Source organism: Pholcus phalangioides, unplaced genomic scaffold (assembly GCF_987345545.1).
Source record: "Pholcus phalangioides strain wild (caught in Gottingen) unplaced genomic scaffold, Ppha-v1.0 ptg000024l_1, whole genome shotgun sequence".
Lineage (NCBI taxonomy): Eukaryota > Metazoa > Arthropoda > Arachnida > Araneae > Pholcidae > Pholcus > Pholcus phalangioides.
Window position 1 is genome coordinate 5,891,127 of NW_028301616.1, and position 121,986 is coordinate 6,013,112.

The 121,986-nt window shown below is 38.7% G+C and overlaps 6 protein-coding genes across 8 annotated transcripts; 1 reads left to right on the plus strand and 5 right to left on the minus strand.

Moving 5' to 3' along the window:
- Positions 1-2,302: 2,302 nt before the first annotated feature.
- Positions 2,303-5,748, minus strand: LOC149068635 (uncharacterized). Its single transcript, XM_089251025.1, has 4 exons — positions 5,638-5,748; positions 3,452-3,562; positions 3,084-3,340; positions 2,303-2,499 (listed from the first exon to the last, which is right to left on the minus strand). The coding sequence occupies exons 1-4, from the start codon at positions 5,690-5,692 to the stop codon at positions 2,425-2,427; spliced, it is 498 nt and encodes a 165-aa protein (XP_089107151.1). The 5' UTR covers positions 5,693-5,748; the 3' UTR covers positions 2,303-2,424.
- Positions 5,749-22,606: 16,858 nt separating this feature from the next.
- LOC149068636 (uncharacterized) lies at positions 22,607-27,270 on the minus strand. The gene is made up of 4 exons (XM_089251026.1): positions 27,168-27,270; positions 23,996-24,115; positions 23,081-23,337; positions 22,607-22,799 (listed from the first exon to the last, which is right to left on the minus strand). Exons 1-4 carry the CDS (start codon positions 27,220-27,222, stop codon positions 22,725-22,727), a joined length of 507 nt encoding a protein of 168 aa, XP_089107152.1. The 5' UTR covers positions 27,223-27,270; the 3' UTR covers positions 22,607-22,724.
- A 6,805-nt stretch (positions 27,271-34,075) lies between these two features.
- LOC149068637 (uncharacterized) lies at positions 34,076-38,060 on the minus strand. Its single transcript, XM_089250864.1, has 4 exons — positions 37,931-38,060; positions 36,808-36,933; positions 35,340-35,596; positions 34,076-34,216 (listed from the first exon to the last, which is right to left on the minus strand). Exons 1-4 carry the CDS (start codon positions 37,983-37,985, stop codon positions 34,142-34,144), a joined length of 513 nt encoding a protein of 170 aa, XP_089106990.1. The 5' UTR covers positions 37,986-38,060; the 3' UTR covers positions 34,076-34,141.
- A 15,041-nt stretch (positions 38,061-53,101) lies between these two features.
- On the minus strand, positions 53,102-60,134 carry LOC149068638 (uncharacterized). Its single transcript, XM_089251408.1, has 5 exons — positions 60,091-60,134; positions 57,302-57,371; positions 56,144-56,263; positions 53,926-54,188; positions 53,102-53,255 (listed from the first exon to the last, which is right to left on the minus strand). Exons 2-5 carry the CDS (start codon positions 57,348-57,350, stop codon positions 53,166-53,168), a joined length of 522 nt encoding a protein of 173 aa, XP_089107534.1. The 5' UTR covers positions 57,351-57,371; positions 60,091-60,134; the 3' UTR covers positions 53,102-53,165.
- Positions 60,135-82,598: 22,464 nt separating this feature from the next.
- Positions 82,599-90,887, minus strand: eIF3a (eukaryotic translation initiation factor 3 subunit a). Its single transcript, XM_089251146.1, has one exon. The coding sequence runs from the start codon at positions 90,579-90,581 to the stop codon at positions 87,084-87,086; it is 3,498 nt and encodes a 1,165-aa protein (XP_089107272.1). The 5' UTR covers positions 90,582-90,887; the 3' UTR covers positions 82,599-87,083.
- Positions 90,888-98,348: 7,461 nt separating this feature from the next.
- On the plus strand, positions 98,349-119,983 carry LOC149068640 (sequestosome-1-like). 3 transcript variants are annotated; one of them, XM_089250370.1, is made up of 9 exons: positions 98,349-98,611; positions 101,149-101,326; positions 108,844-109,166; positions 109,819-110,044; positions 111,084-111,454; positions 113,622-113,711; positions 114,552-114,626; positions 117,350-117,602; positions 119,510-119,983. In XM_089250370.1, the coding sequence occupies exons 2-9, from the start codon at positions 101,176-101,178 to the stop codon at positions 119,638-119,640; spliced, it is 1,620 nt and encodes a 539-aa protein (XP_089106496.1). In that variant the 5' UTR covers positions 98,349-98,611; positions 101,149-101,175; the 3' UTR covers positions 119,641-119,983. The 3 variants fall into 3 exon arrangements, with proteins under 3 accessions (XP_089106496.1, XP_089106497.1, XP_089106498.1); XM_089250371.1 differs by lacking the exon at positions 114,552-114,626 and having other exon boundaries at positions 98,377-98,611; XM_089250372.1 differs by lacking the exons at positions 113,622-113,711; positions 114,552-114,626 and having other exon boundaries at positions 98,377-98,611.
- The last annotated feature ends 2,003 nt before the right edge of the window (positions 119,984-121,986 follow it).

Below are 121,986 nucleotides of genomic sequence, written 5' to 3' on the forward strand. Positions count from 1 at the left end.
TGAAATCATAGGCCTTAAAAACTGTTTTGGTCTTAAAAACTGTTTTGGCCTTAAAAACTGTTTTGGCCTTAAAAACTGTTTGGTTGCCCGAATTCGTTACGACGGTCCTTTTAACGCATCAAATACTCACGGTTTACGGAAAATTCACTGCTGAAAAAATTCACTGAGCAACATATCATCGATGGAAAAATTCGCCAGCAACAGTTCAACACGAGTCAGTGAGCCCAAGTGAGCGAGGAATGACCTAGTGAGTGAATCAGTAAATGATACCACGGAGCAACAGAGTGAGCAACCTAGGGAGTTGATGATAGAATGTGTGACCCAGTGACTTAATGATGACAGCGCCTGCACTTCCTCACTAATGGATTAATTTAATGGTAAATTGCAATATAGCGATATGACCAGAGTTGTTGTTTGGAGAAGAAGTGACTTAAGTGAGTAAGTGACCTAGAGAGTAAATGAGCCACCTTGAGATCAAGTGAGTGACCGCCCTATTGAGAGAGTGATCGAATGACATAGTGAGCGACATTGTGAGTGAGTGACCTGGTGAGCAAGTGATATACAGTAAAACCCCTCCCACCGGTCACCCTTGTGTTACGGTCAAATAAAAATATTCCGGCGAAAAGCCAATTTAAATAATGTATTTCGAACGCCTGTTTAACGGTCACCGCTCAGATACGGTCACGGACACCATTTCCCATCATTCGTTCTATTGTACTAAAACTCCTGTATGGACACCGATCGTTGCAATTTCGGTTCAAATTATGATCACTAGATGGCAGCACAAATTATAATATTTCATCTACTTTTCGGCTACTTTTCAATGAAAATTTTGCTTGAAGATTTTGTCAATGTTTAATGTTTGGCAACTCTGATGTCGGTTTGCTTTTTATTAGTAAATCCTCGCTCTCTATCACTAAAGGCAAAAGATTCCGAAGATAAAAAAAATGAGGTAATCGAATACAGTGAGAGAAAAACGCAAATGGAAGTTCATGTTCATGCAAATGAAAACACAATGTCGGAAGGACGCAGGTATGATCCATTTTGAAGCAAAAGAAATATTGGCAGAAGAATGGCTGAGAAACGGGAAGCAAGCTAGTAGGATAAATAAATTTCTGAAGACATAAGAACTTGTCATAGACGCGGTGAAGTACGATTGGTTTGTTTCAACAAAAGGCAATAATTCACCTGTTTCCGAGATGATTCTACAAGAACAAGCTCGAGAATCTGCAGGAGAGCAACTTCAAAGCTTCGAATGATTGATTGAATCGCGTTTATGTGTGCGTTACGAAATTGTATTTAGAAATTATGAGGTGAACCTGCTAATGTCTATTATCAAATCTGCCAAAAATTATCAAGGGATATTCAGCCCATGGTATATACCAGGGGCGGCCAACAGCTGGGCCGCGGGCTGCATGCAGCACATGCTGGAAGAGGGTTGGAATATTCACCAAACACAAGCAAACATCGATTTCTCATTTTTTTCCAAAAGATGTAAAAATTAAGTGTATAAACTTTGCGTAATATTTGTTTTGCAAGTTTAATTTTCTATTGTGTAATAATTATGTGCTTTCATGATTAAACGCCTCTTATATTGTCACAGAATTTTATTCATTTGCAAACAAAGAACCATTTCAAATGTTGTTAATACTCTATTTTACAATTTCAACAGGAAACCCCCTCTGTGCGGTGACCCCTCTATTACGGACGAATTTTTTTTGTAACGCGAGTGTCGTATGACTATTTAGATTTTTTTTTTATTTTATTTCGTGACACTGTTTACACTCTCAAAACTAGTACAGTTGAACCTCTCGGTAACGGAGGGGGAACAAAAAATTTAGTCCGCTGACGGAGAGTGTCCACTAAAGGGGAGGTACCATATACCCTGGAGCCTCGTTTAAACGATTTTCACATTTATACGACGTTGAGCTTCAGTCGTAATGGGCTCCTATACATTTTAATGTTGAAAGGTGTATGATATTGTATGTAAAAGTGATACACACACACACAGGCAATTTTGCATAATCACCAATCGTCTCGATAAAGAAACTTTTATATTTCACTACATTTATCCCCTTAATAAAGTGGGAAAGTCAGATAATTATATAGAAAAATTTATAACCTCTTCATTAGACCAATTAATTATTTTCACCCATACATGATACTGCACATATGTTGCAATAAAAAATTGAATTTCTCCACATTTACGGCTCATATGATATGAGCGATATTGATATCATATGCATTCGTGCATTTTCTTGTGCTATGTTATTTTTTTCTAATTAATTATGATGGCAAAAGCCAAATTTCATTAAAACATTTATTTCGCAAACTCTTCAGAGAATCTCAAGAACATTATAATTTTTATCAGAGAAACATTTTTGGTCATTTGATTCTTTTTGCCGAGAGGTAGAAAATGTTCTTCTAGCAATTTCCGAATCTGATCCTGAAGTTTGTAACGGCAATTTTTCCATACTTAACATTGCCTTCGACGGCGAGCTGTAAAAGAGGAGATACATCAAAATCAGTATCAATGAAATTGAAAGATTAGGACGTCAAATTTCATCAAATTTTAAATTCAAATCCCCATATATTATTTTATCTAAAATAACATTTTCCCATTAAATATTGAAATTGAATTCATATCATATTTTTGTCGTCGTAGTCAGAAAGGCTTTGCCAGCGTGAAAAAAAGAATATGTATGAATTATGTATAATTCATTATGTATAATATGTATATATACAGTCAAACCTCATTAGTGCGTCACCCGGTTAACACGTCACTCCGCTTAACGGGTCACTTTTTAAAAGTCCCAATTGTCCTCAGGCAGGAATTTACACAGTTATGGCTTACTCCGTTTAAGAAGTCACTCCGCTTACTAAGTCATATTTTTGCTTTCCCAAGAGTGACTCATTAACGAGGTTTGACTGTAATTATGTATATATGTTTATGTATATATATGTATTATGTATATATATGTATTATGTATATATAATTATGTATAATAATAATGCATATAATAAATATGTATGAAATAATATATCTTCTAACATGATATTTTCTGCAGAAAAAAAAAATTCACCTTGATAGCTCTGTCAACGTTCAAGTTCATGCTACGCCTCGTCCAAGTAGTCTCTGATTGAACTACATAGTTGTCGAGCCATACGTTCTTGTTTGAAGCATCCGAGGCTATAACCTTGACTTCGGCAAAGCCTCCCTTCAAATAGAAGTCATAAGAAATACACATGACGTATCCGCTCCTGCCAGTCTGGAGGAAGGGCGACTCCATGATGGATGTCAAGGATTGCATACTATTTGATTCCAAGAGCATCACGTAGCCTGTTATAGGAAATGCAATTTCGTATTAATTAAATCAAGATCATGGGTCTAGAAATCTGTAGAAGCTGAAATTTGTCCGATTTGCTTGAAATGATTGCAAATTTCACAAACCTTGTCGTCCACCGGCGTTAACGTAACTCCTTCCCCATCTGCCGGTAGAATGAGGCAAGTTGATAAATCCACAGTCATCTCTGCTAAAGTTGCATTCGTACCAGTTATTGGCTGGAAAAGCAAGTGAATGAATCATGAAAAATTATACAAGAAATACGCAATTAGTCATCAAGTATTTGCACACGACTTCTTGTGGGTCTATAGAGAGCTTTAGCTGGTATCTGTGGAAGAATTAAATTCTCAGGCACACACACAACAAGCAAGTATAAGTATCGGATACATTCCAGCGAGGTCGTAATTAATGGTTTTTTCTTTCAAGTTTTGTGAAAGATCTTTTATCAAAGTTTTCATCTTGTAATTCTGGCCTAAAGTAGTGTTCTTCAAACTTTTAACAGCTGCGAATCGGTGGAAGTAGTTGAAAAATTTCGTGGGGATTGACAAGAAATGAGTAAATTGGAGAAATAATGAATAAAGAAGTGAAGTAATTTACGAACCGACAAAAAATAAATAATTGAAGAGAAATAATTTGCGTTCGAGCGGAAAAAAATAAGGTGGAATGAATTTCCTAATCTTCTGACTTATTATATTTACCAGTATTATTACGGTAAATGTCATAAAATTATGCACCATAACCTATTTATAACATTTACCATTTTATATACACATCATATTATATATATTCCAAGCAGTACTTCATGTATTATACACGACATAAAAGCTTCGTGATAGGGCACGTCTCGCTACCTATCAGAGGAAAATAAAACTACTTTACCCAACCGAATTCTTAAAACAAATTTGGTTGTTGGTTCTAAATCGGTGTAACGTATGAAAATGAATATACGGTATGATATCTCTCATTTTCTTGGCCATTCAAAACAAAAGTAACAGCTATGGGGTCATCCAAGTATTACGTCATATCAACCTTAGGGGAAAAAAGGTTGAAATCGCCCGAAAATTATGGCATGGTTGATTTTTTTCGCGAGTGACGAATGAAGGCGAAGGTTCAAACCTGAAGGTATGGCTTGAGCTTCCAGAGATGAGAAAGAAGCTGTGGTGAAGCTGCCCAGATGAAATCAAATGTGCGACAATAGAGACAAAATGTCTTCAGTGCGTCTGAATCCTCCTCAAAAGAGATTTTTGTAGAGGTAACAAATGAAAACTAAATTTTCTAGTGATAAAATGATGAAAGTGACCATAAATCCGAAATTGAAATCATGTTCAATTAAACATGATTTCAATTCGCAAGCCGCGCCGAATGTTGAATTCTGTCAAAAGGATCCTCACGACATCCGAAATACTGGATTTTAACGTTATGAGGCTATTAGAAAGGTTGGTTTAATTAAGCCAGCAAAGAAGTACCTTTTTGTAATGATATAGATATTTGTTAGTAATAACAGATTTTTTTTCTTCAAATAGTATGAACGTATGTTCAATAAATGTCTATTCTTTTTAATTTTTTTATTAATTCATAAAATCGGAAAAATTGTTGTCTTTTTTTTAAATTTTAATAAGTAGAATCTATGTCTTGATTGGCTCTGCTTCAATCTTCCATTCCTATGCGTCAATTGGATTTTCACAGATTTGCCTCCGCAAATTCTGATGTGAAGAAATGAAGTTTTCAAAGTGAAATATGGTAGTAAAAATGTGATTATTTATGAAAACCACCGAAACTGCTCATAGAATTAGACCTATCTTAACGCATGGACTGAGAGCTTCATGTCCATAGGTGGAGTGCATGATGGAGATCTGGTATCAAGATTTTTAAAAGTTAGAAAGATAAAAATTTAAACAGTTACTTCCAAACAAGTACAGGCCACCCAGTATATAATTTTGTCCGGGAAAGCATGAAGTTTGAGACAGCCTTGCATAAAACCACGACAAGAGAGAAGCATCTTGAATTCTTGCGAAGGGGTCTGGAAACCTACCTTATTTAAAAATTATTTTTGTTTACTATAAATTTATTGAAAAGTGAAAAAATATAGTCCAAAGTAGATAGACCATGGGCGAGGAATGTTACGAAATGCTGCGCTGGACCACTTCGCTACAAAAACACTGACATTCTTCTTCCTTGGAGTATATAAGTATGCCACTGAAGAGCCTCCTGACTCAGCTATTAGCTCATGATACCATCATCTTCACTCTAATGCAAAATCATTTAAGGACAAAACTTTCGTGCTTGTACTCACCCGAACTCAGACAGAACAGCAAGGCGAAGGTGATGAACGCGGCAACGGACTTCATTTCGATCACGAAACGTCAAGGCAGCGTGGGAGTATCCGCATAGTGTGACACTCGACTATATATAGAGGTGATAAAAGACAAAAGAGAGAGTTCTAACGAAACAAATGCCACGTTTATAGATAAACGATGTGTCACTTTTCCCACGTTTATAGATAAACGTGGGAAAAGTGACACTTGTGTGTTCTTCAAGGTTCAAAAATATATGAATTAATGTCATAGTAAAAGTCCATATCTTTTCATCTACGCGGAAAAAATAAGATATTGTGAGAGAAATTTCACTTTGTTACAACAACATGGGAACTAATTGCAAGTCAATCATGTCCGAGCATATTTTTTTTAAATTAATGGTTTCTAATGATAGATGGGCAAGAATTAATGAAATCTATAACTAATGATCGGCCATGAAACGAAATAAGCGGGGAAGGATCGTTGTCGTCCTTATCTTAGTTGTCGAATGTTCGAATCGAATTAAACGCAAGTAGATTACGGCAGTGTTTTCCAACACATGTTGAAAGACAATGGAGATAAGTTTTCTTTTCTTTTCCAATGATTGTACCAATTTTTCAACTGTAATTTCATCTGGTTCCAGACTCTGCTACGAAGCTGGGATGGAAGAGATGTCGGCGACGGGATGAGTCTGGTGGCAAAGTCCATGTGTTCATTGTCGTCCTTCTTGGGGATGATATAAAAAGCAGCTCAGCATATCTTTGACTACCAATCAGGGTCACCAGATGTCTCAATTTTTTTGCTATTTTTCGCCGTTTTTTCGGGACACATGTTTCTCCCAGTTTATGCTTGAGCAATGAAATAGGATTAGTTTGAATATTTTTTTCCTTTTTAACTTTTATTTTGTTATTTTACGATCATATTTTTACCATGTTAATACTGTAATATATTGCCGATAGCTTTTGTTCATATGTCAGTATACTTATTGATTATATTGATCATATTGATTGGAAGCAAGTGACTTACAGAACTATGAATTCAGTTTTGAAGAGAGGAATTGTGGCCGATTGCTTTGCAGGCAGAAATTTCCAGAACTTTGACACCGATATTATAGATGATACAGTGAAATCCCTATTAATGGATACCCCTTCTTTTACGGACGAATTTTTTTGTCCCACCGGTGTCCGCAAAAGAGAGATTTTACTGTAAAGAAATCAGAAATGGCCCCTCGCTTTTGCTCCGATAAGGGATATAAGCCCGTTATCTCGTAAGGTTGGTATTGTCTCTTCTAGGGAAAAGCTTTCCAGTGTTAATCTACTGATTTCAATCTGTTTTACGTTATGCATTTGAGCGTAAACTACTGCTGTGAATGTTAGCACCAAAAATATTCGGAGTCCTTGTAATGAGAATGAATCAATTTTAAATTGATTCCTATGGGGAGGGAGAAACTATTTCGGTTTACGAAATGGACTTCTGGAACGAATTATATGTAGTAATGAAGCAAAAAAGGCTTTCGTGGCCATCGTGTAAATTGGAATTAAATTTAAGAGTTTTCGGATATTTTGGTCGACGTGAAATACAGTTTTTGTCTTCCGACGTTTCGTTCGCACGAGTGGCGAAAATTCTTGAAAATGTTATGTTTCTGTCCATCGTCCTGGAATCAGGTACAGGAGCTGCTTGTATAAGAACCGTGGGAACGGAAATCGTGGATAAATGGCTGCTAAACTAAAAGAAAACAATTGCTTAGATGCTCGCTATATTATTCTGAATTTTTTCCTTTCAGTGCTTCTGCAATTTATTACATAACGTATAATATATATAATATATTCTGTAATTCTATAACCATTTTTCTCATTATTCATAAATGTTCATCAATTATGAAATTATTTTTTTCAATAATTCTAAAATTATTTCTTTCATTAAGGCTTTTTTTTTAGTATTTTTGTAAATTCTGTAAATATATGTTTTAGTTATCTTGTGCCTTTTTCTTTTTTTTGATGTGTCGAATTCTGCCTCTCGACATATGCAAGCTGTATGAAAGCATAAGCTTCAAAAACTGTTTTGGCTCCCCGAATTCGTTACGACGATCCTTTTAATGTATCAGATTCACACAATTTACGTAAAATTCACCGCTAAGAAAATTCACTGACCAACCAATTCATCGACGGAAAACTCACCGACAACAGTTCGACAAGAGTCAGTGAGCCAGTAACTGAGCGACCCGAGTATCGTGTGGTGGTAGTATAGTATAGTATAGTACAGAACCGAGCACGCCCAGGCTCTGTTGTTTATGCGATATAAGCTCATTGATCGTGCGATCGTGGGCGTGCCGGAAAAAAACTCAAACCGGCAAGCCGGCCGGGAAAGCATACCCGGTTCGGACCAACATCCCGCCAACCCCCCAAGCAGCACAACCACACCCCCACACCAAAACTTCCAATCCAAGGGCACATCACCGCTCGACAAAGTCAGGACAGCTACGCGGGCGCGATCCCCCCCTCAGCCCGGACACCCGTGACAAAGCCCCGCCGGCGCGGTCCACAGCGCCCCAACACGCTACGCGAAGGGAGACACCGACCACCCCCCCCCCAGGAACCTCCACCGCGGACACGAGAGAGAACCCGCCACAGGACGGGGACATCACCCCCATCAAGAAAAATACGGAACGCCTCGCGACAAGGGTCCCAACCGACGCGCCACCCCCGACCACGCCCGAAGCCACCCGACCCGCCGACACCCATTCCCGCCCTCCCTGCCACCCCGCACCCCCGAACGGTCCGCCCCCCCCCCCCCCCATCGTGGTGGTAAGATCCTCGTCTACTACCCTAAAGGTTGCCGGGAAAGCATACCCGGTTCGGACCAACATCCCGGCAATCCCCCAAGAAGCACAACCCCACGGTTGTGGCCCTGGGTTCGAACCTAAAGGGAGGATATAGATAAGATATTTTCTCTAGAGGTGACCACCAATAGACAGCGCCTTCATTTCCCATAAATCTCATTAATGGCAGTAAATTGTGATATGGCCAGGTTTGGTGAAGTTATAGTAAGTAAGCGAGGAATGACCTGGCAAGCTGGGCCGTAACTAGGCTGGGGCGACCTCCCCGGGACGCTTATAAACAATCCCTACATTTCTAGCTACGCTGTAGAAATTTAGTGCATCGTGTGATTGGCCGAAATGAATGATGAACCATTACGTCACCTGGTGAAATTTTTGCTGGCGACGTTTAACGATAAATACATTAACCCAACGTCCGCCGTTGGAGTAATGGTTATGGTACCAGTTATCATTTACTGATTCAATTAAAAATGCTTTCATTTTTCGTCAATGAACTTTCAATTTCAGTTTAAAACTCCGCCTCTTGTGTCGCCTCACTAACTTTTTTGCTCGCAGTAACCAATCACCGGCTTGTCAATGCTTCCCGTGTTACTAAGAGAGTAAGGATTGTAATTACGTTCCCGGGGCCCCCGAGCCGAATGAGGGCATCACAAAAATTTACATTTATTGTGTATAATTGTTTCCTTTTTAGGGGCCACCATAGAAAATGTCTACCCCGGGACCCCGAGGAGGTACGCTACGGCCCTGCTGGTGAGTGAGTCAGAAAATGATACAGTAGTTAGTGAGTGAGAGTGACAGAGTTAGTGACCTGGTGAGTTAGTGATGGGATGAGAAACCTAGTCAGAGAGCAACAGAATGAGCAACCTAGTCAGAGAGCAACAGAATGAGCAACCTAGTCAGAGAGCAACAGAATGAGCAACCTAGTCAGAGAGCAACAGAATGAGCAACCTAGTCAGAGAGCAACAGAATGAGAAACCTAGTCAGAGAGCAACAGAATGAGAAACCTAGTCAGAGAGCAACAGAATGAGCAACCTAGTGAGTTGATGATAGAATGCGTGACCCAGTGACTGAATGACAAAGTGAGTGACCTTGGAAGTGAGTGAGGGACCGTGGAAGTGAGTGAGGGACCTTGGAAGTGAGGGAGTGACTTTGGAAGTGAGTGAGTGACCTAGAGAGTAAATGAGCTACCTAGCGATCAAGTGAATGAGTAACCTAGAGAGTAAATGAGCTACCTAGAGATCAAGTGAATAAGTGACCTAGAGATCAAGTGAATGAGTGACCTAGAGATCAAGTGAATGAGTGACCTAGAGATCAAGTGAAGGAGTGACCTAGAGAGTAAATGAGCTACCTAGAGATCAAGTGAGGACCGCCCTACTGAAAGAGTGATCGAGTGACATAGCGAGCGACATTGCGAGCGAGAGACCTGGTGAGCAAATGATATTCAGCAAAACCCCTCTTAACTGTCAACCCTGTTTTACGGACAAATAAAAATACCCCAGTAAAAAGCCTGCTTGAATAATGTATTTCTAAACCCTCGTTTAACGGTACACTCGTTCTTGTAGTTTCTGTTTATTTACGTTTACTTGTCGTAGAAGGAATAAGGCGGTTCACGACAAACACTGGCCAAGCATAAAACAAGACGTCACCAACTTTGCCCGTGCTTGTATCGCCTGTCAACGAACCAAAGTACACAAACACACCCAAACCGCCTCTTCGAGTTTTTCCTGAGCCGTCGGAGAAATTCGCTCATCCGAACATCGACATTGTGGGGGGCAGACTCCCGAATTCCCAATCCGAGCAATTCCAAGCAATCCCAATCCGAGATACGTCCGCAGAGACTTGTACCCGAGCATTATACTCCAACTGGTTTTCACGATATGGAATTCCCAAGACCATCACGACGGACCAAGGTCCGCAATTCGAATCGCACCTATTCCACAAATTCAACAGTTTGTTCGGAATGAATCACATCCATACGACTGCTTACAACCCTAAAGCAAACGGGCTCATCGAACGCCAACATCGTCAGCTCAAACAAGCACTGAAGGCTAGCATGACAAATGAATGGGTCGACAGCCTTCCTTCGGCTCTCCTCGGCCTCCGAACATGCTTTCGACCAGACCTCAACGTCACCACTGCCGAAATGGTCTTCGGTCAAACGCTGAGATTGCCTGGAGAAATTTTCGTTGAACAACATGTTCCGGAGCCAGCAATCACCTATCTCGACAAATTGAAACGCACCATGGACACACTCAAGCCGATCCCGACTTCGAGACGGCATCACACGTAATGTCTACGTTCCACAAGCCTTGACGACCTGTACACACGTTTTCGTTCGCACCGATGCCCTCTGCAACCGACCTACGAAGGTCCCTTCGAAGTGCTGTCGCGATCCGAAAAAAATTTTCCGTGTACGCGTCAAGAACAGGGAATCCGTCATCTCGATCGACCGAATCGAACCGGCCTATCTCCTCAACGACCAGTACCTGGACGGGCCAGACATCGAAGCTCCATCAACACCAGAACAGCACATGACGACGACTATTCCAACCACCCGACCAGTGTCGTTTGCGCCCACTACTACTCCTACTCAATGTACCCGTTCTGGCAGAATAGTCCGATAGACTAAACTCAACGATGTGACACCGTCACTTAGGGGAGGGGTACTGTGGCGACAGCGTCCACCACTAGATGGTGCTGTCAACGTAATAGGAAAAAGAGCGCGCCTGCGTGATATTGGAACTTGACTTGGGTTTTGCCGCTCAAACGAGACAGTCACACTTTACACTCGTTCTTGTAGTTTCTGTTTATTTACGTTTAATTGTTTAATAAATGTTTAGTTATATCTTTGAATCGTAGAAGGAAGTGTTTGTCGTCAACCGCCATATTCCTTCTACGACAAGTAAACGTAAATAAACAGAAACTACAAGAACGAGTGTATCAAGTGACTGTCTCGTCTGAGCGGCAAAACCCAAGTCAAGTTCCAATATCGCGCAGGCGCGCTCTTTTTCCTATTCCGTGGACAGCGTTATCCAGTGGTGGACGCTGTCGCCACAGTGGTAAGGTACGCATTTCAATATGATGAGCAAGTTGCCTACGCAGCTGGAAAAGTCACAAACACGTTTTCAATAGGTAAAGTAAGAGCGATACGCATTTCACAGAATGGCGGGCGGGGAGAGAAAGTCGCATGTGCATCTACAGTGGGAAGCAACTCATATTTGCATTTCCAGTACATGTAACGGTAACACACACACATTTCTATGAGTCAAACAAATCGCATCCTTATTTCTAGGAGGTAAGCAAGTCACATATCGCATTTCTAGGTAGTAAGGGGCCGTTCAAATATTACGTAAGCAAATTTTTAGCCATTTTTGACCCCCTCCCCCCTTCTCAACAAAAGTCAGCAAAACACTGACCCCCCTCTCCCTTGTCAGCAAAATTTCGTCATCAGCTCTGCCCCTATGAATCCTAACTCATACTTGCATAAAGGGTGGTTGATGACGTAAGCATTATCCAAACCCCCCCCCCCGTCATCAAAAGTCAGCAAATCGGAAACAACCTCCCCCACCCCAATCCCATCGATGATGAACGGCCTCTAATAAGCTTGATACGTATTTCCAGAGGTTAAGCAAATCACATGCACATTCCGGGGGAAGGGGGTTTGGCAAATCGCATATTAATTCAGGGGATATAGCAAGTCACATACGCATTTTCGGGGAGCAAACAACTCGCATAGACATTTCACGGGGTGGGGGGTGAACATCCATCTACGCATTTCCAAGGGATACTTTAAGAAAAAAACGTCGGGAATCATTGTTCTAGAAAATAAATGGGCAGATCTTTCGGCTTACAGGCTTGAAGTTTCATTTGCGCAACGGTTTGTCAAAAGAAAAAAATTCAATTAATTTTCATACAGATTTTTGTATGAAATTGGCATTTTTGTAAATTGAAAGGTCTGAGAAGTTCCATAATAGGCCTATATACTTTTTAAACTGGTTACGAAAAAATTTAATTTTTTTATCATTTCAGAAATGTTTTTTCTTAATTTTTCTTGCCACATGATACATGAGGTCACCGAAAATGATCATTGCTAGCTATTTTAATTAAATAAGCTTCGAGGGTCGAATTTGAATGAAAAACCACTCTTGAAAATAACTCGAACATGCATGTTTTAAAACAAAACAGTTTTTTGTTCGCAAATCCTCGTTCTTGTGAATTTTCACGCATCGTCAAATCTACGTCGGAGAACCCGATAGACATTCGCGCGGAGGTGCAGTAGCATGCATTGCATGCTTTTTCATGTTCATTGTTGCACGAATCGGAAATTCCTCCTTTGTTGTTTGTGATAGGAATTTTAATCATTGTTGTCCTTCCACTGGAGGAAACAAACAATGGAAAAATAATTCTTCAAACCCTATATAAAGAGTTCCGATGACGGTTATGGTCGCCCCGGTTGTTCAAGGCTTGTATGACTGTCGTTATAATAGTTGTTTTTATTCTAAGCTCTCAAGTATTTAGGTCCTTAGCTGGTTTACTTCACACAGTGGGGGAATTCGCGAGTTCAAGGAGTGACATAATGGCATTTAGTCGATGAAGTGGAGGATTGGACACATTTTTTCGGCGATTCGTTCTCCATGATCATGCTCACTCTTAACTTCCCTAAGCATGCATGAGCGGGGGCTTTTGCTTGAATTAGGTGTTCACTCCGAAGCGGAGGCTTCCGACGTAAGTTGGGATTTGCGATATTTTGCTTCTATCCACGAAAGTGAAGCCGTACTTGCGACACTCTTAGTTGTTTGGGCGCCGAACGTAAAATAATGAAGATAGCTATGACTGTCCAAGTCGCAATCGGTGGCCGAACGTGAGATTACGAGTCGACTCTACCGGGGGAGTTGGGAACTAGTGGCACGTTCGAACTGGTAACAAACACAAGTACAAACCCAAAGGCCACAAGAGGCAAATTGCTCAGCGAGATGGTTGGAGGAGATGCCCAAAAAGTATATGGATGTCAAATACAACTATAACCAAATACATCAACCCAATGCCTATAAAAAGCATTAAGGCTGACTTGTCTATGTATAGTTAGCTTCTCGATTTATTCCACTATGTTTGTCGCGCATCTCTTTAGATCTGTCAATCTCAAAAAATCTTTCTGATGCGTTATCTAGTTTTTGTTTTTGCATTATTCCTGATGTGCCTAAACTTAAGAAAAACGAAAATCTTGGGTAAACGGGTTTGGCCATCTCCTCAGATGAATTATCCTCAAATCGTTTACATACATGTGATTTGATATCGGTCATAGTGCAAACAAATTAATAGAAAAGTTATTGAACAAAAAAAATTAAAAAAAGGTCATTTGATTCTTTCAGCACTTTCCGAATCCGATCCTGAAGTTAGTAACGGCAATTCTTCCGCTCTGAACATTGCCTTTGACGGCAAGCTGTAAAACAGGAGATATATATCAAAATCAGTATAAATGGAACTTGTATAAATAAATGAAACTGAAAGATTAGGACGCAAATTTCATCAAATTTTAAATTCATATCCGCATGCATAATTTCATGTAAAATAATATTCTTCCCATTAAATGTTGAAATTGAATTCATATCATATTTTTGTCGTAGTCAGAGACACTTTGCCAGCATATTGAAAAATATGATGGCATATTTTTTTTTAAATATGATGTTCTGGAATGATGTTCTTCACATTAAATATATGTTCTGGAGAAAAGAAAATGCACCTTAATAGCTCTGTCAACGTGCAAGTTCATGCTACGCTTCGTCCACATAGTCTCTGAATGAGTTACATAGTTGTCGAGCCATACGTTCTTGTTTGAAGCATCCGAGGCTATAACCTTGACTTCGGCAAAGCCTCCCTTCAAATAGAAGTCATAAGAAATACACATGACGTATCCGCTCCTGCCAGTCTGGAGGAAGGGCGACTCCATGATGGATGTCAAGGATTGCATACTATTTGATTGCAATAGCATCACGTAGCCTGTAATAGGAAACGCAATTCCGTATTAATTAAATCAAAACTATAGAGGTCTAGAAATCTGTAGGAGCTCAATCTGTGCGACTTGCTTTAAATGATTGCAAATTTCACAAACCTTGTCGTCCACCGATGTTAACGTAACTCCTTTCCCATCTGCTGAAATGCAAGTTGACGAATCCACAGTTATCGCTGTTAAAGTTGCATTCGTACCAGTTATCGGCTGGAAAAGAAAGCGAATGAATCATGAAGAATTACACAAGAAATACGCAATTAATCATCAAGCAATTTGCACACCGCTTCTTGTGGGTCTATAGATAGCTTTAGCTGGTATCTGTAGCCAAATTACGTTTTCACACACAGGCACAGCAATCGTACAATCCATCGAACTGTTAGTTAATTTTTTCTATCAAAGTCCATCCAAAATCCGGCAATACGCTATAAAAGTTTTAGACACGTAATTTTATCTGTTACATTTCAGTGAATCATTTACCAATGGATCGTAATTATTGGTTATTTCTTTCGAATGTTTTGTGTTAAAGATCTTTTTTCAAACTTCTGCAGGCCTAAAGCAGTGTTCATCAAACTTTTCACAGCTTGCGGATCGGTTCAAGTAGTTGAAAATTTTCGTGGACTGGCAGAAAATAAATAAATTAGAGGAAGAGTGAAGAGAAGAAATAATTTACGAGTCGTCAAAAAATAAATGAATGAGAGAAACAGTGAACACAGACGAAAAAAAGTGATAAGGTTAAAACGTTTTCTAACCTTTTGACTTTTTTAGTATTATTGCAATAAATGTGATAAATTATGCATAATAATAATTAACGATTTATAATATTTACCGTAATATATATATATATATATATATACAGGGTGATTATAAAAAAACTATCCCGACATATGGGCCGCTAACTATCATACCATTCACAGAAACTGAATGAAATTTTGGCATAAGGTATTTTGATGTATGCGCTCAAGAATGATATGGCAACACCAAGTTTTTTGTATTGGAATGTGATCTCCATTGTGAAAAACCCTAAATAGCGTTCGAACGGCAACTGTAGCATGAAAATCACCGGCGGTAGATAGGCTAAAAGTGAGGACAACCAATAAGGACAGAGAAGCAGCATAAAATAAAGCATTTTATTGTTTTCCACATGACCTTGTGGAGGACTAATCAGGCTGGGATCTCAGCCGAAGAAACGGTGTGACGAATGAAACGAACATTAATGCTCTGGTGCACGGCAAAGTCCTTTTTCCTTGCCTAGCTCCGGGGATTTTCGTGCTACAGGTGCCATTCCAACGCTATTTAGTGTTTTTCAGTACGGAGATCGCATTCCAATACAAAAAACTTGGTGTTGCCATTTGATATTTTCGAAATTTTCTCACTGTAACCGTAACTGTTAGAGTGACACTGTTGTTTTCCATATCATTCTTGAGCGCGTACCTCAAAATACCTTATGCCAAAATTTCATTCAGTTTCTGTGAATGGTATGATAGTCAGGGGCGCATATGTCGGGATAGTTTTTTTATAATCACCCCGTATATTCCATGGTATACTCAATTATTATACACGAAATAAAAGTTTCGTGCTGGAACTCGTAGCGACACCTATCAAATGAAAATAAAACTGCCTTACCCGACCAAATACTTGAAACAAATTTGGTTGTTGGTTCTAAATCGTGTGCAGTATGAAAATGATCATACGGTATGATATAATTTTTTGTTCATTTTTTTTATAGTTTATAACCTAGATTTTTCTAAAGCATTTGACAGGGTGCCCCATAATAGAACTTCTAAAAAAACTTTTAAACCTTGGTCTAAATGTTCAACTGCTTAAATGGGTGGAGGCCTTCCTCATTGACCGCAGCCAGTTTGGCTCATTCAAGGACTATACTCTTCTATACTCTTCGTGTATTTTTCCATTACACTGTCCCCAACGTGTCAGATTAACTGCCAATAGGCGGAGTTAGCTTTTATTCAAAGTTTGATAACAGAAAGAAATAGAGAGACGGCGTTCCCCCCCCCCCCTTCTTTTCCGGAGTTTTGGGAGGAATATGTTGGAAGTATAAATAAAAATAAGAAACTAGAGTAGTTTCCTTCCTAAGCTTTTATTCTTGGAGTTGGGGGGGGGGGGGGAACTGTCACCTACATAGAAAATTATGCGGCATTATACAGAGCGTTTAGTGATTTCCAGTGTGACGTGTCATTTACAATGCGGGTCAGTGAAATTTTAAAAACCACTCACAGAGGATCAAACACAGACTTTGTAATAACGCACAATTAATGATTCCAAGTTTTGCGGGGCAGCCCACTCGACGCAGACGTCCGCACGTGCATTTTTGAAACACCGTGTACGTACACAAGTAAGGCTGCTGCGAATCGTAAAAAAAAGAAGTCTGTTTTTCAGGCAAAGAAACCGCCTTCCTTGTTCCGAAAACGGCGGCTTTGTAAAGAAAACGGCTTCCAAACACCTGGAAATACCACGTGTCAAATGTGGCCCGAACATGCAATATTTTTTAACTGTCATTTCATTCCCGTCAAACGTTTTCGTCCTAAAATAATCATTGTAATGTTCCGCATCGAATATGTTGTTTTTTTTCAGCTCATGACGGAAGCGGAGAATCATGTACATCGTGTGCGGAAAATTCATCAACAACAATTCACCGCCACGCAATTGACCGGAAGGAAAATTCACCGCTTCACAATTAACTAGCATGGCAATTCACCCCGCTACGGAAATTCACCGACGAACAATTCATCGATACAGTGGCATAGTGAGCAAACGGATGAGCAGATGAATAAGCCAGTGAGTAAGTGAATGATTGTTCAAGTGAGTCAAGGAGTTAGCGAATGAGTAAATGAGTGAGTAAGTGAGTCACCCATTTGGTAACTCAACCACTGACTCAACCAATCATACTATCACTCACACACTCACTCGGTCACTCATACGGTTATTCACTCACTCCGTCACTCACCCACTCACTCAGTCACTCATATGGTCACGGACTCAATCTTCACTCAAATGCTCACTTACCCACTCGGTCATTCGTATGGTCGCTTACTCCGTTGGTTACACTCATCTACTCGTTCGATCACTATTACACTATTACGGTTGGGTCGAGCACCCAAATACTTGATCATTTATACGGTCCGTTGCTCACTCTGCCATTCATACGGTAACTCACTCGGTCACTTATGCGGTTACTCACTTATCCAGTCACTCGGTCACTCATAAAAATTTACTTACCAACTTCGCTAGCTCATTCATTCTATCACTCACATTCGCTCACAAATTCATTTGCTTGCTCAATCACTCGGTCAGCTACTCACTCACTGATGACGAACTATTGTCGGTGAATTTTCCCAGCGTTGATTTTTTTTTTCCTATAGGAAAAATGCGTGGTTGTGAATTTTCCGTAAATCCATGCGCGTAATAATCTGCATTGATCCGAAAACAATTTTTCATCGATATTCCACTGGATTCAACTTATAACGTTCCCGCTTACTACCAAAAAACTTCGTAGCAAGCGAGTATTTCTATGTCTCAACTCTTATTAATATTCATTGAGATTTCCCGTATAAAGCGCTGCCCCATTTACAACGGTTTTTTTTTCTTGGAAAATGTTATGAGCGGGACTCACTGCATAAGGAGAATCCTTTTTTGAGCAAGTAACAGAAGAGCCCAACTCTCTTCGACAGGCTGTCATGGCCGTCTTAAGAGCATCATGGGCCCCCTGGCCAAGTGGTTTTTCTGAGACCCTACCAGGTAAATTCTAGAAAATTTCAACCAGATTTCATTTTTGTGAGGCCTCCTCTTCTCTTTAGGCCCCCGGGCAGCGCCCGGGTGGGCCCATGCGTTAAGCGGCACTGCAGGTTGTCTCAGATTGTTTGACCACAATCGATATTTCTTTAACCGTGAACGTTAAAAGTGCACTTTTTCTTACAATGAGGTTTTCAAACAACATGCGGTTTAAGGAAACATTTTCTGGATTTTATGCCGAGGTGAACTCGGAAAGGAAAGTCATTTGGTTTCCTCCGGAACTCGTACCCAGGCACCCTCTTTCAATCTTTGACCACCAGGTGGAAAAATGTCGCTTTTTTGGACCATGGGAAAAAAGAAAATGCAATGGAAAGCTTCTTCACCTGGTGGTCAAAGATTGAACTATTTTATATATTGCATAAATCTCTCTCCCATGATCTCATTAAAATATCCTGAAGTTTTGCTGCGTTCGGATGAGTAGTTTTAGAGAAAAACTATTCACACATGCACACACAGAGTGCGAGAACTTAATTATAATCACTTTGTTTATTGTGATTATGCTTGAATTTCAGAAATGTATATATTTTACAAAACAAAATTCAAATTCGCGTTATTCGGGGCGTATCAGTGCACCATATTATTTTAAAACAAAATGGGCGATATTTCACTCGCATAAAAAAAAATTGAAACAAGTTTGAAAAATAAAAGATTTTCCCTCAGAAAATTATCAATTTTTTTCCGATTCAACGAAAACTTTAAAATGTCGTCTGAGGCATTCGATAGTTCATTTCATTCAACGTATGTATATGTCCTAGTTTTACATTAGATTTTCCTGCAATCAACGACCGTAGAGCAGAGATGCCGTATTCAAACCCGGTATTAATGGGAGAAATAACTTGTGAACCCGTGAAAAAAAATAATAGGAAGAAATTTTTCTGACTTATATACAGTACTTCATATTTATATTCAATCACTATATATTCGGGAAACAAATTTGAGCTATGACATGTGCTGCCACCTAGCAAATGATAACGAAACCGTCTCTTATAATTCCGAAAATAAAATCGGTCGTGGGTTTAAAAAACTGGTATGCAGAATAATAATGAACAATGTTTCGTTTGATGTCAAAAACTGTTCATTTTCGTGCTGCAGAGGCCGGTGTGAATTTTATACGCCTTAATATGGGTCGATATGTTTTTATGTTTGCTACAGAACTTCAGGTGTTATTTTATTGTTACATTTCACATTATTAAATAAAAAAATTACTTTTTGTTGTGCGAATACTTACATGGCTAAAACTATTCGGGATAATAATAGGATATTTTGCGATGCATATTCTTTCAATTTTTCGTAGATGGCAACAGTGGTTCCAGTGTAACAATAATTGAGACAGAGCGGCTGGTCATGTTCTGGTTAGGAGAAGGAGGAGTGCAACAATATCATGCTCTACTATTTTCCATCAGAGGAAAAATCATTGCACTCCTGCTCTGCTACCTATCAAATAAAAACAAAACTATTTGTTCTAACACTTCCACTACAATTGACCGTGAGTTCTGAAACGTTGTGTAGCATGAAAATGGTTTTAAAAAATTTAGTGTGTGTGTGTGTGTGCAGATGGCAATACAACACTACACAGAAACAAACTTCACGGGAGGTTCACTATACATACACACACATTCCAACATGTACCAATTCGTTAGAAATTCCGCAGAGGAATATGGACGACGTGCATGTCTGGTTTAGTAGTAGCATGAAAATGGTATGTATGGTTATGATATCAAAAATGGTTATTTTTACACCAGGTGCAAATTTTATGCGCCATACACTGAGCTATACAGAAACTGAAGTGAGAAGACTCCCTATACAATAACAAGGATGTGTGCGAGCCGACGCGGAGGAATACAAATGTGGGCGTGACGGACTGAAGTAGTCAAAGCATTGCAGATTTCAGCATGTAAACTATGGGGAAACTTCCATCTTCAGTATTTTTTTTCCCGTTGTTTTAATATTATTTCATTAGTATAGCTGCCCATCTGTACATACACAAATGGCGACATCGTGTTCTGCCTATAATTGCGCCAACCGATGGGAAAAATTAAAGGAAGATGGAAATAATCTTCGGTTTTTTACAGGTTAAGTGCACGGGGTTTTATATTAAAAGATGCATTGATTTTTATACTTCAATTGTTAAATTAGACGCATGTAGTTTTCATTCCACATTCAATTTTTAGTTAATGTGAGCATAATTCTAAATTAATTAATTTTACATGAATTTTAAACTTCATAAATTTTTTTTTTGAAATTGTGTAGAAATTGCTTATTACTATTTGGGTTAGAATTTTTATGACCGACAAACTGTCAAAATATGCTCCATAAAAATGCAGTTTTGTCCTAAAAAACTGAAAATGCCTTAAATAACTATAATTATGCCTAAACATTTCTATTTCTGATAAAATTAATTTTGGAAAAATAATGCGAGAATGTGAACGGGACCGACCGTCATTTCAACTTTCGGACCGATACCGGTTGAAGAACACTGCCATAAACAATGTCAATAAGGCATTTCCTTGTCGGCAACTAATGGAATGAAGTATTCTGAATACATGCAGTTCTTCTATACGTTTCCACTTGAAGCAAAACCCCGAACTTACGCATGTTCGCTCTGCATGGCACCAATGCCCGCCATCGTAGTCAATCTCCTTATTGTATCTCAATCTCAATGATTGTATTATCTTGAGTTATGCTCTTTTGGACAGAAACGCGTCCAAAAATTTATCTATAAAAGTCAGTGGTTTTCAGACGGTGATCCGCGGGACGTGTTTCAGAAAAATCAACTTTTAAATCATTATGGATATCTATTTTTACGGCGGCTCATATGGTATGAGCGATATTGATATTATGCATTTTCGTGTAGTATTATGTTGTAGTCGGTTTTTTTTTTCAATTAATTGGCTATCATGGCGCAAAACCAAATTTTATTAAAACATTTGTTTGACAAAATCTTCAGAGTTTTAAGAAGATATGTTCATATACCTGCCACATTTTTAGTAATTAGTTCTTTTACGCAGGTGTCGGAAGAACGTGATTGAAGTTTTTAAAATCAAAAAGGGGATGGATAGGATGGACCATGAGTTATTAGTATACCGTCGATCGACTACTTTTACAATGGGACACCAGTATCGATTGATAATTCCAGGTTGTGGTTTAGCAGGGAATTTTTCTCTAATAAGGTTGTGAATAAATGGAATAGCTTACCCCCGGAGGTAGTAAATTCTAACACAATTGACACGTTTAAGAAGAAATACGATAAACATATTGGGGTGAATCAAGAAGCTGGCCATACTTAGATAAGACAACCATAAATATATTTTTTATGGTTAGTGTATTTGTATTTTATCATGCATACATAGATTTTAGATTTCACAATTGCGCTTCTAATTGGGTTGCTGTATATTAGAAATACAGGGTGATTGTTCCCGTGCTTTGAGTAGTTTTTCTCAAAAATTGCTTACCCGAATGCAGCCAAATTTTTAGGATGTCTTAATGAGACAATGGAAGAGAGATTTATGAAATCAAAATATAAATAGTTCAATTTTCAACCACCAGGTGAAAAAAGCAGTGATTTTTTATTGAATTTTTTTTTTCCCATGGACTATATAGCTTATCTACCAAGTTTCAATGAGATACGTCCTCCTGAACGGGCGCTACATTGGTCTGAGCAGTGTCAGTATACTGAAACTACGCCAGTTCTGCAGAACGTACTCCATTGAAAGTACAGTATACGCTATATGAACCATGGGAAAATGTAAACTGCAGTAAGAAAACGCTAACTTTTCACCTGGTGGTTGAAAATAGAAGGTTTTTTTTCATAAATCTTCTCCCATGGTCTGATTAAAACATCCTAAAAATCTAGCTGTGTTCGGGTCTACTCAGAGTACGGGAACTTCAATCATTATCACCCTATATATGACATCCATATTCGTTATGGATATTTTTTTCTGCCACTTGGTTGGGAATTTTGCCTGTTGTGGCCTTGTATTTGTATTTAGCTTCTGAATCCAAGAATAGGACCAAGGAAACTTCCATATGAGAACTTCCTTGGCGAATCCACTAGTGTCATCTGTCAAATCAAAAAGTCCCCGTTCACCATAACCAGCTGTGACCTATATTCGCAACCACTAGATTCAATCCAATTCAACAAGTTGCTCCAAAATCAATCTCACGTAAACGCATCAACTGTTTATCATGTTGGACTCGATGCAATACCTTTTGGAAATCAAGATAGACAACCTCGACTTATATATATGATATAAGCTATATTTATATTGTGCACATTCGTGTATTATATTGCTGTTTTTTTTTAATTAATTGACTATGATGAAGCGAAACAAAATTTTATTAAAACATTTATTTAGCAGAGTTTCAAGAAGATATAATGTTTTTATCTGCAACATTTTGCGTGACAGTCCCTTTTTGCAGCTTAAAAGGGTTTTCTCTTAACAGCTTCCGTATCTGATCCTGAAGTTTGCAACGCCAATTCTTCCATATTTAAGATGGCCTTGGACGGTGAGCTGTAAAAGAGAGCAATATCAAAGTCAGTATTAGAGTATTCGGTATCAATGAGAATATTGATAGCCTATCGGAATCCGTTATCAACGACAATTGCGATCAATGAAACTGGAAAATTATAAATCGTCGAATTTCACATGCGCATACAATATATGCATGTTATTTTTTTGTCGTTAAATATTGAAAATGACTTAACATTATGTGTGTGTGTGACACTTTTTCTTTCACCCCATCATATTTTTTAAATTAGATTTATTTATTTTTTCAAAGAAAAAAAATTCACCTTTACACCCCTGTCTACGTTCAAATTCATCATACGCCTGGTCCAAGGTGTCTCCGCTTGAACTACATAGTTGTTGGCCCATACGCTCTTGTTTGAAGCATCAGTGGCCACAACCTTGACATCGGCCTTGGTTGCCATCAGATAGAAGTCATAAGAAATGCACATGATATACCCGCTCTTGCCAGTCTGGAGGAAGGGAGACTGCATGGTGGCCGTCAAGGGCTGCTGAGATTTTGATTCCAAGACCATTGCGTAGCCTGTTATATAAGAAATAAAATTTCGCATTATAACCTCTCTGCGTGGATCCTCAGTACCGGGTACGTCAGAACTGGTGAAATTTTTCACCGCCTGATTACTGATTATTTTTTTAAACGACCACAGACATTTTTTTACTGCATAGAATAGACATTTTACTGTAACATAATGGTTTTTTTTAGAATTAAAATTCAAAAAAGGCATAAATTATTTCCAGCAGAGCTCCACATCGTTCGATTTTTTTTTAATTTTTAATACCATTAATACCATAATAATTTAATACCAATTTTTTATTAATACCATAAATTTGGCAATTAAATTTTTGAAATGGCTTGAGAGGAGGGTTAATCAAATTAAAATTACGGTCTAGAAGTCTGCCGTAGTGGTAAGATGCTCGTCTTCCACTATGAAGGTTATTTTTAGTTTGGTCAGCATTTCCAGGCATAGAACGTCAGAAGCAAGTTGACTGCTAAGTTGATCTATCAGTAGGTAAGATCCTGGGGCAACCACCGATGGATGGTGCCTTTATTTCCCACCTAGCTCCACTGGTTGGAAATTGCCGTATGGCGATATATGACCGGAGTTGGCGTGCGGTAAACTACAAATCTGTCGGAGCTCAGTATATTAAACTTCCTTTTAATGATTTTAAATTTCACGAACCTTGTGCTCCACCGACGTTAACGTAATCTCTGGCCCATCTGATGGCAGAATGAGGCAAGTTGACGAATCCGCACTCATTTTTGTCAAATCTGCATTCGTACCAGTTTTGGTTGTAATTCGCTGGAAGAGAAAAAAATAAAGCCATCATGAAAAAAAGAATCAGGAGTCATAACCTGAAATATGCATTAGTCGACGAGCGAAGCACTAGTTCTTGTGAGTTTTTTAGTTTAGGGGGAGTTTTAGTTTTAATTATGACTCGAATAAATTTCGGGTACAACTATCAAATTAGTCCATATAGAAAACTAGTGAAATTTTTATCAAACGTTCATCTTTCTCCATACGTTACTGAAAATTCAGGCATGGAAAGAAAAACTTCGTAATCCTGACATAATTTGGGCCTGTCCGAATGGATCCGGTCCAAGTCATGATTGGTTTGTTGGCTCCGACGGTGACGTGCAAAACGACTAAGGGCCGCATTCAGCGACACGGTTTAAACTGCAGTCACAATTTTTTAGATAAGAGATCAACGTAGATTGGTTAAAAACCTGAATTTACCCAATCCGTGTCGATCTCTTATCAAAAAATTGGGACTAGTTTAAACCATGTCGGTGAATACCGCCCTTAATCTTTTATCGTAGACGATCATATTCAAATGACGATTTTTGTTCAAAAATTGTCGAAAATGTTTCTATAAATATATTTGGAGAAGATTGTTTCACACAGAATCCAAAACTATTTTATTCTTGTACATGCAATAAGTAAGAAATTTATGGCTGATTTAAATCATCTGCAACACAATGGTTTCAAAAGAAGCAAACAATTTTCAAACGCGTTTTTTGAAAATTCATTTTTTTCGTTACTTTATTCCATTCGAAACCCAATTTCTCAAAAACTACGCCAGATATTCTCATGAAATTTTTCAACAGGTTTCCAGAAAACGTTAGCTGTGAAATGAACTATGATCTTGGTCATATGTTCAGAATTCAATATTTTACAGCTATTTCAATAAAAAATTTGCATATAGAAATGTCCTCTCCACTTGCCAATACAAGATTCATTGAAAGAGTGGTTATTTGTGGAGAATCTGGTTATACTTGTTCCCGTTATCTTGTATTGACACGTGGAGAGGACATTTCTATATGCATGTGGCCATCTGGTTGGCCTATGTCATTCACGAGCTATTAGTTGATTGTTGACGCCGTCCATGTACGGTGAATTTCAACATATATATATAAGCTCCAAGGTTGAAATATTCTATCTGATTCCATAGCTTAGATGGCAGAGCACTCGTCCGGCAAGCGAGAGACCGGGGTTCGTGGGGGCAGTGATGAATTTTTTTTTTCTTGTAATCTTCATCTCCACAAATAACCAGTCTTTAAATGAATCCTGTATTCATGTATTGTTTCATGAAAAAACTGTCATATCTCAGAGAATATTTTCTGTGACTTGAAAATTTTAGTTCATTGCATAGAGATAACAGCCATAGCAGTCATACAGTATCAAAACTATTTAAATAAATTGCTTTCAGTGTACAATGTCTGGCGTAAGTACTGAAAATGAGCCAATTTTGAGGACATTATTTATAATATCTCAAAAAGTTTTAGCGATATTTCCGAAATTTCATTGGATTTCCTTATTTCGTACAGTATTATGATTCAAACCCCACTTGTGTTTTGTGAGAAAAAAAAAAGTGCCCCGCACGTAGTCAGTTGTCTTAAATACGTTGTTGGGCGATGGAATTTTGAAGCATAAATGCTTTATACACGTGCTTTCAAATGCCTGGTGAGCGAGCTGGACTACTACGCTGCAATGGCAGACCTTCTTTCCTTTGCAATGAACGGGACCGTACATGGAGAGTCAGACCCCTATTTCAGCCAATAGCTCGCAATTACCTACACTGCCACCAGATGTGGTGGCACTTATCTGGTCACCACCTATCTGAGGATGAGAATCTGTGTCTGCCATCGATTTCTCAGTGATTGCGAGCTGTTGACTGAGTTAGGTCTGACTGTTCGTGTACGGTCCCGTTCAGAAGGCTCTAAGGAAAGAGATTCTGCTATTGTAGCGCAGTGCTCTAGCTCGCTAACCTGGCATGTGAAAGTACTTGGGGGGCAACTGAAATTTCCTGAATTCATCTTCTCATCAGCCAGATGTTGAAAACCTTTGTATAAATGCTGTATAACTACTTTACAATTTACAGATGACAGTACGAGCGTGAGACAGCTAGTTTCTTTAAACACGACGAAAATTTGTGAGTAACAATTTATTTTCATGGTCACCATTGTAGGCAGTTATTGTCATTACTACTCAGAGGCGTAATACTACTTAAATAGATAAGTGAATTGTGTGCTAATTTTTATTCCTCACTCATTATTGATATTATATAGTGTGTGTGTGTTTTCCCTAGAACTACACCTTGGAAGTAGTTCACGCGTACTTTACTGGCATGAAGTCGCTAGTATAGACCAGCAGTTCCCAAATACTTTTGGTCGGGGATCCTCCTACACGAGCTTACCATGGACTCTCACTTTCAGTCGTGGACCTCTGTAAATCTTGGTATCTGCCATGGATCCCCCACCCATCGCCATTTATAGTAGCAGAAAGTGAAGTCATATAACAGTGAGGAATGTTCTCGAACAATGGAGGACATTTCATCCGGTACACATTCACACGAGTATAATTTTCTGCCAAAAATCATAACAACATTACAACTTCAGCCTGCCAACGTTGCAGCGGCGCTTTTACGCGTTATTTTAATGAAAACTTTTATTTTAAGTAATTTATTTATATCATTTATATTTTTCAACTTACCGTTAATGTTTATTACCCTTTTACAGTTGGGCGTGGAACTCCAGAAAAAAGGAAGTGGAACCCCGTGGGTCCAAACCCCCCCCCCCCCCCACAATTGGGAGCTACTAGTTTTTACTACTTCTTCACCATAAATGCACCTTGTTCGTGCACATTCCTCTGCGGAATTTCAGAACAATCAGTTCTTGCATGAAGGCGTTGCGTGTGTGTTATACGTTGCCCCAACGCATTTATTTTGTCGGTGTTATTCTTTTTCTACTGCCGTTGTTATCTGTCTTCCATATTTTGAAATAAAAATCACAAAAATGCTTGAATTTTTAAATATTTTTCTCTTATGAAAGAACCCCGATGTTTTCGTACTCACCCGAACTCAGACAGAGCATCAAGGCGAAGGTGAAGAACGCGACAACGGACTTCATTTTGATCACTAAACGTCAAGGCAGCGTGAAACGTGAAAGGATCTAAATAGTGTGACGCTCGACTATATATAGAGGTGATAAAAGAGAGAAGTTCTAACGGAACGAATGCCACGTTCATAGATAAACGTGAGAAAAGTGACACTTGTGTGTTCTTCAAGGTTCAAAAATGTATGAATTAATGTCATAGCAAAAATCCGTCGTTTTTTCATCGACAGGGAAAAAAAGAGATTTCATTTTGTTGTAACTACGTGAAAACTAATCATTGTGAGTCGATCAGATCCGGGCAAATTTTTTTGAAAATTGTTGATTCTTAATGAATGATGGGCAAGAATTAACTGAAGCGATAAATATAAGATCAGCCATGAAACAAAATGCTCGGGAAAGGATCGTCGTCTTTATCTTAACTGTCGAATGTTAGAATCGATCTCAAATGCAAACAGTATTCACGTCAGATTGTCCCAACACGTGCCAAAGGTCAAAGCGATAAACCTTTTGTTTTTCTCAATGATTGTACTTTCCGAAAAGAACCAAAAAATACTTTTTCCCATTGTCCTCCTGTTTGAGAATGATCCGAAGCAGTTCAGCGTAGCATCGTGAGGATTCAGATTTGAACCCCCGTTAGCAGAACAGTGGTGATAGGCTGAAGTTGGTTTTCAGCGGTTTTCCAACTTCGAGGAGCGAATGCGAGCTAGTCTCTCATTTGAGAACGTCTCTCCGCACAGAGTTGGCAGACCTATAACATGGTGCTTACATTCGAGGGAAAATTCAAGCATTTTTGGCATCTTTACGAAGGTTTTTAACAGCTGGATGTGCGAAGATATATTTAGGAAAAAGAGAAAATTCAATGGCCCCTGCGGGGAATCGAACCCACGCCCTAGACCACTAGACTACAAAGGCAACGAACACCTCAATCTTTCCTTGGAGCTCGTGTAACTGAACGGAACCGTACATGGGCGGTCAGACCTAACCAACACTACCTATAGAACAAGGCCCCCGCACGAAGCTTGTGACGTCAATGAAGGCCATTTCTCCTATTGCCATTGAATATACTGCAAAAAAAGGTAAAGATATCGCATGCGTCGATCTGCTATATCCAATGGCAATAGGTGAAATGGCCTTCTTCAATGACGTCACAAGCTTCGTGCGGAGGCCTTGTTCTATAGGTGGTGTTGACCTAACTCAGGACAAAGCTCACAATTGCTGATAATGCTACCAGATGGCGACTTATCCGAGGATGATATCACTCTACGCCAGTGGTTCTCAACCTTTGAAAGCCCCGGCCTAGTTTCATTTATTTTTGTGAGCGGAAACCCCGGTCATACACATGACTTAGGGAAAATAAATGGGAAAAAATGAAAGGTAAATCACTCACGGTCCGGCTTGACTCGTGTCGGGGCCCGTTATCGGGCCGCGGCCCAGTGGTTGGGAAACACTACTGTACGCTATCGATCCGAAGGTTTTTAACAGCTGGCTGATATATTTAGGAAAGAGAAAATTCAACTGCCGGCCGTTGCGGAAAGTGAAATGCGTTCGATTCCCCAAAAAATGTTAAAAACCTTCGTATGGATAGCGGAGAGTGATATCCTCCTCGGATTTGGCATTTGCACTTCAAAATATGTAACACAGGTAGCAGCACCACCAAAAAACGCGAAACAAGCCAATTAAATAAGTTAGGGGTCACACACACACACACAGTGTTATTCGAGAAAAAAACAATTTCGAAGACTAATTTCACTTCTTTCCAAAATTTTCAGGGGTAATTTTGTAAATGGGGGGGTATTTTTTTATGAAAAACTGGGAAATGACTCTGTATTAGGTAATTATGAAAAAAATCACCTGAAATTTGAAGAAGCATTTTCACTCCTGACTGAAATTTTCGTTGACTTTTCAATTTCGTCAATGAACAACTCGTTTCTGAAGTCTATAAAAATTGATTTTATTTATCTGAGAAGAGAACGTCGAAATTGGATATTTCTGTCTCAACTTTTTCCCCTGGAAACGATGTGATATTGTAGATACAGTACATACAGTTTTTCTCCGCCAGGGATGCGGGGAGGCATTTTTGCGGGACGAAAAATTTAAAAAGTGTAGCAATATGACTGAGTACACATGAGTACACCCCTGACCTAGCCTGTTGGCTATACAGGTAATTGTAGAACAGACGTCGCTATCCCGCTCAGCACGCAATAAGACCGACTGTCTTAAGACCAGATGGAAAATAATTCCACTAATCGAGAGCTGGCGAGAGTCTGGTTCGAGAGGTGGTGCCAACCCTCTTAATGTCCGTCGCGCGGTTTTTGACTATGGTTACCGAGCCAAAGTTCCTTGACCCCAGGGCTTAGTACGACGTGCACCAATTCCCCACCCCCACCCGTATCTATCCGGAGAACCTCGGCCTGTCAACAGTAGGGTAAAACTAACCTAACTAATCTCACGACGGTCACATTTATTACTGAATATCAAGAAGATATAAATGATAGTAAAAATCGAATTTTTAAATTGTTCAAAAAGATCATAGGGGTCATTCAAGTATTACGTCAGCATCGGGGGGGGGGGGGGGGTTGAAGGTTGCTTACGTCATCAACCACCCCTTTTTGAAGATATGAAATATTCTAAGCTGCTGACCGGGGGGGGGGGCGAGGGGAGGGGGGCCAGTGTTTTGCTGACTTTTGCTGACGAGGGAGGGGAGGAGGTAAAAAATGGCTGAAAATCTGCTTACGTAATACTTGAAAGGTCCCATACCAACATTTCCGCAGCTTATTTTTCGGCTTAATGTGTCACGGGAAATTTGAATGTTCCCAGTTTCAAGAGATTCAGAGGACCAGTGATTATCTCTTATATGCTATTTCCAGATGTTTTTGGAAAAGTTTCTTTTCTGTTAGTGATACTAGAGAGAGAGAGAGAACGAGAGATCCATTTTTTATATCTTAATTCTATGAGGATGGTAATATATAACGAAAATAATGATTTTTATGGAAAGCAAGCTAGAGCACGTATTAGACAGGAATTTCGGAATTCTACTTTAGGACATTTCTGGTGTGTTCAGTTAGAACTATTTCCAGAAATAGCGAAAACAGCTATTGGTAAACACATTTACCATTCGCTACCACCCCCCCCCCCTTTGAGAAATGTTTTCATTAGTTTTGAAAAATTAAAGATCGCTTGAATGTAAGTGATGATATTCGAGTGGCCCTTCAAAAAAAAACAAAAAAAAACCTCCATTTCAAAATATATATTATGAAAAATTAATGGCAAATTAATCACCAAAAATCGGCATGTAAGTTTAACTTTGTCACTTTAATATACACTCATGTCCATAAATTGAGGATATTGCCAGCTCCGACAAATAAAGGTTCAGAAACAAAACAAAATTATCGATCTGATCTTCGGGAAGATCACTCCACTCAGCAAGCAATGCTCTCCGAAGTTCCGGTACACATGTAGGAGGTGGTTGACGGTCTGTAACTCGTCGGCCAAGCATGTCCCACACATGCTCTATCGGATTCAAGTCAGGGGAGAATGCTGGCCATTCCACACGGGCTATATCCTCAGATTCAAGGCATTCGTTCACGATGTTTGCTTGGTGAGGACGGGCGTTGTCATTCATAAACACAAATTCTGTGCCCATGGCACCCCTAAACAAACGTACATGTTGTTCCAGAATGATGTCCCGATAAATTTGGGCTTTCATGGTTCCGGTTTGAACATGCAGATCTGTTCTGGAACCCAGTATAATTCCACCCCAAACGAGCAATGCTGCACCACCGTAACGGTGTCGTTCAATGATGTTGTCTTGGTGGTAACGGGTACCTGGCGTTCTCCATATGAAAGTCCGACGTGAATCAGACTGCAAGCTAAACCTGGACTCGTCGGAAAACATCACATAAGCCTACTGTGACGATGTCCACATTGTGCATGTTCTCTACTCCAGGTCGTTTGGGAGCATATAGACCAATATCTCCCAAACGTCTGTACACGGTTTGCCTTGAAACTGTGGTACCCGTGGCTGCAGATAGCTGACGAGACAAGTCGGATGCTGTGCGCCATCTGCTTCTTTTGGCAGTTACTGCCAAATACCGGTCTCCATTCGGCGTTGTAACTCGGGGGCGACCTGTACTGTAACGTCTACTGACATTTCCGTTATCTTGGAATCGTTGCCAAAGCCTAGAGATGACACTTTGGGCAATTTCAAGTTCCTCAGATACTTCCATCTGAGTACGCCCACATTCCAGGCGACCGATAATTCTACCACGTACAAAATCATCCACATGCGTCCTCTGTGTCATAACTATTCGCTTATGGCACTGAGCGCCTTACAGAACTCTTGTGAACAATTTCACTTCTTTGCCACCATTCCTTATATACCCCCCTCTTACACTCTCGTCATTGTGACGTACTATCGGCATCATCTGGTGGCTTCCTGAAATTTGCATATCATTCTTGCAGATGTGTGTGTGATAATCCTACAGGTGAAATTTTTACTTTAGATTTCGATTTCCGTGTGATTCTGAATTATCCTTAATTTATGGACATGAGTGTAATACAGTGACGGAAGAAATGATAGAGCCGGGTGAAAATTGGCGATTGAAAGAAAAACAAGTATCAGTCAGAATTTTGCGAAATTTTCTTAAAGATGACGAGTACGATGAGAGAAATGGTATCTTTTAAAAACTCATTGGAAAATTCACAATAGTTTTCAGTTAATTTTTTTTTCTCGATTTTTGCATTGTTATAAGAAACCTCCGAGTTACAATGCGATCACATTAGGCGGTGTGTGCACTATATTATAAAATATTCTTGTGATCGTGTGAAGGTTATGAACAAAAAACTACGTCATTTTTTTTTTTTTTTTGGTTTTGAAGTGTTCTTAATAGCGCCATGAGCAGGAGAACAGGCAACTCGAGTCTTCGGTCAACCAGTTTCTGGATCTCCGAGCAACTAGAGATTGATTTGAGCATACCCGTGACCAGTAACTTGGTGTGCCAGTATCCTCGCTTCTCTCCAGTATGATTCCGAAATACTTCTTTATAGTCGATCCCGCTAAGAACATTTCATCGCTTAGTACAACTAATTTCCATGAATTTAACTTTTTCCCTATAATGATAATGTTAACTTTTCCCGGATACAACGTTTAAATTTTTCGCTACTCCCGCTTACAACGTTCGGACTATTCACATCGGAGTTTTTCCTCCCTGAAATCCACGTACTTTTCACCTTTTCTTCTATGTAAAGAAACAAAAATTGTGATAATGTGTGTGCTAGTGATTAACCATAGCGTGAAAACAAGAGGTGGGGCTTTTCTTTTATGACTATTTAGAATAATTTCTTTTCCGCATATAGTAGAATCGATTGAAAAGTATGTTTCTTTTACTTTTTCAAGGATTAGACACAATAACAATTTGAACATTTTGCTTCTTGTTCACTTATTTTGTCCACCAATAGTATGCAGAACATAATTGACTTTATCACTGTTCAAATACACAAGGTTGACTGAAGTTATGTCTCTGAACAGGGGGCTTAACAGAGAGAAGAACTACAAAAAAGTTCTCAGAAAAGTTACTTTTTTTCCTCTGTGGTCTTATTCAAATTTGCCGCATTAGGTCGATTTCAAAAAAATACGAATCTTCTCATTGTGGTGTTACATACGACTGCATACAACAAAGGAATAAACGGCGCTCTTTTTTTCATCCACGTCTGAATCCATTGATACAAAATCAAGCCACAAACGAGTGACATGGACACAAAACATAAACAACTTGACAGATTTTCAGACGCCAGCATCAAGTAGTATTTAGAAGCGACTTTTTTCAAGATAATAAATATCGCATTTCCCAACTTTACTTTTTTGGAATTTAATTCTTCACATAACAGTCTTTACGATGCTTTCATGACTTTGAAATTTCGGAAAATGAATCAGTAAACGCGTTAGATTATCGCCGATCACAGTTCAAGTCAAAAAGAGGAAAGTTAGGACTAGCTCTAAGTTTAGAGAGAGAAAAATGAAAATTCTCAAATTTGTACCTGATAACCACTGTCACCACCAGTTGTAAAGTTTGCAGAAGCAATTAAATTACTGGAAATTTTTCGATATTATGTGGAAAGGCAAGAAAATGTGTGGTGTGTGATGTTATCCAGATTTTACGGAAACTTGACTCTGTTGTAGTTTAACTTCAGCAAAGGGGGAAAAAAAATCTATGATGGATTTTTTGATGAAGAAAACACAGGTTCAAAGATGCATTGCACATCAATCGAAATGCAAAGATTTCTTTTTTTCTATCTTTCTCTTGGTTTTTTTTCCCGCAAGCAAGCAGTCTATCTCTACCGTCTCATCCTAGGGACCATTTGCTGAAGTTGATACTGCCTCTACTTCCGTGCCTCACGCCACAGTGCGTGAAATAAGGATGGCAGGGTAGTGTGTGTCCAGTGGTGTAGATGGCAGCATCCCTGCCCGGTGTGCAACAGGGCCTAAGTTCGAGTCCCGGTGGTGACCAGATGTCTTTTCTTTCCGAGTTTATATCGGCATAAAATCGAGAAAATACGAATTATTAAATCTCTTATGTGTACCGTAATTTTTGTTAATAAATTAAAAACGACATAAAAAAGCTATGGTCGGTGTGAATTTATGTCTCATGATCTTTATAGACATTTTTCGGTTATAACGTTTTTAGTTACGGTTTTTTTGAAAAACGTAAGCGGGATCGATTGTATTTAATGTGCCGTTTCTACATCGTTTCACACGTAGATGGCGCACCCCTCTCACGTTTATGCATTTACCCAAATACGTATGAAATCAAACGTCTCCGTATTTGTGTGAGGATTTTACTAAATAAATATACGCTGTGCGACCTTTTTTTTTCATGGCAGAATTTTATTAAAAATATAGCGTGAAATTTTTGATCATCAACTTGCCTTAAAGCTCTCAACAGCTACCGTTTCTAATCCTGAAGTTTGTGATGGCAATGCTTCCATGTTGTACGTTTCCTTCGACAGAGATCTGAAAAATAAAAGATATTGTACGTTGAAAAATTTGCAGAATTCAAATAAAATTTCAACGAAAAAAAATCCATAGATTTCGCAACAAATAATTATTTTTTTCTAATACAAATACAACGCCACAACAGGCAAAATTCCCAACGAAGGTGGCTGAGAAAAAGATGCCCATAAACATTAGAGTCATCATTTCTATCATTGAATGGTTAGTGTGTGGCTTTCATTTCAGTTGAAGTAAAATTTAAATACTTATTCATGTAAAGAATAGATATTTAAGTATCTATTCTTATTTTCTTTAACCCAAGTGATGTCATATTTCACCACTTTACGATCAAAGATGAAATATTGCGTCGATACGCCAGTGGAATAAATTCAAACAAGTTCTCTCTGTTTTCTTTCCTCTCTCCTCATCATCACGAAGCTTTGATGTAAGTCTATAAATTTTTCCCTCTTGGTTTTCTGTATAACCTGATAATGAGTTTTTTCCACGTATGATGTATCTTTCTAATAAGAGTGAAGGAGGACACAGGATGAGGGTGAAAAGAGAGAAATCTAATTTTTTACCTACATTCTTGTCATGGGCGGAGATACGGGGGGGGGGGGGTGTAGTGGGCATTGCCCCCCCCAGCGCCAAAGCTGGAGTCGACAGATAGAATGTGCATGCGTATACATGAATTGACATAATCATCATCGTGCCCCCCCCCCCAGCAGTAACGACCGTGCCCCCCCCCCCAGACTTCCACGTCTCTTCTTATCAACTTATCCATTATACTGTTTTACTCTTTCATTTGTTTTTTTTTCTTCCTTCTCTCTTCCACTTGTTTTCCTTTCCCCTTTCTAACGTGTGGTTAGGTTAGGACAAGGTTACCATATTTATCGCCTATTCGTCAAATAGAGAGCACCCGAAGAAATTTGGGGTTAAATACCCTCAGAGTTTCGACTGTGTAATTAGAAAACCGTGTAATTAAAACCTATAGCAGCATGGATGAGGACACATACATACACACAGCTGTATGACGCCCTGAGGACGTTATATGATTTATATGTCTTACATGTCAAAAAAATCGCATGACAACCTCAGGGCGTCAAATGATTCTAATTCGGTTAAGAAAAAATGAAGGTCTCACCTTTAGTGCTCTATTAACGTTCAGAGACAGGCTACGCGTAAGCCAAGATGATTCTGATTTGATTACGTAGTTATAGGCCCAGGCATTTTTGCCAGAACTATCCGAGGCCGTGACTTTGACTTCGGCATTGGTTGCAAACATGAAGAAGTCATAGGAAATGCACATGGACAGCGCATTGGCGTTCGTCTGGAAGAAAGGAGACTCCATGGTGGCCTTAATGGCTTGGTTATTCTTCGACTGCAACAGCATCACGTAACCTGTCGTGAAGAAACAATGTCATTTACACCAGTGTTCTTCAACATTTTCCTACTTGCGGACCGATGAAATTAAGTGAACAATTTCGCGGACCGGTAAAAATGGGGAAAATACTGTAAACCCACCCACCCCTCTCAACGGTCATTCCCCATTTTTACGGTAAAACAATTATTTTAATTGGGTAATAAAAATATGCATTTCAAATCCCTGATTAACGGTGGCCGATCTTTCACGGATGTTTTTTTTTTTGTCCTGTCGATATCCGCAAAAGAGAGGTTGTACTGTAATTTTCGAACTAGGGAAAAAAATATTAACTCAGTCGAATCCCGTTATAACGAACTCCAAGTGACCGGAGAAGTCACTTCATTAAAACGAAATCTCGTTATATAGGAATTCCAGGTTTTTCATTGTTCCTATGTAAACTTACCTGGGGGATCAGAAAAGTGTTCGTTAGAACGAGATTTTCACTATAACGGTATTCGTTAAAACGGGATTCGACTGTAATACTGGAAAAATTTCCTAACCTTCTAATTATTTTGTCAAACGCTACCATTATACATGCGAGAAACAGTCTTCAAGCGAAATTGGTTGTTTGGTTTGAACCGGTTTGCAGCACAGAAATAATGAGCAATATGTGGTACACTATTAATACGCATTGATTATTTTTATGCTGCACAACAAGTGTAAGTTACACACATGCGCCAAAAAAAAAAAATATCGGGTGCTATATTTTAGTTTTTTGTTTCACTGCTTCGGAAACCATAAAATTATATTAACCGGTATTTTGGCAGATGAGATTCACACCAATATGCAGCCTAAAGTAAACAATACTGCAAATTATTCATTTTCACGCTACATACTGGTCTAATAAAAACAATTAATTTTAGTAGGTAAATTAATAGCAAATTGTTTTGATTTTTCTTGATAGGTGGCAGCAGATGTCAGAAGCACAACATTCCTCCATTTTATAAGTGACGTTTATGCGGATTTTTCTTCTTTCTCTTCTGCGCGTAATCTTATTTTTAATTCAGCGATAAATTACGTTAAAAACTTTATTTATATTAAAAGCATCTTCATGCAGCTCAAACTTCCTTTCCACCGTTCGCAATAAGTGAAATACTTTAATATACAGTTGATATTCCAGAAACCCATTAGAGTACACAGTTCATGGTAATGAAAACTAAATTCCATAGTTGAGAGAAAAATTGCATACCTTGGGCTCCTCCGACTTTAACGTAGCTCCGCCCCCACCTGCCGCTGGATTGAGGCAGGTTGACGAACCCACAGTCATCTCTGTCAAATTTGCATTGGAACCAGTTCTGATTAGTGATCTGGACAGCTAAACAGGCCAACAAAGAAAATCATTCCAAATTTTGTTAAATTCTGAGAAATTATTTCTTTGATTAAATGTGAATTTTTCGTACTTCTGAAATTTTTTGTATCCGAAAATTATTCCTTCTATTAATTCTAAAATTGTATATTTATTCATCGTATCATATTATTGTAACTATCTTCAATTCTGAAATTGTATCTTTCCGTATAATTCTGAAATTATTTCTTCCACTAATTGTAAATTTTCCACAATTCTGAAACCATTTCTTTCACTAATTATAGATTTTTTTCTTTAAAGTATTTCTTTCAGTAATTATGAAATCATATTTTTCATTAAGGGGCCGTTGAAGTATTACGTCAGCAAATCTTTAGCCATTTTTGACCCCCCCCCCCTTGTCAGCAAAATTTCGTCAGCACTGCCCCCCTACCTCCTAACGCATATTGGTGAGATCAGAAACATACGCAGGAGAGGGCATAGGGGGCTCATACTCCCCCAGACCAAAAAAAAATATATTTAATGTAAAAAAATGTTTTTAAAAAATTAAAATTTCGAAAAATACCTTTATATGTTATTATAATCGATTTCTGTTAATTTTCAATGCTATTTGAAGGCTAAAAACTCAATTTCTCTTTAAGAAATTCTTTGCGACCGGTTTTTATAACGGTTACCCACCCTTAAGCTATGCTTAAAGGGTGGGTAACCGTTATAAGTTAGAGGACGGGGGGGGGGATAAGTAAAAATTTTAGTAAACGTATAAAAATTTAGAATCTTATTTTGTGACATTGTACTTTCACTCTAAAACCTGGCACAGGGTGATTTTTGAGCGCCTTTTGAACATTTTTAAATTAAGCTATACCTCTACGACTGAAGGATGATGATACGATAAACGCCGCCTTAGCACTTACAGGACACCCTATATAGCGGGTCTGCTATAGCAAGGATGGATTCACCGCTCCCAGTTTAAGATAATTTCGTCAAAGAACTGTAATATGTTCGTGCTTACCTGAACACAGACATAACAGCAAGCCAAAGGTGATGAGCACTGCAACGGACTTCATTTCGATTTACGAGACGGTAAAAGAAATTGCACGGTGCCACACTCGACTATATAAGCGGGGGCGATAAAAGAAGCCATCCGACAAAACAAATATCTTATAGACAGATGTCTTGGCGGAACAGATGTTTTAGTAACAGACGTAAGGAGACCGACAATCGTGGATCGGAAAATAGAGAGGAATGTGTGATGTTTTTGAGAGATTCCGTATCGGCAAAAGGTAATTAAATTACTCACCTGAACGAAACATGTTGCATTCTCATGGAACTTACGTCTCAGAAAGAAGAAAAAAACGGAAGAAAAACTTGTGCCGGGATTAACCTGTAAAAGTTTGATGAAAGATGTTTTACAAAACTTGGAAAAAAAAAGAACCCACCCAATAATTCTATTGGTTACATTTGCCCGAATGTGACCGGTACACTTATCGGTTGTGTTTTTGAAGTTATATAAAATAACTTTTATCAAACTTTTACAGTGTAATTCCGGCCTTAGGCTGGTATTACACTATAAAAGTTTGGTAAAAGTCCTTTTATAAAACTTAAAAAATGCAGCTAATAAAGTCACCGGTTGCATTTTCTAGAATGTAACCAATAAACTTACTGCTTATATTTTTCAAGTTTTATAAAAGGGATTTTATCAAACTTTTATACTGTAATACCGGCCTTACACATCATCTATATCATAGTTTCAAAACCTTTTTTGTCCCATCGCCCCCTTCTTCAGAATTTTTTTTCTCCCATCACTCCCAAAACGCAATCTAACCCATTCGATCCTATGTTATACCTGCAGCTTTTACCACCCCCCAAGGGGCGTTAACGCCAACGTTGGGAATCACTGATCTATATCGTCTATCCTATAATGCTTTTAAACCCAAGCTTTCATTCTTTGTAATTTTCAAAATGTGTTTTTTGCATTTTTGCTATTCAAAAAAATGCATTAAAAAAACAGAAATATCAGCAAATGTTTATTTGAAAAATATAATTTATTTTTGTTCGAATTTCTTCAGCCGTGATGATGCAGGATATATTTATCTTCACATACAATTTTGTTCCAGAATTTTATTGCAGAGTTTAATGTAATAAATCATAGTTTTCCCGGTGGCACTTTCGCTTCGAAGCCATCTTAAAACCCCTGAAATTTCAACTTTCTGCTGCGCTTTGATGAAAGTCCCCGCTCCCCGAAACCCCGAAACTTCATATTCAACATACAGTTGTATTTCTAACTCAAGACTTAAACAATCCTTCAAGTCAGGGCTTGAAGGGCACTGAGGTCAAGAGAAAAAAATCGACACTGAGAAAAATCAACCCACTCATTCATGGCACCAGGGTCTGAAAGTGCTACAGATATTTTTATAGTATGGATACCAGAGCTGGGCATGTCTATTGTCCGAAAAGGTTGAGGCATGTAAAAATTTCGACCGGCATTTTTTTCGACCACATGCTTGACGTGGACATATACAGGGTGGAGCAAAAAGTTAGTAGAAACTTTAAGAATGAATAAAAACAGGAAAGATAACCGAAATAAAAAACAGGTTTGCAGGGTTAGCATCTCTAGGTCACGGGAATTTTTTTGACAGGAAAAAAAAAAATAACTTAAAAAACTTCCGATAGGTGGCACTGTGTGTGGTACGAGTGACTTCTGTAGAAATATGCAAATGAGACGGTTATAAGAACCCTTCCACAATAACTCTTGTAATAATCAATCAAGTAAATCTTTTTATAGTTATTGTATTTTTTGTCGTTCCAGCGTGACGTCGAAACCTGCATGCGTTTTTCGCGATTTTCACCCTCTCAACGTGGCTTGCGACACCATGTTTGTTCCATTGCAATTTTTGTTCCACTTGATGTCTACTAACAACCCACTGATTTTGTCGGTCAATTAACAGAACACCCTGTATATAATATAAAACTATATACTATCGGTTTTTCACTATATACAGGGTGCATAGCAAACAAGGCGTATGATATTTTACTGGCGAACCGCTTGTCGTGATTTAACGATGGCTTCGGTACCGGACCGTCGTAACGCATGGACCCAAACCGGAAAAAATATCCTGGAAAATTTTCAACCCCTCCTAGTTAGAAAAATGGCCATATTTCTAGCATGGCCCAGTGGTCACAGTGACGGATTCGCACCGCGAGGTCCAAGAGGTATACTTTTAATTAGAAAAGGTTTCGAAATAACGTGTAGTACTCAAATATGTCATTCATGTTTCAAGAGATTGTATAGTTATTAAAATAAAAAAATTAACTTTTATACAGTCCCTGTGTACCCCAAAACTCAATTGGAAAGTTGTTGCCCTCTCTATCCTGATGCCAACGAAAAAAATTCCATGTTTCCAAGTGTAATATCCACTGAGATATTCGAATTCGAAGATCGGAGGAAAGTTGGGAATGAACAGCTCTGTGTGAATGCGGAAAAATCGTTTTACCTGCATTTAACGATGTTTCCGATCCAAGTTTCTGTTTTTCGTCGGCATCAGGACAGAGAGGGCAACAACTTTCCAATTGAGTTTTGACGCACACGGGGACTGTATAAAAATTTAATTTTTTTAAATTTAATTACCATACAATGAATGACATATTTGAGTATTACACGTTATTTGGAAACTCTTTCTAGTTGGAAGTATGTCTCTAGGATCAACGGTTTGCCATTGAAATGCTATACACCTCCCACCGCATAGTATAAATATACTACTGTCAGTGATTTCCCTCCCCCACAAAAAATGGGCATTTCCACTATATATGTGTAGAGCTAAAGAGAACACGTAGTGTGAGGGTGAAAAGGCAAATCTTCTGCATATTCTAAATGGAAATATATTGCAAAATATGCTGTAAACTTATGTTGTGTTAATCACTTTGTGAAACTGATTTGTTTAATATTGTAGATATTGAGAATATTTGCAATCGACGAGATTTATTTTTGAAAGTAAGTGTAATCTGATGGGGTAGAAGATGTTTTAACCCCTGAAAACTGTTAACAGTATATTGATATTGCTTTGTATTAGTGAGAATATTCTATATATAAAGGGTTATATATAATTTTTAAACAAATGTACTGGTGGTTGTTTTTAAGCAACCATTTTGCCTTATCAACATCTCTACCTAAGTAGAGAAACCAAGACGAAAGCTTAGTGCTCGGTACTTCGCATCAACTAGCAACGGCAAGTTGTCCAGAGAAGTTCTGTCATAATGGAAACTGAAAATCTCAAGTTCAAGTCTACATTCCTAAATCCTAAATATGACATAGTGGCCTGTGGGTTCCGACTGAAATTGGCAATCAGTGCATACCCCTGAGTCATTTCTTAGCCATCCTGGACTAGTAGTGCGATTTCCGCCATGGTTGTATATGTTTTATTTTTAAACTACTTAGAGTTTAATATTACCCATATTGGGTTATTAATCTAGGGGGAAAAGAAAGCTTAAGTAGGCTGGAGGAGAAACCCTTCAACGGGAGCCCCCAGGAGATATTTTTCACGGGACTTTCTATATTTATGGTGAAAAAAACAAAAAATGATAGGAATCGTCTCGGTACCCGGGATAGATAGATCCCTGGCAGCCCCACACTTGTGGGGTTATAAATTGTACGGCCGCACAATATTTAGAATTGCAAAATAGCTTCCAAAAATTCGCAAGAACTTTACATAATGTACAGTGGTGGATGAACCCATCCCTGGTTCAAAACAGACCAGAATATAAGCCTTTTCCAGTTCCCGGCTTTTTCATTACGCGACTTGAAACGTAGCCATGTGTAAGTCCATCCTAACAATAGCAATAAAGTATTTTATTCAGCTTAGCAGGATTTTTTAAACAAGATGACGTTTAGTATTTTTTATTCCCATTTTTTTCTGTTTGTATAGTTCATTTTTTACGTAATCAATATGCGAGAGAAAGCGTTGACGTAGGGTTACCAGAAATTCCTGAGCTTGAAGCCGAGGACGAATGCGCACACATCTTCGGCTATGTCCCTTTCATATGTTTATAAGAGATGTCACCACTGCACCTACAATGAACAACAATTGTTTTCCAACCAAAACGGAGCCGCTTATCATATGTATAAATTTTTATAACGGTGCTTTTCAACGAAGGCTATTTATTGGTTATCATGCATTTTCATACAGTAAAACTCGGATTTAACTAGTTCGACTTACAACGAGAATCTCGCTGTAACAAGTGATTGTCGAATATCTAATGCCAAAGATTCAAAAAAATATTCGGTTATAGCGAGTAGAAGGACGCATTCACCATAACGTCCGAAATTCTCTAAGAATTAAACACGATGACTCTTATCTCATGGCACATGCTTCTACACAAATTGCTCTCATTTATCTCAAACTAAGAATGAACACAGAAAAGTCAAATTGTTTTAACCGCATCTTCTTATTTTGGGGCTACTCCCTTTATACACATGGGGATGGGTGATGATTTTAAGAGACCGCGGGACCTGAAGTTTAAAGTCGTTTCCGAATGACTGAAAGAATCGTGCGAAAAAAACTTCCTGATTAGCAGGAGTTCATACAACCGTGGAAATGAGCAGTAATATAATAATTGAGACTTGTGGTCAGATGGCAGAATGTCACAAGTCATTTTTCCCAAAAAATTGAGTTGTTCGAATTCTGGAGTCTCGTCCGTCAAAATTTTGGAAGGTGACAAAATTTTTTCAATTTATGAGGAAACAGCGGAGGCAAATTGCAATAAGTCAAAAAAGCCCCGGTATCTCATTTTTTCAAAATAATGTTTACAAGTTTTCCTTCGTGAAATTTCGAAAAAGTGACTTGCAGCAGCATTTCGCCATCTGAGCACAGAATTATTCTGTTGGTCGACGAAATCGCTTTGACAATACGAAATTCTATGCAAAAAATATTTCAGAATATTTGACTGCTGTGTGAGACCTTTTGACCTTTGAAGACCGGGCACACCCCGCTTCCCATCTCAGAGAGATATCGAAGCGTTCCCGAAGGATAGGCGTGTCCGGAAAGTTTTATTAAAAACAACATGACATGACCACCTCAGACGAAGGCAGCAAAATAAAATAATTTACATAAAAATTGATCGTCAACTCCTGAAGTCGTATAACAAATAAATAAAATCTAAACAATCAACGCCAATATGCAATCAAAATCGTAAACGGGATTATAAGATGGCGGTGTATAGCCGTCCATCCCATAAGAATATAGTAATCGTCAATGGATCGAATGATTGCCGATAATCTTGGAATATAAAATTTCGAATCACGGTGAATTAGTCACAGTCATCATCGTCTTGGCCGTAAGTCGTTACCGGAATCGTCACTGGAATCGTCACCGGGTGAACTAAGATCAGCACAATTCACTATATAGCCGAGTAAATCACACTTAATTCGTCCTTGCCATCAGTGGTTTGATTTATCTCCTCCTTGCAGGTGAACTTGCTTCTGTTTTCCATTTATCGGTTACTTTTGTTTTGACGCCGACGTGGTCGAAGATCATATTTCCTCTTAAGACAATCACTGGGCCTCTTGCCGGTTTGAACTCGCCATCGCTCCCACCACTCAGACGCGCACTTCCAGTCTTCTTAGTATGTATGCGGTGTAAGTTATTATCGAGGAACAATATGATCCACCGCACCCGAGCAAGGCTCATACGGCTCTTCAAAACTCTTCTTTTGAAACAGAGTCGACCGTTTTCGGGAATAGCACCAAAATGAAATTTTTTTTGTATATGGGCAAGATGTCAGGTAATGCCATAAAGATCCAATCTCACCACAAGCACACATGGCGTTGTCCGACTTCTTGAAACGTTCTAGATACTTCAGTAATGGGTCGTGCTCAGTTATCATAATAACTTTCTCTCTAGACCAAATGGAACTATTCCAACGGACGCGTTCCTGTATCTTATAGGCATCTTTATGTGCATTCTTGTCCCATAGCTGTTGCCACTTTTGTAACAGGTCACTTTTAGCGCCTGTTTGATGTGACTGCGTGGTAGCAAGAGTTGTTCTTCCGTTGGGAGATTAAGAGCATCTTTGACCAATCTGTCCGCAATTTCATTCCCCGCTATTCCTGCATAGCATTTGACCCATTCGATACTGATAGACGGATGGTTGTATAAATGCTTGCGTATTCCGAGTATTTTCATGTGGAGTGCGCTGATCACGAATCGCATTAATACTAGACGCGCTGTCAGTATATATCGTCGTCTGCTGATTTTGCTTAATCGCCCATTCTACTGCAGCTAGTATGGCCAGAACCTCCGTCTGAAAGATGCTGTTCCCTAGACGCAACCGTCGACTCCAAGCCTCTTCAACAGATCCTTCTGCATTCATAACTACGTATGCACAGGCCGTGGATGTCTCTGTTTTTGAGCCGTCCGTGAATATGCTAATAGCTTCATCCGATGAGCATTGTTCCGCACAAGGCAGCGGAACTTGATTCTGGAACAAGTCCACACTGGGATGATGAAGCTAACTCCAATTGTTCCCTTCGTAGGCATCAGGTGTTATAAGAATTCCGTCCATCCAAACATCCTTACCCAAATGCAGGATTGTAGATCGACGAGCGTCATATTCAACATAAAGGCTGAGCGGAGGGTTTCCCGTAGCAGTATACAGAACATCATTGGCCGTAGTTCTGTATGCACCAGTAACATACAATAAGAACGGACGTTGGGCAACATCTAGTAATATACGGAGTCTCTGTGTCGTGTTTTTATACCAGATGGCGCTTGCGTATGAAATTTGCCGTTGTACAACCGATCTGTACAAAATGTTCCTAAATTTTTGGCGTATCCCCCACTTTGGACCTGCTATGCGTCTCAATTTTTGCATGGTGTCTTGAGCCTTATCAATTTGTTTCACCACATGCGTCGGGAATTTGAGCTGATGGTCAATATACACTCCAAGATATTTCATGCATTTAGATATTTGCAGTCGAACACCATTGATTCTTATGCAGGGACGCTTTTTCTTGGGGTGTGGCCATAGTAATTTAGTTTTAGTCACCTCCATGCTGAGACGATGATCTTCTAGCCATTTCGACAGTTCGTCAAACGTGGCATCCGCAGTGTTGCCAATGTCGTTGGGAGTTCTCGCCGAGATCACAAAGACCAGATCATCGGCGAAAGCTTGGACATAAACATCCGGTCCCCAATTCTTTTTCAGCAGTGAGTCAAGCACGATAGACCATAGTAGCGGACCGCTGCATGAGCCTTGAGTACAAGGCCATGGGCTGTACGAGCCTACAGCCCATGGCCTGATGCTTTTCCGCGTCTCCTCCATCAGTTGGCATCACAACCGTTCGATCTTTTAGCATGTTTTCCACTATACAAATGAGATTGTGAGGAATCGGTAATTTTCGTATAGTATTGATTATTATCTCGTGACGGACCGAATCAAAAGCACCGCGAATGTCTATGGAAACTATGGCCGTTACTTGACCTCGTCGATGTCTAGTCGTGATCTCTTCCATCAGTGATGCTATTGCTTTTTCTGCCGAGCCACCTGCACGAAATCCGAACTGTCTTGGGCTAAGCCAGTCTGCCTTCTCTAGATAGTAGGTGATCCGTTGCACCAACAATTTTTCTAGGACTTTACCCATTGTAGAGAGTAAACCGATCGGACGATAGACTGCAGCACCCCTGGATCCCTATCTTTCTTCAGGAAAAGCAAGACCTTACCACGTTTGAAACACTTTGGGAACACCGACAACTTGACTAAACTATTGAAGATATCTGTGATAACATGACCATGGGCTTCGACTAGGGTTTTCAAAAGAGGAATATTTATGTTATCAATACCCGGAGCTCGTTTATTTTTAAATCCTCTGACTATTTGATTGATCTCCGTATAGGTGAATGATAGATCCGTCATAATCGTAGATGGCGTGTATGGAGTCAGATTTATAGTATCCGGGAGGTACGGAAAAATCTCCTCCAATTGTGCTTGGGCCGCTTCCAGCATCGTGGCACCAGTATGTGGACCGTTGGACATCATTACCTGTGGTGGTAGACGCTTCGTTTTGAACATAGATTTGTATGCTTGTCAAAATGGGCGGCTTTCCTCTGTGCAGAAGGCAATCCAACTAGTTGTTTTTGATTGTTTACGGCCTTAATATGCCCTGCTCTGGATTTTCTAAACTCCATCCTCGCCTGTACTCTATCATCACCCTTGGCCTTAATGAAACGACGCTCTAGTTTACGAAGTTGCCTGCGTGAAGCTGCTAATTCATCAGTCCATCATTTCAAAGAAGCGGTAATACGCGGTTGTGCATAGCCCAACACCTGGATACATCGTTCTTTCAGCCGCTTCATTGAGGCATCAAAGCATGCATTAACCTGATCCTCGTCTAAAACCATGTGAAGTTGTTCTTGGAGGTCTATGAAGATCTGCTCTGTAGCAGGCCTAATCTTTGCTAATCGTCTTGCGGTAGTTCTATACTTCGTGGGTTTTTGATATCTAGGCGTAATATTGAGTTGTAGATGGATATATTTGTGCGCACTATACGAATCTTCCGTACCTACTGACCAATCGGAACGCCTGTAAATATTTTCTGACGTTGTAAAAGTAAGATCTGACCATCCTTTTGCGTCATAAAATTCGTAGGTAAGTCTTGTCCGTCTAGAATTAAACAGAAACAAGTTCCTGCTGGTGAGAAATTCCTGTATCGCGCGCGACCTCTTGGATCCGTCTCTCGATAGCCCCACCACGAAGAATGGCAATTTGCGTCCGCACAGAAGATAATGTCGATACCTGGTGCTGACTCGCAAAGATCATCCATCTCCTCTATGGCTTCGTCTACTTCTTCGTACGGAGAAATGTATGCACTAGCAATTATAAGTTCACGTCCCTGCAGACTTATCTGAACAGCTACCAGGTGGCGGCCGATCTTGTACGTAGCCGGTCTAATATGAGTCGATGGGACTAATATAGCACTTTTGCATAGTTGCGCCGTCCACGACTGCCATGATTGTGGAATACCACGTAAAAGACCTCTATTTTGCCATGGTTCTTGATGTAGAATCACATCTACTGACTGTACTCTTACGAAATCCTCCATATGTTCGATACAGATCTTAGCTTTGTCTGCGTTTAATTGGAGGAGACGAAGTCCGCACCTTACTTGGTTGTTTTTTGCCGAATGTGACGTCATCAGATTCGTGTTCATGTACTGCCCAGATTCAGGCCCATAGTTAGTAACTTACTGTTATACCTTTCTCTTCGAGCGTCACGCATTACCAATCTCTGCGTCGCTGATTCAATAACTGGTGAGTCGACCGCAGGCCTATTCTGAGGAGAAAACTGGGACATTCTCTGCTCCTCGACTTGTGGTCCGTGCTAAAGCGGAGGTCTTGCGCCATATTCATGAGCACACAGTCAACACATCTGCCCGTTCTGTCCATATGAGTGTTGACCGGTTGACTATACCCGGTCATCTGCGTTCGTCTCGTCGATACGCCTCCTATATTTTGCCAGTTCCGATGGCGATGGCGTCCGAGTTCACGTGTGTCGACATATACCCGCCTTTCCTCACGTACTACTCCTTGTGAGAGATGGTATTTCCTTCGTCGTTGGTCTTGTCGAAAGTGTTCCCTCGCTGTACCCAGTGTACTGTTTCTATAGTCGGAAGTAAATGTATAATGGTCAGACGTAATGTGTTTCCGTCGGTATAGTGGATAACAGTCACGTCCATGAGGATCATAATCAGACCTCCTGACATTTTTTGAGCATAAAAATTGGGAGGGTTGGTGGCCTTCCTACTTGACGGCTGAGCCAACTGTTCTTCTGCGTGTTGTACCTGACTACGTCTATATAACTTGATATATACTATATACATATATATATATATATAGGTGACATCAATATGGTCCTCCGATGACGTGGTGTTATTCATGGCCAAGTGGTATAATGTATATATCAAGTCTAATTTCGCCTCACCGCTGCTAGTGTTGGGTAGGAAGCTCATTCGCTGGTGACGAGCCCGGGGGGTTTCTGTTGCGTAAGTGTTTTTGCCATGCCGACTATTTTTACAGCCCTGAAGTTCTTCTCTCAGTTGCTTACGGCCATTTGTTGTTGTTACGGTATCAGTCCCTTTCATAGTCCGGACATAGTCTTCACATCGTTCAGCCCAGGACAGTGGGTTGGATTGTCTGTTTTCGCTCACGTCATGCGATGAAATAACCTCAGCTTGTACATCTGATTCCACTGGGTTTGACAAGTGTAGCGAGGAGATGTCCACTTCCTTCGTCCTTTCAGATGCAAGCCGCCTGCCCGATAATATTTGGACCACTTTTGGCCACTGTCCCCCATTTTTGCAACTTCTGCCCACGTTCTCTTTGATCCAAGGGAGGAAGGTGACAACACTTTCTCAGCTGGAAGCGCAGTGCCATTCTTCAGTTGCTTATTCGAATGCAGTTGTGGCCAGGCGTCCACCTTTTCAAATTCTATCGAGGGACAGTTCGTTTGCCTAGACCTGTCAATTTTTACTTTACGTTGTCTCTGAGGTTTGGGAGGTTCCCAAGGTAAAGTGGTTTCGTTGTTCCAGCTATCCTCAACGTAAAATATCGAGGTTGGGAGTTGAGAGGATACTGTCGTCGTTGGGCTAACACAGGCGTTCCTCTCTCGTGGGACGTCTGGTCCCGTTCCATTATATTCTGTATCACTTTGGGAAACTACAAATTGAAAGTTCTGTTGCCGCTCGTCGGTGAGACAATCTTCCCGATCTGGTGAGTCCACGTCCGGAGCATGATCCCAGAGCGTCTGAGTTTCTTTGTCAATAAGTGGACCAGTTTCACTCCGACACACTGACAGATGATCAGTTTGAGTGTCTCCACTAATAAATATGTTATGTTTTCGCTGATTCACTCGCTTGACTACTGACTGCTTACTTTCGTAACACGAAGCGACCGTTAGAATACAATCCGACCGAAGTTCATTCGTACATGATACGATTGGAGAACGTTGCGTGCTAGTTTGGCCCATTACACGATCGTTGACTTTTTGGGTCATTTTGCGCAGTAATCCAGGGGAGGTTACTTTGTTTGATCTACTTTTGACGTTAGACTTCTTCGTAGGCGAGGGTTGAGTTTCTGACTGCCCAACTATCTCCATGACCAGGTCGACTAATAGAACAGTGTTTTGATCATTTAATGACACCTTGCGCCGCACCTTTCCCGAGGAGAGTTTTCGGGTGTCTCGAACGAGATTCCAAGTCGATTTAATTGCATCTATGGTGCCTTTTAGCAGGCACTGTAGACTTCCATGATCACTGACAGGCAGGCGGTGATGGGATCTGCCCAACGAATCTCTTCGGGGATAGTTAAAAGTGTCCAGATGTTCCACGCAGCATCATACGTATAGGAGCCATCAGCATCGAGAGTTTCATTCGTTTTTTGGTCACCTAAGATCGCTTTTACCACAGAAGTTGGCTCAATGTTCTTTTGGGTCTGGGGATGCAAAGCCGGAGTCACGGCATCTGAAGCACGAACTGTTGATTTTAGGAAGTTCCTCTTGGGAACTAATCCGTAGAGAGGAGTAGCAGTCTTATTTAAACATTGGCAGCTTCGTGTTGCGTATGAATGTGTCCCAGGTCCACCGGATAAGTCCAAAGCATTCAAAAGTTGCGAGCTGTGGACACTGGTGACATCAATATGGTCCTTCGATAACGTGGTGTTATTCATGGCTAAGTGGTGTCGCAATTGTTCAAATTTCATGTTGATCAAAGATTTTTGTTCAGTAATGTGACTTTGTATTATCCTTGCTGTTGTTTGTGTTAATTTTATTTATTATACCTTATTCTAGGCAACTTTGCTTATAATAATTGTTCTCGGCCTTTGAAGGAACAGTAGTGCATCTTAAAGTAATCTGCTCTCGAGGCCAGTCGAACATAGAATTCAAGAATAAGAACTCCTTTATATTACAAATAATAAGATTGGCCTTGCTACACATGTTATGGAGCCATAGAATAATAATACAGGCTCTACAATAATGACAAATCTATGGGCTTGTATTAAGATGGCGGGTTTCATTGAATTTACTTTGAAATCGATCAAACTTTAATTAAAAACTATTTTCGATGATAAATTTGAACCGAACACCCATGGCACACATAAAGTACACAAAAAAATTATTCAATCAGCCAGCATTTGATGAATTTGAAGTCCAATGGGAGGGCTAACGCTGTAGACAATGGCCGACCGATCCTCAATTCACTCGGCTCGATGAAAGTGAAGATAAATTTCCATCTCGACGCTGTAGACTCTTGCTTCGAAGTTCTAAAGAGTCTTTTCGAAGAGTCCACACCAGGAACCGTCAGCTTACAAATGGTTACGTCGGGATATGATGTAATTCCGGAGCTCCGTCAAAAGACGTCTTAACGCTGTAGAATCCATTGTCGCTCCCGCTGTGTGAGACCAAAAATCAATGTCATGACTGGAGTTCTGTTCATTCATTGATATCAGAACGAAATGACCTAAAAGACGTTTTAAAGCAGATAAAGTAGCAAATGTTTTCGACAATTTTATTGCCTAGAAGAGCAAAAAATGGAAATTCACTTATAACGGGAAGTCCGTTAAGACGACAATTTTTCCCGCGATTGTGTGAACAGTCGTTATAACGAACTTTAATCGGTGGTCTTCTTTCATTGGCGATTAGGATCAAATAGCATGGAATGGTTAGTCCCACTTTCAACTATTCCAGGATGGATGGTGGCTGAAAATATGGTACAGCACGGCGGATAGAAATCGTCGAAGTTTATCGTGACTTAATGATAGCTTTGAGGCAGGACCGTCGTAACGCATGGGCCCAACGAAGGGGGGGGGGGGGGGGGGGGACCCCGGAAATTTTTCAACCGCTCGTGGTTTAGAAAAATGGCCATATTTCTAGCACGGACCAAGGATGGCCATGCCGCTATAGTGGTTGAGTGGTGTCATAGTAATGGACTCGCATCGTGAATTCCCAGGTGCAAACCTCAGTAATGGTCGGCCGAAGTTGGTTTTCTGTGGCTCCCAACTTCGAGGAGCGAATACGAGCCGATCTTGAAAAGTCTCGCTGCAGAGAGCAACAGGCCTACAAACGGTACAAATATTCAATCATACACTTCAATCACTTCACTTTTTAAATGTAGATGGCAGCACTGAAAAATTCAGACACAATACAAGGTACGCACTCAGACTGCTAGGTACACTTCCGGCACAACTCAATAGGTAGTAAATTGCCCCCTATGGCAATAGACCTTCCTTTACTTTCTTTCAAACCGAGCACAATTCAGGTCTATCGACGTCTATGAACAATTTACTACTTAGTGAGTCACGTCGGAAGTGTAAGTGTTGTGTGTATACCTGACAGTCTGAGTGCGTATCTAGTGTTGTGCCTGATTTTTTAGTGCTGCCATCTGTATTTCCGAAGTGAGGTGTGATGATTGAATTGCATTCGTACCGTTTGTAGGTCTGTTGCTTTCTGTGGCGAGACTTTTAAAAGGGAGATCGGCTCGCATTCGCACCTTGAAGTTGGGAGCCACAGAGAAAAACCAACTTCAACCGACCACCACCGAGGCGACGGTGGGGTTCGAATCCGGGACCTCGCGATGCGAGTCCGTCACTATGACCACTCGACCACTACAGTGACATGGCGATAAGCCTGAGTTGTGCTCGGTCTCAAAGAAAGCATGGCCCAAGTCTGACCACCTCTTTATATCTCTTCGTTGAGACAGAGTGGCGTTCCATGTTCTAGTTTGGAGGAGGCATAGGCGGGGATGAACTTGTTTCCGCCTATGCCACCTAAGTCTGGGGGGGGGGCAAGATGATGATGGTGTCAATTTATATATACACATATACATTAGACTAGTCAACTTCACCTTTGAATTTGACACTTGGGTGGGGGCCGCCACTCCCCATATCTCTCCCCGTATCTCCGTCCATGGGAGGAAGAGGTTAGACAAATGCAGTTCAGTGCGAAAATGAAACCTCCGATGTTTGCTCCGATATATATTATAATTAAATGCAACATTTGTTTTCGTTGGTGTAAGAAGAGCCTGGTATAGCTCCCAGCTTTAACCTAGATCAGGGGTAGCCAACTTATTTCTGTTCGCGGGCCAACACAATGGTCATCTATAGCGTCGCGGGCCGCATCAATGGTGCGACTTCGGTGTATAAGCCGCTCCATTATTAATTGAATTAATTAGTTAGTTATTAAATTAAATTCGTCACTAGAAATAAGAGGTTTGAAAGCAGTTTGTTAATCAAGAAATTTGCTGTTGTAACCTGTTAATTTGTTATTTTATCTGTATTTGCTGTTAACTGTTCGAATAATGATCGCAAAATATAATTTTTTCGCGGTACTTTTACCCTGTCGCGGGCCACACAAAATCACTTCAAGGGCCACCCATGACCCTTGTGATAAGTGAAAATGTTTTTGAAACATTTTGACCAAACATTTGAAACCAAAGGGGCGCGGTAACCAGGTCGATAAGATGCTCGCCTAAAGTACCAAAGGATGTTTAGAGGTGTCGCGAGTTCGATACCCAGTTCGTCCTTGTCAGAAAACTTTCCTGACACAGGGGTACAACAAAAAAACGGCGACTTGACCGCAGCAAAAACTGCTACCGCAGGGAGTCCCCCATCGAGGGGTTAGCGCACCAACCTCTCGATGAGTGTGAAAAACAAGCCTGCCGTTCGGAATCGGCAATAAATTGTAGGTCCCGGTCTAATTAGCCCTCGTGTGCAGAAAATGACCGTGGTGCGACAAAACTGATCAAATGATCAAATTTTTGAAACATTGGAAAAAAAATTTTTTTTTTTTTCTTTTCCAATCTCTTCGTGGAGCACCAAGAAATCTTTGGCGGAGCACATTTTGGTAACCCCGGACTTAGAACATAAAAAGTTCCAGGGGAAAAGAATCGTCTAGTGCAGCGGTTCTCAACCGGTGCTCCGCGGAGCACTTGGAGCTCGTTGTGCACTTTAAAACAAAAAAAACAGTAAAATTAAAAAAAAATTATAAATATTTTTAAATAGTAAAAATAAATCAGTAACTGGACGAATAATCAAAAAAATGGCCTACGGGGCTCCGCCAGTCAAAAAAGGTTGAGAACCGCTGGCCTAGAGAATACAACCGACAATTTCTGAAACAAATAATGGAAAAACGCATTAAAATTGATTAGTTCACAGAAAAAAATTTATTCCTTATCGGTAACTTGATTCAGCTGAATCACATTCGTGTCAGAATTTTTCCAAACAATCTCCAATACTGGCCGAGAAATCGTCGATAGCGATGAGCCCTTCGCCAGTGATCACGCCCTCTAGAAAGAACTGAAAATATATATGTAAACATAATTTAATTTTTTTTCGACAAATTTTGACATTTTCTACGTCGCGATATATATATACAGGGTGATTATAATTGAAGTTCCCGTACCAGAATAGAGCCAAATATCTAGGGTATCTCAATGAGACTATGGGAGAGAAGAGATTAATGAGAGAGAGAAATAACAAAAATAGTTCGATTTTCGACCACCAGGTGAAAAAGGAGTGCTTTTTTTTATTTAATTTTCCTTTCTCCCATACACCATATATAGAAGGGATTTACCATGTTTCAATGGAATGCGACCAACAGAACGGGTGCCACATAGGTCGGAGTAGTGTCAATATGCTGACGGGTGCTACAGCGGTTGAGCATTGTCAGTATACTGAAACTACTCAGACGTATGTAGCGCCCGTTCTGGTAGACGTAGTTCCATTGAAATTTGGTATACACGTTATATGGACCATGGGAAATGTAAAATGCAATAAAAAAACGTCACTTTTTCACCTGGTGTTTGAAAATTTATCTATTTTTATATCTCATCAAGATATCCTAAAACTTTTGGCTGTATTCGGATGTTTTTGAGGGAATACTACTCAGACTTTTAATTATAATAACCCTGTACAACAGATAGATATATCATGCTAGTTATTATTCCAAAAATAGCTTCTGAATTACCTGGAGTGACATCCTAATGAACATCGACGCTCTCACGGTTTTCCAACCGCTCGATTCCTTTTCTTTGGGAACGATCACGAGATCCTTCTGGCCGTCCTCCAGTTTCACGATGATCCGGAACAGCTCAGCTCCTCCCTCCAAGTAGACGTTGAACTTCACGCAGCCATTGAGACCCATCAGCCGCACAACGAAATCAGCCGTTTCAGCTCGTCCAACCACCGTCACGTTCTCGATTCCAGAGTTCTGGAACATCAGTTTGCGACCTGAGAAAGAGAAAGTTTTTCAGTACTTTTGTAAATGCTGTTTGTAAATTTCATGAAGACTTGCAGCTCAATGAATGGTGAACTCTGGGACGATTATATCACCGTATATGAGAGTTTCGAAACCTTTCTTTCCGGTAGCACTGTCGTAGGCAGGGCCAGTCAGCACCTCCTAGAGATAGAAGGCATCTGCACGGGTTGCCATAAACGTCATTCAGACTACCTAGCAAGTTTACCGCATTTTGAAACACGGCATTCTATTTCGTTTCTTTTTGGCGAAGAATCTTCCCGATTGGCTCACAAATACCGCATAGTGATTGGATGTGAGGCATAGAAATCACCAATTCTGAGCCCGATCATTTCCTTTCCGCCCAATGATGATACTGGCACGAGCAGGGAATTTTTTTTCCCTTGAATATTCTGAAGGAAAATGGACTACTTACTGACGTCACAAGCATCGTGCGGAGGCCTTCTATCTCTAGGCGGTGCTGGGCCAGTTCAGTGAATTTGGCCGCCTGAGGCGAATGGTTTTTTGGATACGACTCTCTGGAAAGAGTTTTCTTCCTTTCACGTTTATTGCCCTAATAAAGTTTTTCCCAAAATATGGGTCGCGACTCTCTTTGGAGGGTTTAACACTGATGATTTCGAGCAGTTGTTCTCAAACTTTTGCAACCCGTGATTCTCTGGCCGTTACAACGTTTGTTCGCGGCTCACCAAAAGAGTCGAAAAAAAAGCATACCAAAGCATTACATGGATAATCACAAATGCCAACAGTTCGCCGCGATGGCCTTAATAAATGTTGGAGGGGGTGTCCGTGTAAAAAGTTTATTTTCTGTATTTTGATTACTATATAACCCCCTTACAACATGAATGACGTATCTAAGTTCTACACGTTATTCTCTAGAGATCACGGGTTCGCCAGTGAAATGCAACAAGGGGGAATCGAGTAATTGCCCTGCATATTAGAGGAAAAAAGTAAAAAAGGAATTTTCTCCGACTATAAGATTGAGGGTTTTGTTTCCATTCAAAGCCGTAGCGGGGGGCGGGGGGATTTGGGGGGTCTGCCCCCCCCCCCCGAAATATGAGAAAATTATCGAAAAAAAGGGGCAAAGATGGCCAAATCTATTGTTCTATCACTTTGGTCCCTCCCCCCGAACGAAATTTCTGGCTACGGGCCTGTTTCTATTAATTTACGTTCAGTTTTTATGAAGATAGTAATACATAATGAATGCATCATAAGTTATACAGGGTGTCCTTAAGTGCTAATGCGGCCTTTATCTCATCAACTGTCCGTCGTAGAGGTAGTTTCAATTTACGAAATGCTCAAAATTCATTCAAAAATTAACCTGCAGTAGTTTTGAGAGTGGAAAATACAGTGTGTGACAGAATGAAACATCTAAATTTTTGTACGGTCCGTCCCCCTTTTCCTTTAACTTTCAACTGGAAAGTTGTTTTCCTGTCTCTCCTGAGGCCAGCAAAAATAATTCCATGTTTCTGAGTGCCATATTCACAGAGATATTCGAATGCAAAAATCGAAGCAAAGTTTTTGAAAGGACAGCATAAATGATGGAAAGGGGCGGGCGTTGTGTCCGTTAGTTTTTGCTGTCCTTACGTAACTTTTCTCCGATTTTTGAATTACAATATCTCAACGAATATCGCACTTGGAAGCATGGAGTTGTTGTTGTTTTTTTTTTTTTTTGGTCTCAGGATATACACGGCAATAACTTTCTGATTACAAGAAAGACAAGGGAACCGTATAAAATTTTAGATTTGTCATTTTGTTACGCACATGTATTGTCATACTCTAAACTGGCACAGGGTAATTTTTGAACGCCTTTTGATCATTTTTCAAACTGCAATCATATCTCTACGACGGACCGTTGATGATATATAAAAAGAAAAAGCCATACACACATTAGGACTAGCGGGACACCCTGTATATTTGAGGAGGCTCTTACTCGTATCGCCAGCCAAGTTGTTCGATGTAAGCGACCATTTTCCTATTGATCCAGGTGAATTCTCAATCCCGCAAGCATTCCTCTCGAAGTTGCATTTGTAGATGGTTACCTGAAAGAGAACTGCGAATAACGCAGAAGTCATTTTCGAGAAGATGGGTTTTCAATCAAACTATCTCATTACAAAAGCATTGAAACTGTAGAAAACGAGAGGAAAAAAGATTTCAGTTTCTAGGAGTTCCTCAAGTCCTATCAACTCGGACCATAGGTTGAGAAACGCTGTGTTTCGGGTAATTTTTTTACGGCAGTGTGGTTTTCAAACTTCGAACTCCCACGGTTCTCTTTTCCTGTGATCATATGCCTGCGGTACCTTCATGAAATAAACAGTTGTAGGAATTTGGTCAAGTCTGTTTCTTTCTAGAAACTGAGTATGAAACACCGATATCCAGGGCTCGACATCACGCCCTGGAAAAAGTTCGGTGACGTCATAGGCGGATATAGACTTGAACGTCTGGGGGTAGGGGGGGGGGGGTTGATGATGATATCAATTTATATATACGCAAACACATTAGATCAGTCGGCTTTACCTTTGAAGCTGGGGGGGGGGGGAGCATGCTCCCTGTATCTCCACCAATAGGTGACATCCCTTGGAGCCACGACGCTCACTTTCTGCGATCTAAAACTGTTCCAAAAGTCTCTCCACGAAGAGCAGGCAGATCTTCAACACGATACTTACCCAGTATGAAAATTTAGGCATTTTCACTTTTAGCCATGGAGAATAGGTGGCAGCACCTGTATAATACTAAACAAGCCTAACTTTGACAACCTAAATCTATTAGGGTAACAACACGCACACACATACACACAACACGTTCCTCCATGAGCCAATTCGTTACAAATCCCCCGTAGGAATTACGAAGTGTGTCTTTGGTTAAATAGTAGTAATTTTTTACGGTTCTATCGCAATCCATTTTTCCATTCTATATTCATTATTAGACGTCCTCGTTCATTCGGATGTTTTGAGACGTGTGTGGGGGGGGTTACATACATTTTTCCGAGCGTTTGTGCACCTCGATATCTGCTCGATTTACTTCATATTTGATTTATACAAATTTTTAAATTTTTCCAACTCAATGGTATCGTAAAAAATAAGCAACTTACGGGCAAACGACGACAGAATAAGGGCGATGAAAAGGCTACGGAGCATCATCTTCACGCAAATTGACAGAAGCTATAGTGGAAACAGAATTAATTATTCAATAATGAGTACAAAAATTATGAAGCGCATATATACAGGGTCTCCTGTAAGTCCTAGTACGGCCTTCATCTGTCCGTCGTAGAGGTATAGTTTCAATTTAAAAAATGCTCAACAGGTGTTCAAATTTTCACTCAAATATCCGAGTGAAAATACAGTGTGTAAAAAAATAAGAAATCTGAATTTTTAGACGGTATCTTCCCCCCCCCCCCCCCCCGTGATTTAACCTCCAACTACAAAGTTGCTGCCTTGTCTCTCTTGATGCTAAAAAAAAGAAACTCCGTGTTTCTAAGTGCAATATTCGCTGAGGTATTCTAATTCGAAAAACGGACAAAATTTGGGAGAGAGAGAGCACGGTTAAATGCGAAAAAATTGTTTTCCCGTTTAAATATTTATTGTTTAAATGGTGGTGCCAGCTGTTAGCGATGCACCCGGTACTTTCCCGCAAAGCCCGAAATCAACCAGTTCGTGAATTGGCTAATTTCGTTTAAAATTGACCCGGCCAATTTCGGGCTTTGGCCAACTAGTTCGCTAAGTGGTTGGATATCCTGAGCTAAAGCTTAGAAACGTGGAATTTTTTTTCTTTGGGCCTCAGAAGAGACGCTGCAACAACTCCATAATAGGAAATTAGAGGACGGGGGACCGTATAAAAATTTAGATTTTTATTTTATAACACACTGTATTTTTACTCTTGAAACCGGTACAGATTGATTCTTGAATACATTTTGAACATTTTTTTAAAAATAAAACCATACCTCTACGACGAACGGTTGATGATATAAAGGCTACATTAGGTCTGGACTTACAGAACACTCTGCATACAGCAATGTATCACACGTTAGCGATGAAAAAAATGGACATGGGGGGGGGGGGGCTACCAAACCAAACCATCTTACATCAGCACATCGGACATTGGAATTTCCAGTCACTTCACGAATTGGCCGGCCAAAGCTCGAATCATTTCTGCAAATCGCTCGGCCAATTTGCGAAGTGGCCGCACTTCAGGTTTCGGCAGGTACATATATTCTAAAATAATAATCCACAATATTCAAAAATAATTTCATACACACTGTGCTACTACTATAACGGCCACTCCCCGTTAGAGGACAAAAATTCGGTCCCATGGTGTCCGTTATCGAGAAATGCAACTGCAGATATATGCAGGCCCGTCATTTGGGGGGGGGGGCGTTGCCCCCCCGGCTTTTGAAAATACATTTAAAATGGTATATATATACGTACATTGAGTACATGTTGTTTTGCCCCCCCCCCCCCGGAAAAGGTTGAAACAACGGCCGGCCCTGGATACATGTACTAACCAAGACGTCCATATCCTGGAGCAGGGGCCCCTAGGCTGAGATCTTCGGCGGGGGGGGGGGAAACAAAAAAATGATGAGAATCGCCCCGTACACCACAGCTGGAGCCCTGTTAGCCCAATCCTTTGGAGGGGGGGGGGGGGCATGGTACCAACACTGAAATATATATATACCCCGTCCTAACCGAACAGTGTTCCCCCTCCATATTCCAGTGAATTTCTAACTGAAAGGTCACCGCCGGATTATGATATCATCAACCAATGCATATGCGCATATGCATTCGCATATAATCCGGGCTCTAGATATAATACAAAAATCACTCCCGTTCCGTGGCCACCTCTGTATGCGGTCAGCGGCCAACTTGACCGCGGCCACTTATAATCTTTATTCACAGCATAAATACCTTCTCGGATCAATAGGATTTTCTGTTCATGATGACACTATCAGGTTGGAAACATTTGTCAATATAGGATGACAAAGGCTAATGCTATACGGTTGTTGCTAGCTGGTGAGACAGTTTAAAAATTTGATCCCGGGGTGACAGGATGAACCACACAAATATAGTCTGTGACCTTTACTGAATAGGTAAAGGATGTGGAAGTTTTGGCTTTGAGGATACATTTTTGGAGATTCAGTAGAGCAACAGCGTAGGAGTAAGAGAAATGCTATGAAAGAACATGTACAGAGCACTTGCTATAAAGAAAGAACAGATCCCGGATAATACAGATTGAGGAATTGATCGGATGATACGGAATTTCAAATTCTTCATAAGATACAGTGAAAACCTCGATATACATTAACGATACTGAACAAAAAGGAAAAGTATCTTTGTAGAGGAATTATCGTTGTATCGAGATGCAACATTATCATCACGTGTCATCAAATTTTTGCTGCTGTAGGCAACTTTTATAAATCGACGTTTTCAGTATCACCAAAAAATGCGCTTTTGAGTATTTATTCGTTGCAAAATATTTTAATTGATTAGCCGATAAAAAAAATTCAGTTCGATGTGTATTGTTCCTGTAAAGGGGGTTGATCGCAATACACTTCGGCGTATCACACAAAAAAGTGGTGAAACCAAACACTTTCGGTGATAAGGTGATGCCCAACATCGATATTATTAGACGTCCTCGGACAGCGAAGAACTGATACTGCACACAGTATGGATTGTTGATACTTGTAGTTTCAACATGAATGTTGATATTTGACACCGTATCGATAATGAGATGAAACATGAATAAACTCAATATAATGATCAATCATGAATAAAATGTGGAGAGAGAGAGAGTTTTTGTGCACGAAGTAGAAATATGTTTAGCAAATATACTGAACATAATAACATGAGCATATATAGTGTAATATTTTATAATGTTATTTCTTACCGGCCGAGGTTGTTACACTGCGCGAGAGAGACTGGCACATGACCACAAGGAGAAAGAGATCGCCGTTTATATACGCATCGGGTGGAAACAGTATGACGTCGCTCGAATCCCCATGTCCTGAAGCGATCGCCGTGACTAGGCTGACCATATTTCTTCCGGAAAAATATAAGAAATCAGAATCTCTCCCAATATATACTGGAATAGGGGCTATTCAAGTATTGCGTCAGCAGATTTTTAGCTATTTTTGACACCCCCCCCCCCTCGTCAGCAAAACTTCGTCAAATCTGCTCCCTACCTCCTAACGCATACTAGGATTAGAGACGTTAGCGGGGGGGGGGGGGGGGGGACACGAACCTACTATGGGAAAAAAATTATCTGAAAATACATATATATATACACTGCTGGCCACCCAAATTGCAACACTAAGAAAGACAAGAGATATCGCAACAATATTTATTTTGTAGATAGCATGTTGACCAAGCATCAAATGATTAAATTTATAGACTTCTGTGAAGTGTGGTTCCTGCCAAAATCAGTAGCCAGAGTAGCCGCCATTGTTGGAGATCACCGCTGCCACACGCCTCGGCATTGATTCAAAGAGACTTTGGATGTGTTCTTGGGGTACAGGAGACCAAGCAGCTTCCACGCGTTGCCAAAGTTGATCTGGTGTGGCAGCTGGGGATGTAATCTGGGTCAATCGTTGAGCAACCATGGACCACATGTTTTCTATCGGCGAAAGATCCGGAGAGCGAGCTGGCCAGGGAAGCAATTCAATCTGGCGATTGACGAAGAACCTTTGGACAATGCGTGCCACGTGTGGTCGCGCATTATCCTGTTGAAATATGGCTGTGGGCAAGCCCTGAAGGTAAGGAAGGACAACTGGCTCCAACACCTCGGAGATGTTGCGCTGGCTTTTCAAAGTACCGGCAATGCGTACTAGAGGAGTGCGAGAGTGATATCCAATACCGCCCCATACCATAATACCCGGTGCAGGACCAGTGTGGCGGTGCATAACGCAGCTGTTCAGCATCCTCTCTCCACGGTGTCTCCAGACTCGAATCCGACCATCGTGGTGTTGCAGACAGAAGCGTGACTCGTCAGTAAAGACAATTTCATTCCATTGTGCCGTCCACATCCTTCTTTCATCGCACCATTGGCGACGGAGACGTCTGTGGTTCTGCGTCAAGGGTAGACGAAGCAATGGACGTCTTGCGGACAGACCACTCTCCTGTAAACGGCGTCGAATGGTACGCGCAGACACTGGATGATGCGGTACAGACTGAATGTGCTGTGCTATGGTTCGTGATGTGGCTGAGCGATCCGTCACTGCCATACGCACAATACGCCTGTCATCACGTGAAGTGGTGCACTGAGGTGGATGCGATGGAACACGTCGGTCCGTCGTACCCTCCTGCATCCAACGATCACATATCCGCATTACAGTTGTTTGGTTTCGTCCAACACGACTACCGATTTCCCTGAAAGATAATCCACAATCTCGGTAGGCCTCTATCCTTCCTCTGTCGAACTCGGATACTTGATCAAAAGATGATCGCTGTTTTCTACGAGGCATAATTGATCGTTTTTTTGAAAAAACCACAAGAAAAACACAATTGCCGTACTTCAAATCGTCGAAATCTCCAAGCCTTAAATAGCGCTTTGAAGTGGCGCCACAGGCGCGCGTGATGTGCGTCTGCGCTGAAATTCTAATCATTTGCATATCTCACCTCCGCTAATGCATGTTGTAAATTTCATATTATTTGCATGCTTCCTTCAGGGTGTTGCATTTACGGTGGCCAGCAGTGTATATATCGGGAGAAAATACCTCTGTATGTCATATTGTGCGACCAGGGTCGCAAGTTCGGGGGGGGGGAAGCAGGCGGGTCTGGTGCCCCGGGCGCTGAACCAGAAGGGGCGCCAAAATTCCGGCTTGCCCCGGGTGACAAAGTGTCTAGTTGCGGCACTGTATGCGACCCATCCAATACGGCTTTTGTGCCCCTTCGAAGGTCAATCTTGCGTACGACTCTGATTGGAGAGAGAGAGAGAGAGATTGACCTTCGAGAACATACATAGAGGAGTCTGACCACCACCATCTGAAACTGCTGTAGTGAACTTTGCTATGCATGCACAGGGATTATTTTTCACATGATTATGTAGATTGAACACACTGTGTTTTTAGCTTGTGTTTCAACCCTTTCAGCGGCAGTCCCGAGATATCTCGTGAAACTTGTGATCTGCTTTATTTCCTTCAAACCGAGCACAACTCAGGTCTATCGCTGTGGGAAATTTACGACCAAGTGAGTTGTGCCGGAAATGTAAGTGTGTTGGTGCACTTAACAGTCTGAGTGCGTTTATATAGTGTTGTGTCTGATTTTTCCGTGCTTCCATCTATATTTCAGAAGTGAAGAGAGTGGAGTGTAATGATTGAATATTTGCATCGTTTGTAGGCCTGTTGCTCTCTGTGGTGAGACACGGGTATATCGGCTTGCATTTGCACCTCGCAGTTGGGGGAACCACAGAGAAACCAATTTCAGTCGACCACCACTGTGGCGCCGGTGGGGGTTTAAACCTGGGACCTCGCAAAGCCAGTCCGTCACTATGACCACTCGACCGTCACAGCGGCATGCTTTATTTCTCTCCCTCCCCCCCGAGATATTTCGTTTTCTAAAAACGCTATGAAGTTGTTTTTACAATAAAACATGTTTTACACCCCCCCCCTCCCACCAATCAACTGCCAGTGGGTGGAGTCAGCTCTTATTCAAGGTTAGATAAGAAAAAGGAGCGAGGAAAAAAAAGAAATATACGCGCAATAAGATTTTTTTCCATCCGTAAATAAAAGTATTTCTTCTTCCTAGGAAGCCACAACACACATCAGGCAGGTGGTTTTGAATCACAGCGAGGGTGAACGTTCTTATTAGAAAACGTGGCAATATATGGGGTGGTTTCGTAATTTCATGTGTGGCAGTTATAATACGGATCAGGGAAATTTTTAAAACGCTATGTTTATCCCACTTACGCACAAACCAGTTGCGGTCACAACTTCCCATTCACATAATAGAAGAAAATTGTTTCCACTCGTAGTAGTCTCTTTGCTTGCGCCCCCTTAAATCAACGCAGCTTGTTTTCTCGTCCACATCATACAGGAGCATAGACGGTACAGAGAAAAAGAGGAGGAGGGGGGGGGGGCTGATCTACCATACACGAAACATGGTATCATTAGCATAGGCGACAGGACGAAAATAGACAATAACTACGCCTGATCCCCATGCTTATCTCTTCGGTGAAAGGTTTATATCTTGCCAATGCTTTCTTTTATTTATATACAGTCGAATCTCGTTTTAATGAATACCGTTATAGCGAAAATCTCATTTTAACGAACACTTTTCTAATGCTCCCAGATAAGTTTATATAGGAACAATAGAAAAACCTGGAATTCCTTTATAAAGAAATTTCGTTATAACGAAGCGATTTCTCCGGTCTCTTGGAGTTCGTTGTAACGGGATTCGACTGCATATATATTGTTGCGAAGTGTAGGAATTTGAAGAGACTTGTGAACGCATGCAAGGTACGCGATTTTACGAATAGAAGAACGAGATTCTAAGGACTCGGGCAGTAAAATTCAAAGTGAGAAGACGTACGTGTGGAAGGCTGCTCTGGTTTTTAGTCACCCTGGAAACAGGGCAACTTTGCCAACTCGATTAAAACCAGTGGAAATCATTCAAAAAACACCAGAAAAAAAACGATTTTTAAACTATGAAAACAATTCACACGTACACCTTACACACCATTTAGTATATTAACGCTTTTTTTGTAAAGAAAGGTGCTCAAAAATAATTAGAGCATTAAATCGGAAGGTTTAAAATTCACAAGCATCAAAGTTCAAAGAAAATTTTTAGATTTTCGTCAGAAAAGTTGAAATTTGTCATGATTTTCACAGTAAGGAAGGTCAATTAGGTATGCGATGTCTTTCTTGTACACTGAGTTAGAAAGCTTCATCAGAAGCGTTCCTTATTCGTAAAATAAGAAGAAAAAAAAATGCAAGGGTCAAGCAATATAGTAAACGTGTACCTATAATAAACCATTCCGATATAGTCCGTCGCTATTACTACTCGACCCCGCACAGTTGCCGAATTGCTTACTGTAAACAACCTTATCAATTCAGATCATTCCTTTCCCTGAATAAAAATTACACTGCATTCTAGTTTACCTGAGAGTAAGACCGCTTTTTATAGAGAGACGGCAAATGGCCTGAGAGAATTTACGTGATTCCAGGTATATTCTCCAGTAATCACTTTTTCACCGATGAGGGAATCGTCTCTACGTTGTCCTCCAATGAACCACAGAGACCACAGCGGGAAGAAAAAAAGAAAAGTCCCACCAACTGCCACACCGCATATTTCTTTTTTTCCACATCAACCATGAGAAAAAGGCTGTCGCTTCCCAAATAGAACCTCTCCCGCTATTCCTCGACCACTGTTTGACTACTCCTATCGTTCTAGCTTCTCCATTAAGAGTTCCGATCATACCACTCGAATCCCACTCCCTTTAATTATCCATTCAATTCGACGAATCCATCAGTAACACCTCTTTACGCGAGAGACAGTGATATTGGTCTAAGAGAATTTCCGTGGTTCCAGATACCCTCCAGGTATTAAACACCCCGATTTAATACTAATACCACCGTCGAGGGAATTGTCTTCTTTTCGTCCTCCAAAAACCACCGAAGACTGACAGGGAAGAAATCCTCACCATTGACCCGAACAGATTGCACGCTGGTTTCCGATTCTACAAGTCCACGGAAATATGGATTTGCGGAATCGGAAACCGGAGTGCACTATGTCCGAACCGCTACATACCTCAACCGCTTTTCTCCTTGTTAGTCTACCTGTCATTTTCCCTAGAGATTATTTTCCATCCACGTCCTCTTCCGCCTTATAATCTGCAGCTCAACTAAAAGTTCGATCTTACCAACGGCTGAATATTGAATTGTGAAAACGAACCCAACCCTGAATAAAACCTTAATGATTACTCATTGCCATTTACTTCTTTCCAAAATGGAATAGAAGGAAATAAAAATAGAAGGAAAGGAAGAATATAGAATGAAATACAAGGTTTTGTTATATGGTACTTATTCTGAAGCCGATCTTATTATTCTAACCATTGTTGTACAGGCTTTTATATGTGTAGCTAACACGCTCCATTGGCGTCTACAATAAACATTCGATAACATTGTTGCACGTGTGACTGTAAAATTTACTGTTGGTATGCCAACAATGGGAAAGAAATTGCAAGAACTCGAGCAAGGTGATTTACAACAATGTCAAGGAAATAACTAGAAATGGTAAGGAGGCCAGAGAGAGGCACAATTCTCACTAGACAATAATAAACGTCGTCCGTACGACAGCACAACATGGCCTACTGCTACAGGGGAAAATTTCATTGCATAAAATTGGTAAGTATGCAAGCTTTTCGCGGTGAAAAATGTGGAACGAAAAAAAAAACGCGCGTTTGGGGCAATTTATTACCGTTATATCTCCTCAATAATGCTTTGTACATAAATACAAACACAACACGCAGAATGCACACGAGGTGATTGGAAAAATATGCCCCTAAAAAAATATATGGAAGTCATATCTATATACATATACAGTATAACCAAAATGTATCAACCCAATATAAAAGCATATATCACGAAAAAATCTAACAACTATATAATGCACTGAACTCAAAAAAAAGATTATGGTTGTCTTATCTAAGTACGGATAACTTCTCGATTTATCCCACTATGTTTATTGTATTTGTTTTTAAACGTACTAATTGCCTTAGAATTAGCTTACCACCCCCGGAAGTAAGCATATACATTTATTCACAACCTTAACTCCCTGCGACATCACAACCTGGAATTTTCCCTTACCAATCGACACTGGTGTCGAAGCAGTTGGTTGGCGGTGCACTAATCATTCATGGTCCTCCTATCCATACGGTTTGAGAATTTTAAACTCATCCTGCATGTATAATTTATGTAGCAATACGAGAATATTTTCATTACCGTAAAGAAAACAAATAGATATTGAGACCCTAAGATATTCCAGGGGGGCCACGGATAAAAATCTTGCAAAAGGGGAGCCATGGCTACTGATACGGGAGCCACGAAGAAATTTGTGACATTACATTTTTTTTAGTCAGTGACTAAAAAAATTTAATTTCGAACAAAATGCATAGAATATCTTTTTCGTAATTTTTCCCCATTCAAGTAACATTAACATGAGGAAGAAGGAAATAAAAAAAGTGGTCCATGTAATCTCGGTGGTTTTACGACTTGGGGGCGATAGTAGGCCCTGACACCATCTAGTTTAGCACAAAGCTATCTTCAGCCCAGCACTGAGTGGTCTGATGGGGAATATATTTATAAAAATCGAATAGAGAATGATTGCTCTGGGGTATTTTTTATGAATTTTGAAAGGGGGTGCCAATCCATTGCCTCTGCTGCAAAGAAATAAAGTCGAATGCAGTTATAACGAGCTCCAAGAGACCAAATCATACATGAGGAAAAATACCCGCGAAATTTAAAGTTTTTCAAAACTACATTGCTGTGATAATGTATTGGGACAGGGGCGGCTTAAGCGAGGGTGCAAAGGGTGCGGCGCATCCGGGCGGCAGCGTAGACTTTACTTAAGACAACAAAATTTAACACAGTAAAAATTCACGACATCACGCTTTTGAGTCATACTATACCTCGACAACGGAAACGTTGAGAAAATAGACAAGGAATCTGATCGTAATACCAGAAACAAGAATGTAAGCTATCTGGGCGGCTCGAGACAAAATCTGTTCCCGTGTGGGACTTATTTTTTGCGCCTCCTACCTATTGCTCCCTCCATAGCCTACCTCCTGCGTCAGGGAATCTTTCGTGGGGCCCATGCCCGATTTTCCACGGGGCTCCTTCTACATTCAATTTATAGAGTGAAAAAAGAAAAGTTATAAGAATTTAGTCCCGGGCCTCAAGCTGGAGCCCTGTCAGCCCTACCCTTAGAAGGTCATGCCCCTCCCTCACAATTTATCTAAACAATTCCTAACAAAACATTTTTTCGGCCCTTCATTTCGGATTTTGCGCCCCTCCAGAGCCAACCGTTTAGTTTTTTTTTTGCCAATGGAATTTTTTTTTACCCATTCACCCCGGATTTAGCATCCTCTTAAGCGATGCCCCGTGTGGCCGCAATGGGTCGCATGGCCAAGCGCCACCCCTGCTATTACAAGGGTTTTTTTGGTTCCCTCACTCATGGCCCCCACAAGAGCCCGGGATAATTCTCATAATTTTTGACTTTTTCAGGCTATAAATTAAGTATAGGAAGGGGGCCTGCAAAAGATCCCAGCCTAGGGGTCCATACCCTCACTCAGAATTTGATCCACAATAGTCAAATGAAGGCAAAAGAAAAAATTGGTTTTTCACTTGTCCGGCACCTGGAAAAATTTTCTTAATAAAAATTACCCCGTTAAATATCATCTTTGCAGGATAAGTGATGATGGCTTACAAAAATAAGTGCTTTTTCAAGGATTAAGTTATCTGGCATTTATTAAGAATGGTAAAATAATTCTAGAACAAAAAACAAAGACAAAAAACTTTTCTACTTCAAAAGCGGGACGTATGGTCACGCATATTTTGCACGGTAAACAATGAAGTGCGGCTTTCTTCTGAAAAAAAAATCAGGTTTATCTCCAGGTGCACTTCCAGATGCATTTTTGGGGCACAGGGTGTCCACATAAAATGTTAACATTTTTATTTTAATAACTATGTAACCCCTGGCAACATGAATAAAATATCTGAGTACTACGCATTATTCGGGTACTTTTTCCAACTGGAAGTATGCCTCTAGGACCAATGGTTCGCCAGTAAAATGCCATATGTCCCGTTACCTATGCGCCCTGTATATTAAATATAGTACGGACTGTCATGTGAAATATTGTGTTGTGTTTAAGCCAACACGCACGTTGCTTCGTTCGCCTGCGAGAGAGCGCTCACATTATGAACCAAAAAGCCACTTGAAGGTAGCTTGTCATCCAATGAAATATCAGATTTTCACCGTATCGAAATTGAAATCAACAAACTGATAATTTTCTTATTTGAAAATCTGATTATTTATGTTTTCCGATGGGCTTGAAATCCTGATAACGAATCATTATTATGTTCACACGAACAGTTTTGTCACTGCGTACATGATTTCTCTGGAATGCATCGTTCAAGCAAATATTTAAAAATTTTTCACACGTATTTTATTTCATTTTTTTAAATTCATAGTAGGGCTACAACATGAACCTATATCCTTGATACATGTATTTTTTTTTAATTGGACTGACACAAGACATAAAACATACAAATCAAACTGAGAAAAACACAAAACAATAAACTTCACAAAAAGTAACATTACGATGATACAGACCCTTTGTGACCCCAACGGATTTATTCTATTTTTACTGTATTCTATTATGTTTATTTTGCTTTTTCGTTATTTTCATAAATTAAAAATTAATCAAATTAAATTCAAAAATATTTATACTTCAGACAATTTTTGAATAACTATCTTTTAATGGGAAAACGGAGGCGGGGAGAAAGGAAGGGGGAGTAGAAAATTATTCATGTTCGCAAGGGGGGCCACAGGAATGAGAAATGGTTGGAAGGGGGCCATGGACAAAAAAAGGTTGAGAACCACTGACTTAAGGGACCGTCCAAGGCAGATCCATGAAAAGAACACCAAAATGTTTCCAGTGGCAACATATCGTTTTATATATACATGTATGTGTGAGCACATACGCGCTATCCGTACGAAGGTTTTTAACAACTGGCTGATGGGAAGTGTAGGAAAGAGTGAAAATTCAACTGCCCTTGCGGGGAATCGAACAACGCCCAAGATCACTAGACTACAAAGGCAACGAATATCTCAATCTTTCCTTATGGAGCTCGTGTGTACATGGAAAGGCCGGACCTGACTCAGGCCAAGCTCACAACTGCTGACGCTGCCACCAGATTTCCCGCAAGGGCAGCTGGATTTTCTCTCGTTCCAAAATGTATCTTCGCATCAGCCAGATGTTAAAAACGCTCGTATGGATAGCTGAGAGTGGCATCATCCTCGGATAAGTCGCCATCTGGTGGCAGTGTCAGCAATTGTGAGCTTTGGCGTGAGTTAGGTCCGACTGTCCATGTACTGTCCCTTTCAGTGCAAACAACCTCCAAGGAAAGATTGATATATTGATATATTGATGATATTCGTTGCCTTTGTAGTGTAGTGGTCTAGGGCGTGGTTCAATTCCCTGCAAGGGCAGAGTTGAATTTTCTGTTTTTATTAAATATATCTTCGCATCGGCCAGCCGTTAAAAACCTTCGTACATACCCACGTGCACACAAACAAATACAAATACAACGCCACAACAGGCAAAATGCCCGACGAGGTGGCTGAGAAAAAGATGCCCATAATAATATGCTTGTCATATATTTAAAAAATACAGCAACCCAATTAAATAAAAATGCAATTAACACAAATTATAAACAATATATACACATGATAAAATATTATACAACGCCCATAAAGAGTACTTATGGTTGTCTTTTTCTAAGTATGGATAACTTCTCGATTTACCCCAACATGTTTATCGTATTTCTTTTCAAACGTGTCAATTGTGTTACAATTTACTACCTCCGGGGGTAAGCTATTCCATTTATTGACAACCCTATTAGAGAAAAATTCCCTGCGACACCATAACCTTGCATTGTCCCTCACCAATCGATACTGGTGTCCCCTTGTAAAAGCAGTCGATTGGCGGTGTACTAAAAGTACATGGTCCATCCTATCCATCCCATTGAGAATTTTGAACATTTCGATCATATCTCCTCGACACCTGCGTTCATCCAATGTAAACATATTCAAAAAATGAAGTCTCTCTTCATAACTCAAGTCCTGTGTGCCAATAAGAACACGCGTAGCTCTTCTCTGCACTCTTTCAACCAATCTATGTCCCTCTGTAGGTATGGTCTCCAAAACCTAATAGCATACTCCATTCGAGGACGACTAAGCCTCGAAAAAGCGGAAGAATGACTTTAGGAGAACACGAAGAGACCTTTTTGAAAATTAGACCAAGCATTATATTCGTTTTTTTGACCACCGCTGAACAATGTTCAGAGAACCTAAGTCGCTCGTCAATGAGAATTCCCAAATCGGTGACACTACAGATGTCTGATTTGATCGATTTCAAACAGAACCGATCTGAAATCTACGCCAGATTCAGTATTCCTTAATTCTACACTGTATGATTGGGTGCTGATCCTAGGGGGTTTCGAACAGAGATTAATGAGTTCTTTTTTTATAAATCCAAGGGTAGAGCCAAAAGTCACAGTGAAAACCTTCCGAAAAATTCTGGAGATTCTGTCAAAACGAAATGCAATTCCTTTCGAAGTGATTAAGAAACAGCTCCTCGCAGTGCAGTGCCCAGTGACGAAGGTATGAAATTCGCCTTTTTTTATTTCATACACATGCACATTCTTGAAAAAAAAAAAGAATAAAAGAATAGGAATTATCTGAAGCCGATCTTTATTTTTAATCTCAAAGTTTATCGTCATGTAAATTATATAATTTATGTCCTGCGTGTGGCAGTGTATTTTGATATCTTCATTGTAAGTTTGTAATATGATAGTTCTAACTTATTTAATATGTGTTACGAGAAAAGAGCCCCAAGGCGTTAACGTACATCATCCCCCAGAATACCATGAAAACAAAAACAATTTTTTTTTTTCTCGTTCCCAGCTTTATTCCACTCTCGTTTGCTTATAAACAATCCCTACATTGTAGAAATTTAGCGCATCGTGATTGGCCGAAATGAGTGATGAACCATTACGTCACTCCTGGTGAAATTTTTGCTGGCAACGTTTAACGATAGATACATTTAAAGAGAGTAGAGATTGTAATTACGCCTCCCGTTTACAGCCTAGCTCAATTTTAACGATATGAAGTTCCTGAAAAATATTCTAATCCAGTTGTCGATACAACTGACCAAACAACTTTATTTTGAATTGCTTTATTTCATTTCAGAAGTCATGCCCACCATCGCTCAGGACCACAGTACTCATCGCCGAAAACTTCCGCTTCTTCCAGCGTCATGTCAAGGGGTTGAGTTTGACCCAGTTCGTCAAATGGGCAAGAAAGGTTGATCTTCCTGTATCTATGACAACAGCTCAAAAAGCTCATGCTTTTACTTTCAAGGTCAAGAAAGACGAAAAATTGTAAGTATTCCTTCTATCGTACTTGCATAGATCCAATATCTCTCATTTAGTTAATACCTTACTAACCGAAACGACGACCCAGTCCATATTCCGAAGAATTTCTAACCGATAGGTCACCGCCCGGGTAATATAGTTGATACCGTAACCACGGCTGTAACTAGATGGGAGCAGAGGGAGCAACTGCCCCGGGCGGCAAAATTTAGAGGGCAGCAGTTTTACGTGGGAAGAAAGAACACCGTTATAAAATTATCGAATTTTAAAGTTGAGGGGGACAGGAAAATAATGTTTGCCTCGGGCGACAAAAATCCCAGTTACGCCTTCGACCGTAACTCGAGGTTTCATGGACAATATTTTCCAAAAGGTCGTTCGCATACATGAAAAAATAAGAAATCGTTTTATTCCTATGTGTATGCTAAAAATTACAATTGGTGAAATGTGAAAGTGACTCTGAGAAGTCAGTCGCGTAAATAATACGTTAAAATTTAAAGGTAAAATAGGAGTAGTTTACTCTAAATTCTTCGGAATGTTGGAACTATGATGAAGGCTCCCCCCCCCCCCTTCCTCTCCCAGAAATACAAATTAAGTCTCATGACAGTCATTTTTCTGCTTCACGGCTAAAGAACATTTTTGTAGATACGTATCCACGTGCTAATATAAAAGTCTCGTCGTGAGCTGAATTTTCGCGTCAATCATCACATCAGAATCACTGCCACTCGAGCCCGATTAACTCATGTCAACCCCAGGATCGTTTTCAGATGTACCTTTAATTCTGTTTCTGAGAGTTTTTGAATCGTTTCATGTAATATAAAAGATTTATCTGATAGAAAGTGTATAGAAAAAATAAAAAGAACCTTTGTGTTTTCGGAGAGAACGCGTTCTCTTCCAGAGCAAGAATCTTACCTCGTTGAACTGAACAGTCTGGACATTCTGGGAGGTTTTTTTTCTGTTTCGATCTGCGTGTATCAGACACAACAGGGATGAGCTTATCAAATCCCAAATGGATGGAGGCACCTACGAACAGCACCAACATTTGTTGTTTCAAAAACAAATTTAGTAGACTAAAGTCGGTGTTGGTTGTGTACAGTACGTACAACTTTTAACCCAATGATGGGTTCTATTTATTGTAAAAAAAAATGAAGGTAGCATTCTTCTTCGTTTAAGATCTGCCATAAGTGTATTAAGTTCATTTTTTCTTAATGGGTCATCTAGATGTTAAAACTAGATCCAACTTTTGAAAGTTCGAAGGTAAACCCATTTTTTTTTCTTCTATATTTGGATTCAGTGTCTAAAGAAATGCCGAAATAACAAATTTCATCAATTTTGAACGAACAGTTAGTGAACAAATTCTTAAAAATTTGAACAGGTTCTCATTTTTGTGAGGCTCCTCTTCTGTCGAGGCCCCCGGGTGGTCCCATGCGTTAAGACGGCACTGACCATACAGAGTTGTATGTTGCATTTTATTTATTAATTTTTGTCAGAAGCCTGCTGCTTTTCACATTCGACAGGCAGCTGTGGACAAGTGTTAATTCATTCAATACATTTTTTTCAACATCTTACGCGTTGAGAGTAACATTCATCCGTATTTTTTTAGCATTATTGGGGAATTGGAAAATAAGACAAAATTATAATATAAAATAGTGCAATTTTCAAAGGAAAACTATTATATATTTTTTTCTAAATTGACGAAATTGTCGTCGCAAACAAATGCTTTGTAACGCATCGTTTGAAGTAATTACGGTATAAATATCCGTTCAATCACGGATATAAAGTCACTAAAATGAAGAGTCATAAAAGAAGTTTGTTTTCACCTCCTGAAATAAAAACTTTATTTTTAACAGCACTAAATCCAAACACTCGCGTAGCATATGGGGTATTTATCCAGCAATGAAATTTTATTTTTAGGGTAAATGCAATACGATAAATCGGGTAAGATGGAAAAAAATAAGGGTTTACATTGAATACTTTGAAGTTTGAACAATAATGAATATGTAGATGACCCCTCATTAAGACGAATGAGGTGTGTTTGACGAAATGATGTGAATATTGCACATAGTCGCGTAGAAAATCATAAATCGTAATTTTTGGTGAAAACCGCTTCATTCTACAACTTTTAGAACCCAAGATATCGCCATCGTTTGGTTAAAAGTTGTGGGCACTGTACATATTAATTAAGAGAGCTTCAGCATCTCTAATTTTCTTGTAGATTCTCATTTATCGAATTTTGAAGCTATTTGCTTTCTATATTAGCTTCTGTTGAGTTTTCGTGGTTTTTATAGCACTCTTGTTGGTTTTCTTTCTTTTTTTTTTTTAAAAACTTATCCTAAACTCAAATTAAATTATTTTTCATAGAAACTTAGGGGGAATCACATTTTTCAGCTAACAAACGTGATTCCGGGGCAAATAAGCTTCGTTAGCCGAGTTATCACTTCACTGATGCTTTTGTTATGTCAGATAACGATGTTCCTCATATAAACTTGAGACATTCACATTTCAGCCGTTTTATACCAGAGGATGAGTTTCCTCGTTATTTGGAATCCCTGAAGAAAATTATGAAGATGCCTTTGCGTGGTTTGGAGCAGAAGCTATCGCTAGATGTAGGGAAAACCCGGGTCAGCCTTGCAAGGCAAAATTGACGGAAAAAAATTCTTTGGCTATTAGATTTCAGGTATGAATTTATATTTACCTACCTATATAAGATCTATTGAGAAGTTTTTAAATGCTTACATTTAAAAACTTCTCAATTAATTTAAATTAAATTTCTTTTTAACGTTCAAGAAAAAATTTACTGAACTGTTTTAAAGTTTTAAAAAAGTAAAACGAAAATATAAAAATTATAAAGTACAAGTGCAAAAAAATGTTTGATCTTTTGTGCAAAAATTTCATCTTTTTGTTTTCAGCATGTAAAAATTTCAACTCCTTTGTCTGTAGTTTCGCTAATAAAACTCAGGAGTTAAAAAGATGTGTCAAGGATGGCGAGATGGGGATTAATTGTGAGAATTAATTTAGAACGTGGGAGATTTTAGTTTACCATGTTAGTGTTAAAACGCTGACATATTTTGATGATAATTGAGGCGTGAGATGCGCCTGATTTTTTACCAAACGAGATTATTGATCTCCAATATCCGATCATCAGAACCAAGCGTATTCTCTTTGGGCAGATGTTCTTAACCTTTTCAGCCACGACCCAAAATCAACAAGATCAGCTGAGCGACCCATGACCACTGTTAGTTTTTCGAAAGTAGTAAAGCCAGTGACGCAATAAGTGCATTTATAACAGGACTGTAAATTGATTTGTACGATTCATCTCGGAAGCCCCATGCGACCTAAGTTTGGGTTGTGACTCACGCAGGCCGCGGAATCGATATGCTTTTGAATTTTTTTAGAAAAAAAAATTATGCAGGGAAATTAAGCAGTCTCGAGATTCACAAAAACAATGAGTTATCTGATATAGATCCAAGTGTAACCAATGCAGCGCCAATGACGAGATATCTCGCTCATTTTGATGCCTCATATTTTGGCAATCATGCGCATTTCGCATTCTTAATACTTTTCCGTCGAGATGTTTTTCCGGTACGTCTATGGTCAGTTTGTACTTTGTAGCGCTCTCTTCCAAATAAAGAAGGGCCCCTGAATTTCAGCTCTTTCATGTTTTGAATAGACAGCATGAGCGTGAGTCTTGCTGCAAAGCCAAATTCACGTAATCACGTTCATTGTAATTGAAGGGTCAGGAGGAAGAATGCATTCTGTCCAAAAAAAATCTAAATTAATGTTTGTGTGCGCTTTTGTATAGTTCAATCCCGTCTCTTTCAACAACGTAATACACCAGAGGCAAAACTGCTTTCAGTCCTCTGTATAAAAGGAAGAAAGATGCCGCGCATAAGTGGGATTTATGATCTTGTCACAGCTCGTTTTTATTCTCATGAAAAATTTTTTCTTATGGACTGAAACCATTTTCTCCCTGACCATTCAATTGGTTCTGTTGATCACATCATTTCATTGATTTTATTTAGTTCTTAAAATAATTGTCTTTGTTTTGAAATGTATTAGATAAGAAGCATGTCCTCTTTCTCTCTCTTTAAAATAGATTGAAGAACAACTTTCAATTGGCCGAGATATTTGAACAGTGAGATGAAATTCTATCTGAAGCGATTTATTGCGTGAGTGGAACGTTATGTATGTTTCGGCGGATTCAGGAAGAATTCATTCGGATTCATTCGGAATATGATAGTTCTCACTCATATAAATAGATTTTGCTATTCCAGTTGTTTTTTCTAACATTGTGTCTAATAGTTGATGAGGTTTTCGCGGCCATCATTTGATGAAAATTGTTTGTTCGGGCTCGAAGACCGTCGACCGTTTGAGTTAATTCTCAGCGTTTCCCCAACACTAGTGGTTGGCATCATTAGGAAAATTTATAAAAGTTTTATCAATTCCACTTGATCCACTTTTGATCCAGTTTTATCAATTATGATTATGGCAACCACCAAGTGTTGGGGAAACGTTGAGAACTAACTCAAACGGACGATGGTCTTCGAACCCGAACAAACAATTTTTATCATTGTGTCTAATGTTAAGCCCCGTTCACATGTGCAAGATTGGGGTCCGCTTTGATGATAATTACCGGCATGGCAACTTTTTTCCCTTGTAGGAAAAAAAAAAGCCGGGGAAAAAGCTCATAAAAAAACCCCATCTTTTTTGGGGTGGATTGGAGGTCGACACCGGCCTTCTCTCCCATAATCCTTTGCGCAGCGAAAACTACTGTAAGCTCCTTTGTCAGCCATCTTGAATCAAGCACTTCCGTTCAACCCACGTAACCAGTGACGACTTCCGGAAAGAAGAGGGGGATTACCGGCATAAATTAAACGTCACGTGAATGGTTTGTAGCAAAAAACCCCGTTACCGGGAACTTCCCGAGATGTTTTATTGCACATGTGAACGGGGCTTTATATTGGCATTTGATTTTCAAGTTTTAACAATTGAAACATTGTTAAAAATGAGTTTAAACATTTTAATAATTTTGACTATGGCAGTGAAGAGAGGGGGATTTCCAAACCCAATGTACCCAGGTTCGCATTAACCAAACAGAAAAAAAACCGAATCAACACACCGTTACATGATTTGAAAACAAACACCATCTCCCAAGGGCGTAGCCAGGGGGAGGGACTTGGGGGTCCCCCCCCCCGAAATGTGAGAAAATGACCGAAAAAAGGGGAAAAGATGGCCAAATCCATTGTTCTGTCACTTTGGTCCCCCCCCCCGAACGAAATTTCTGGCTACGCCCCTGCCATCTCCACACAAGTTGACACAAAAATCGAGCAAGACATTTCAATCACAACCGAGTTTTAATTAAAAAATGAAAGCAGTTAATTCTAGGGTCCCCTATAGAACTGAGAATAGAAATAATACAATGAAATATTAATTGCCATATATAATTGCCATAATAAACTAGCTTAACACAAAACCAGCTTATAATATCTTGGTGAATTGTTAAGGTAACGTGACGAGGGACAGGCCAAAAAAATTTCCCTTTTTGGGGTGTTTCGCCATTGACCAATCAGCACCCAGCTCATGGCTGGAGATACGGGGGGTACTCCCCCCCCCCCCCCCCAGTTTCAAAGGTGGAGTTGGCTGAGCTAATATATATATATGTATATATGAACTGACATCATCATCATTGTGTGTCCCCCCCAGCAATAATGACTGTGCCTCCCCCCCCCCCCAGACTTTCAAGTCTATCTCCGCCTAAGACCCACCTAGAAATTAACAACAACGTGTTATTGACAAGATGCGGAGAGGAATAGGAATTTTAGAGCGACGCTAGAGAGAGAGAGAGAGCCTGAAAAAATGGCGGAGATTATTTAAGCGAATGTGAATATGGTTGAGAATAAATGATAAACACATAGTATTTTTTTAACATGTTGCAGTAAAAAACAGAAACATATCCATACTTAATCATCCGATATGATTTGAATCAGACTCATCCCACGTTCTCTGGGATGGATCCCTGCCACCCTCCATAAAGAGGGGCTATGCTATATATATTACGGTGAGAGTGATAAAGAGCTGTTATTATATGAATAATCACTGGCCATTTCGGTAAGTTTGATAAATTTTGCTCATATACCGTGAATCTGTCACATTTGTAGGTCATTAACTCATGACGAAATGAACATGGTGCAGTGCATGTATTGCATAGCTGCTTCGTGGTCAAATAAAAATAATATATAGTGACCAGATAATACATCAATATTAAAAATAGGCATCGCTTCTGTAATGTTGGTATTTTACATACACCGAAGCGTGTGAAAAAAAAAATGCAGCAGCAGGTTGATAATGATTTTTAATGTATGTACAATTATATTTCTGCCGATTAGAGCTTTATCTGGCATATTTTTTGGGAGAAATTTAATTTTCTCTCAAGTTTTAAACTAATAAAAGTTATCAAATCTACAAGTTTCCATAATATGAAAAAAGTTGAAGTATTTACGACCCATCGATCATGATATTTATGGATTGAAAATTTGAGAATCATACATAATCACCGGTAAATGTGATGAATGTAGCAAAATTTATCACACTTTATCGAAATAATCCGATATTTTATCACTATTATCAACTTATATATAATTATGTGCTGTTATATTTAGACTCCAATACTCTGTTTTCATCTCTCCCACACAATCTTTAGATAACAAGAATTCGAGCTAAGAAGTGGGAATAGCCTCGGTTTTTAACTCCATTCTTAACTACGGAAGAAAAACGACTTTTAGTTAGGAATGTGGTAGCAAAATTCCCTCTCGATTCTTAACTACAGATCAAATTCATAGTTAAGCGGATTCTTATTAAGAATCAGAACGTGGTACATCCCCTGATCCCCCTAAGAGTATAAGTACCTTAGGGTACCTATACTCCTAGGGTACCCTATTCTCGAACACTGCTACAAAAATGAGTACCTACTGATTGCGGGGATCGATATTTTCTCATCAAAAACTGACCCGAGTATAAGCAACACCACCTACAGAACAAGGCCTCCGCACGAAGCTTGTGACGTCAGTGAAGAAGGCCATTTCTCCTATTGCCATTGGATATACTGCAAAAAAGGTAAAGATATCTCATGCGTCGGCTTGCCGTATCCAATGGCAATAGGTGAAATGGCATTCTTCAGTGACGTCTTGAATTTCGTGCGGAGGCCTTGTTCTATAGGTGGTGTTGGTATAAGACGACCCCCACTTGGAGGATCTTGATGCCTTAAGAGTAGGGTACATCCCCTAAGAGTATCAAGTAAGATGATCATAATCATGCTCCCCGCCCATCCTAGCCCTTCCATAGTGAATTTATAGCGTGATAGACAAAAAATGATGGTAATTGGCCCCGGACCCCATCTCTTGTCAGCCCCACCCTTGTGAGAACCGATGTCCATAATCATACTCTAACGCAGCGGTTCCTAAAGTGGGGGGGGGGTCTGGAACCCTATGTTCCCATGGCCATTGTACAATAAAAAAAATGTGGCAAATTGAAAAAAATGTATAAATAACTTCAAAAAAAATTTAATTTAAATGCAAAAACACATCGGTGTAACATTGGTCGCTGTAGCAGTAATACTGTGTTATATGTGACTAGAGTGACCATATTTCCTTGAGGAGAAATACGGGAAATTTGGTTCGCGAATACGGAAAAATACGGGACATCACCACTTGTCGCCAAACAGTTGCCAAATTTGACGAAGTTGCCAATTATGGCACAAAAGTAACCAAAATTTTCTAAAATACTGTTTCAAACAGTCAAGTTGGAAAACATCTTCAGAATGACTTCGTTTGTGGTGATTCGAGACTTTCGAATATTTTGTTTATCATCAATCGATTCAAATTTATTTTTTCATCGCCCACTCAACCTTTTCCCTCAAGTGAATAAAAAACGACTGCCACCAGAACATTTTCACATATTTGTTTAGTTTCACTTTGTGTTCTGTATGTGTTTACTCTGCAAAATATAAAATAATACAGTGGAACCTTCCTTAACGGACACTTTTCTAATCCCCGGTCTCGTGGAATAGGGCTTAGGGCTTTAATGTATTTCACTCCCCGTTAGTGGACAGTAAAATCAGGCAAACTCTAATTTTTTTTTCAAACTTTTATTTGGGAATTTTTGTTCATAAATCGGGAATTTATGATATCAAACGGTGTGATTATGTATAATCCTGAGTTCGTATTGGTAAATATGATAAAATCTGTCAATTACTTGATTTACTGAACATAACTATGGTCCAGAATGATTCTAAATGGTAATGTTGGTTTTCCTTGCACATGTTGATACGTGTGAAGAAAGCCAACATAACTGATAATGTTGATACATGAACGTTTTCTCCCACATTCATCTTAATTTAATTTAATTTTTATTGAAAAATATTTGTAGTGCACGTATCATGTGCGGCAAAAATAATTAATTGGTTTAATGAAGGGAAGAAAGCTTATGAATTTTCCTATATAAATATGTATATCAGACTTTCCAACTTAATTTCGGGATTATGCATAATCGCCGGTAAAAGTGATAAATGTAGTGAAATTTACTCAAACTTTCTTTATATCGAGACGATTGATGATTATTATGCATGATGTCCTGATGATCATATGCATCATCAGGATGATGCATATGATCCTGCTGTATCATTTTTGCACGCAGTAACATATAGGAACCAATTGAGACCGATGACAAACGTCGTATAAATGTGAAAGTCGTATAAACGAGGTTTTGTGGTATATCGTACCTCCCCCAATAGCGGACACTCCTCGTTAGCGGACAAAAGTTTGGGTCCCATGGGTGTCCGGTATCGAAAGGTTCTACTGCAATAACAAAAAATTTCGTTGAAATTCACAAACCCTCTCCAAGTTTTATTTGAAAAATCAATGTTACTCTCAACGCGTAAGATATTGAAAAAAACGTATTGAATGGATTAACACTTGTCTACAGCTGCCTGTCAAATGTGAAAAGCAGCAAGCTTCCGACAAAAATTAATAAATAAAATGTAACATACTACTCTGTATGGTCAGTGCCGTCTTAACGCTTGGGGCCCACCCGGGCCACGACCACCTAGATAACTTATCTCGAGAGAGAAAGGAACCTCACAAAAATGAGAACCTTTTTGCATTTTTAAGAATTTGCCAGGTAGGGCCTCAGAAAAATCACTTGGCCCAGGGGCCCATGATGCTTTTAAGACGGCCCTGTGTATGGTTTATGTATGTAGAGAAATATTTCGCCTCACTAAATATTTCAAATACCACAACTCACTTTTGAAAACTGAAGTGTGAGTAATACGTGTAATATTCAGAGAAAATACAAATACACAGTTGAATCCCGTTATAACGAACTCCAAGAGACCGGAAAAATCACTTTGTTGTAACAAAATTTCGTTATAAAAAATTCCAGGTTTTTGCATTGTTCCCATGTAAACTTATCTGGGTCATTAGAAAAATGTTCGTTTAAACGAGATTTTCGCTATAACGGTATTCTTTAGAACGGAATTCGACTGTATATATATCTAGAAATCATGTCAACTCGTCCATTCATAGTTATTGAGTTATGAAAATTCCGTGTCAAAATTGCTGATGAAAATAACAAATTCAAGTAAACTCTGTTAAAAAAAACGGGAACAACCGTCTCTATTCTTATTAGGTAGAATAGAGACGGCCCTGGACTATCCCGGCAAATACGGGACAGGACGCATGGTCACCGTATATTTTAGAAATTTCACTCGTGACATCTCTCGTTCGGAGTATGAAACGTTGTTTCTTTGCTCTTTTGGTTTCTGTGCAGCCCAGTAGATGGCACTGCTGTCGCATCATATTCACCCGTACTGGATAGAGATTAGCGTTATCGGATTCGAAAACCGAGAAAGGAGGACGCTTGTGCGCACACAATTTTTTCGTAAACTTACTTTTCCCAATTTCCACAGGTGGCGGCGCCACTATTCAAACAAAACCCGTCGTCACAATAATTTTTCCCATCTAAAACGGGGGGAAGAACATCTAAAAAAAAGCAAGAAAATAACAAGTAACTAGATCAGCCTTCACTCGCTTTTAATAGGGAATTGTTCACAGTCTCTCGACAGTTTTATTACTTCACCTGGAGCAGGGCGAGTGTTTTATTTTGGAGATTTTTTATTATTTCGCCATCGGAATCAACATTTTTGTGCATCCTATTTACTTCATTTCTAAATGGAAAAGAGCCCCCACTTCAGTACACGATATGTGGTTGGTGAGCATGCAATGGTAGTACAGTCGAATCCCGTTATAACTAACTCAGAGAAATCACTTCGTTATAACGAAAATGTTGTTGCAAAGGGATTCCAGCTTTTCGCATTGTTCCTATATGTTAACTTATCTGGAGGATTAGAAAAGTGGTCGTTGAAACTATTTTTTTTTCCGCTATATCGGTATTCGACTGTATTGGGGCCGTTCAAGTATTACGTCATCATCGATGGGGGGGTTTTGGATAATGCTTACGTCATTAACCACCCTTAATGAAAATATGAGTTAGGATTCAGAGGGGCAGAGCTGATGAAATTTTGCTGCCAGGGGGGGGGGGGGGGGTCAAAAATGACTAAAAATTTGCTTACGTAATACTTGAATGGCCCCATTTTAAAATGGATGTTGCGGTTATGTTCTTCCAACACGGTGTTTTTCGGGCGGTCTTTTTCTTATTAGCCTGGGGCAAGCCTAACCATATTTAAAATAGCATCTGCTCTCTTAGGCAACTTGAGTTCTTGAATTCTGACAGCGATTGGTCAAAGAGAGTAAAAATAAGTGGGTGGGTGGGGGAGGAGGAGAGAGAGATATATAAGTACAGTATATATTTCAGATTTTTGAAAAGAATTCCTCAGGAAAAACAAAATTCCGGACAAATTTTCTAAAACGTAGGACGCTTGAAATGACATCAAAAAGGAAGAGATCTGTTAACCCTACATGTTCGAGAATAGTCTCACTGATAGATGGCTGTAGTTTCTCCTGCTATAAATGGGGGTCCATGGCAGACACCAAGATGTTAGAAGGGGATCCACAACAAAGTCTTTGGGAGAAGCGCTGCTCAAAAAATTCACCAATTTCTCTTCACAATGTAAATTTCAATATCCGAAGTATTCAGCACATCAGAACTGAGAGACACAAATTATGAAGCATATCAAACACTTGAAAATTACTGCTTATAATACCAATAAATTATTCGAGACAATAATCGAATAATGTGATGACCTGTATAATAACCTTTATTCAAACACAAAAAAATCTCAGATAATACTATACATAATTATTTCAAAATAAGTCATTATAATACCAGAAACCTATGCAAAATAAATGACGAAACATATTCACTTTAGGCAAATCCAATCACTCTACGCAATGCAGCTTTAAAAAAAAATATATGGGAACAGGAGAAAAAGCAAATACACACATATATTTGTTATACTCGACGCAAAAAATTAAATGTTCAAAAACAAAGGGGAAAATATATAAATTCCTCGAACGCATACAAAATCATAAATCATTCATTTCAGTCGTTATACACAATCTTCGTGTATTTTGCAAGCACATCAATCATTCGTCGAGACAGAGAAGAGGCGGTAAGAGTTTTGATTTGTGTCTCGTTTTCAGAAAAATTGGAAACATCAAAAGGTTCATTTTCTTGCCACCGTTGATTTTCAAACAAGGCATCTTACATCAAACAAACCTTAGAACCCAGAAACGTAGTCGGAAAGTGTGTAGTATGCAGTTTTTTTTTTAATTTCAGTTTGTATTCTAGGGTTAAATGGTCATCATATATTCAGAACAGGAGTGGGACGGGACTATCAAAATATTTTTTTAAATAATATCGAAAAATAACGAACATTAATTCAGAAGTAAAAGCAAAATATGAAAATATATCCATGAGATATCTAACAGAATTTCTCCATAATCCATATCAATCGCAAGTTACGCACGTGGGTCGTACACAAATGATTGACATAAGTCCTCTCACTTTGTAAACATATTCCACAATACAGCGAAACACCGAGAAATATTTAGAAACCAGGGGTTGTTAGCTATGAGCCGGGCTGGACAAATGCCAGGTCGCCATGATAACTAAGAAATCTACATTGGTGTTTTTTAATGTCCTATAACTGAATTGAGAAATCACACAATTATTGGAAATCATGTATCTGCTAGAATGGGAAAAGGGTCCCCGACTCCCAGGCAAGTAAAAAACTCCACTATTTTACTGATAAAAAAAATACCTGGCACCTGAATTTTTGATTTGTCAAGCCCTGGTCATGAGGAATGCACAAATGGCACTACCAGCTGACAAACGATTAAAGAGAGCGGTCATTCTTCCCGTCGAAATCATTGCAAAGATGGAAGGCGATTAAGGCGGTATAGCAATAGATAATATTGCTTTTTGTGGAAAGAGGTGTGTCAGGACGTGATATTCATCGTTAAACAAAGCACAGTCCAGGCGAACTGTGTTCTACTGGTTTGCCAAGTCCAACAGTGGACAGGAGTGCAACCACAGATGTGAGCACCACCAAGACGACTTTCAACATCGCATACAGCAGCAAATGTTGATGCCGAATCGATCTGATTTGTTGGGAAGCAGGCGCATTTGATGAGCCTCTGAGTGGAACAGTACTTGCCCGGGGAACATTGCAATAGATTATTCACAATCCGTGCAAGGTCAACGACTGCAATGTGATGGGTAATTGCAGGCTATTGTCCGTAGATAGCGCACCAACATTTTTCCGTGGAATATTTCGCCAAAGAATTTCAGAAACTCCCAGCAAAATGGCAGAATTGGATTGTTAGTTTGATTTCTTTTTTGGGAATAAATTATTTTTCTACCCAGTGACTGCGTTTGAGTCAATCATTTCCGTACAAGCTAAATATAGTTAGAAAAGTGTTCATAACAAAAAAAAAAATTTCACATTACATCAAACTTCTCAATTCAATGCATCTTGAATATTGCCTCTTTGGCGAGTTTCATCACTAATCGCTTGTTGATAGCGAGATTCTTGTACCGTACCAGACACTCAACACAAATTAATGTAATCATTTCCGAATATAACAATTTATTCTGCTTCTGGTGTGACATTGAAGATCGGAACATTCAGCGCACTTTTCCAGAACCTTGCAAAATTGTTTTGTAGGTCAAGAGCCGTAACTGGGTCGTGTGTGTATGGCAAGCTTATCTTTTGCCACGGGTAGACAATTTATGAGATTTTCAATAAAAATATAGTGGGGAAAACTGTTTAGTTAACGAAATATGTGGTTGATAAAGGGTTGCCAAAACTAGCAAATACTGATGCATCGTGGTTGGAAATTTTGACACAAAAAATGCTATGTTGGTGCTAACCACGCTCATGGAAAAAAATTATAGGTGCCAATACAGATGTTTCAGTCATCATAGCGACCTGAGATTTGTGCATCCCTTTCCACGCTGGTGGACACATTTAGAAAATTTTGCATTGTTCTGACTCCAATTTAATAAATTAGATCAGACCTGGAAAGTTTAGGTGCCAATACTAATTCTTTTAGTTGCCAACAGCCACGAGATTTGTGAAGCCCTTAATTTTAATTTTATAAAAAAATTCGAACATAATCGAAACTGATTTAGATTCTGTTCGACCAAAAAAATTTTTTCTTTCATAACACTTCAAGAGACAGAATAGGAGAAACTTGATACACAGTTTGCTAAACTATCTCTACTACTACCAATGCAATAAACAGAACGTTACTTATCAGTCCCAGGACCAACAAATTATCAAAAGAATTTCCCTCCCCTTGTTGCTAATTTTGGGTTCAAACGAGTTTTAAGTAAATTTTTTTTAATTCAATTTTTAATAGACGATTACTCACAGCTAAATGAATCTGGCGCCAGGTTTTCAGGGGATGACTAAGAAATTAGCATTGGCACCTAAAAAATTTCTATATGCAGTTACTAAATCAGAATCCAAGGTCAACACAAAATTCTCGGAATTTATAGCCTCCAGGAACAGTTGAAAGCGATACTTTTTTTTAACATGTTTTTCGTGTAAAAAATGTTTGGTGCATAGAGATATATATATATTTTGAGATTTGTCAAGCTCCGACAGTAACAAAACGAACAGAATTATCGCCCTACAATGAGGTCTAAAAAAAGTGTTTTTCTTAGTTCTGGATTCTCTCATTACTGATGGCAGCCTGTGTTATCCACGGCACTTTTGGCACATGGAAATACAGCCAACACCAGGGAAAAAAATTGCTGAAACGTGCAAAAATAAGTGAAGAACGACACCAAAAATTTATGGATCACATAACCAGTAAATATGGAATCGCCTCTGAAGTCACAAGGCTTAATCAAAGTCCATTCCCGGAAAAGACTCCACTGAATCTATTCATAGAGCACACAGGGATGGACAAATCCCAGGCGCCGATACCCAGACTTGAAACAATTCTGTGGATGAAATATTCCGCATAAAAGAAAATGTGTCAAAAATAAAAAAGGAAAACTGGGATTTTTTTTGGGACTGCATATAGGGTGACCATACCACCCCATTTTTCTGGAACATTCCCAAATTCTTAACGACGCCCCTAGAATAGTTTAAACCTTAACTGAAATAAATGATTGAAATTATTTCGCCAACTTATAAACGAAAATTATGACTATCAAATATGAATGTAATCGTACATCACTTAAAAGTAATATTCGTGGCTTCACTTACTCTTGAAATTGTCATTTGACGACAACTGCTAAAAATTAAATTTTCCTATATTCTTTCCGCAAAAAATATTCTCTTTACGGATTTTCCATTCAAGGAAGAACAATTTCAGAATTTTTAGGGATTTTCTATTTTTTTTAAAGAGACAAAAATCTATAACAATTTGGTTTCCCGACAGGAAGATTTTAATAAGGATGAAAACTCGGAAAGCTTCCGGGTAAATTGAAAGCATTGGCACCTGTGCAGGTGCCTTGTCGCCTGAAAAAAGGCAGTGTCTGTAAAATTTTCTGTATGCGATTACTAAATCAGTCTAAGACAAAATTTTTCTGATTTCATAATCAATGTCTTCGAACATGAAAAAGGGGGGTTCATTAAGTCTCGAAAAGTGAAAAATACAATATTCAGGGATTTTTTTTCTTGCGGAAGGGGTAATATGCTCGGCCCTTAATTATTTCTTTTAAATCTGCCCAGCCCTGGGTTTCTTAACACAAGAGCACGTTTCGTTTCAACCTGAAAATTACTATCTTCAAACACTTCCTAAAGATCCTAATTCTCTGCAATGGCGAGGGAAACAGGAAAAGGCGAACACTAAATGCTCCGCAACAAAATATCACAACATGGAAGAGAAAATTATCAACAAGAATCATTGAATACAAAAATTAATGATTTGAGAGCCTGTTGCCAATATTATATATTATACATATTAACTGATCAATAGAAACAAAAGTCGGGACACACACAGTTCATGCAGTTTCAACACAAGTCCAAAAGTCTATTCGATTTTTTTTTCTCTTCTGAAGATTTTGAAGGTCTCACTCAGATGGTTTTCTGCCCCTGCAACAGTTTTTTTTTTTTTTTGTGCTAATTCGTTAAATCGGCAAAAAAAAATCAAACACACAAGCTGCTGATAAAAACAAATTTGAAAAAAAAAAAGGAAGAAAAGTCAATTTATTAAACTCGCTAATTTTTTTTTTATTTTTCCTTTAGCAGATTCATTGCATTAACTTATCGACGATTCACTTTCACGAATCCATCTTCCTCCTCATCGGCACCTTTTTCTTGTCTCGGAGCCACATCCATCCGAGGATTCCGCTTCATATCGTGATCGCGGTCAGACGTTGCAGGTTTGTCGTCTGCCCTACGCCACGACCCGGCCGTTCTGTCCTCTTGGTCGTCCACAGGTCTCCTCCACAACCCTCTGTCGTTATCCACTCTCCTCTCACGATCCGCTCCAAAATCTCTCCTTCCACTGGGTCTGTCCCGGAGCCTGTCCCTGTCTGGACCATCGCCCCATCGACTGCCTCCTCCTCCATCCCTATCTCGGTCTCTATTGCCAAATCCTCCCCTATCTCTGTTGCCAAATCCCTCTCTGTCCCTGTTGCCGAATCCCTCTCTTCTCACCTCGCCTCTATCTGCGTCCCTGGGTCTGTCTCTAACAAATCCACCACCACTGCTGCTCTCGTTATCACGATCAGGACCACGGCGCCAGTCCTTGTCATCGTTAGATGGTCTGGAGTAAGTCGAGCGACTCTCACTCTGTCTCCAAGAAGAACCCTCAGGTTTTCGCCAATCATCCTTATCATCCGCTCTACGGGGAGCATCTCTATCCTCCGTTCGCCTCGGACCATCCCTGTCTTCCATCTTCCGTGGCCCATCCTTATCCTCCATTCTACGCGGTCCATCCCTGTCTTCCAATCTCCTGGGACCTCTGTCGTCCATTCTTCTGGGACCATCCTTATCATCCGGCCTCCTCAGCCCATCCCTGCGGAAATCTGATTTATACCTGTCGTCGTCTCCCCTCCGCCTGTCTCGATCGAAACCGTCTTTGTTGGAAGCATCTCGCCAGGTGCCAGTGGATTTTGGTTCATATTTGTCCCGGCCACGCATCTCCTCCTCTTCCCTCCTGCGGTTCTCCTCAGCTTCCCGCTGGAGTTTTTCCTCTATCTCTTTTTCCCTTGCTCGTTTCTTGGCCTCTATCTCCTCAAGTTTTGCGAGGTGCTCCTCCTGTTCCCGTCTCTCCCGTTCCCTGATCAGCTGCTTCTCCTCCTCCTCCTTGCGTCTCTTTTCTTCAGCTTTCTCTTCTATCCATGCTTCGCGCCTGTCCACTTTCCTCTTCGCCTTGCGGGCATCAAGGCGCTTTTGCCTCTCCCTTTCAAGGACTTTGTTGAACTCTGCAAGCTTCTCTTTGTATATGGAGGCACGCGTCGTCTTCAGGTGGTGGAGGAACATGTCGACATCCTCCTTGAGCCTTATGAGCCTCTTCTTGTGCTGGACAGCGAGAGCCCTTTCCTCGATGATCGTTTTGATCCTCTCCTTCTCTTGCTGTTCCCAGAATTCCCTGTCTTTGACCTTGAACTCCTCGTACTGGCTTTGGAGGAATGGGATTTCCTCTATGCGTTTGGCTCTCTCAACATGGTCGATGGTCCTCTCCTGCTTGCGCAGTTTGGCTTGGAGCTCTCGCCTCTCCCTGTCGATTTGTTCAACCTGCTTGCTCATCAGATCGTCCGGATCCAACTTCTCTAATTCCTCGTCTTCCATCCCTTCGAATATCTTGGCACCAATCTCAGTCTTCTTCATTTGCTCGATTCTCTCCATGATGACTTTTTTCTTCATCTCGCTCTGCTCGCGGAGCTGCCGCTGTTTCGTTCTCTCCTCCGTCTCGCGGGCCATTCTTTCCTTTTCAGCTTCCCGCAATTTCTGCTGCTGGTCCTCGAGTAACTTACGTTCTTCCTCTTCTTTCTTGGAGCTGAGGGTCTCAAGCATTTCCTTGCGGTTCTCGATGATCTGCTGCCTGCCAAGGATCTTCTGGCGATCGCTTTTCTGGGTCACGGCGTAGGCTTGGACGATGGACTGACGCAGTTCTTTCTTCTCATTTCGTATACGTTCCGGCTCAATGAGATTCACAGATTTGTGAAGCACAGAATGAACCAACATCAACTGGTTTCTTATCTGCTCACTGGGCATGCTCTGGAGATGCGGACCCTCTATGACTTCCTCCCGCTGGGAGACGCTCAGCTCGGAACCGAAGTGTATACACTGCTTCCTGTGGTCGATGCGGACCTGCAGGTCATTGCGCCTCGCAGCTTCAACGATAAGATTCTCCAGGTAGAATGGCTCGGCAAATGGCGCCAGATCGTTTAGCCTCATGAAATCAATGCTCTGATAGACCTGCGAGACTTCTTTCAATAGCCGAATGATGGTAATGTCTTGCAACGCCGGTATGTACTGTTGAAGATCGGGATACTCAGCCCACGATTTGATGAAATCAAAGCACTGCTGAACACGGGGACACAGTTTCAGTGGATGGAATTCAACTTCCAGCAGATGATAGAGATCTTGAAGTTGCGGCGGAGCACATTGGATGATAGCGAATCGCACTAGATCCCGAGTCAACGTGGAACGGGTTGGCGGATTCGGCAGACCCAACAATGTTGAAAGCAACCGGTGATTCTTATCAATGACGTTCTCGTCAGTCTCCACTAGACGATCGATTTCAGCACGGTTCGGCGGCATTGGCACAGCCAACGTAGCCACAACCACCTTCGACGCCATCTTCAATATCTCCTCGGACGTAATGTTCTTCTTCTGTTCCCTCGACAAATAAAACAGTCTGAACAGTGCTGAAGCATGAAATAGATAATTCCCAGACTTCCAGAAAACCAATGCCAGTTTCTGATAGTAATTTGCCATCAGCCGCGGGTTCGGAGCTTTCTTCGATATCGTCATCAACCCGTGGATATCCTCGATGGCCTTGTAGGCTTCCTGCCACAGCTCCATCTGTATAGCACTGTCCAACTGCACCAACCGGGTTTCAAGGTGCATCGCTTGACTGTCAGGATTGTTCAGGTTGACCGCTGTCTGTTGATTTTGATGCTTGTGTATATGGCCCAGATGAGCCCGCAGGTTATCGCACAGCTTCCGGAACTCCGTTTTACGGTTGTACTTAAGGCAGAACTTGAAAGCCTGCTGAGCAATGTCATGGTACAGTCGTTCCACACGGGAGTTGTTACGCAGCAGTTCCAGGCACTGCCTGTAGGACTCCCACAGGAACTTGACCCAGGGCGTCAGCACGACCCTGTCGGTACGGTCCTGGGTGTCCTCGCTGCTGACAGCACTCAGCAGCAGGTTCTCCGGGGTCTGCAGCTGGTCCAGATCGTCGATATCCACGACGGCCTGCTGCGACTCCTCCCTGGCGGCTTCTGTCTTCTCCTCGGCCAGCTGCAGGTAGCCACGGACCACGTCTTCGAGGGACTTGATGTTGACCTGTTGGCATATGTTCCTGTACTGGAAGAGGCCCTCCTTGGCGACATGGCTCTTCTTGAGCTCGACGCACAGCTGGAGGTACTTTATCATGATGGGCTCGTGTATTTTCTGCCATGTCCGGTGCTTGCGGCTCTTTATCACGTCGTACAGCGCGTCGAGGGCCCTCTGCTTCTTGCCGACGTCGATGAACTCGTTCGCCCTCTTGAGGGCATTCTCGGGCCTTTGGAAATAAAGAGGCATCTTCGACCTTCTCTAACTCGACTTTTTTCCACGTAACAAATTATCAATGAGCGATTATGTTTACCTTCGTAGCACGCTCCGCTAAACATTCGAAACTATGGGCGCCGAAAAAACGACTAAGTTTCCAGCTGTCGACAGCCGAAAAGTAAACAAAACGAACTGGGTGCTACGAAACACCACGTAGTTATCGACTATGATCGATCACAACTCACCAGAAACTGATCAAATAAATGAGCTCTGAATACAGCACACAATCAAGTATCTAACATACGGGGCGCAACGTTGTTAATGGCGGACGTAAAGTAGGTAGCGAGGGGTGTTGCCAAACACACGTTCTCAAAATACATTTTTTTATTTGAAAATTTCTTTTTTATAAAAGTGTCAAATAAATACTGTTTTAATTACTGAAAGTCTTTAATTAGAAAGTATTTTATCATTACAATCGAAATTATTAACACACCTGAATTTTCTTAATATGATTGTAGTTCTTGACCATACTTTGTTGAAATGTTACCGGGATGTAGGGACTACAATTGTCACTTGACGTCAGTAAAAACTGTTTTGGGAAAATCAAAATGTGTCCCAAAAATGACGTGATAAAATATTGTCATCATGCCAATTTTAAGAACATTAGGGGGAAAAAGACAATGTTAAATAGTTCGACTTTTGAAAGATAGATGGCGCCGTCTAAAAAAAAAGTTAAGTGTAGATCAGCCGTTCTTAGCTGGTTCTCCGCGGAGCCCCCAAGGGCTCTGCTGCAGCTCGAGAAAAAATACAAAAAAACAGTAAATTCAGAAAAAATAATTACTTTTAATAATAATAATTAAAAATAAAAATAATAATTAAAGTACTTTTGAGTAATAATAATAAATCAGTAACTTTGATGAATGAATAAAAAATACGTCCAGGTGGGGGTCTTCTCCATAGAAATTATGTACCAGAAAGAAGGCTCAGCAAGTCAAAGAAGGTTGGGAACCACTGGTGTAGGTCAGGAGGGGGGGGGGGGAGTAGGCGGGTCTCGTGCCCCGGACGCTGGACCAGAGGGGTCGCAAATTTTATTCTCAAACCTCTCCTTCCACATTACAAGGGGGCGCCCAAAATGCGCACTTGCCCCAGGTGACCAAACACCTAGTTGCGGCCCTGGTGTAGATAATTTAGTTTCCCAAACTTTTTGTCCCATCGTCCCTTTCTTCAAAAAAATTCTCTCCTCATCGCCCCCAATCAATCCAACCCATCTGAGATAGGATAGTATCGGAGGACTATAGGACTACTAAACCCAAAGCTTCTACCGCTCCTTGAAAACTTCCATCGTCCCCAGGGGGAGATATTGCCCACTTTGGGACCATAATTCAATCGCTGATTTTGATAGAATAATTGTAACAGTTTTATCTGATAGGTGGCGGAAGGGGTTCTACCTCATTGATGTTTCTCACATGTAATACAGGGTGATTCTGAATTCATGAGACAACCTTCAACAGGTGATATAAAACACCTAAACAAGCACTTTTGATCATAGAATAAGGGGTCGAATCGCAATAGCAATGATGGTAGAGGGTGTTTTGAAGAATGCACAAAAGAACTTCACCAAAAACATCTTTTCGGACGAATTTGCTACGATATGTGTTATCATTCATTTGAGGGTCCATATGCACCTTCGGATTGGATTGGATTGGAGTTTGGTTTTTATTGGTGAAAAACCCATCAAAGTTATGTTGCGTCAAACAATTGATCAAGCGGTATAATAACTTGTGGTAGAAGTTGCGTTGCACCATGAGAAAGCCTACCACATTATAATACCCTGCACCCTGGTAACGAGCATTGGCGTACACACAATCGGCCTTTAGAAGGGCACATTAGGTTTGGGGGGGGGGGGAAGCACAAGGAATCTCTCTCAGAGAAATTTTGAGCTACTGATCTTCAAAAGCATTTCAAATTAACGGGAATTGATAAAAGATAACATACTCTATATAGGCTAAAATATTTTCTTCCGAAATTTTAATTTTTTACTAAAATATTTGAAAATATTTTTAATTTCTGATGGTCTTGGGAAGGGCATGGCCGTCCACCCCCCATGTTTTCTTTTTCGTACTACGGCTCTGGTCACAAACGTATGAACTCAGGAATGCTATTTCGCTGCAACGTATAAATAAAAACGTAGAAAAACTTATCTTTACGCTACGCGTGTGGAGGCAACATAACACGGATAATCACGATTTTAAAACTAGGAAATGAGTAGAGTTTTTCTTGGATTTTCAATAAGTAAATTTTGTCTTTGGATTTAGAATAAATTATTAATTTATATTCATGTTTTCTCATAAAAGTGCGAAAAAGCACATATGTGATACTTAATTAAATGAGATTTTTCTTCAAATAAATTTTGATAAATTTTATGTAGAACTTATCAACTGCGTCATATGATATAGGTATATGCTATCCTATGTATATGCTAAATAGTTCAATTATTTCGTCGAAGAGCAGAATTTTTTCCAAAACTCATAGGAAAGAATGTAAGCAGGTGCGCCCACTATGGGACCATCCTCCCGCTTCGAAGAAGAGTTATTAAATTGATTTGATAATATTTACTCTTACCAGGGCGTTTTTATTTAGGAAATTCTCTCGCGACATCGTAAATCATCGTTACCGCCCCCCCCCCCCCCAACATCCAAGGCGGTCGTGACCAACACTTTGGGAACCACTATAGCAAGGTAGTAGAAGTCAAGAAAGATAACTCTTTTCGGAAAGTTGTATCTTAAGGGCGGCAGAATTTCTAGGACTGGCTCTGCCCTTGACGATCAAAAATTTGAAATATTTTCAAATATTTTAGCACCAAATTACAATATCGAAAGAAAATACTTTTATATTATATGTTATCATAGACGTACGCAGAATTTTCTCGAGGGAGGGGGGTTTCAGATTTTTTTTTTTCCTTCTGAGGGGGGAGGTTTACTTTTCCCCCTGCAAAATAACACTAATCTTGGCTCAGAGTGGGAAGGGGTTAGAAACCCAAACCCCTCCCTTTGCGTACGCTAATGTAATGTATGTTATCTTTATAAATTTTTGTTAATTCAAATGCTTTTTGAAGGTCGGTAGCTCACATTTTTTTTTTTTTTTGGGAATGATTGCTTGTGTTTCTCTTCCCCAAAGCCAACGTGCCCCATCTAAAGGTCAATCTTACATACGCCAATGCTTGTGACAAGGGTGCAGGGTAATGTTATGTGGTAGTTCTCATGGTGAAACCTGATAACACCAATAAAATCACATACCACATTCATACCAAAGTCATTCTACCACAAGTCATTACACTGCTTGATCATTGTTTGACGCACCATAACCTCGATGGTGCTTTATGCACCACAGCACCAATAAAAAACAAACTCCAATCAAATCTGAAGGTACATATGCACCCTCGAATGGTTGATAGCACATATCGCAGCAAATCCGTCTAAAAAAAGATGCTTTTGGTGAAGTGCTGTTGTGCATTCTCCACAAATATCCTCTACCGCCTTTGCTATTACGATTCGACCGCACATTCTATGATTGAAAAATCTGGTTGTTCAGGTGTCTTATATCACTAGAGCTTGTTCCATGAATTTTGAATCACCCTGTATCACATGTGGAAGACATCAATGAACTAGAACCTCTTCCGCCACCTATCAAATAAATCTGTTACGAATCTTCTATTAAAATCAGCGACTGGATTTTGAGTAATGTATCGCATAAAAGTATATTTGATATTATGTAGTTAATATTTTACAAGCAAAATAATACTAATTAAAATTTTAGTTTTGCTTCGAAATTTTAACAGTTATTATTTGTGTACGGAAAAAAAAACGTTATTGAAGCATGCAAAGTGCAGCTATCCTTGGCTTTCATATTGTTTTTGATTCCAATCACAGAAAGCCTAGGATGACTGCACTTTGTGAGTTCTACTAACGTTAATTTACCACACACAAATAGCAACTGTTAAAATTTCGAGGCAAACTTCATAACTTAACTACTATTATTGCTTATATTAGCTAATATCATATCAGATTGGTTTTTTTCATACAGCATATTAATCAAAATCCGCTCGCTAATTTCAATCGGAGACGTAACTTTTATTTGATAGGTGGCGGAAGGGGTTCTAGCTCATTGATGACTTCCTCACAGGGGCGTAGCCAGAAATTTAGTTCGGGGGGGGGACCACTTTCATTTCGGGGGGGGACCAAAGTGACAGAACAATAGATTTGGCCATCTTTTTCCCTTTTTTCGGTCATTTTCTCACATTTCGGGGGGGGACCAGACCCCCAAGTCCCCCCCCCCCTGGCTACGCCCTTGCTTCCTCACGTTATATGTTACACTGTACTGTTATAATACTAACATATATAACACTTGTATAATACTATAACTGTTTTCTATATTCTCCAGAAGGCATATTTTTGCTGATGAAATTTTATTTTACGCATTTAATTGGTTACGGACAAAAGTGCCTAAGAAAGGCATAAGTTTTTTATGGTGAAAAGTTTACACAACATGGATGTTTAGAGTCTGAGAACGACTAAAAATGCTTTAGTGTACATAGTTTTGCTGCGCAGAAAAAAATACCTCCCACATTGAATGAGTATTGTATTTACCTACGCTTATTTATCCACTCGCACTTTCTCTTCAAAACTATTTCGATGTGTGAAAATTTCCGAGAGTTAAAACACCGCCATAATAAATCAATGTTATATTCAATAAAAATGAATGTAAAAAGAAAAACTATAATAAATAAGGTAGATAAGAGAGTTGTTTTAGAGACCTCTTTCCCCTTACGTGTTCTCTTTCGCTCTTACATGTATATAGTAGAAATATACATTATATATGTGGGGAAAACAATCATCACAGGAATATAGAAACGAAGGAGGGAAAGAAAAAAGCAACTTACGCGTAGATAATACTGTTACTATAAAGCTTTGCGATGGTGAAGAGAGGTGAAAGAGAACACAGAGAACCTGTTTGAATTTATTCTATAGGTATTTAGACGTAATATTACGCCCACGATCGTGAAGAGGTTAAAAAAAGTCTAGAGACGCTGATATATTCGAAAGAAAATTCCATCTCTCTGCCTACACGGGGACTCGAACCCCGGACGAGTGCGCTAACTACCAAGCTATGAAAGCATATATACATTTAATATGAAGGAATTATATGCTTTATCTTATCTATAGGAGGGGTGTTGGCATATTCTACTCGTGTTCAGTCAAACGACACATTATGGCTAACGCCAACATCCTCTGTAGATAAGAATATTTTATTTATTCGGGTGTTGCTAACATGCTGGAAATATACGTAGGGTATACATTAATTGTATGCGTAGGAAGTATATTGAGTCGTAGAGATCATATTCCGTCGGACAGGTGAAGTCACGTGATCTCTATTTTCATTGCCCTTGTGTTGAGTCGGCCGTGGTTGAACGGCTCCATACGATGGACAAAGATGGCGACAACTTGCTGAATCGATGGAATCGTGGTTAAGAGGTACGTCACTACGGTTATGATGAACGGGGAATTCTCTGATTGGACAGGTGTCATAAGAGGAGTTCCTCAAGAAAGTGTCCTTGGCCCCACACCTTTTTCTTTTTTTTATCGATAAACTCAATCCGAATATCGATGGGATTGTTGACAAATTCACATACGACATGAAGATAATGGGGGTAGTTGGACATCAAAGATATAGGGGGAGTTGCTCCCGACCAGCCTAAACAAGATTGCAGCGTGGGCAAATGAATGTAGCTTGTCTATTAGCGTTGACAAGTGTATGGTAACACATTTTGGTTCAAAAAAACCCATGTTTAACTAACTAGTTGAATGGTGTTATTATTCCGGATCACCGATTCGGGAAATCTCTTTGACGAGCGGCTAAGGTTTTCTGAAAACTGTTCAGCGGTGGTCCCAAGATCGAATAAAACGCTTGGTTTCACTCTCAAAATGGTCTCTTCGCGTTCTCCTAAAGTGATTCTTCCACTTTCCGAAGCTTAGTTTGTCATGCATTGGAGTATGCCGTCAGGTTTTAGAGACATTACTTACAGAGGGACATTGACTTGGTCGAGGGGGGTGCAGAGAAACAATACGCGTGCTCTTGATAGCACATGGGGCTTAAGCTATGAAGAAAGACATGATTTTTTGAAAATGTTTACATTGGAAGAGCGCAGATGTCGGGGGATATGATTGAAGAATTTAAAATTTTCAACAAGATGGATAAAATGGGCCACGAGTGATTTATACATTGTCCATCAACTGCTTCAACAAAGGGACACCAGTATCGATTAATAAGGGACAATTCTTGGTTATGGTGTCGCAGGAAGTTTTTCTTTTACAGGGTTGTTAATAAATGGAATAGCTCAACCCCGGGGGTAGTAAATTCTAACACAATTGACACGTTTAAAAAGAAATACGATAAACATGTTGGGGTAAATCGAGAAGCTATCCATACTTAGAATAAGACAACCATAAGTATTCTTATGGGCAGTACATTTATATTTTATCATAATAATTACTGGCTTTTCAATTTCTCCTTGCATAATAAATGTATGAATTCCAGACCCCCCTGATCTACGGTCACCCGTCTTTTGCAGACGAATTTTTTGTGCCACCGGTGTCCGCAAAAGAAAGATTTTACTGAATTTGGATACAGTGTTGTATGTGAATTTTTAGTGGTGCCCAATTATATCTGCTTTTACCGGGAATCGAACCCGGGTCTCACGTTCGCTGAACGAGTGCTCGCACCATGAAGCAACAGATGATGGCCCCTCGTTCGTATTCCTCTGCAGAACTTCTAACGAACAGGGCCGTAACTAGGCTGGGGCAATCGGAGCGTGCCCCCGAGCCAAATGTGGGCCCCTTACAAAAATAGTTGCCACTGCGATTTGAATTAGTATCCCATTTCTCTTGACTGAGACGGTTTTTTCGGCGATTTTCGCAATTTCGCTAATCTTTGGCAAAATTTTTGGCGATAATTGGTGACTTGCCGCATTTATCAGTAGTAGGAATCCCGATACCTAGGGTGACCATACGTCCCGTATTTCCCGGGACCATCCCGACTTTTTGGCAAAAGTGTCCCGGTTTTTCCCGTATTTTACACGAAGCCCACTTGAATTTTTATTCTTTATTGAAGTCAAAGATTGAAACTATTTTTCAACTCATAAATTATATTATGATAATTACAACTATAAATAAGATTATTAATCTCCCACATTTGTCTTTGCGAACGTTTTTTTTTCGTGGAATTCATTTTAATCCACTGCAATTTGCAGTAATGCTTCATTTCCCGGCATTGAGATTTTTCCGTAATTTCAGCAATATTTGGCAACTTTGTTCGGTTTTGGCGTCATTTTTGGCGATAATTGGCAATGTCTCGTATTTTCCCGTATTTGGAATCTCAATTTCCCGTATTTCTCTCGAGCGAATATGGTCAGCCTACCGATACCGCATTTATCCAACAAAATATGGGCCATTTCCTGAAGCTAAGAGAGGCTACTAATGCCTCTACTTCAGCGCCTCACGCCACAGTGCGTGAAATAAGGAAAGCAGGGTCATGTCTTCAGTGGTGTAGATGGTAGCACGCTTACCCCCGGTATGCAAGAGCGCCTGGGTTCGAGTCCTGGTGGAGACGTGATGACTTTTCTTTCCGAGTTCACCTGAGCAAAGTATCCGGAAAAATAACTGTTTTCTTGAAATATGGTCAGCTAAACAAAATATTGAATATGGTCACATAAATATTTACTGACATTTTTTTTTTTTTTATTCGTATCTATTCGCATCATCATCAGCATCAGGTTATCGTCTGGTTCTGTTTGTCATCACTGGACGAGAAAGGTGGTTGAGTCATTTGTTTAACGCTTCCTCAAAGAAAGTGCGTCATACGTTGCTGTTGTTCAAATCGGCATTTCAGCTGCAAATGTGCAGACTCATGGTCACCTTCTAGATTGATCTAGAAACAGGTTCTTTCACCTTATAAATTGAGATTGCTCACACCAAGCACAGATCATTATTTGTTTTGGTTTCGTACTGGTGAGTTGCTCTTTGCGTATTTACGTGCTATATGTTATGAGAATGACAATCTTTAATTTTCAGTGAAATTTTATACGGGGTTGAATTATTTCAATTGAATTTTCATGTTAAATATGTATTTAATCGAAACTTGTTGAAAACAGCGACACTTATTATAGGTGTAATACAATCCTAACACAAGGAAAAAAAGAATGATGAAGGGAAATAAAATGTTACATCATAAAATATAATGTTATTAATAAGTTTATTTTCCTTATTCCTCTACATTTATTTTTATCCTTCGTTTCTTTATTGTGCCATTAGCATGTGTGTGGACCGGTTTTACATTAATCAATTCAGTTGACATCGGTTTTACATTTATCAATTCAGTTGGCATCGGTTTTACATTTATCAATTCAGTTGGCGTCGGTTTTACATTTGTCAATTCAGTTGACATCGGTTTTACATTTGTCAATTCAGTTGACATCGGTTTTACATTAATCAATTCAGTTGACGTCGGTTTTACATTAATCAATTCAGTTGACATCGGTTTTACATTTATCAATTCAGTTGGCATCGGTTTTACATTTATCAATTCAGTTGGCGTCGGTTTTACATTTGTCAATTCAGTTGACATCGGTTTTACATTTGTCAATTCAGTTGACGTGGTTTTACATTTGTCAATTCAGTTGACGTCGGTTTTACATTTATCAATTCAGTTGACGTCTGTTTTACATTTATCAATTCAGTTGACGTCTGTTTTACATTTATCAATTCAGTTGACGTCTGTTTTACATTTATCAATTCAGTTGACGTCGGTTTTACATTTATCAATTCAGTTGACGTCTGTTTTACATTTATCAATTCAGTTGACGTTGGTTTTACATTTATCAATTCAGTTGACGTCGGTTTTACATTTATCAATTCAGTTGACATCGGTTTTACATTAATCAATTCGCGTTGCGAAAATTCTGTAACTGTCCCGATAGTGTCGTTTTGACTCCAGCAAGTATTACCCTTAACTGGTATTGTGAAAATTGTTAGGATAACTGGTGTTGTGGGGTCATTTTGACCCCAGCAAGTATTAATCCATTTTCAAAATCAACAAAAAGAGCAATGGGATTTTTTACATGTCTTCATTCATTCGTCAATTTTTTCATTAAATATTTTTTCAAATTTCTGTAATTATTTCCCCAAAAATTTTATTTTATTAAGGCACACATTTGAAAAAAATGGAGGGATACATGACTTTTGAAATATTTGTTCTAAATTATATATTAAATTTTTTGAATGTAATTTCCATGATTAAAAACTGAACAGATATGATTAAGATATACTCAGAAAATGAAATTTACAAATTCAAATGAAGGTCGGGGGGGGGGGGAGGAAGAAATTATTTCAGTCCAAAAGAATTGAAACTAATATTGCAATTTTGTATATCTCAGAACTGTCTTTTTCGACTACGTAAAACACTAAAAGTGAATTTGCTTTCAGTCCTCTGTAATAAAGAAAGATTCGGCGTGGAGGAAGGGGACAATGATTTTAGTCACGGCGCACAGGTAAAGAAACTATCAGAGTCCATCACGTACGCAATAGAAAAGGAATTTGTGACATGCGCAGAAAGCGATACCAGATTCTTGAAGGGAAACTTTCTTTTCCGTTTCCCGTCAACCCGAAAGATACCCAGGCCACATCGCCATATGGCAATATCGGCTCATTGTCCACACGAGCCTCATCCTCAATTTAAATCGTTCGATTTCCATGACATTATACTGGTCTTGCGCTATCAGTCAGTCTTCTTTGTAGTTGATCAGTTTCTTTTTTCTTTGTGAGCGGGGAGGAGGTGCAGTTTATACTTGTGCTATAGGCTGATAAGGCGTCCGTGGGATCACTTTGTCTTCTATCCATCTAATTATTTTAGGATGGGGGTTGTGACAAGATGAGCAATGCCTGGAGTCCGAATGACTCCACTCAGTATTGAGTGGCCAAACTTGGAGTGAATGTAGTGTTGAAATGAGCAATAAAATAATTGAAATGTGAGTATTATGAAGTAAAAGTACATGAAAAAGAAAGTGGTAGAATCCAAAATTTTATTTGTTTCGATTTTGTTTTGACAAGTTACCCGAGTTTTTTTTTTTTTTTTTGCAAATTTCTATAGCAGAGGTTTTGAATGCATGGCCGGCAGGCCAAAGCGGTCCACTGAGCTCTATCATAACATTGGTATACTATAGCCAGGGGCTCCAAAGCAAAATGTTTGCATACCTGTAAGAAGCACAGCAGAAAAAAATATTCATAGCCAGGGGCTCCAAAGCAAAATGTTTGCATACCTGCAAGAAGCACAGCAGAAAAAAATATTCATCAATATTATGCGTTAAAAAAAATTCTTGCCTTTAAAAATCCTTATACTTGTATTTTCGTGCTGAACAGTGTTGAACTAAATAAACCTATTGTTTCTCTGCATGAGATTCAGTGGAAAAAATCGAAAGTTATCCATAAAAATGACTCTGTATTTGTATTTTCTGTCTTGTGTTTTTATTCGTTCTAGATTTTATTTTCAGAGTTGGTGCCCATAGGCATACTTCAAAATGGTGAATATCTTGAAGGTTTATCATAAAAATGAGATACGTCGAGTTGCTATTTCCAGCTATGTGGTGAATCATTATAGCAAACTTTGCGAAAAGATCATTGAGCTTTTCCCAGTTCTGAGTGGAAAGACTTTCATTCTTGGATGGAAAGGTAAGTTTAAAAAGAGCTATACAATTGCACTCATTGTAATAGCGATAGTTCTGTTACAATGATTAGTTCGATAAGTTCCAAATGTTTTTATATAAAGACTACTATTCTCTATGCTTTGCAATTGCTATAACATCTGTTTTGATGGAAAGGTAGAATCCCCAAATCAGAATGTTTTGCGATGTTCTGCAACGAGCCCTCAGCTGACTGAAAATGTTTTGCGGTAAAAATTCGTATGTACATAATAGCGTTTTTCTACACTATTCTTAAAATTCTTCCAGATTGTTCTGCAACAGCACTGGTTGTTCTGCGACGTACATCACACATTTCGGCACATTCTGCTTTGGGGGGTGGGGTTATAGTGAGCGGTGACTATACATTGCATTCAGCGTAGTTTATTTCTGGGTGGTTGACTTACACATTTAGAATCTGTAACTAATGTACAAAATTTTTTTTTGGATGCTCACAAGTTTTGTTAATTTATTCTGTAATGAAGATTATGTTTTGTGTAACAAGGTATATGGGTCATGATTTGCATACGAAATATTAAGACTATGACACCAGGGTTGTATCAGTTTTGACGAGAATTGGGGTTGTATCAGTTTTGACGAGAATGACTTTAACTCGCTTAGTCCATATCGGTTTGGAACACAACATCAATATCAGTTATCAGTGGTCAAACTTCATCGAATTTTTCCCCATTAATTCCTGAAAAGTATTTTCATGAGACTGCCTTAGTATCTTGATTTGCAACATATAAGTAAAAGAAAGTTTTTTTAAAATCAAAATTGAATAAATAGAAGTAATTCATTTCTCCCTTAAATATTTGTTCGCAATTTTTCTATGCATGGCCTTATCTTACACAATATCTTATTCCAACGTGATTGCTTTTACTGAAAGTCAATCAGATAAGTGTATTCTATATAGATTGGATAAATTCAATTCCAGATTCTATTATATACAAGACAAGATTATATTGTGCAATTATTTACATTAGTACGATGGTCAGATCACAGACTGATTAACTGGATGATGTTATGATCACAATTTTTATTTCAGATTCCTTATTCAGGGCTCCCACTCGTCCTACTTTCTCAGTTTTGTCCTACTTTTCCTACTTTTTTACAAAGTCGTATCAACAAAATTTGTTAAATTGATTTTAATTGAGAAAGGAATCATCAATGTAATACCAAATAATGCAAATGTAGATTGCAATTAATGATTATGCTAAAGCATAAATTGTACGGTTTTTAAATTTATTTTCGGGGGGGGGGATGTATGTTGACCATTTGGTGGTTTATTAATTTTTCATTTGTTTAGTTTGAGGGTTCAACAAGTAGAGTAGGGATTAAAAACTTCTGCTGGTTGAAAAAGAAGTAAATTTTGTATTTATTACTTCATGGTCTTGTACAGTAACTAACATTCATCATTCAAAATTATGGTGCACATTTTGTGTATAGGTGAAACAACAGTTTACATAACAAAGCAGTTGGGTATGTAGGCCTATTCTAGGTTTTGTGACTCTGATGATACCCAATAACATTAAATTTCTTCTATATTTTTAGGGCATGCAGAGACATAAATAATATTTACAATGCTCAGCGAAGAGCTATAAATAAAAGTACTTAGTTTGTCAAAAACGATTACACTAGCATTGAATGCTAAAATTTAAACAAATCCTTTTAAAAAAGGAATGGACAACACAGTAAAACCATCTGGTCTACCTTGAATTATTTACATCGGACCTTGTGATTTACACATTTTGCACTGTGCTTCTGGAAGTGAAAGTGTTCTTGAAAGAGTGTCATTCTTAACCCTTGAAAGGCCGAACTATGAACGAAGTCACTTATTATTTTAAAATTTGGAATTTGAGGTCCTTTTGCATGCCTATACATAGATCAACTTTGAAATTCCATTTTTCTTTGTTTTTCATTATGTTTCAAAATGGAACATTGGCACTTGGGGAAAGGTGAAAGCGAAAACTGGTGTATTGCCTATATTCTCATGATTATTTATTTTTTGAGTACAGTTATCACACAAAATTTCGTATTTTTTATTGCAAATTCAAATTTGCAATGCATACCGGTTTTTCACATAAAAATGTGCGCTGAAAATACAATTTTTTTCTAATGTCCATGATAAAAGAAGGAAAACATATATTTAATGGACCCGTTTGTCACATTGATAGTATTTATACATAGTGTTTTTTTAGCAAACTGCACACTGTCCGTGCATCGCAGACACAATATAATGACCAGCAGATGACCTGACATCTTTTTTCAGTTGACAACGTCGACCTGGATGAATAATTAACCCTCCTTCATTTGTAGAAGGTTCGTTGCCACTTCTTTTTGCAATTTCAAATGTGAAATATGATCCACTTCTCACAACTCTGAATGAATTACCCAACATGCTGTAATGGTCATATGGCAAATATTTTCCAATGGAATTCAGAGCTGAGGTTTTGATCAGATTCTAGGAAGAATTTTTTTTTATCCCATGCAATATTATTTTTTTCGTTTTGCCTTTTCTTGAAACCTTCATATGAGTGTTGCACTTACGTTTTGGTTCTTTTTGCTGCTCTACATCTTTTGAAGAACACATTTCGAGAGTTTTCTGACACATCTTCATAGTTGCAAAATTATCTAGCATTTCACATACATCAGTTGGAACTGTTGTTACTATAGTCCGTTTCAGGTTAACTTTGCAGTGAAGGGGAAGCTACGAGTGAACCGCATCACTCGTTGCTATGGGAACGAAAGCCTCTTAACCAATGTATCGATGCGCGGCCTTGGTAAGGTATGGCCGATTCTCGCCAATCTCACTGAGAAAAATCTTTTTTACGTGTAACGTAATTGCATAGTTAAATTAGTAATAATTATAGAATTAAAAGAAAACCATTGCCGAGATACTTTCAGAAATTAAAGTGAGATTTTTGAAATCATTTGTTTTGTTTTTTGATTAGAAAGTGTTTTAAAATTTAGAAAAAATAATTATCTTCTATCAGCGTGTCACTTACTCTTCATTGATGTGCCGTAAGTAACACTAAAAATTTCAAAAAACAGTCATATGTTTCTGCAATATTTCCCTTCCCTCAGCTGAAATTTATTTACAAAAAACAATACTATGAGCAAACAAACAATACTAATACAAAAGTCCAAACAATACTATGAAAGCAATGTATAATTTTAAAATACTGTATATTAACCATGGCTCTCAAAAACTTGGGGATTTTTAATTTTTCTTCAATTTAAGTGGAAAAAATTAATATTAAATAAAATTAAGAAGAAGCAGATTAACTCTGTTTTCACGTGTAAATGCAGGAATAGCACCAAATAATAATAATGATACGGAAAAGTTTAGAATTTTTCTACTCACTTTTCTTGCCGAAATTTCCGTCGCTCGACCTCCCCCCTTCCCCGAACGGTATACGTCGATGCCACTTGTTTTCACGACAGCTTTAGTCTTTTGTTACGGTTGATGTGGTGCTCATGGTTATTACGGATGATTCTTATAGAGTTTTGTTTACAGCGAGTATTCAAAAACCAAAAATATAGTATTCAGGAATGGAAGAGCAGAGAACTTTAGCGTGGCTATCTCTGGTGAAAATAAAGACACAACTGTCACATAAAGGATGAAAGCCCAAACCACTGTGGACCCCCCCCCCCTCTCATTTATTTTATCTGAAGAGACACTAAAGGCAAGGAACGCATCGAGAGAAACAGGTGGGTGGAAGATGGCGTCCGTTCGTGTGAGTGGAAGTCGCGACTCTATCAACACTCTCCGTGATCGGAAACTAAAACTATCCCATAAACATGGCAAAAAATAAATAATTTAAAAAAAAAAAAACCTAATCAAAACTTCTGCACCCTTAAACAGCCTCTCATAACAATATCGGTGCTCTCGTGGAAGAGAAACACTTCTTGTAATCTATGAGTGAATATCTGAACTCACTGAGCCTATTTTTTGGAAAAAATAAAACTGATTGGATATTGCTTTTTATGTAAGCCTATAACTGCATGTAAAACAATGAAAAATTGTATCGTTATGGAAAATTCAACAAAATAACGATATAAAAATATATATACAGTATACAATTGTGTAACGGAAAAAACACGAAAGCGATATTGGCGGGGAAAATTTCTAGGATATCGCGCCAGAGTGTCGTTGCCGTTGCTATGGATTTTTGATAATGGTAACCAATATTTTTTACAATTTAAAAATTTTAAACAAGTAAACATCGGTTCAAAACGATGTTTTTTCAGTATTTTTTTCAAAATCATAGAAAAAATCGAAATATTCTGTATAAAGGTTCACCTTAAACCTCCGATATATGAGAACTATATTTTGCGGCGAAGGAATACACTCTCTACCTTTCTCTTCACTGCAAAGTTAACCTGAAACAGACTATAGATCATTTTCAACAATATCATTTTCAACAATATCATTTTCATCAGTGTTCTCATTTTCATTAGCAGTTAATTGGCATATATCTACATCGTCTACTTCAGAATCTGAAAGAGTTTCTAAAAATCCTACACCTTCTTGTAATGTTAGATATCTTTTTGATATGGTTTACACACAGCTGAACATAATAAGACTATCTATGATTGTCGAACTCGGTTTGATTAGTCTGCAGTTCACAAAATACATACATTTCTAAGAATACAAGAACAAAAAAGTACTCGCCCAATATAAACAATCCGCACCAGAAAGCACATTCCTCTATTACCCAAAATTAGCCACCTATATTCATGTCATATGATGAAAACACACCCTGGGGTTCGAACGGGGTAATCGAAGCAGCACACTGCACATTAGATATCCCTAGAGTCCCACTCTCTTGAAAGGCCAATGTTTAATAAATGGAACATGCATATTTGAACGTGCGTAGCTTGTGAACGTGTTACAGCACAAAAAAAATTAATTGATTTACTTTGATATATTAAGTGGTAGAAATACGCAAAATAATTTTCAATTTACTTCAAAATTGAAATTTTGGCAAATTTTAATCGAAATGGGGGGGGGGGAATGCCCAAATTTCGAAATTCTGTCAAAAAATTTTTATATCAACCTGAAGTTTCTGAATTTATTTCAAAAAATACTTTGAACTCTCCTCTATGTACGAGAAAAATCAAAAATCCGGGAATGTTTGGATCAATTTTTATCTGATATTTTTGTAAATAAAACCTGTTTCCTTTATGGAATGTTGGCGTTTTTATGGTTAAACTTATATGTCTGCTGTGTGGATTGTCGAAGAGAGTTGATAGATTGGACTGTGCGAAACTCTGAAAAAAAGAAAAGAAGAAAGAATGTAATTTGTACAGTTCCCCCCCCCCCCCCCCCCGGCCATGCTTTTTGAAAGGACATTGTGCTTTCAGTTTTATGTTTCTTCTTCTTCATATCATCAAGTATGTTGGAATATGTTGACAAGGCTTCCTCTACTAATTTTACTGCATATGAAGGAAGTCTGGATCTTAAAACCAGACACCACCGTTAAACACCTGCGGAGATGGATTACTCTTCTGTTCAATAATTTTCTGCAAAGTCTTTGGAAATTTTCTAGCTGCCTCCTGGTCGGCAGAGGCTTGTTTGCTAGCGATTTTTACATTGTGTAATCCGAATCGTTTCTTATACCTATGAAACCAACCTTTACTTGCATAAAATTCTGATGAAATAAACGTTTCACCAGCCCTTCCCTTTATAGAAGCGTAAAATGTTATCGCCTTTTCCGTTATAATATTACAATTAATTGGAATACCTTTTTTGTAGCAAAAGGTATGTACTTGTACTCACAAAAAACAGCATTTTCTGTACGAGAAACACGTGAATCCAGTAAGCGATGCAAAGCTTTCGCTGCCACAGGTGCAGCTACAGCCATGGCTGAATGAATTTCAGATTATTTTTTCTTAATATATCTCACCATGGATTTGTTGATTCCTTAATGGCGGCCACAGCAGCAGCAATTGACTTACTTTCATCAAGCATAGTCAATATATCCAATTTTTCTTGTAAACCCTTCACTTTTTTTTTTTCCTTTCCGAAACATTATCAGTAGCACTAGAAAAATCAGCCATCCTAAACACGCACAACTCAAATTTTGTAAACAAAACACCTGAATGACGATTGCTGAGTGTTTCCAATGAAGGAAAAAAAAAACAGCAAATATGGGCGCCCGACTGTATTGTGAGGAGAGATGGAAAAGAATTATCTGTGGTTGCTAGTGTGCCGTTTTGGCCAAAAATTGTTTTTGTAACCGTCATTTTTCTTTGGCTCAAGTCAATCTTACGGGATACTCAAATAGTGCTGTAAAAAATTGTTTTTAAAATTAAAAAAAAAATTTTTTAGTTTTTTTTATTATGCTATGATTACATGTATATATGTTGTCTGGGGAGGGGGGGGGGTGGAGTACCCCGTCCTTATTGGAGTTGGAGCCCTGCTTATTGTATATACGGGGTGATTGTAAAAAAACTATCCTGACATATGGGCCCCTAACTATCATACCATTCACAGAAACTGAATGAAATTTTGGCATAAGGTATTTTGAGGTATGCGCTCAAGAATGATACGGAAAACAACAGTGTCACTCAAACAGTTACGGTTACAGTGAGAAAATTTCGAAAATATCAAATGGCAACACCAAGTTTTTTGTATTGGAATGCGATCTCCATACTGAAAAACACTAAATAGCGTTGGAATGGCACCTGTAGCACGAAAATCCCCGGAGCTAGGCAAGGAAAAAGTAAAAAGAACTTTGCCGTGCACCAGAGCATTAATGTTCGTTTAATTCGTCACACCGTTTCTTCGGCTGAGATCCCAGCCTGATTAGTCCTCCACAAGGTCATGTGGAAAATTTTTGAAACACAATAAAATGCTTTATTTTATGCTGCTTCTCTGTCCTTATTGGGTGTCCTCACTTTTAGCCTATCTACCGCCGGTGATTTTCATGCTACAGTTGCCGTTCGAACGCTATTTAGGGTTTTTCACAATGGAGATCGCATTCCAATACAAAAAACTTGGTGTTGCCATTTGATATTTTCGAAATTTTCTCACTGTAACCGTAACTGTTAGAGTGACACTGTTGTTTTCCATATCATTCTTGAGCGCATACATCAAAATACCTTATGCCAAAATTTCATTCAGTTTCTGTGAATGGTATGATAGTTAGGGGCCCATATGTCGGGATAGTTTTTTTATAATCACCCTGTATGTAGATACAAAATATTGTTTATTATTTTCACATAAATTAATAAATTTCCGGATATGCCCATCCTCGGGGAACACTTCAATATGTTTCTAAAATGGTAAGTGGGTTGTATCCGGTCCTTTCTTGTTCAATGTGCATGCCTTTCTGAAAGCTATAGTAGTAAAGTGAAATGAGCACAAGTTTGGTGAATTAGCCTTTCAATATCCCACCTGATTTTGTTATTTGGTTAGTTGGTATAATCTTTTTTATTAATGGAACAGATGCTTATATTTTTAATGGAACATAGATGCTTATATTTTTTCCTCTTTGATAGATGGAGATGGTGATGATATCGTTATGTCAAGTGATCCTGAGCTTGCTCAAGCTATAGCTTGTGCTAATGATGAAGGAGGGGTTATGAAAATCTATGTTCACCAGACTGAGGAACAGAATAACTCTGCTGCCACGTCTGCAGAGCCCAACAAGATTCCTTCTGGGCCTAATCACACAAATGTAATTTGTGATGGATGCGGTGGAGAAGTCAATGGATATCGCTACAAGTGTCTGCAGTGTAAAGATTATGATCTCTGTCATGCTTGTAATGCTCGGGATGTGCATTTGAATCATGACATGTTGAAAATGGCTCTACCGTACTATGTAAGCATTCGATATTTTAGTCATTTTGTTCTTTAAATGCTTATTAAGAGTGTAGGGTTCTGAAAGAATTTCAAATTTAATTTACTTTCAAAAAAATAAGTCAAATCCATTTATGTTATAGGCAATATATATATATATATATATATTTTTTTTTAAAGTAATTTTTCAATTGTTGAAAGTTTGATGGCGTCTAAAAATATATTGACTGTCAAATAATCATGTTTTGTATGTTTTATTCAAAAAAATAATTATTATTGAAGCCAAAAGGCCAGTCTACGTGGGTTAAGCAATTTAGTAGTTTAAATATTAAGTGATTTTAGAGCATGTAAATAGTACGTTTAAATTGTTAAATAGAATAGAATCCACAGTCTATTTTTTCAATTAAGTAGACGCTATACACATGTGGCAATGTGCATGGCCTTGTATTATCCAATGATCATTCACTATTTGGTTACTTAAACTGGAGCAGATTTTAAAGTATTTTGACGACTTAACAGTTAACTGCTAAATATTTTTACCTGTGCAAACAGGCCTTAATATGAATAATTCAGCATACAAGATTTGTTTTTCTTGCATTTAAATCTTAACCTCCTTTTTTTTTTTGTGTGTGTTTATAAATTTTTGTGAAATCTCAGTATTTTCTGATTTTTAGGAGAGAAGAAAATGGTGTTTCCTTGGATATAGGAGGCTTTGGGGAACTATGTTCAATTTCATCCCAGATAATGCTAATAAGTCAGCCAGTACAGACTTCAGAAAACATTGCAGACTGTTTGCCAGAGAACCCATCTCGCCTGAATGTGTCGAAAACCATGTTGAAAAGGGGCAAGATTTTCTGAAGGCAGTTGGTGACTCTGTTGCTCACCTTTTAGATGCATTTGGTAATCATTGTCTATATTGAATATCTTTAAAAAATGTATAAGTTACATGGGGTTTTGATGATAGTTTTTTTTTGTTTTTTTTCAAAATATCCACCTGCAACTGAAACACTTCATTCAAAATGATTCCCCTTTCATTTTTGTTCCCAAAATAGGTTTTTTTGGGTGGGGGAACAGACTAACCAAAAAAAAAACTAAGTGTTTTTGTTTAAATTGTCAATGTTTGTCAAACCACTATTCGAATAATGCATAGATAATAAGCTGGTAAATTATTAACATTAAAGTGTAGAATATGCTCAATCAGTTTTTAATAGATTTTAAACTAACACAATAAAAACGAACCAATGATAAAAGCAAGAACATGTTCGCAAGCACTTGTTATTTTTCTTTATTGTGTTAATATCAAGTGAAGAATTTCTATTTTTCCGAATTTTAAACTTTCAGAAGAAATTCTAAATACTAAAAGTCTGTCAGCATAGAGCAGGCAGACCTTCAACATGATACTTACACAACATGAAAATTCAAGTATTCACCATTTTCACTTCAAAATATGGAAGACAGATGGCATCACCAGCAAGAACACGTAACAAGCACAACTCTGACAAGTATACGTCAGGGTCCAAATATTTATATACACATACATAGCACATTCCTGTATGTACTGATTCGTTAGAAATTCAACAGAGGGACGTGTACAAGGTGCATGCATGTTTAAGTAGTGGTGGTTCTAATGTTTGTTTCACATATTTTTCTAGATAGATCTTGCTACTGAAAAAAATCTAAATTTGAACTTGCTGACTCATATGTGACATAAACTTAAAGAGGTTTGCAGTCAACTAACAGTGTTACTTTACAATCAAAATGCCAATTGATCATAGAAAGTTCCATGTTTAAAATGAAACATGTTTACTGCAGGGGAAAAATTGCAGTATTTTATTCTGATTCATTTATTTATTCAGTATTTAATATAAGTTGATATCTGTTTTATAAAAAAAATTATCACATTTTTAATAACAATTTTCTAAACTTTATTTTGGAATAGGAGTGGATGTTGAAGTCTCGGTGAAACCCCCATGTGACGAGGAGAAAAAACCAGAAGCAAGCTCTGCTGATTGCAACCTTAACAAGATGCCGTCGAATTCTACTGAGAAAGATGCTTCCACACACACAGAGAAGATTGAAGGTGCTACAGGAGAGTCAACTGTGCCATCTGACAAACCTAATGAAAGTGAGGCTGTCACAGATGCTGAGAAAAATGCAGTCAAGACAGCAAAAGATGTCTATATGGAATTTCTGGCAAAGCAAGGTGATGATGTCAAGACTGATTTTGAAAAGGAAAAAGGAGCTCGTCCAAAATCACCACCAACTTCAAAGATTTACCCAGACATACCTGTTCAAAATGGTTCATATGCTGTAAGTTTTGTTATTTAATAATTCATTTTACGCCGATACAAATTTTAGAAAATAAAAGCTACTTGTGTGTGCCTCCTCAAGGGAGTAGTCAAACTCGGATTCTATTGCTTCCTTCTTGGGCAAGTGTAGTGATCAATAGGATACTAGAGGAACACAACTTTGCTGTGTAACATATATTGGCATGATGTGTTAAGTAGAGGCATTGCAGTCTCACTTGACTACAGCAATAATTTTTTTTTATTTCTTAGTTGTATTTTTGTACCACTGTTGCTGTAGGAAGATTACTCAGCACATCATTCTACTAATGGGAGTTAAAATGAAAAAAAGTTGTATCATTCTCTCTGTCTCTAGCAAGAGAGCCAGAATTTGATTTCTATAGGAGACAACTAACTTTTCTTTTCTACTAGAATAACTTTCAGAAAATCTCTTTCCTAATGTGTAGCGGATCGGGAAAGCATATCTCTCTGTATTAATTGATTATTCATGCATTTTAGGCACCATTAATCTACAGTTTTTATCCCCTAGAATTTGATTACCATTATCTTCCATTCATATTTGAAGTTGATATTTGAGTCTTTTTATTTTCTCTAAAGTAAGAAGTTATTATTGCAATTATTTTCAAGTGTTTTCATAAGATAACTTTCTAAAAAAAAGAAAATTTTGTTACGTAGATACTAGAATCAGGTTCAGCATCAAAACTTATGATTTTATGAACAAGGTGTGGATTTAATAACATAGCTGCCAAGTCTCCCGAATTTTAGCTTCATCGCTCGACCTCCCGAAAAGTTCTTAAATCTCCCGAATTTTTACGAAAATCACAAAAATCCCTAATTGTCCCTAAAAATTCCCTACTTCGTTAAAAAAAATCCCCGTTCATGAAAACAATCCCTAAGGAATTTCTTGTGGGGCATGAAGCCTCTTTTTTTCCCCTTTCGAAATGACGTCGTAAATGGGGAAATTCCCTTTTTAAGGACGTTTTACAAACCCTCTGATGGTAACAAGAAAGTTGTTTGTCTCATCGTGCAGGGAAATGACTTAGCAGCCAATAGTCCTGGATAATAATCGAAGATTCTAGTGACACGCATGTGGTCAAAATTTCTTTTGTTGAAGTTACGTACGTGCGATATAACAAAGCGTGAATAATGATAAGCAAAAACATATTTAATCAATTTTAAAGATACTTATTCCGATGAATTTCCTTTCATCAAACGTTCCAGAAGAGCGCCAACTTTTCCTTTTTGTACAAGTTGTGTTACGGACATAAACATCGGTCATGAAGTGAAAAAAAAACATCAAGCAAGTGTCACAAAAAGTCAGTGTTCTTCAAAAATTGACGGTGTTTTCCTTCATCTTCCGATGATTTTGGGGTCATTCGCGCAGAATGTTTGTTCATAGCGTTTCTGATTGAACACAATATTTATTTTTACATCATTGAAGTTTTGGCCTCCAATTTCACTTGTTTTTTGCGTAGGAATTTCACATTCCCAAGGGTTTTACTTCCATGTGTGTAAAATCCCTATTTTAATTTGACTTTGGTTTTTGAGTAGGGATTTTATTCCCTACGCTTTAACTTTTATGTTTGGAAAATCCCTATTTTATTTGGAAAAATCCCTATTGTATTTATTAGGGAGTGGTTTTAGCATAAAATACGGGTTTGCGCGAAAATCTCCAGAATTTTCATTTTCAAAAGTTGGCAGCTATGTAATAACATCCTAGTATGAAAGTTATAATATTACCATACATTCTTTGCTTAATACCAAAATTTCTTCATGTTTTAATCTTATTACAGTTATTTAATTTAAATATCTTGAATTTATATTTTATTTGTGTATTTTTCATTTCCTCCCTTGGGTTTCTCAGGATGACTTGTAGTTACTAGTATTTATATCTGGAGCTTGATTGCTTCTTCATATTAATGTTTGTATGTTTTATTGGGTATTGTTTTGTTTGTCTTTTCTTCATGCTTGAAATAATTTTCTTAGAAAAAGCTTTGCAATTTTCTTGAATAGAATAACATTTACTTGGTTTGAAGAAATTAAAAAAAAAAAAAATTTTTTTTAAACAACTATTCCTCTGTAAATACCTACCTTTTGAACCTATGGAGAATAACAATTTGAAAATCATCAATTCATTCGATGTAAATGTTTTTCATTTATTTTTGATTCAGAGACATACAGTGACTGCTGATACTTTGAGAAAGCATGCTGATGTTTTGAAAGAGCATGCTGAGAAAGTTGCATCATTCATTCAACAACAAGTACATATGAAAATTACTTATTTTAAAATTTTGTGTCAAACTAATTACTTGAAGGTTTTTTTAACTGATTTATAGTTCAGGAATGTTCAAATCGTTATTAGAGTTCAGGAATCTCCTCTAATTTGAGATGAGACAAGTTTATCAATAAATACCTTTTGGCGATGAAAAAATAAAATATAAATAAATAAAAAAATTGTGACAATTCCCTCTCGTAGTACGATCATTTTAAAGCTCTATGAATCACATCATTTTAAATGATTTATTGCTAGTGTTGCTCACAGGATGTGTTTTTGAAACGAATCACAATCACTGATAGTCATATCCAAAATATTCAAATCAATATTTTATGCTAATATTGGCCATAAAGCCTTCATGCCTTTATAATTCTTGGGATTCTCATGTGAAATAATTTGTAAAGTAATATTTTTTTTATCAAATCACATTAAAAAGCTAAAAAAAAATATTTTTTTTAGATTTTTATTTCGGTAGTAACTAAGAGTATAGAAAAGTTAATTGTGACTTATTTAAATACAGTCAAACTTGGTTAATTTGAAGCTCATAGGGATATCAAAAAGTTTGAATTATCAAATTCATCAATATAGTTCATTTTTTTTCAAAAAATGTTTTTAGGATCCCCTTTTGTTTTTATTGAAAAACATTGACACGTATGCATGTAGAAATCATATTTTGTATTACTAACATTGCATTATTTTGAAAATAGTACAGAGCATGATTATTATTCATTTCTTTTTCTTTTTTTAAATTGGCTCTGCTTTTCTTATTTGTTTTTTTTTTTGCAAATTTTAACTTTTTTTTGCATGACATTTTGCTTTTCTCCAGGGACCTGCAGATATGCTAGATTTGTTCAAAAAGCAGGCCGAAAAGTTTATCTCCACTGTTCAACATACTCCAAAAGTATAAAATTGCTTTTAATATAATTTAAATTAAATGCCATCTATAGGACGTTATACTTTATGGATATTACAGTGTTTTTTTATATAAATATAATGCATGAATTGTATGCTAAAAAACAAATGCAGATAATATACTGCTGCATATTGTCTAGCTTTTTTTCAGGGAAGGAAAATAAAATATTTAAAAAATATATTTTTTTTAGATAGTTTTTCTTCAAAAATATTACCAATAACTCTTCTATTCCTAAAGATTTCATTACTGATAAATAAATGAAATTTGCTTTCAATGAAAATCTGTGAAATTTGACACTTTCCTATATCAGACTGTTTTGAATTGAACCAGCTATGATCCTATAATACAGAATGCCTGGAATACTGCACCTTTATATCTTAGAAAGATTTTAACCTCTTTGCTTACAGAGGTGAAATACTTGACGCGCAGATGGGAAAAATTCATCCAAGCTGTCCCTCCTTTCATTTTCATAGTATCAAAAGGAAATTGGTAACCCTATGAGCAAATTTTTTCCCTACTTCAGACTTATTGTTTTTCTTTTCTGCCTCCCTGTAGTTTGACCAGTAAAAAAAAATATGGTATATCATATATAGAGGGATTTAGCTGAGAAAAGAATGGAAAACCTCCCTCATTAGTTTTCTTCCCTCCCCCTCTATTTCCTCGATATTAACAAATGTATCACTAATGAACTTCAATTGTGTATTATCCAAATTTGTTGCAAAAAGCCTGTATGCTAAAGGGTTAATGGATAATGAAGCTGTAGGTGTCTAAGTTAGGTTTTAGCATACTTTCCACTTCTTTTCCCAAGATTTTTTCTCCACTTTATTTTTTTAATTGACAAAATTGATCCATATTATTCCATGTGTAAAACTTTATTCCATATTGAATAGATGGCATTCAACAAACTTTCAGCTTTTTTGTAAAAATTAGTTTGATTTTTCAGTGATTTGATAGATATTCAGTGGCATAGACATTTTTGCATAGCTCTATTCGTGTTGTCTCAGAACTCTGACTCTTCTTCCTCACTATCATCATTGTTTTCATTGTTTTCTGAATTTAGATACATTATGAGTGTACTGAGTATTGAAGCAGTTTTCTGTAATTCCTTCTAAAGGAAGAAATGATCTAATCTGTATACTTAATTTATAGGCTTCGCTTATTTATTAGTCATCTTAATGCTTACATTCATAGGGAGTCCGATTTACGGGGTGGGAGAGAAAACCAAAAACAATGAGGAAAATAATAGTTCTGTCCCTTAGTAGTACTAGATGTCTGTTCACTTTGCTACATTTACTTCCATCAAATCCTTTCCTGAAATCTTTCTGAATCCTTGCCTAGTAATATTAAGTTCTATTAACTCAGAAAATTATTGTGAATTGCCTGAAAGTTAGTAACTTCAGTATAAGCTATACCGTTGCCCAAAACCAGGAGAATGTTTCCTATTGATTTTTACAAGAAATTCAGGTTCAATTCTTTCAATCATCCCTCAATATTGCTTCAGAAATGTGGACTCTGTGAACTGAACTCTATGCCTTTGTAATAAACTCATTGGATTCAGAAAAAAGAAATATATATATATATATATATTAATATTAGTAAAATAGGGGTTGAATGGACAAAAAGGTTTGAAATAAATCTGATTTTAATCGTTATTTGACATACTTTTAGGACCAGAGGACTATTATATAAAAACATTATGATTCTCTTGAAGTAGAGTGGAGACTGTATATACAAATATGCAAATATTTGATAAAAGTCGGGAAAAGTTCTGTGAAGGGAAAAAACAAACTTTAAAAGCAAAATTCAATATTTGAAAAGTTATGATTTTGAATTCATAAAGTCAGGGAAATAGTTAGTTAGTTTTTTTAGGGGAATGATCAAGCAGATTTTATTCTGAACCCTGATAAATGTACTTTTTTCTTTAATGTTTGTAAGATGTATTTCAAAAAATTGATAGCAAGTGTTATTGCCAGAGTTGAAATTGTTGTTATAACTGTGTTCAAGTGTGGTATCACTTCATAGATCTCTGGATTACCAATTTTAAGTGTTTGAAAATGGAGATTTTCAGTCAAAAGGTTGATTACTTCCTCGCCAGTTGTTAACATCTGGATCAAGTTCCTTAGTTTCGATGAAAGAAGACTTGCAAATATCTCTTGATAAAAAAACACTAAAAAGTGTGAGAAATGTTGAGAAAATACTCATAATCATCTCTCTTCAGTTCAACAAACTTTTTTATTATTATAGCAGTAGAATCTTGATCCTGAGGATCCAGGTTTGAACCCCTTTGATGGCACAGTGGTGGTCAGCTTAAGTTGGTTTTCCAATTTTGAGGCGAGAATGCAAGGCAGTCTCCCATTTAAAAAGTCTCTCCGCAGAGAGCAGGCAGACATACAACACGATACTGACATAATATGAAAATTAGAACATTTTCATCTTTACTTCAGAAAATGGAAGACAGGTGACGGCATGAACACAAAACAAGCGAAGCTCTACGACATAGATATGTTAGCGCTACACATTCACTCAGAACACACATTCCGGCATGTGCTGATTCGTTAGAAATTCTGAAGAGGAATGTGTGTACAAAGTGCATGTGCAGTTAGGTAGTAGAAATATTTATTGTGTAGATACTTGTAACTGTGTGTGCCCACCCCATCCCAGCTTGATTTGATATGGGCTCAATAATCTTCATTACACTTCGTTTTTTGTAGGGAGGCTCTCCAAATGATGATTGGACTATGCTGAATGCAGAACCAGCTGATGAAAATACAATTCCAAAAGCAGCAGTAGCAACTCCAGCTGAAGCTGAACCATGCCAGTCTGATTTGTCAGTGGGAGACAAAATTGATGAAGAAAATTCCCAAGCTCCAACTGATAATACTACACCTTCTGCTCCAAAAGAGAATGCTCCAAAGGAGAATGCCCCAAAAGAGAATGTTGCCAGAACTGAGGATGAAGCTCTTGGTAATAATATTTATGAATTTTAAATTTGAATAAAATTTCCAATTACTGAAATTTTTCCTGTTTATTTTTCTGTTAGTTGACTATGTTTCCTCGAATTTCAAGTTATGAGTGTGCTTCAAACAACTGGCCTATATTTTTGATATGCGCAGTAACTTGTCGCAAAGTTTTTAAATTATTGTGTTGATTTAAATGTATGTGTGATTTCTGTAAAATAATTCCCCAAGTAGTTTCAATTATACAAAACTGTCCAAACCCTACAACAGTTTTCTTTACAATCATGCAATGTGCATTGAGAATATAATTTTTGGTGCAGAACTTTATAAAGTATACAGTTGAATCCTGTTATAATGAACTTCAAGAGGCCGGAGAAATCAGTTCATTATAACAAAATTTCATTGTAAAAGAATTCCGGGTTTTTGCGTTGTTCCTATGTAAAATTTGCTTCTTTGATATAATGATATTCTTTAAAATGGAATTCGACTGTATTTTAATTTCGCTGTCAGATAGAAGAGATTGAAACAAGAAAACATTGCTTTTTAAACTGCAGTTCTCTCATTTTTGCCCTTCTACACATAAAAATGACCGCAGGTGTCACAGCCGACCCTGCCAACCTTCAAAAAGTAAAAATCCGGCTAACCTATTTTTTTTATGGACATAGAAAGTCAACATAAGAAATAATACATAAAGTGTTCATATTTTACGGGACATTTCCCATATTTTACCTCATCATTTGCCATCCAACTATTATAAAGGAATGTCTATTTTTTTTTTCCAATGATGTGTCCTTGAATGACATTAACTGGACATTTTCATTATGTTAAAGGGTTTTTTCTTCATGAAATCATTCTAATAACCACAGATTTATAAAGGCCCTCGATGTCCCTCTCATTGACAATTTTTACCAATAAATTATGAATTTTTCCCACATCTAGCGATGTCCTGTATTTCCCAGTGTATAGATTTCGATTTTCCATAATTTATGAAATATTGGCTGGCATGCTGTCTTACACTCAAACGTGTATGTATACATCAACGTGAACAGACCTTGTTTGTTAACATTCATAGACTTTTGGATGGTCGATTTCAGATTAATGGAGGGGGGGGAGGGGGCGCTTTCTAAATAAAAAAAATAGTGGCTGCGGAAAACCGCTAATGCAATGTTTCTCTCATTTTTCACGTTTTTATTTTGTTCACGTTGATGGAAATAACTGAAACCTGGCAATATGAATTCATAATCTGGAAGCCCTGTAAACGTTCCGAAATCCGGCATTTCTGGGCTAAATAGTTGACAGATCTGTGTGACCAAAAGATGAAATAATATATCAGAAAAATTTTATATAAAATATTTTATGTTTATTTTTGCCCAGAATCCCCTAGCATTAATCAAAGTGTGTGTTTATGCACAAACTTAAATCAGCACATTTCTGATTAGTTCTCTTTGTACTGAACTCTTCAATATAAAAATGAAGTTTTTTATTTTTTTCCAGTTGTGTGTTAGGATAATGATGTATAAATGTTGATTCACATTGCATGTAACATCTTAATTATATAATAATGATAACTAGCTATAATTCCCAAAGCAAAATATACCAAAAAAAAACTCATGTACCAAACAATCTCTGGAAAGTTTTTTTAAGAAAAAAAAAAAAAAGACTCCACTCTGTGCATAAAACACTATTATGGGAATTTTTACCACATAATGTTTTCAGTCAAGGGCTCCTTGTAAAACAATGCAAAACAATCAACTTTGGGATTTATAATCATTATTCCTTAGTTTTCAAATATTGTATATGGTTTGCTCATGTTTTAGAATGCATTTGCAGTTTTTTTTTTACCTGAATTATGATGAGTTTGAAAGTTATAGATTTAGATCCTTTCATTCCAATCTTTGAAATATTTTATGATAGATCCAGCTATTGCCACAGCGTTGCAGCTCATGCTTTCTATGGGGTACAACAATGAAGGCGGTTGGCTCGTCCGACTCCTCAAGAGCAAGCATGGAAACATCAATGAAGCCTTTGATTCATTGTACCAGTGATGGACAGAGAGTCTATTTTTGGTATTGATATATCTAATTGTATACTTGTAAAAAACTTTTCTGGGGTAGTGGTTTCATGGTTGTATGAGGAACCAATTTTGATTATATTCGTTATACATTATATATATTGTATTTGGATGCATATTACTTTCTTTTGTTATTGTCCCATAATTTTTTTCTTTTATCTCCTTTTTTCAATGTATCTTTGGTAGTTTCAGAGATTGATTCTTCTATGTATAATTTTGTGTGTAAAACCCCCATGAGAAATGGATTGACCTGTTTTCCCTATCAGAAAACTTCCAAATATACCATATACTTTAAATAAACATTGTTACTTGTGAAACTTTGTTCAGTTGTAATTAGTTGAGTTTGAACGTCAAAAATCCTCATTTTTTGATGATTTTAATTTAAATTGACATTTTTAAATTTTGAGTTCAAGAAATATGCTGTTGCTAGAAGTTTATTAAACTCAAAATTTAAAAATGTCAATATGTACCTTTAAAAGTAATAATGGAAGTGTGCTTAATCGACTTTGCCATAAAAATTAGAGTTTGAATGGTTGATGGTTTCATCGTTTACCTGTCTCGCATTTCCAGGTAAGCTTCTGTATAGTTTGTCGCTTGATATAAACAGGTGCATTATAATTTCCTAAAAGGATTTTACAGCAGCAGAGGCACATCTTGTGCAGGCCCCAAGGGTAAATAAGTTCTTTGTTTAAGGTTCTTTAATTTATTTAGTGTCTGAGTTGGTTTTAAATTTGCTGGTCCAAGCGAAAATCCTCTTGTGGTAATGGACGTCTGCACTACTGGGTCGTTCATTTTCCTGATCACCATATTATTATTGATGTTACTCTTTTCCATCACCAATCAGAAAAAATGACATCACCAGCAGTGCCATCTTAATGCATGGGGCCTTAAGAGAAGAGGGCCACACATAAATGAGATCTTTGACATTTGTTTTAGAGTAAGTATATAAACTTGCCTGGTAAGGCCTCAGAAAGATCGCTTGGTCCAGAGACCCATGATGCTCTTAAGACGGCCCTGATCACCAAAGATTATTCTTCAAGTTTTAGCCATTAAAACTTTTTGCTGTAATTTTCTATTAAAACCAATGTAATGCTACAAACAAATCATTTTGGTGTTGGTTAGGGATTCAAAGGGGTTAAGCAAACCCATTGTTACCACCATTCCTTAAAAATCGTTGCTGCATTCCTCTAGGGGAGTAACATCTACTTTGGAAAACTATCTATAGGATTTCCCATAAGAAGTGTGAGATTTAAATTGCACACCATTTTCCCTCTTCCTTGGATAAGCAGCTGAAACTGTTGGTAAATTAAATAAATCTGATTATAGCATTTCGGGAAGCACCATGCAGCAAAATTTTGGCAACAGCATGCAAATCAGTGTAAATGCATCTTATACAAGATGCAACTAAATCAAGAACCAATGCCAAACCCAAAAATAAAACAGATGTATATAGAGTGATAAGCCTTACAATCAGTATACAGTCTCAGTAAAATTTTCACTATGTTTGTAATGTGGTCCTGTGTCGTCAGTAGTATAATCGTAAGTATCCCCGCCTGTCACCCGGGAGACCGGTTTGATTCCCCACCCGCGGGAGAACACATTTTTGCCACTGTGGTGGTCAATTGGTCATAGTGATGGACTTGCATCATGGGGACCCACCGTCACCACAGTAGTGGTCGGCTGAAGTTGGTTTTCTGTGGCGCAAATGCGAGCCGATCTCCCCATTAAAAAGTCTCGCCGCAGAACGCAACAGGCCTACAAGCAGCACAAATATTCATTCATTACATTTTACTCCTGAAATATAGATGGCAGCACTGAAAAATCAAACGCAACACTAGACACACACTCAGACTGTTAGGTACACACACTTCCGGCGCAACCAACTTACTAAGTAGTAAGTTGGCGATTCCGATAGACCTGAGCTGTGTCTTTATTCAAGATCCCAGATAACCAAATTTTATTTTTCTCAGTAAAATATGGTCTCAGATCATTTGAATATTTTTTTTCATGAAATACATTTTTGTTTACTGTGACTTGTAGCCCTTTATTTCCACACCTACAGAAATTATAGGAAATTGCATTTAGAGCAGTGTTTTCCAAAGTGGGCAATAGAATTGTCCAGGTGGCGATAGAAGCTACGGGCATAACATAGGATCCTATGGGTTTGCTTGGGTTGGAGGGACAGCAATGAGAAAAAAAGTTTCTGAACGATGGAACAAAAAGTCTGGGAAACTATGATTTAAAGCAATGAACACCAGAACTTTGCCACTGGACTTATCCCGTTTCCGAGATCTCTTCCAGCCCAGCTTTGTGGCAGAGT

What these genes read in the sequence shown, in the direction of transcription:
- LOC149068635 (XM_089251025.1), bottom strand. Translation starts at nt 5,692, where the DNA reads ATGAAGTCCGTTGCCGCGTTCATCACCTTCGCCTTGCTGTTCTGTCTG. An exon ending in GCTGTTCTGTCTGAGTTCGG is followed by an intron (nt 3,563 to 5,637) that starts GTGAGTACAAGC and finishes TTGCTTTTCCAG; the next exon opens with CCAATAACTGGTACGAATGC. An exon ending in TAACGCCGGTGGACGACAAG is followed by an intron (nt 3,341 to 3,451) that starts GTTTGTGAAATT and finishes TTCCTATAACAG; the next exon opens with GCTACGTGATGCTCTTGGAA.
- LOC149068636 (XM_089251026.1), bottom strand. Translation starts at nt 27,222, where the DNA reads ATGAAGTCCGTTGTCGCGTTCTTCACCTTCGCCTTGATGCTCTGTCTG. An exon ending in GATGCTCTGTCTGAGTTCGG is followed by an intron (nt 24,116 to 27,167) that starts GTGAGTACGAAA and finishes TTTCTCTTCCAG; the next exon opens with CGAATTACAACCAAAACTGG. An exon ending in TAACGTCGGTGGAGCACAAG is followed by an intron (nt 23,338 to 23,995) that starts GTTCGTGAAATT and finishes CTTATATAACAG; the next exon opens with GCTACGCAATGGTCTTGGAA.
- LOC149068637 (XM_089250864.1), bottom strand. Translation starts at nt 37,985, where the DNA reads ATGAAGTCCGTTGCAGTGCTCATCACCTTTGGCTTGCTGTTATGTCTG. An exon ending in GCTGTTATGTCTGTGTTCAG is followed by an intron (nt 36,934 to 37,930) that starts GTAAGCACGAAC and finishes TGGCCTGTTTAG; the next exon opens with CTGTCCAGATCACTAATCAG. An exon ending in ACGTTAATAGAGCACTAAAG is followed by an intron (nt 34,217 to 35,339) that starts GTGAGACCTTCA and finishes TTTATTTTTCAG; the next exon opens with ATCTCTGTCGAAGGAAACGT.
- LOC149068638 (XM_089251408.1), bottom strand. Translation starts at nt 57,350, where the DNA reads ATGATGCTCCGTAGCCTTTTCATCGCCCTTATTCTGTCGTCGTTTGCC. An exon ending in TATTCTGTCGTCGTTTGCCC is followed by an intron (nt 56,264 to 57,301) that starts GTAAGTTGCTTA and finishes CGTTATTCGCAG; the next exon opens with TTCTCTTTCAGGTAACCATC. An exon ending in TCATTAGGATGTCACTCCAG is followed by an intron (nt 53,256 to 53,925) that starts GTAATTCAGAAG and finishes ATATATTTTCAG; the next exon opens with TTCTTTCTAGAGGGCGTGAT.
- eIF3a (XM_089251146.1), bottom strand. Translation starts at nt 90,581, where the DNA reads ATGCCTCTTTATTTCCAAAGGCCCGAGAATGCCCTCAAGAGGGCGAAC.
- LOC149068640 (XM_089250370.1), top strand. Translation starts at nt 101,176, where the DNA reads ATGGTGAATATCTTGAAGGTTTATCATAAAAATGAGATACGTCGAGTT. An exon ending in TTTCATTCTTGGATGGAAAG is followed by an intron (nt 101,327 to 108,843) that starts GTAAGTTTAAAA and finishes CCTCTTTGATAG; the next exon opens with ATGGAGATGGTGATGATATC. An exon ending in AAATGGCTCTACCGTACTAT is followed by an intron (nt 109,167 to 109,818) that starts GTAAGCATTCGA and finishes TCTGATTTTTAG; the next exon opens with GAGAGAAGAAAATGGTGTTT.